This window comes from Tenrec ecaudatus, chromosome 1 (assembly GCF_050624435.1).
Source record: "Tenrec ecaudatus isolate mTenEca1 chromosome 1, mTenEca1.hap1, whole genome shotgun sequence".
Classification (NCBI taxonomy): Eukaryota; Metazoa; Chordata; class Mammalia; order Afrosoricida; family Tenrecidae; genus Tenrec; species Tenrec ecaudatus.
In genome coordinates this window covers 232373470-232499140 of record NC_134530.1, presented here as the reverse complement: position 1 = coordinate 232499140, position 125671 = coordinate 232373470, and the positions used below count along the sequence as shown (strand labels likewise).

Below are 125671 nucleotides of genomic sequence, written 5' to 3'. Positions count from 1 at the left end.
ACTCTGAACTCTACAAAGTCGCTCTCTTGGCTTCCTTGGAGGACTAAAACCATGGGCCCTTTCAACATTCCTTGACTTTGGGGAACAAAATTTTGGAAGGGGAAAGTTCGGGGACTGTAGAGTAAGGTTTTTTTTAACACATGCCAGCCGTTGCTCCCCTCAAAGAATCAGCAGGTGCCGTGACACGATGGACAGTATTCCCCAGCCCAATTTTCTTCACCAGTATTGTTTTTCAATTTTCTTAAAATGTCTTCACAACAAGCCCTGTGGTTGTCTGATCAAGAATCCCCAAAAGTGGTCAGCGTAGCCTTCTAAACGACGTCTCCACCTTGAGTTTAACTTGTCCCCCAGATCCCCCCAGAAGTTACTGTTTTGATTGGATCTTCTTCCCCCCCCCCCCCAAGTTCTTAGAGACTAACTCCAAACTCACTGCCTTCAGGCTGATTCCAACTCATGGTGATCCTTTAGGACAGGGTAGAACTTCCCTGTGGGTGTCCAAGACTGTAACTCTTTACAGGCATAGAAAGCCGCATCTTTCTCTCATGGAGCAGCTGGTGGTTTTGAACTGCTGACCTTGTGGATGGCAGCTCAATGTGTAACTGGTAAGTTTCTGGAGTGAGTTATACCTCGGTTCTTTGCTACACATGCTGAAAGAATTCACGCTGAAGCACGTTGTGTAATCCAAATGAGCTCTTATGAAGGACAGGACAAGTTTCAGGTTTTACACTCTCAAAAGAGTACTTCTGGAAAGCGTGCCAAGCTGCATTGAGGCCATGCTGGGGTTCACAACTGGGCACCAACAACTACGTGGAAAAGAGCACCCACATGTGTGGAACTTGGGTGGAGGCGATCCTGGGAGGCCAGAAGCTCAAGAACCCTAGAGGCTAAGGATATGTGTGCCAAGAGGTTCTGGGCCCCAAGTAGGGCCAGAGCAGGCGCATGTGTGCCCACGCGGAGGAGGGAGACCCCCACCCTCCACCTGCCGCTGACCAGGAGCAGGGTCAGAGAGCGAGGCCTTCCCACAGCCAGGATATTTCAAACCTCTGCAAGGGGAGGCATGGTTGATGGTATTGGTTGACCCCATGGGCTGAGTTAGGCCCACCCTTGTGATGTAACTAAGATGGGGATGTACAAGATATTGGTTTTACCTGGACCTAGGGGCCTTGTTTCTGTGCGTGCTCAGTTTGGGGTCTTCCCATAGGTGGCTAATGACTGCCTGATGTCTTTCCAACCTCCTCCATGGGGGCCTTTGCAGGCATGGGGGGACAACCCCCCCATCCCTAAATCTAGCCACCTAACTGGGGGAGCCCTTGTGGTGTAGTGGTTACAAATTGGGCTGCCAACCAGAAGGTCAGCTATTTGAAACCACCAGCTGCCCCATGGGAGAAAGACAGGGCTTTCGACTCCGGTAAAAAGTTGGTCTCAGAAAATCCACAGAGACAGTTAGTTCTACCCTATCCTTCAGGGTTACTCTGAGTGGGCACCCCCTTGATGTTAGGGGGCTTGATTTGTTTGTTGAAAGAGACTAAGAGAAGTATACTGGTGTGAGAACTTGTCTGAAGCTGTCCACCGATCACATGTTACAGCCTATGTAAGCACACTTTATTTGGAATAAACCCGTGCCGGTATGAACTGAAACCCAAACCCACTGCCTTTAAATCCTCTCTGACCATAATGACCCTAAAAGGTGGAATAAAACTAGCCCATCGCACTCCCAAGGTAATACTCTCTCTTTCTCTCTTTTTTAAAAACAGTTTTATTGACATATCATTCACATATCCTATAGCTCGGTCGTTCAATCATTTAAAAAATCAGCATGTATTTTTTTAAGAGGTGCAAACTGTTAAGAACTGGGCTGCCAACCAAAAAGTCGATTCTTTGCACCCACCCAACAGAGCCTCTGAAGAAAGGCCAATCTGCTTCAGACTGGGCAGAACTCTGAACACCATACGGACGAGTGTCGTCCTGCTCTGCAACGCAGAGTGTCACCGCGAAGTGGAATTGATTCAACAGCAACTGAGATAGGACTAGACTATACTTCCGCGCCTTTGTCAGTGCCTGTCTCCAGGGACACTGGCCTTCTACACTGTGGAAAGCGAGCTCCTTGGAGTTCTCCGCTCCTGGGATTTGTTATAGCAGTCCCAGACAATGAAGACAAAGCCCTGTCTTTAAACCTTTAGCGTTAATCTTGTCAGAATTTACAAAGGATTTGTTAGGTAGCCAGATTGGGGACAAGGGGGTTGTCATGCCTGCGAAGGCCCCCGAGGGGAGGTTGGAAGGAAGTCAGGTGACCATTAGAGGCCTGTGAAGGCCCCAAACTCCTATTCCAGCCCCCAAGCCAGGTGGGAGGCACACCTGGGTGGTCCAAACTAGGCCCAAGCTGATGACCTCACCAAATGGGCTTAACTCAGTCAATGGGGTCAACCCATACCACCAACCAGGCGTTCCTGCCAGAGGTTTGAAATATCCTGGGTGTGGGAAGGCTGCCATCTTTTCACCCTGATCCTGGTCAGAGGCAGGTCGGAGGGTGGGGCACACGTGCCGCCTGGGCATGCCCCCTCAGGGTGTGCTCCGGGCCAGCTTTGGGCCCCTCTCTTACTCTCCTGTCCCCGCTTGGTCCATAGCCTCTCGGGGTCCCCTCTCCTCACTCTTTGGCCCCAGTTCCCCATGCGGGGGTGCTTTTTCCACGAGCTGGCTTGTGCCCAGTTGTAAAGCCCTTTGCCTGTAAAGCCTGAAACTTGCCCAGTCCTTCACAAAAACCCACTTAGATTACAAAAGGGGCTTTGGCGTGAATTCCTTCATGTGGGAAGCCATGAACCGAGGTAGTACCCACTCAAGAACCTTACAGATTGTTTAAATTTTTGTCATAGTTTAAAAAGGACAGTGAGCTATGCTTAGGCCCAGAAAACTGAGTTCTAACAAGCACTGAAAATCCGCTCCGGGAACCCTTTGTGGCGCAGATTCTCGCTATGAAATGGCATCTGACATAGGCTGCTTTTAGTTGGAAGCACAAACTAAGAAAGGCAAAGGCAGAGACAAACTTTGAATGAGTGAAGCTCCACCAAGCACACACAGGTCTTCTTCATGTTTAGTTTACAAGGGGGATTCCAGGAGAAGGGACAGGCAACAGTCAGAGTAGGGAGAACCAGGATGGGGACTCAGGGTGTGGAGGGGGAGCAGCAGTTCACTCAGGATTGCGTAAGAATGGGAGAGCTGACACCAACTGTTCTAGTCAATAAGTGTATTCTTTCCAGCTGATTCTTACTAGAAAAATCATAATTGAAAAAGAGCTAAAACAAGAAAAGTTTCCTTTAGTCAGGAAGTGCTATATGTACAGGGATAAAAAGTCCCTTTTGCCTTTCAAGTTAGAGGGTGGGTGGTGGTTATAGTTTATGGAAAGACCCCCACCCCCGCCAGACCCCCAACAGCAAATGAAGACGTGTTCATACACATTTTGGAGACTGGTTAAATATTAGGAAATCTCTGTATGGTACTTACTACATGTGTTAGGCTGGGTAGACTCGAGAAACAAAGCCATAGAGAGTCATGTGTATAAGACAGAGTTCTATATAAAGGGTAATTGTACATTAAGAAAGTATCCTAACCCAGTCCAGTCCAAGCCCTTAAGTACAGCATTAGCCCCTATGTCTGATACCGATCTGTAAAGTCCTCTTCAGACTTACAAAACACATGCAATGACGCCGAATGCAGGACAATCACAGGCCAGTGGATAGAAAGTCTTTGGATCCAGTGGTGTTGTGTGAATCTCAGCACTGGCAGGGTCTCCACGTGGCTTCACCAGCTAAGGGCACTAGCGGTAGTGTCATGGGTCTTGTCAGCAGTGTCTTCCATTAAGTCAGCACATGCCTGAGCATTAGTATTTGTTCTAAAATACACATAATTCCTATCAGACAATTCAATAGTTCAGTCATATTAAGAAGAGTTGTACAATCATCGCCACATCGACTTTAGAACATTTTCTTCTTTCTTGTAGTAATTGCTGTCAGCTCCCCAATGTCCTCTGCCATGTCCCTAAGTAATTACTAACCCAGTTACTATCGCTATAGAGTTACCTACCCTGGATTTTGCACACAGAAAAACATACAAAACAAAACCAAGAAACACACACAACCCCGCAAGACAATGACAAAATAAAAGAGAAAAACCACAATCAAAATGAAAGCAGAAAATATTTACTACTAGAATAAGTTTAAAATGGGTCAAAAGGATAATGTTACATTTTACTGTAATGATAACGTGATGAAATTTACAATGATGTTGATAGCAAGGTTATTCACATCCACGGACTATGGTCAGAGGGGACACACCGGAGGCTTAGCCACATCGGGACCCGCACATGGACTCGGCTGTTGCCATTCAGAACCTCCCGCAAACTGGGCATTCAGAATTCAAAATCCAGTACTGTTCCCTCCTCTGGACATGGATTTTCTTATTTATAATTCTTGGATCACAAGCTGGTGTGCTTCTTCCTGTGGACTTAGATGCTTCACTTACATGGCTGCTTTTTTTTTTTTTAAGACCCCACATGCTATCTTTCTGATAGCCAGGCACCATCTGATTTCTTCACCACACTTCCTGGCATTAGTTTCAATTCCCCTATCAATGAATTCATTTTTGAAGAACTACTATATAAAACCTCTATGTTTTTTAGAAATTTTCTTCGACCCCCAGGTACTTTCTCCAACATTTTTTTGTTTAGATAATTTAATGAAATTCATGTTGCCAAGGTTTTGGTGTAGTGCATAATACCTGGTTAACTACACACACACCTCTTAAACGTATAAATACTACTTACTGCATCCAATGACATATTCAGATACACTTTGAATAAAGTCATGTTTCATAGTATGTAAATATGAATGTAACAAAATTGAGACTGAGACTTTAAGTCAGTTTATTAATTAGACTTTTGATTTGGTATTTAATAGCGATTGTACAAATCATTGCCTTCATGAATAAAAATATAGGATTGACATAAAAACTTGGTCTATTTTTCTCGTAAAAGGAAAATAAAAGTACTAATAGTTCCGTTTTATAAACCTTGACATTCTCCTCTTACTACATAAACCATAAACCAACCACCAACTGCCATCAGGCTAATTCTGACTTACAGAGGCAGGGTAGGAGCCCAATTAGTGATTGCACACTGGGCTGCTAACTGAAAGATCAGCAGCTTGAAACCACCAAGCTGTCCTTGGGAGAAAGAAGGGGCTTTCCTGTGAAGAGTTCCAGTCTCGGAAACTCACAGGGGCATTCTACCCTGTCCGACAGGGTCACTGTGAGTCAGCATTGACTTGGTGACAGTGATTCAGATAAGACAGGGTAGAGCTACTCTCTGGGGTTTCCAAGACTGTAAATCTTTAGGGGTAAGGGGAACAGTCTTCTCTTGATCCCTAAGGGTGGCTGGTGGAGTCAAACCACTGATGGTGCAGTTAGCAGCACGACTCACTATGCCATCAGAGCTCCGTGAGGAAAGCCTATGGCAAGTAAAGCAGGTCGTGAAGGATGCTTCCTCTACAGAGTAGTGCGTATGTTACCTGTGAAGTCGCCTTCCCTTGAAGGAGTTTCTGCTCTTGAGGTGGTTCTCTAACGGGACAAGATTAGAATCAGCAGTGCTTCCTCAGCCCCTGCTAGGCACTCCATTTTCAGTAAAGCAATTCAACACTAGAAGTCAAACCACGCAGAGCTCCAGGATGCAAGCCATGGCGAAGTATTTCTCTGAAATCCTAATTCTCTCTGCCCCTCCCCCCACCCCATCTCTATATATTTTTTCCCACTTGATTCTTAGATCCGTTCTCTTGGATTTGTATCGGATGGGTTTGAAGCTATTTCCGGAACAGCTGCTGAAGCTTGGGGAAAAGTTTAAATGCATTCTGCGTTGTCACTTCTATGACTTCTTCCACGGGGATCCCTTTCACCCGGGCAACGTATTCTGCTGCGATGGCTACGTTCTGAGGCTCATTCCGCACCTGGAAGAGAACAAAACGGACACCGACTCCACCATGGCTCTGCGATGTAACCAGAGCCCCTCTATGTGCTTGCTGTACTATCGTTCTGGCCTCCATGCCTGGGCAAGAGTCCCATTGTGGAGGGAGTTCTCTGCTAGCTAATGGACAGAATTAAGTCTCCAATTTAGTAGAGGATGTGAAACAAGTCACTACCCTTTTCTTTCTTGGGGGTATGGTCTGCTGACAGGCAAAACTATACCTCCATCAAAGCCATTCCTCTGTGTATAAGAGCCATCTTGGACACAGAGAGCAAGCCCGGGACCATTGACACGGAGCACGTTTGAGCTCTCTGAAGCGGTGGAGGCAAAGACCAGAGGCACTGAAGGCTGCTGCTCAGAACCATGGGACAGAGCCAACTCTTGGGCAAGACCAGAGGCTGAGTAGAGGAGTGGTGCCCAGATGGTGAGAGCTAGGCAGAGCAGGGGGTGGGTTTCCTGGACCAGGGACACAGAGGCAATGGATCACGGCATGACTGAGGGGCTGAGGACCAGAAAGAGTTGGCTGCTGCCTGAGGAAAGGACTGATGCAGACGAATGATGGTACCTTCACTGTCTACTGATCCTGTGGTAAGCTGCTAATTTCCCTAATTAACCCCCTTAATTAGGAGTACTGTCTATCAGTCCAGTGTGGCCATTTGTGGCAGGAACAGTTGATGTGAGATTAGGTAAAGAAGATGGAAGGTAGAGGCACATCTGACCTCTGCCTCGTGGCAATAGGGAAGCCAGAAGAGGTCAGATAAAGCTCCTCCTGCAGGCCATTTTTGCAGATGCATGTAAGATATTTATTGAATAAATGACTTTTTCTTAGGCCAGGGTCACAAAGGGTTTGTGCTCGACTGCAAACCGAAAGGCTGGCGGTTCACACTCACCCTGCGGTCCTGCAGAGGACAGGCCTGGTGACCTGCTTCCATTAAGATTATGGCCCAGAAAAACCTACAGGTAGTTCGACCCTGTGCAGTGTGGCGTTACCATGAGTTGAAAGCAACCTGACTGCAAATGACAACACAAAAAAATGATGGTGTTTTGTTTTGCTTTTTAAATGGGGGCTAGGCAGGGGAGTTTTTTCAATGGGGCTACAGGAGGTTGAGGTTCCTTGGTAGCACCGTGGTTACACATTGGGCTGCAATCCGCATGGTCGGCAGTTGGAGACCACCAGCAGCGCCTCTGGAGAAAGACTGGGCTTTCAACTCTTGTAAAACAGTTACAGTCCCGGAACCCCGACGGGCTTGCTCTTGACTCTACGGCAGTGAATTTGGTTTCTTGGAGGGGGAGTTGAGGGAGAATTTTAGTTTAAACGCGGTGGCAGGAACTTTGGTTATAAGTCTGTGCTGTCCCTGGAAAGAACCCAGGGTTTTAGCCATTTAGTTCCGAGCGCCTAGAACAGGAGACGGCCTGCAACCCGCCCACCCTTTGGAATCCGGCCTCCTGAGGCGTAACTGAGCTGTGGCTTTTGCTGAAGTGAGCGATTCTAAAGCCTACGTCTCTTGTCCTTGACCTCTGCACCTCACAGGCTAGTAGAGCTTGCATCAAAACCCCTCCCCTGTGTGTCCGAGCGATGAAAGGGATTAGGCGCTGGATTGGGGCACATCATAGTATACCTAGCAGTGCGTTCTCTTTCCTTTTTTCTTTTAAAAAAATATAATTTAAAGGTATTTTTGTTGAGACTGTACATGGCAACACATACACCAACTCAACCATTTCTACATGTGCTGTTTGGTGGCCCCGATGATGCTCTTCAGGCTGCCATGCAGTCTCACCTCTTGCTCTGAGCTGTACCTCTCCCCTTAACAGCACCCCCCTGCCCACAAAGGTTCCCACTTAATCCTTTGGGGAGCTGCTGTCGATCCACTTGATGCAATTTTCATCACCACAGAGGAAATTCAATATTCTCTAATACACCCTCTGCCTCCCATGTGGGATATAAAAAGACTGTTCCCCAGCTTGTCTCCCCCGTATATGTCAGTCCTAGGACATTGCTTGCAACTAATGGTAAATAGGATTGTCAAGCTCCCTTTCTGAAGAGACCAGCCATCCAGAGCAATCAGACTACTGTCTAGACACCCTATGGATGGGATAGTGATTGTTTTCCTGGAGAGCTTAGAACAGGTCCAACCTGCTCAGTGACATCCAAAGTTAGGCCGCCATCCTGAATCCTTTAGAGTATTTATTATTTTGCCCACATTTTCAAAATGAAAAATCCGTTCCGGAGAGGTTAAGCAACTAGCCTGATCATACAGCTTAAAGGTAACAACAACGATGGAATTTAACTCCTGGTCTTCCTGACTCACACTGTGCTTTTGACTATCTGAGTCCGGCTGTCATTACTACAGAAATAAGAACATGGTCCATGTGCATTCTCTGGAGCATACCAGTAATTTTTGGTAGAATCCCACTGTATTTACACTCTAATGAGAAACACAGTCAAACGACAGGTCAGGTGAAAGATACGATCTAACTAATGTAGACATTGAGAAATCACTTACCTGTTTTTCTGGTCCTAGTGCAGGTGAATCTGTTTCTAAGCACAGAGACGTTAAAGGCAACTGTTTCACCAGTTTCTGCTTCTTGGAGGAAACAAAGATAGCTAGTAATTTTAAAATTTGAGAACTAAAGATAAAATCATAACATCAAATCAAATTTAAAGGGAACAGAGAAGGACGAAGGATAATAAAGTATTTTAATTATGAAATGATAAAGAGCTGAAATCATTGAAATCGACATCAGAAAAAGCTATCATAGAAAATAAAAAACAACACTAAACTGGTGATTGCACAGTCGAACAAGAAAAGTACTTTTGTAAAGAAAGAGCACAAAAGTACATGTGCTTTTATTTACAGATGACATGATAATCTATGTAAAAAATATCCCTACAATCCTACCAGAATAAACAAGTTTAGCAAAGTCACTTGATAGTAAATTCAATCTTCAAATATCAATTGTACTCCAGTATGATGGCAATGAGTAATTGGTTGTTAAAGTGTAAAAAGCAGCAGGGAACAACTAGGAAATTAAAATCAACAACGAGGAGGGCATAGAGATCCTGGGGGTGTCGGAGCAACAGCAATCTAGCTGAGAGGAATTACTAAGAGGCAGGAGAAGCGCAAGTATGATGGTGGGAAAGAGTAAGGTAAAAGGAAACAGGAAAGATCTAGGAAGCAAAGCTACGGATAGAGGTACAAATATAGGTGTGCACTTATGTAAACATATTGGTTCATAAAAGCAGAGGTATTGGCATAGGTACATAAATTTATATGACAATACAATGAGGAAATGGACGGACTTTGGGCCTCTGCTCAAGCCCTCCCTCAACATAAAAACACTCGGTTCTAACAACCTGACATTCTTTGATGTTCACCCAGCCGGTATGATTGCTGAAGATAAAATGGGTGCACAAACAAATCGGGTGAAGAAAGACGGTGGTGCCCGGCTATCAAAAGATATAGCATCTGGGGTCTTAAAGGCTTGAAGGTAAACAAGCGGCCATCTAGCTCAGAAGCATCTAGCTCAAAGCCCACATGGAAGAAGCACACTACCCTGTACAATCATGAGGTGTGGACGGGATCAGGTAACAGGCATCAGAAGACCTCAAACAAACATTGTAGAGAAAGCGGGGGGGGGGGGTTGTTGTTTCAGAGCAGAGATCCCAGACCCATCTGTAGACAATGGGACGTCCCTCACGGAAGGGTTGCAAGGAAGGGATGAATCAACTGGGGTGAAGTATAGCACCGATGAAACACAAAATATTCCTCTGACTCCTTGAGGCTTCCTCACCCCCTACTATCATGACCCCAATCACACATTTCACTGCAGGCTAGATCGGAGCATGTACACAGGTCCAGATAAGAACTCAGGACACATGGAATCCAGTCAGATAAACTCCTCAGGAACAGAAATGGGAGTAGTGATACCAGGAGGGTAGGGGGAAGGTGGCGAGAGGAGGGGAGAAGAAACTTCAGGGGGGAAAAAACAAAGAAACTACAGGGGAAGGGAGACAGCAATTGGTGTAAGATATGAAAATAATAATAATTTATAATTTATCAAGGGGTCACCAGAGTGGGAGGTGGGGAGGGAGGGCAAAAAGAAGAGCCAATACCAAGAGCTCAAATAGAATGTAAATGTTTAGAATATAATGATGGCAACATATGTACAAATATGCTTGATTCAATTGATGTATGGATTGTTATAAGAGCTGTAAGAGCTCTCAATAAAGTGATCTTAAAAAAATTAAAAAGCAGCATCATTTACAATAACTCCATCAATATCATACTAAGGGATACAATTAGCCATGTATATATAAGATTTGTGTGCTAAAAATTATTAAAAATTGATAGGAAACCAAATAAAATCTAAATAAATGGAGAAATAAACTACGTGTACAAATTCTACCCAAATTGCTATAGAGATTCAAAGTACTCTCAATCAAATCTCAAAGAACCACTTTAGTTTTAAAAATCATCAAGCTGATTCTAGCCGTTATGTGGTAAAATAATGGATCTAGAATAGCCAAATTAACTATGAAAATGAAGAACTAAGTTGGGGGACTCATGCTCTCTGATTTTAAAACTTACTATAAATTCTCCTCCACCCAGAAGAATTTGTTTCAAAGGACTGCATTGAATCTACAGCTCCAGGAGAGGGACTTATCTGATTGGAGCACATGGGAGCAGATAAAGGGGGAGGAGCAGAGAGTGGAGCACATCCTGGCCCACCAGGCCTTGAGGACAATGTTCCCGATTAGAGCAGCCAGCCCACAGAGAGGACCACATGGCGGGCCCCACTATGAGACACGACGCCCCTCACTGACCCATAGCCCTTTAGAGGACACCATCGGAGACACAGTGTGGGAATTGCACCCGATCTGATCCCGCCACACTGAGGCAAAAGACTTAGAGGGTGCAACAGAACACCAAGGGAACTGAGCCGCAAGGTCCCCAGGGAATGCTGAAGGTGGACTTTGGGGCCAGGGCGTGGTGCCCCAACAGACTGGACTGGAAACACTTCTAAAAGCCAATAAATGATCCTTGAACTAACTACAAGCTTTTCTTTCTTGTTGTGCTTTGTTTGGATTTTTTTGTCATTGGTTTTGTTGTTGCTGTTTTGTTGTATATTGTTGCTTGGTTTTGCTCTGTCTTGTTTTTGTGCATATTATTATCTCCGCAGGTCTGTCTAAATAAGATAGGCTGGATGAACAATCTGGAGGGGACAATAATGGGACCGACCGACAGTTCCAGGGGGACATAGGAGAGGGGGAAGTATGGAGTAAGGTAGTGGTGTTAACAAAACCCAGGGACAAGGGAACAACAAGTGACCCAAATCAGTGGTGAGGAGCGTGTAGGAGGCCTGGTAGGGCTTGATCAACGGTAATATAACCAAAAGGAATTACTGAAACCCAAATGAAGACTGAGCATGATAGTGGGACAAGAGGAAAGTTAAAGGAAATAGATGAAAGAGCTAGGAGGCAAAGGGCATTTATAGAGGTCTAAATAAAGGCATGTACATATGCAAATATATTTATATTTGTGGATGGGGAAATAGCTCTATGTGCATATATTTATAGGTTTAGTATTAAGGTAACAGGTTGATATTGGGCCTCCACTCAAGTACTCTGCACCAGTGAACAAAGCATGAATACTTTCTTCTATTAAATTGGCATTCTATGATGCTCACCTTCCTGATACAGCTGCTGAAGACAAAGCAATGAATAAGCAAATGTGGTGAAGAAAGCTGATGGTGCCCAACTATCAAAAGATATAGTGTCTTAAATGTTTGAAGGTAAACAAGCGGCCATCTAGCTCAGAAGCAACAAAGCCCACATGGAAGAAACACACCAGCCTGTGTGATCCTGAGGTGTCGAAGAGATCAGGTATCAAGCATCATCAGAACAAAAAAACATATGATAGTGAATGACAGGGAGGAGTGCGGAGTGGAGACCCAAGACCCATTTGTAGGCCACTAACATCGCCTTACAGAAGGGTCTTGGGAAGGAGACAAGCCAGTCAAGGTGTGATGTAGCAACGATGAAACATACAACTTTCCTCTAGTTCCTAAATGCTTCCTCCTATTTCACTATCATGATTCCAATTCTACCTTACAAATCTGGCTAGACCAGAGGATGTACACCGGTACAGATAGGAACTGGAAACACAGGGAATCCAGGGTGGATGATCCCTTCAGGACCAGTGGTGTGAGTGGCGATACTGGGAGGGTGGAGGGAGGGTGGGTTGGAAAGGGGGAACCGATTTCAAGGACCTACATATAACCTCCTCCCTGGAGGAAGGACAACAGAAAAGTGGGTGAAGGGAGTTGTCAGACAGAGCAAGATATGATAAAATAATAATTTATAAATTATCAAGGGTTCATGAGGGAGGGGTTGTGGGGAGGGAGGTAGTGGGGAGGGAGGGGAAAAATGAGCTGATGGCAGGCTTAAGTAGAGAGAAAATGTTTTGAGAATGATGAGGGCAATGAATGTACACATTTGCTTTACACAACTGATGTATGTATGGATTGTGATAAGAATTGTATGAGCCCCTAATAAAATGATTTTAAAAAGAGAAAACAAACAAAACAAAACAAACAAAAAAACTTACTATAAATCTATAGCAATCATGACATTGTGATATTGGTATAAGGATAGATAAGCAAATCAGTAGACGACAATAAAAACATTCAAAATAGCCCCCTCCTCTCCATATACAATTAATTAATTTTTTTAAGTGCCGAAGTAAATCAAAGGAGGAAGAAAAGTTTTTGACACACAGTTGTTGGGCACTGTTTTTATCAACAAAACATTTACCAACGAAAACTAAAAAGGATCCTGACTCAGAGCTTACATCATCAAATAGGATCGCAGAGCTAAAACCAAAACCAAAAACCACCTGTGAAACTTCTCTAGTGACAAGGAGACCACTGCTGTGACTGTGGGTTAGGCAGATTGCCTGGCTAGGACACCAAAACACCCCCCCATAAAAAAAGGATAAATTCAAATCAAATGAAAATTTATGTTCTTTGAAAATTACTGTTAACAAGCAAATCAAACAGAAGACGTGGAGGAAATATTTGCAAAGCACAAAGCAGAAAAAGGACTGCTATTCAGAATATTTGAAGAACTCTGCCAATTCTCTAATAAGAAAACAGCCCAATAAAAAAGAAGGGAAGTATTTGAATGAGAATTCAACTAAGAGGTGGGATGGATGTACAGATGATAAACAAACATATAAAATTATGTTTAAGAGAGTTAGACACCGATGAAGTACAAATCAAACACCACAATGAATGATAACTATGTATGCATTAGAATAGCTGAACAAAAAGAGAAAGAGTCAAGTCCAAAGACAGGGTGAAACTGGAATTCACACACATTGCTGGGATAAATCGTCACTTTGGAAAACAGTTGACAGTTTCTTCTACTGGTGAACACGCATTTACTGTATGACCCCATAATGTCTTTTACAGGCACTAATCCAAGAGAAATGAAAGCATGTGCCCAATGACCTGTATGACACCATTTACAGGAGCTTTATTCATATGCTCCAAACTGGGAAGAGCTCAAATATCCATCAACTGCTAAACACATAAACAAACATATAATCAATATTACTCAGCCATCAAAATGAATGAACTATTTAAACACACAACTGTGGGGTCCATCCCCGCCCCACAGTCAAATGGTCCTGCTAAGCAAAGTGCACAAGTATGGAAGAAAAAGAAGACAGAAAGCGGAGCACTGGGGACTCGACTCCATTCTCTATTATTCTGCAATAGGACTTTACAGTACTTGAGGCGCTCGCTGCCTGGCAGACTGCTCTCCACGTGACTACACCATGTTACATGGCCATGAGCCATTTGTCTGCATCCTCAACACTTTTGATTATAGTTATCCTAGTGGGTGCAAAATGGTATCTCCTTAGATTTTGAATTGTATTTTCCCAATGACTATAAGCTCATGCTTATTGATCATTTGTCTATTTTCTTGGAAGAAATATCTACTCAAATCCTTTTCCCTTTATAAGCTTAGTATTATGGTAGCAGATAGGCATTGGGCCTCTACTCAAATAATCCTTCAACGTAAGATCACTTTGTTCTATTAACTTGGCAGTCCATGATGCTTACCTTCCCGACACAATCGCTCAAGACAAAGTGGGTGCATAAGCAAATGTGATGAAGAAAGCTGATGGTGCCCAGCTATCAAAAGATACAGCATCTGGGGTCTTAAAGGCTTGAAGATAAGCAAACAGCCATCTAGCTGAGAAGCAACAAAGCCCACATGGAAGAAGCACACCAGCTTGATCACAAGGTGTCAATAGGATTAGGTTATCAGGCATCAAAGCCCCAGAACAAAAAATCTTATCATTGTGAATGAGGGGGAGTGTGGAGTGAGACCCAAAGCCCACCTGTAGGCAACTGGACATCCCCTTACAGAAGGGTCATGGGGAGGTGACGAGCCAGTCAGGGTGCAGTGTAGCACTGAAGAAACATACACCTTTCCTCTAGGTCTACTGGTTTTTTAATGTTGAACTGTAAGAGTTATCTATTCTGAATATTTGCTTCTTCTTATACACATTAAGGAACCCTGGTGATATAATGGGTAAGCGTTACGCTGAAAAACACAGGCCAGCAGTTTGAAACCACCTGCCACTAATCGGGACATAGACGAGCTTCCCACTCTGAGTGTACGGAGTTAGTCTCTGAAACTCACAGGGACAGTTCTGCCTTGACCTACAGGGGCTCTATGAGGCAGCCTCGGCTCAATGGCAGTGAATGAGATGGCAGTGAGCTACATCCTATCTGCCCACATTTCTCCTGTTCTGTGCATTATCTTTTTGCTCCCTTGGTGGTATTTGTTGGAGCATAAAGGGTTTTAATTTTTGTAATGTCCTACTCACCTATTTTGGGATTGGGAGACGCCTGTGCTTTGGGTGTCAAATCTAAGAAACTACTACACGGTCACAAGAATTTACACCAAAGTCTTCTAAGAGCTTATGGCTTTGACTTTTACACTTGGGTCTTTGATCCATTTTCTACCTGTGTAGTGGGCACCTAAGATTTACTTCTGTAACGTAACAAGAGTACTATCATACATATATAATGCATGTGTATATTCTAAAGCAATGTCACAAATGTCACATGAGTTTAAATGGAAGAACTTACCTGTCCACTTCTTACGATCGAAGGAGGAATTGAGAAGAAGTACCCAGCTCTGACGCCATCCATGGCTACAGCTGGCCGACCGTCAAATGCATGTAGCAGCACTTTGTCAGCACCTCCCAGAAATGAGAGTGAAATCAGAGGGTCTCATCTTATTCTGCTAACCGAGATTTTTGTATTAATCAAACTGAACAACAAAGACCAGTGATTTTAAGAATATTTGGGCCATTAGAAAGAAGAGGATCTTTATAAATGTAGACTGCCCAAACAGGAGAAGAAAACTGTATGCAGTAGATTCTTAATCTTTAGAAAATGATTAAAGAAAATGGAGACACAAATGTTTAGACAATTATTTAAACATCCTGTACTATCAAACTCTTCCAGAACTTGTGAGCTGTTCAAAATATTGGCCCTAAAAGGAGATTTTGAAGTAGTCAAATAGACTTTCCTAATAGAAATGCTCGTGGAAGAAGAAACAGGAGAGTTAAGTGACTCACAGGCTCAGTAGAGTTGGCTTCACAAAACCACCTGTATCCCACTAGGCTGTTTGGCCTGCGTAAAAAGCATGCTTCTGTGATTCAAGAAAAGCTCTGCTCTCGTGACTGCGGCCATTTGCGCTGATCTCACTATTGTGAGGGGGTTTTACAATGAGGCGGTATAATCACTAACATGACCATAAGCAAGTCCGTGGGTTGTAATCAGTGTATATTTGTGTGTGAGCACATACATGTATAAACACACGTATGTTCACACACATATATGCACTGCTTGTTAAACCTCTGTCAGGTTTTTATGTGTGAACAGTGAGTCTCAAAATAAAATATATTTCTTGTGGGTAGCATTGAAGACAGAGTTTTAAGTTAATTTTTGCTTTAGGGACAGTACGGTATTGTTTTGCTTTAGGAAAAGGAAAGTGCATTTCATGTAAGAGGGCCACAATCTACATGATGCAATTTTCTGAAGCATCAACCAGAAAACATGACCTTTTTTGCTTTGTATATTCCGATCCCCCATTTAATCAATCAGCTGGCTAAATGGATTACCAAATTACAGCTGTGAAATGTTTAATTAAGGAACATAATTTAGTTGATCTAGTTTGTCATGTACCCTCCCCTAGCTCGATAACTATCATAATCACACCAGAAATCTTGGCAACAAGGACCCGACTTGCAAAAAGAACGTAGTTGATTTCCATCGCCACCCTGGCCCCATTCCTTTCCCTCCAGCCACAGACCAGGAGAATGAGAACTGAAGTGCTAGAGTGAAGCTGACGTTTCCTCAGGAACCCAAATACCTTGCTCAAGTAGGAGCTTGATGGTGGGCCTTCCAGCTGAGCGTGAGTGGACATTTCTATTAAAAAATGAAACAAAATTCCTTTGAGTACTTAGGTCTGGAAATATTGCAGTAAAACCTAAGGGAGTCAGAACCTGTGCAAGGCAGAAACCTGCCAGACATGAAAATGCAAATATTTCCCACTACCAGGGAGCCAGATGCACATGGGACGAGTGCACCGCCAAGGGCGGAAAACTCCAGACACCAGAACACAAGGCTGGCCTGCTGAGTTCCGGCTCGGACCTCCCTCACTGCAGCTTTGCCCTCCAAATGCGGTTCCGAGAACAGGAGAAGCTGAGCTCCATTCGAGGGAGCTCTTTGATCGTGATTCAATGCCCTCTACAGCGATTCACACAGAAAGATGATTAATGAACTTACAGAGGCAAATTTAGTCTTTTGGCTAATTGGACCTGTCTGATTAGAACTTGTCTTTGTTGTTCCTTCTGTTCATCAGTGCTGGCAAATCGGGGGGAGAAATCTAATCCGACCTGTAGCAGGAGAAAATAGAAAAACAACTCAAAAGAGATGCCATGGATCAGTGATGACAACAGAAATAGAGCGTGAGCCCCTGTTTATGCAAGAGAGAGGCTTCAAAAAGTACCTGGGAGAGCCCATTATTTCTAAGGCCATTTCAATGTAATTTGGATCTCTTCACATATAACTTTACATTTTCTATGAAGTACTTTGAGTAGAGGGACTCTCCTCCAGTTCAATGTTTACCCACAGTGCCAGGCAGGCATTAAAAACATTTTAACAGGAGGCAAAATGATCTTTAATAATATATTTCATTTAATACTGATTTCAACATTACTCAAGATAAAAACTACAACGTGTGTGTGTGTGTGTGTGTGTATGTGTGTGCACGCGCGCGCAGCGTTCTATGGGTTAGACACTGACTGGGCTGCTAACTGCCAAGGTTCATGGGTGAAACCCACCAGCTGCTCTTCAGGAGCGAGATGAGGCTGTCTGCTCTGCATTTATCATCTACAGTCTGAATCCAAGTGCTATTTGTATCTTTATCTTTAATTAGAAACAGAATTTGTTACCAAGCAATTAAAACAGATCACACCTTTTAAAATCTAACGTTTTAAAAGTTTAATTACAAACTATTTAAAAGCATCCCTGGTGATGCGCTCAGGCAAGTACCCAGCTGCTAGCCACAAAGTTGACTGCTCAAACTGACCCAGAGGTGCCTCAGAAGAAAGGTCTGGCAATCTTTCTCTAAAAGGTCAACAGCTTTAAAAACCCCTACAGAGTGTGATTTCATTCTGTAACACGGGGTCATGACGAGTGGGAATCTACTCAGTGCCAACTGGCTAGTCACTGGTGGTCTATTTAAAATGTGCTGTTACATTATTTACAAAAATCTGCAAATGCTGTATTAATCAGAAAAGCAACACACATTTATAGTCTAAAAAAGCACACTCAATCCTCATCCTATGCAAGTCTCTGCCTGTACATTTGTACATGCACTGGATTTCTTTGTAACCCTCAAATTACTGCTTGCAGAGTTTTTTTCTTTCTTTCTGTAGCGCCCCCCAGAACAGTGTGTGCCTAAGTGCACTCTGTCAGCTGAAGCTGAACAAGGAGACGCTGTAGCTCCTTGCTTCAGCTCTCAGAATGGGAACAAGTGTCTATGCCAGGCTATAGGCTCTTGCATTTTTGTGTGTGCTTTTTGTTGGTGATGCTGGAGAAAGCACATGGCTGAGAACAATGGCTGTAGAAACTAAATGACCCAAGGAAGCAGACAAAATCTGGAGAAGCCACAGGTCGCAGAAACAATGCCGGGAGGGGAGCCCAGCAGACCCTCCCAGGGGCAGGACAGGCAACACAACATCACAGATAGATTGTCGACGTTTCAAGCCTACGACTCCATTCGTTCTTCTTCAGATCACAAAAGACTGAATCCCTCTGGCTTAAGAGGCAAGGATAGCAAGGACACGCAGGGCCACTCAAACTACCCCCACGCACCAAAGCCCGCTCACTGCCATTGAGTTGATTCTCACTCAGTGACGCTACAGAATGGAGCAGAACTGCCTCTGTGGGCTTCTGAGGCTGTAACTCTTTATGGGAGTAGAAAGACTCACCTTTCCCCAGAGGAGTAGCTGGTGATTTTGAACTGTTGACCTTGTGGTTAGTAGTACAATATGTAACCCACTACACCACCAGGGGTCATGATCTGAAATGGTCAGTAACCTGGGATTCGAACGAAGACTACAGGAGTTGCGTGCATGCCCCGGCTGTTATGCTTAAGTACCCAGGCGCCCTTGTCCAGAGCCAGTTTCAATTTCCAGACTCCATCCTGGCCCAAGGTTGTGTGCACAACCACTGCAAAGAGGCCCCAGGAGAGAGCTTTGAGCACTGTCTGCCCCAACGGACACATACTGGTTTCTGACGAAGAGAACAGCCATGCAAACACCGTGCACTCTGTACGCTTGGAGCAACATTGTTGTCTATGGCATGTCTGCCCTGCGGCAGCGGGAACTCACCAGGCGGTACGGGAGACCCTCCACAAAGCGCTAAAGGGATGTCCATAGGGTATCTGTCTGCTCATGAGATGACAAACTGGTCGACAGCATTGTTATGGTCACTACTACCCAGAGTTGAGAAAAACCTTAACCCCTCGGAGCTAGTGGGGGTTGGTGTGCACGTTTCAGAAATGAGGTGGCATAAAAAAAGCTCAACTTGCTCAGGGTTAGGCAAGGCAGGTGCTGCAGAGGAGAGAGCTACAGATCTTCAAGAATGCCTGCTAAGTGCTCCAGAGGCACAGGGCTATGTGGGAAAGCACCTGGTTTTCAATGTTCCACCCACCTCCCCCTGGAGGTTCCTGAGGCACATCAAGGTCGAGAGGTCACCCAGTGCACTGCTCTGTCACATGTCCCGCAGTGGCACCAAAAAGTAAGCTTTTGTTGAATATGTTAAGCACTTTAACTTTCTCTCTCATTTAAGCTCCCCCGCCCCACCACACACACACAATGTTGTCTTGCTTCACATTACTGTAGTGTTGTGACCAAAAGTGTTGTGACCTGAGACCCATGGACACCAAATTCCATGTTCTCCTAGAGGGGGTTCTCATGGCCACCAGGCCCCTTCTGGTTCACAGGAACCCACAAGTGCAGGGAGAGCCGCCCTTCTGGGTTTACAAGGGAAAATCGTTCAGGGAGGAGAGCAGCGGTGCTCAACCTTCCTCATGCTGCGGCCCTTTAATACAGCTCCTCGGGTGGTGGTGACCGCCAGCCATAAAATTATTATTGTTGCTATTTCATCACTGTCACTTGGCTACTGTTATGAATCGGGTGACCCCTGTAAAAGGGTCGTTGGAGCCCAAAGGGGTCTTGATCTACAGGTTGAGAATCGCTGGAGAAGTCTCATCTTCCTCCCATGGAACGGCTGGTGGCTTTGAACAGCTGAGCTGGCAGTTAGCAGTCTAGTGTGTAACCCATTCAGTGACTGGGAGTCCTCTCGGGCAATGGCTCAACATTCACTAACCCGGAGCTTGTGGAGACCGCCATGAAAAGTGAGAGCGGACTGCTTGATCGTGGTCAGCTTGACCATGCTAGTCAGGCAGTTCTTTGTCATCAAGAAACCTGTGAGAGTATCAGTGAGCATAACCACCAATACTGAACCAAAAGATTGCTTTCATCTGTCCCATTTTGGTCTGGATGAAAAGTCATGATCCACTAAGCGGGCATCTATTTACCTCTCCAACTGCCAACAGCTGATCCTTGTAGTTCTCAATAATGGGCAATGCTTCATCCAAATCCTGAAAGCAAGCAAGCGTACTGTTCAAATGGGGGGGGGGGGGGGGGAAGGGACACCTCCTAGAGGCCAGCAGCTCTCTGCTCTGTTGGCATTTACATGTGTTTACCCGTAACCACGGTAATGGTGAGAGCCTGCCCGGGAATCTGGGTAAACACGTGCCAAGGTAAACTCTCAGGTTTCAAGAAAGTCTCCACCCCTCCACCCCTTTCCCTACAGGAGCGCTTTCCTAGAATTTGAGGGGACTGCTTTAGGCTTCCTGGAATCGCTGAGCACCAGCAAGAAGGGCCCTGAAGTGGCTGCTGCCTTTTTAGGTGAGCATTTGGGAGGAGATTTTAGAGGCAAACCTCAGGCCTTACGCCTGCATTCTAGTGACCTTGAAGAAGGGTTAGCACTGTTAGCAGAAGGGACTGCTGGGTTCAGAGCAGCTGTTTAAGGTGGAGCAAGTTAAACAGGGCCAGGCAGAGCTTTTCAATAGGAAGCTGCGAACTACTCTGTGTCCCTGGGATGCTAAAGGATCAAGGGAAGTGCAAGGCAGCACCCAGGAGATGGTAATTGTTTGCAGAGTCTTAATGAGAAAGAAATTACATGTCTGGATGAAGACCAGACACAGGAAGCAACAAGCCTCTTAGAATATGTGCTATCTATGAAACCAGTACAACAAATTTACTGAGACTGTTAAAACTCCTAAGGAAGTAGCTCTGAACGTTTCTGGCAATTCAGGTATGGCATACAGAAATGAATATTCCCAAACCAAATGCCATCGTGTCGATTCCGGATCATGGTGACCTATAGGACACAGCAGAATTGTCCCATAGTTTCCCAAGGCTGTGTATCTTTGTGGAAACAGGCTACCATCGCTTTCTCCTGGGGAGTCGTTGGTGGATTTGAACCACTAACCTTTTGATTAGCAGCCAAGAGTTTATCCTACTTCACCTATAACGTCTCAAAACCCCTAACAGGCAATGGTCCCGTCAAGGCGGTTTTCAAGATCCTGCCCGTATGACTGTGGGTACGACCACTACTGCTGCTACTACAACCGTTCCTGCTGCGACCACTATGAGGTCAACTCCTGTGACGATTACTTCTACATCACTGCTTAGGCGCCACAAATGAGGACACTGACGCTTGGCCAAGGTTAGTCACAGAAGCCAGCAGGTCAGGTCTCTCTGACGTCAAAGCCCAAGCTGCTCCCACCACACTGCTGCAAGAAGGAAGTGTGAAGAAAAGGAAGGAACGGGGGACGGGAGATTTATTCTGAACTTAAATAATTACGATGGCTTTTTCATTAGCGAAAACAGTCTTCAGAATCTTTAAAACAGGTGTGTACCAAAAATAAGTGAAGTGGGCCTAGGACAGTGGTACACTGGAGTGTAGTGAGCCGTCTGCAGGGGGCAGGAGACCGTAGCTGGTGGGTGTGGACTGCTGACCCTGAAGTTAGCAGTGCACTTCTGCAACAGCGGAAGGAGATGCTCAGCGAGCGAGAACAACACCATGGTGTGGCAATGGGCTGATAAATAACAGTGATGACAACGGCATTCTTTCTCTCTCATTGCCATCAAGCCCATGCTGACTCAGCGACCCCCTGTGGGTTTCCCCACCTGTTAAGGGAGTAGAAAGCCTGATAGTTCTCCTGTAGAGCTGCTGCTGGTGGCGCAGTGCCTACGTGTTGGACGGTGATCTGCATGGTCCAGCAATTTGAAACCACCAGTAGCTCAGAGGGAGAGAGACCAGGCTTTCTACTTCTGTAAACAGTTACAGTCTGGGAAACCCACAGGGTTGCTATGAGTCAGCATCTGCTCAATGGCAGCAAGATTTATGCAACAGCGACACCAGGATGCCTTACAGATATGAAAATTCACTGCAGTGACGTCCATTTAGACCTATAATGAGGGAGCTAAAATCATTATTTTTAATTCCTTTGTCCACAAACTTCTGGAATCTCCGTTTGTATTGATATTGTTAACGGAGCCAAGGAGACCTGTGGGGGGGGGGGGCGAGTTATGCATCGAGCTGCTAACTGCACGGTCAGCAGTGTGAGCGGGCTAGCCCCTTTGTGGGAGAAAGGCGAGGCTTTCAGCCTCAGAAACAGAGGCACTTGTCCTGTAGGGTCGCTATAACTCAGAACTGACTCGATGGCATTGAGCTTGGTTTGGGTTTATAAGATAATCCATCCTATCAGTTCTACATTCAAAACCATATGGCAAATCCACCTGCTTCTCTTTCCCCCTCCTGCTCTCACTCCAGTCCACACTAATCTCTCACATGGACCTTCACAATACACCTGGGGACTTGACTATCTGTTCTTCTAGATTACCCCTCACTCCCCCCGCCCCCCAAAAAACATGGCCTTCAAAAAGCTTATGGGAAAATGGAAAAGGTAGTTAAATTTGTCCCTGAACTTCTTGTAACCCCCTCTTATGTCACCATGACAAAACAGGTGAAAGGAAAAAAAGTCACTGATCATTCCTCAGCTCATCACAGGTACTACCAATTCCACTCTAACTTTTGTTTCTCTGTCCTCCTTTCCTTATAGAACATATTGTACATGGCTGTCGCTCACACAGAATAAATAAGCCATTTGTATCCTGCTCTTCTCTATTATACTGTACACATTTCCCAAGTGGCCACATAAACTTTGCAATGTTAATTTCAATAGATGCATTATATTTAACAACATATAGGCTAATTTATTACTCCATTATTTCTGACTCTTTAAGCTCTCTCTGCTAGAGAAAGATGAATTTTTGTGCTCCTGTAAAGATTTAGTCCCTGAAGCCCATAGGGGTTTGTACTCTGTCCGTATGACTCACAATTGACTCGATGGCAGTGAAGTTGGTGGTTTGGGGTATTGGTTCCTTTTTTGGGGTGGGGGGAGAGGAGGGTGTCTTTCTACTTTTTCTTGATTGCAAATCAAGTTGCAACAAACATCTTTGTGAAAGTGAGTGATTCCCCTTTTTGGATAATTTCCTTAGATGAAATTAGAAAAAAGGTGGCCAATTCACAGGCATTATCATGGTTCATGGTTCTTGTATGTGACTGCTACCTTTAATGTGACACTTCTTTGGTCCTCTGGTGGCAGCCCTTGAACTGGGTGAACCCCCAGGCATGGCAGGACAAATCCGCTATACCTAAAATGTGGGATGAAGCAAGGAAGCAGAGGCAGTACATTGGTAAATCACAAGATTACTCTGAAGAACAAGTAGAATCTCTTTTTAAAGATAGGCTCATGTGACTCTTTTCCTTCCCATTCTCTTTAAGGGCGGGGGTGATCTTTGATATTACACTCTTGACACTGCATGAAAGCAACTTTTAAAAATTGTCACGAGAAGTAGCACCTTTCTGAAAGCCGTATAATCTTTTCAAATTCTCCAGAATGCTCAGCAACTGCCACGAGGGCCATAACGTTGGCCTGAAACCAAAGAGAACAGAATAGTTCAGTTCCAAATAATACATATATGTGAGATCATTAAATAACACTTTCATGTTTTTGTGCATGTTAGTTACCCTTGTTCATCATGCTGCATTGATTGATATACAGGCAGTTGTCAGAATGAAATCATTCCCGCATGTGTCTTCCAGCCCAATGCCTTCAATCTGTCAGTTGGAACAGATGCATGTGATCCTTACTTAGCCTTACTTCATTCAAGAGAAAGCTTGCGGCCTTTTAAGAGATGTACAGGGTGCACGTGCAGCATGTGAAGGTGACTGCATAGACTTTATTGCAAGTAAAGGTTGACTCCATGACTTTCAGAGTGAGGACGAATTTGCATAATATTAAAAGGCAAGTAGGAGTTGTCTCCATCAGACACTCATAACCTGAGGACTTACTGTACTAAGAAATAGAGTACTGGGCTGCCGCAAGGTCATTTCCCAAACCCAGCTGCCTCAGCTGGCCGCCCTATTCACTACTCTCAATCCAGATGAATGCCACATATCTCCAGAGTCCCGGGGTTCAACTCAAGTGGCTGGCCGGAAAAATCCCCGCTTAAATGGGACGATCTGCTTCTGTATGACAACCCCAACTGTCAAGTTCTTCTTGAAGATCCAGCCGTGGTGCCTTGGACCTTGTGAGCTCAGCATAGATGCCTAATTTCTGGACCACTCCCAAGACCTCACTCCTCGTAGCTGTGCTTGGCATTGGATCCTGGTGTTCTGGTATTACAATCTCAAAACGATAGGAATAGGAGAGGAAAAGTCACCCAGGAGGGAAAAATGGACCCAACATTTAACATCTCATATTGTTTGGCTATATGAATGACTATACATATTCGTTTTTATTTTCTACAATAGTTGCACTGAGATATAATTCACATCTCATACACTTCCATAGTTCAGTTGTATTTAAAAAAGAGCTGTATAGACATCACACCACAGTCAGTCCTAGAGCATCGTCCTGCCTCCTGACTGCACTATTTGCTCCTCATTTTGCTCCAACACTATATGTGTTCTTGTTTAACTAAATGTTCTATTCATCATTTAAAATACTAACAAGATGAAGACAAAGTGGGTGCATAAGCAAATGTGGTGAAGAAAGCTGATGGTGCCTGGTTATCAAAAGATATAGCGTCTGGGGTCAAAAGGTTTGCAGATAAACAGGCAACCACCTAGCGCAGAAGCATCAAGCCCACATGGAAGAAGCATACTAGCCTGTGTAACTATGAGGTGAAGAAGGGAGCAGATATCAGACATCAAAGAACAAAAAATCTTATCAGTGGGTGCCCACCTTCCTGATGTGATCACTGAAGACAAATTTGTGCATAAGCAAATGTGGTAAAAAAGAAAAAAAAATTTAAATACTAACAAGAAAAACGAGGAGCTGATGCCAGGGGCTTAAGTGGAGAGCAAATGTTTTGAGAATGATGAGGGCAATGAATGTACAAATTTGCTTTACACAACTGATGTTTGTATGGATTGTGATAAGAGTTGTATGAGCCCGTAATAAAACGATTAAAAAAATAACGAGTACTAAGTAGGTTTTAGGCACTAAGCTCAGTGAATGTGTTATCTCATTTAAACTACACAACCACCCTGAGAGGCAGTGTCTTAAAGCGGTAGCATCTGAAGTCCTTTAGCTTCAACAGGGAGAATTACCATCAGTCAAAAACTGATTTCTGTCAAGTGGAGGTCAGACATTCCTGGGGCATCAACAAGTTCGTGGAAAAATTATATTTTTCACAATTGTTTTCTTTCACTCTCCCTCCTAACTCCATCCTCAAACTTTTGTACTGATGCTGACGCCGGCTTTCCCTGCTGTGCCATCTACTCCTCTGCTGGGCTCGATCACGCACTGTAACAGCCACACGAGCTCACAGACCAAAGTCCCCATTATATGGTTATCAGGGAAGTAACAGGCTACAATTCAGGTCCAGGATCAACTTGGAAGTAACAGAAACAACTCAGGAGATAGGATACAGTTTGTTAATTAGAATAACTTCTAAATAAGCTAGCACTCAGCTTCTTGTCATAGGCCATGCCTGTACGCAGCCAGGCCTTGCTCTGGGTCATGCTCACAGCCAAGTGTGAAAGTTCTTCAGTTCTGCTGATAGTGCCTGGAGGCACCTCATTCTGCCAGGATACGCCCATCTGCTGAAGGTATTCAGTTCTCTCACCGCATGGGTTAACAACTCAATGCTGTTGCTTTGCTGTGAGCCAGGAACTCTCCACGCGGTATACTACCCTGGTTTCCTGGTTCTTACCCGATGTGCTACAGCTCCCTCTAGTTTAAGCCTAGAGGGAGGGCAAAATTGGCTTCAGAATGCAACAGCCCCGTCTGCATAGTAACTGACCAATCTCTGCAGGGGTTTTGCGCACTTTCTTTTCACAGAGGACTAACCAATCCCTGTGTACATTGGGGTCCAGCACATCATCCTAGGATCAAACATGGGCCACCAAGGCCACATATAAAGAGAAACAGATTGCCCTGCAAGTAGGCATTTCCAGAATTCATTTTCTAGAAAAAAGCCACATTTTGGAAGATGCCATATAACTCACGTAACTAAAGACAGTAAGCTGGTGTAACAGCCAGGTTCCTGCTTCTATATAAATGTAGAGACCAGTGGTTCTCAACCTGTGGGTTGCAACCTCTTGGGGATCAAACGACACTTTCACAGGGGCCACCCGATTCATCACAGTAGCAAAATTACAGTTAGGAAGTAGCAACAAAAATAATTGTATAGTTGAGGGTCACCACCACATGAAGAACTGTATTAAAGGGCCGCAGCGTTAGGAAGGCTGAGAACCACTGGTATAGACCTATGTGCTGGCAACCACGCTTGGATTTACCACTTTATGAGAAAACAAAAAGTACTAATAAAAAGTCATTTCATGACATTTTCTCAAAGAAAACCTTCAGAAAGCATATACTTTCTCTAAGATCCCCTGAATAATATGCTTCATTTACCCAAGATGTCCAGAAGAAGGTGAATTTAAGACAGATGAACCAGTCTATTCCATGTTGCTGGTATGCACAGTGGCTGAAAGCATCCCGTTTAGATCCCAACTACATTATCTCCATCACTTTGCTAGTGGTGTCTCTTTGGACTACTTACTGATTTTGAGGCTTAAGTTTTGTTAAGGAGAAAACGGGGATTGCTGACTATACAACACAACATCCTCCGAAGGTTGCTATGCAACGCTGACTGTGATAAAGCACACCAAGGGCTTCGCGTGACGTCTGGCACACAGCCAACACTCCATGCATATCAGAAGAACTGCTGAAGAAACCTTAGCCAGGTGACACTGGTACAGGTAGGAACTGGAAACACAGGGAATCCAGGGTGGATGATCCCTTCAGGACCAGTGGTGAGCGTGGCGATACCAGGAGGATAAAGGGAGGGTGGGGTGGAAAGGGGAACCGATTACAGGGATCTACATATAACCTCCTCCCTGGGGGACGGACAACAGAAAAGTGGGTGAAGTGAGACGTCGGACAGTGTAAGACATGACAAAATAATAATTTATAAATTATCAAGGGTTCATCAGGGAGTGGGGAGCAGGGAGGAAGGGGAAAAATGAGGAGCTGATGCCAGGGGCTTAAGTGGAGAGCAAATGTTTTGAGAATGATGAGAGCAATGAATGTACAAATGTGCTTTACATAATGGATGTATGAATGGATTGTGATAAGAGGTGTATGAGCCCCCAATAACATGATTTTTAAAAAGACCAAAAAAACCACCCAAAACCCTTAGCCCGGTATCTCTAAATGTCAATCTCCTTTAGTAAAAGCAAATGAACACAATCAGGCAACTACAGATCTTGACTTACTTTCTTGGCTTTCTCCAACACATCATCCAGATCCTAAAATAATCACAGGTAATCACAATTAGTTTAGGTGAATAAATACCTGTTCCTTCTCTATGTTTATCAGTGCAACTGAGGTGCCATACAGAAAGGTCATGATAGCGAGGGGTGAGATGGTAGGAAAAGAACATTCTACACAGATCCATCCTGGTTTACTATTTCATTTTCATGAAACCTGGCTTGTGTTCCCACTCCACTGGAACAAAAACTACTCCTGTAAAGCATAAAGAACCTGTGACTGCACTCTCCTACTTCACCCTCCAGCAGCATTTGGGACCCACTTGCCCACTCCTTCTTTCTTGAAATATTTCCCTATCTTTTGGCATTGACAATGACCTTATAACCCCCAGTCTTCTGAGAAAGTAGATACATTAACTAGTGGAATACTCAGGCTAGCCAGACTGTCATCATTTTTAAGTACTCCCATTGACCTTCTTGTCTACACCATTTGGAAAACATCATCGGACTACTTATGAGAGTTACCAGGCAGCCTATGCCTTAGCATGTTATGGGCAACTCTGTGCCAGTATAGGGACACAATGGTAGAGTTAATGCCATAGTCTACCAAACAGGTAGAAGAAGCCTCTGAAGATACCAATATGTCACAACCTTCAACTTGGTGACGTGAAACACTTCAATGCAAGGCAGTTTCAGAATCATATGGAAAGGATGCTATTTGATTCTCCTTACTACACACAAGGCAGTCAACCCATGGTTTTGTATTTCACAGCTAAAAAGAGCTCCAATCACATTCATGAACCTGGCAACCTCTCTTGGATCTTGGGGTGAAACACTACTGGGATAAGATCAATTCCCAGAAGCAGATGACCCTCAGGTAGACAATGTAATCCAAGACCCACAGAATAAGCAGAAGACTGCACCATGTGTACAGCTTCCACCCAACATCGTGGGTCATAATCATATACAAATGCTTTTCTTTAATCTTACTGACTTGGAAGCACCTGTAAGAGAGCCCTGGGTTGCTAACTGAACAGTCAGCAGTTAAAAAACACCAGCCACCCCGAGGCAGGAGAAAGACAAAGATTTCCGCTTCGGTAAAGAGTTACAGTCTCAGAAACCCAGAGACACCCTGTCCTATAGGGTCACTATGATTCAGAATTGATCTGATGGCAGGGAGTGAGATCAAGAATAGACAGTCTTTGTCCTTGCTCAAACAGCTAACAGCACTAATTATTAGGCTTGTGCTCATTTTCCCACAAGCTGTCAAACTGGAATATCCTTAATCACGATGCCCTTAACCCACTTGGATTTAGCTATGCCAACTGACATTAGAAATACTTAAGCAGATATATTTCCTTTCAGGAATGGCACTAGCCTTTATCTCAAAAGCCTCAGATTGGGATTATTACAATGTGGCAAATGTTAACTAGAGAAAGTTGGTGTTTCACTTGGAACCAATCAAATACAGCTACTAGTCAACAGCATTGGTTTGGACTTTTTTGTGGTAGAAATATTTTTATTGTCATGAAACCCAGATCCAATATAATGGTGAAACTTCCTTTGGAACACTACCCTTTCCTTTGGAACACTACCCTTTCACAGGGGCCACCCAGATTCATAACAGTAACAAAATGACAGTGATGTAGTAGCAATGAAAATAACTTTATGGTTGGGGGTCACCACAACATGAGGAACTGTATTAAAGGGTCACGGCATGAGGAAGGTTCAGAACCACTGCTCTAACCAGAACCTGTTCCCATGTGTTAAATACCTGGCAAAGGAAACTGTTTGCTGAATAGCATCAAGATTTTTCACTTGTTAATGATGGCGTTTATTCTCTGCCGGCTTTAGAAGCTATTGTGCTACGGCGCCTGCTGCTAGAAGTAACAGGTTGGCAATGACTATGCCTTAAAAGGCAACCTTTGGTCTGTGGCTGACAGGTTCACAGACCTGCACCTGCAAATTAGACAGATTTTTCCTACATAGCTTGCGATATTCCATCTCTATACAATTTATCCAAAGGGAAAACTGGAAATATGACAGAGATCCACAATGTAGAAATGAGAATGAACTATCACCCAGCTGGACGCAGCACTATTTAGAAGTTGGGAAGCAACTCAAAATGAAAGCAAACTTACAGGGCGCTCAGTTACAACTCTGTCTGTCTCAAGAGCTGACATTTCTTACAGTAGCACCGAGTGTATGACCCAAAGGGAGAAAGTTGTTAAAAAGAGAAACTGAGGACCAAGTTGTCAGATTCCTCTTAGTGGACCGGGAAATTCACAAAGGTCACTGACTGCTGTGGAATGTATCCAAGAACAAAAAACCAAAAATATAAGATACAGTATATATTGTGATAAGAGTTATATGAGCCTCCAATAAAATGATTTTAAAAAGAAATATAAGATACAGTAGAGGCACAGTGACCATATTATTTTTTTGTCATAAGTGATAAGACATGCCATCAACTTTAAGTTAGCTTGTGCAAAAAACCCAAGGTAAAGGTCATGCCAAAGGTTAACCAATGTCTAATTTTCCATTCTAAATTTCCTCGTTTCTTCTTAAAAAGTGTTATTATATTAAGGTGAGCCTTCCTGTTTCTCTGGATAGAAAGGTCTCCCTGAAAACATATGGATTAAATGCTCAAATAAGCATTATATGCTTTAATTCATTTTGTGACTCAATTATTTTTGACACACCCAACTTTTTACATACTCTAGAGTCTACTTCTTTCAAACTCCCCTGCTGCCACCATCATGTCACAATCAACTTCTTGCCTGTGTACTGCAAAAGGCAAAACTGGTCTAGCTTCCACTCTTGCTCTCCTGTCTCCATCTCGTACACAGCAGCACAAGTGTCTTAAAGCAAAATCTCATGTTGCCTGTAAAAAGCAAGACCAAACAAAACCCTTTAAAGTATTCTCAATAGGCATCTAATGACATCCAAATGCCTTACTAAACGACATAGTCTATCTCTTGAAACTCCCTCCAGGCTTGTCTTAAGCCTCCCTTCTTGAGAGTTTTGATTCTACAATAAGATCCAGATCTTCTTTCTGTATTATTTAGTTTCCAACGAAGTTAGCAAGAGAGTCTGTAATTGCTCTTTCTGTTTGCTTTTCTCTCCCATTGCACCTGGTGCATGAGGCATGAACAATGCAGCCATGAAAGGGCTGGTGTTTCGATTCGGGCGTCTGCTGCCCAGGACAAGTGGAGTGTCAGCTAGGAGCTGAAAAATCGAATGGATAAACCGTCCGAAAGGTGATCTCTAGAAACCAGGCACGCCAAACAAAAGCTGTGCGGCCATAGGGGGTATACTGCTATTCAGGTGCAGAAAGACAAATTGGTATGTGTGCTGTCAAATAGGGAATTAAGGAGCCCCTGGTGACCGAGTGAATTACTCATGGGCTGCTAACCCCATGGTCAGCAGTTCGAAACCACCAGCAGCTCCGCGGGAGCAAGATGAGGCTTTCTATTCCAGTAAGGATGTGCAGTTTCGGAAACCCATAGGGGCAACTGTACTCTGTCCCACAGACTCTCTGAGTCGGAATGGACAGGATGGCAGTTAATTTAGGGCACGTCACACAAGGGCCTGGGGAGGACTGGCGGCTTCGTCCTGAGTGCAGAGTGGAGTTAACTAGAAAAGACCAGCCCTGCCCACCTCCCCGCACCCGGGCCCGCCTTCACATACGCGGTCAAAGTCTGGCGCGGAAAGGTGGCAATGACAGTCTACGAGCCCCGCGCCCATAACCCCGGCCGCCGCCGCTGCCGCCTTAGCGGGGTCTGCGCCGACGGAACGCCGCAGCTGCGCAGCCACGGTTCCGCACGGAGCCTCCACGGACGGTCCTTGAGTTCCGGGTCGCCGCCCTTCCGCTTCCGGGATCTCCGCCCTGGTTTCAAACGGTAAGAATGGCGCGGCCGCCGGAGAGGCCGCTCCCTCTTCCGCTGGACGATGAAGTAGCTCCTGGGACAGAGGACCTGCCCTCGGTCACCGCCGCCTCCCGAGAGGACTTACGGGTGCTCTGCACCTCGAAACGGGCCGTGACGGAAGTGCTAGAGCTGTGCGGCCCCTTCGTGGACAAGCTGGGGGAAGCGCTGCCCGAGGAGATTCGGCCCTCGGCGCTGCGGGACGCGCAGTGGGTACGTGCCCGGCCGCCACCTCTTTCCTACCCTACTCCCTGGGGCGCAGGGTGGCGGGAAGACCCCGCCTCAGAACTTCGCAGAGGTGACAGGGTCCCATACACTTCCCCTGAGAAAGGCGAGAGGACCGTGGAGACAGATACTAATGCCTTCTAAAGAGAAGCCAAAGGTCACTGCCAACGAGGCTATTCGGACTCCGTGCGGCCCTTTAGAACTGCCCGGTGGGTTTCCGAGACCACCCGGGCGCCTAGGTGTTAGTACTAGTGGACTAACGCTGTCCAATAGAAATACAAGGCAAACTTAAAAAATCAGAAGAGATAGGGGAAATTAATTTTAGAAGCGCAAGATGCCCAAGTTATTTAAATAGGCGATATTATTAAAAACTAGTGGAGTATTTTATATCCTTTTGTACCCACTAAGTTTGCCAAATCAGGTGTGTTATATTCGCAGCTCCTCTTAATTTGGACATTAAACATAAAGTGGCCAGGATAGCGCAGACAGAGGCTCTGAAGAATCCTCCAGGAAAGGGTATTTGTGGAAGCCAGTCCCCTGGGTAGCTCTTCTTTCCTTGCCTGCCTTAGAACATTATGTAAGGAGAAGGAACATGCTTTCCCTACTAGTCTGAAACAGAGAAGGAGGGTAATCTTGGTTATAAAACTTTGAAGAAGATAGGTTTTTGGTAGGAAGGCACTATAAATGGAGGGATTGGTGCCTGATATAAAGAAAACCACATACCATATATATCTATATATTACCTGCTCCACCCCCCCCCCCCAAAGAGCAAACATTACCACGTAGTCTGTTCCAACTCAAAACACCCTATAGGGCAGAGTAGAGCTGTTCCTTTGGGTTTCTGAGGCTTTAAATCTTTAGGGGAGCAGACCACCTCTTCTTTTGCATGTATAGTGGCTGATGAATTTGAACCCAGGACCTTGTGGTTAGCAGCCCAGCACTCAGCCAACAATGTCACCAGGACACTTTGTCGACACCAAATTCCAGCTCAATTCTGTGGCGTCGGTTCCGACTCACAGTGACCATGTAAGGCTGGTAGACCTGCCTTTGGGGATTTCCAAGACTTAACTCTTTATAGAAGTAGAAAGCTTCATTCTCCCTTGGAATAGTAGGTGCTTCCGAACCCATAACTTCTGTTCTGCCTTAGAAGATTGTTATGACTTGAAATTGACTCGACGGCAGTGCGTTTAGAGTCTTTTCTGACCTGGTGGTGGTGTTGTCCCTATATGTTGTTCGGCTGAAAGCTGAGCTGTGGGCGAGTTCAGTTTCAGGCTTGAAGGATCTCCAAAAGCCATCGTCTCTGGGGTTTCACTAGTCTCTTAGCATACCAGTAAACCCAATCTTTTCTACTACCTTGAGTTTTGTTTCACATTTTTCCTCTTATCTAACCCAAACCAAACTCAAACTGCCCTCAAGTGGATGCCACCTCATAGTGAGCCTAGTGGAGAGGGTAGAACTGCTCCTGTGATGAGTTTCCAAGACTGGAACCTTTTAGGAGAGCAGAAGCCTCTTTCTCCCTCCAACAGCAGGTGGTTTCGAACTGTGCTGACTTTGCGCTTTGCAGCCTGGTGTGTCTCTACGACATCACCAGAGCTCCTCTTGATCCTGTTTTGATAGTGCTTAAAAGAACACAGTGCTCAACTGCCACTTTTGTTTATCCCTTGTCACAAATCTGGAATTGTTATTTTGCGGAAATATTGGACATGAATATGTGAAGCTATTCTAGTGATGACTATTGTGAATTTCTTGCAGACTTTTGAATCAGCTGTGCAAGAGAATGTCAGCATTAATGGGGAAGCATGGCAAGAAGCTTCAGACAATTACTTTATGGGTATGTGAGTGACATTGTTATTTCTTCTGTAATCTTCCGTTACTTCTGAGTTGTTTTTGTAGCTAATTACATTTTCATTTTGTTTTTTAAATCCCCATATTTTCAGTGTCACTTTAAAAACAATCCTTCACTAGGGGAGAAGAAGAGGACGCTAATCTAGAAGACTATTGAAATAATTAGAGGCAAACAGCACAGTAGATACTTTGAGCGCTTGTAAGTGGTATCTAGAATTCTCAACTGGACTTTGATCACTTTTCAGAAATACCCTTGTCAGTAGTTTATGGGGAAATATTGGCATAACATTCCCAGATTAAGAAACAAGTTCAGAGAATTCCTATGATTAGTATTTTAAATTAAATTGTATTTTTGTAAGTGGCTCTTAGAGTGGAAGTACCCTTAGAACTATAATAAAATAAGCATTACAAATTACAAAACTACATATAAAGGATAAAGTCAAATATTTGTAGCAAGCTCCTTAGCCCACTGCCATCGAGTAGACTGACTTGTAGTGATCTTAAATAGAGCTTCTGAGACTCTAAATCTTTACTAACAGTTACTTTCAATCTTGTCCCCTCTGATTGGCTGGTGCGGTTGACCTATTGACCTTGCAGTTAGCAGTACAGTGCTTGCTGAACAGCTCCACCTGTGCTCCTAGAAGACTCCTTAAGGCAGTATTTTTCTGGTCCAAAGTAGAATTGATCCTACCTTAATTCATGGTGTTTTCATATCTTACAGAATCAAAGTGTTCAGAAACAACGGTCAGTGTCAGGGGGAAAATAATCTAGTAGGAAGAGCATGGTCAGTGTAGCGAGAAAGTCAGAATTCCCCAGTGCCTGCCCAGGCATGTCCAGGAGAAGGGCTACAGGGACAGAAGGGCCAGAGTGTCTGGTCTGCCCCCACAGTCACAGTACACAGATCTGGCCAACATGGTTTACGGTCACTGCTCACTGTTAGATGTCGGTAAATTAGTTATCCCTGAACTGGTTCCAGGCCTTCCACACAACCCCCTGTGGTCATAATTTATCTTAACATTAATATAATACTTTGTCCAGAAGACTTCCTTCTTCAGTGCTTGAGATGATTCTAGTTATCTCTTCAGTCACCAAAATTTATTTTGTCTGTATTGAAAAAGTAAAAACAATAACTTCATGTTTGCTAAATATTATTATGGTTGCCATTGAGTAGGAGAGTATCAGAAACCCTTAGTATTTTCAAATGACTGTCGTTCACTGGTGACTTAATCTGATTTCAGTTCTATGAAACCATTTTGGAATTGGCTTTTTGATGGCTCCCAGACTACCTTTTATAACAAAGTTCATCAATTTATAGATTAAGTGTGTTAGTCTGGGTAGATAGACTAGAGAAATCCAGGGAGACTCATATGTGTGTAAGAAAGAGCATTATATACAAGAGCAATTGAATATTGAGAAAACAGCCCAGTCCATATCAAGTCCATAAGTCCAATATTAGCCATTTATCCGATACCAATCTATAAAGTCCTCTTCAGACTTACGACACACATGCACTGACGCCAAATGCAAGAAGATCACAGGACAGTGGATGGGAAGTCTTGTGGATCAGTGGTGTTGTAAGCATCTCAGCAGGGGTCTCTGAGTAGTTTCTCCAGCTCCCAGGGCTTCTCAGGGATATCTCACAGGGAGTCAGCCTTGCCAGTAGAGAGTCTCCAAGGAGGGAGTAGAGCGTGTCTCCCGCCTCCAAGGAGGAAATAGAGTAGTTCCCAAAGTCCTCAAGAGAAGATCATGCTCTCACAGAGGCTTCATTGGCTATATCCTGATAGACAGGCTACACTCCACCTCTATATTCTTAATCCTCAAATTGACACCAGATTATGGAACTACCATATTAAGAAACTATATTTTTCCAATAGATTGGTAGTTGAGAGTATGTGGTTATCCTTATTTTTTGCCTATAATTGCTTAGGGAGATGGTTAAGAGTACTGTACTGTCACTGTCCTTCAGGGGCACCTGCTAAAATGCTAGGCATCTACCATGAGTTTTCCCAATTAGGTGTGCCATTTCCCAAACATTATCATTCCCTGGAGCCTTGTGCCTGTGCTATGTTCTTTCCTTTAGATGGTCCTCCCAACTTCTACCACACTCTCATTTATTAAATGCATTGGGGACTGTATTAGACAGGGTTCTCTAGAGAGATAAAACCAGATTGCTGATAATTATAGATAGATAGATATATAACACAAGAAATGAACTTAAATTATATATAGATAGATATATAATACAAGAAATGAACAGTTAAATTATAAAGCAGTACAAATGGCTCAGTGTGACTCACTCCCGTGAGAGAGTTGTGAGACAGTAGCAGTCCTTCAAGTCTTGAGGGCCGTCCAATAGTCCTCTGTAGAGAGAGAAAGCTAGGCTATCCCAGCACAGGCAGCAAACAGCAAGGCAGGTCACCAACTGTCAGTCCTCAGCTCCAGAGGTGTAAATTTCATTCTTGTGGTCTTAAAGGGACCTCAATTTACAGCGACACAGTCCACAGACTAGGCATCCTACAGGCAGTGTGTCCTTTAAATTGAAGCACAGAACAAGCAAGGCAGCCGCACACTGGTCCAATGATTAAAGAGCGAGAGACAAGAAAGGCGAGGCTCACCGAGCCATTTATCTCTCCACCCTTCAATTAATCCCACTTGTGTTTATCGGCCAGGCTGGCACAATAAACTATCTCAGGGAATAAGCTGTTCTTTTAGGTCTTTTCCCACTTCCCAAACAGAAGATTGACAAGTGGTGGTAAATACATGAAAAGACACAGTCTTAACCTTTTAGGAGCTCATTGTTCGTGGGAGAAAATGCATAAGGAATCACTCTTCTTTTTGGGAAGTGGGAGAAGACCTAACAGTAATTTATTTTTCAGTGCAGTTAATAAATGACTGTGATAGAAATCAGTTGGGAAGAACACTTGAAGGTAGAATATAGTGTATGCATAGGCACAAGGCACCAGAAAATGGTAATGTTCGGAAAAGGAGTTTGAGAAAATTCATGGTAGATGTGGCCAGAGAGAGTTGGGGCTAGATCACAAAAAGCCTTGTAGTATCTTTTGAAGAATTTGTGCTTAATCATCAAGCTAGAGGGAAATAAAGAATGCTTTTAAAATAGAATCACATGAAGGCTATGTATTTTCCAAAGCTAACTGCGTGTGGGAGCTGGGTTGCAGAAGAGAGAGATTCAAGGCAAGCAGATCAGGGGTAGGCTATTTTAATAGTCCAACAGAGTTGAAGACCTGTACTCAGGGGAAAGGAAATTAAAAGACACATTCAAAAGATGTTCAGGGGAAAAAAATAGAGAAGTGGGGAGGAGTCAAAATGGTCTCCAGGTTGAATCACCCGCCAGGTGCTCCTGTTAGACCAGAAAATTAAGAGATAGGCATGGGAAACAAGCCCGAGGAGAAAGCAACCGATGTTCCACAGGGTCTGGGGTAGAGGGTGGGGGTGGGGGCGGGGGGGGGGTAGGAGGTGAGGGAAGGGAGTGGTGAGCAATCATTGCCATAGACAGGGGAACATCTAGGGAATTGAAATCAATGAGGACATAGAGGTAGGTCCTGGAGGTGCTAGAGCTACAGCAATCTAGCTGAGAGGAATTACTAAGAGGCAGGAGAAGGGCAAGTGTGATGGTGGGGCAGGAGGAAGGTGATAGGAAACAAGAAAGATTTAGGAAGCAAAGCTATTGATAGAGGTATAAGCATAGGTATGTACATTTGTAAATACATTAGTTCATAAAAACAGGTATTGGCATAGGTACATACATTTATATGGCAATACAGTAAGGAAGTGGACTGACTTTGGGCCTCTGCTCAAGCCCTCCTTCAATACAAGAACACTTTCTTCTAACAACCTGGCATTCTGTGATGCTTACCCTCCCAACACAATCCCTGTAGACAAATAGCAAATGTAGTGAAGAAAGCTGATGGTGCCCAGCTATCAAAAGATATAGCATCTGGGGTCTTGAAGGCTTGAAGTTAAACAAGCAGCCATCTAGCAGAGAAGCAACAAGCCCACATGGAAGAACAGTCTGTGTGATCATAAGGTGTTGACAGGATTAGGTACCAAGCATCAGAAGACCCAAAAGAAACAGTCATCAATGTGAATGACAGGGGTCAGAGTGGAGACCCAAAGCCCTCTGTAGACAATTGGACACCCCCCCTCTGAAGGGTCACAAGGAAGGGATGAGCCAGCGAGGGTGCAGTACAGCAGCGAGGAAACAACAGTCCTGTGGTTCTTCAAAGCTTCTCCCCCCACCCCACCCCCACTATCATGACTCCAATTCTACCTTACAAATTCTACTAGACCAGAGCATGCACACTGGTACAGATAAGAGATCTTGACACATGGTATCCAGGACAGATAAACCCCTCAGGAACTGTAATGGAAGTAGTGATAACAGGAGGGTAAGGGGAAGTTGTGGGGAGAAGGGGGAGAAAGAGGGAACTGAGCACAATGATCGATGTATATCTCCCACCCCCGAGGGGGGAATGAACAGCAGAAACCATGGGGGAAGGGAGACAGCGGTTGGTGTAAGACATGAAAGTAATATTAATTTATAATTTATCAAGGAGTCATGAAGGTGGGAGGGGGGAAAAGAGCTATACTAAAAGGGCTCAAGCAGAAATAAATGTTTAGAAAGTGATGATGGCAGCATGTACAACTGTGCTCAATACAATTGATGTGTGGATGATTGTAAGAGCCCCCAGTGAAATGAATTTAAAAGACACTCAGACTTCATCCCAGGAGGCACAGACTGGCACATTTCAGATTAGCGATTGTATTTTTCTCATCCCTGTGTTGTTAGTACTGTGGTATATAGTGGGCTCCCACTCATGATGGAGTAAATCTCGCCTACTCAAAGTTGCTTATCAATATCAGTTTTGAAGATTTTTCAAAAGGTGGCATTAAAAAATACTACTTTCCTCCCTTACAGAGAAAACAAACTGTTTGACTTATTTTCCCCAGTTTTTGAAAAAAAAAAAGTAAAAATGTACATTATGGAAGCATGAATGATTCTGTGGTAGAACTTTTGCCTTCCCTGCCAGAGGCTCAGGCTCAGTTCCCAGCCAGTGCACTTCATCGCAGCCATCATCAATCTGCCCCGGGAAGGCTGGCATGTGGCTATGATGGTGAATGGGTCTCAGAGGAGCTTTGACACAAAGACAACTAGTAAGAAAGGTCTGGTGATCTATTTTCCCAAATCAGCCAGTGAAAACCTCATAGGTCTCAATGGTCTGAACCACAACCAAGTGTGAGACTGGTGTGGGACCTGGCAGCGGTGTGCTGCTGAGCACGGGACCACCTGGAGCTGGCAGCTGGGAACAATAGCCCCAGGAACCAAGCAGTACCTACCCTTGTCAGGCTGGTCATTGGGGAGCACAGCTTAACTTCCTTAATACAATTTGGGCAGGACTGCATATTTAGATTAGAATCTAGCATACAAATCGACTGGACCTCTTAAAATATCCTTTAAAAACAGTAATTAAATGGGCTTTATTCATATTTATTACATGAATGAAAGATCACACCTGATGTACCTAATTATTCTCTATTGGTAGATCCATTTATATATATATAGTACAATGTATCAGAAACATCATTATTATATGTGCCAACAATGCCCGAGCAATAATATTTTTCAGACTTTTTCCTAAAGTTCGTACTCAGTAAAGTAAATGGATCTCTTTTTAGCATTGACTTTGTCATAGTAGAGCAAGTGTGAGGTAGACCAGCTAAGCCAAGGACCTTTCTCTTTGGTATTTGTAACTGCTTAATATTTGTCGCCCTTGTGTGGTTCACACAGCTGACACCCTTGACCTAACTGAAAGGTTAGTGGTACATGTCCACTCAGGCACGTTGGAGAAAGGCTTGGCAGTCTGCTGCTGCACTGTCAGCCCTTGAGAATCCCGAGGCCACAGCTCTACTCTGACTCGCACCCACAGGCCACCAGGCGTCACATACTTACTGCTCTAGGAAATGGTTTTCAAAATCAGGGTGGGGGATCACTTATGTTTGTTTCATCCGGGATAATTGATTTCTGAAGCCTGTCTCAAACTTATCCAAATTTCTGCCCTTGTAGGAGTTCTCCAGGTAATCACTAGTGCTGTCAAAGTTAAAGCAGTGAAGCACCTGAGAATACAGGTTTAGCTTTATCAAGGAATCCCTACCATTACTGTATCTTTTTGTTTTTCCACAATCTATCCAGCGGACTCCTAGTTTAGATCTAGGTACCCCAGTTGTTTGCACTGCTCAGCTGTGGCGCAAAACGGATTAGTATCTCCAGCATCACGTGTCCTTTACAGTCTAGCTCTGAGCTGTTCTTTGGTTCTTCTTCCTTGTTCTTTAGCTAGCAGCCGTATACAACTTTCCTCTGCTTTTCCCAAGACCTTATGGTCGAGCAAATACTAATCCTGCCTAAAATACCAAATTGACCATTCTGTATCCCCCGCCTAAACTTCAGGGCCCAACTCAGATGTCCCTTCTTGAGTAAGGTCCTCAGTTCCGTAGGCAGAGCTAACATCCAATGTTGTGTGATCGCATTTTGTCCGTTGCTCTAGTGCATTGATCCCAGGAGGCACAAGCCAGCACAGGATGGCTTGCAGTTATCTATTTCTTCCAGTAGACGGTGAACTCTTAGAAGGCAGTGAACTGTTGTTTTCACTTTTGTATTTCTCTGTGGGGCATTCAATAATTGTTTTTCAGTGAATAAATAAATGAATCGCCTTAGTATGGGCATCCATTAACTTGTCATATTTGGTTTTTCTTAGTTGTTTTGTGTTTTCTAATTGTAGTTTTGTATGCATCTCATTTTAAAAAAAATCGTTTTAGGGAAACATGAGGAACTGATGCCAGGGGCTTAGGTGGAGAGCAAATGTTTTGAGAAAGATGAGGGCAATGAATGTACAAATGTGCTTTCCACAATGGATGCATGTATGGATTGTGTTACGAGTTGTATGAGCCCCTAATAAAATGATTAAAAAAGAAAAAAAAATTGGGAACTCGTACAACTCCTATCACAACCTATACATCCATCCATTGTGTTGAGCACATTTGTACATTTGTTGCCACCATTTACAAAACATTTTCTTTCTACTTGGTATCAGACCTTTCCCTTGGCATCAGATCCTCATTTTTCCTTCTCCCTCCCTCCCCCACCCTCCCTCCCTCCCTCATGAACACTTTGATCATTTAAAATTATTGTTATTTTTTCGGGTCTTACACTGTCCGATGTCTCCCTTCACCCACTTTTCTGTTGTCCATCCCCCAGGGAGGGGGTTATATGTAGATCCTTGTGATGGGTTCCCCCCTTTCTCCCCTCACCTTTCCCTTATACTCTCCTGGTATCACTACTCTCATTATTGGTCCTGAGGGGTTTATCTGTCCTGGATTTCCTGTGTTTCCAGCTCTGATCTGCACCCGTGTACATGCTTTGGTCTAATCGGATTTGTAAGGTAGACTTGAGGTCATGATAGTGGTGAGGAGGAAGCATTAAAGAGCTACAGGAAAATTGTATGTCTCATTGGTGCTCTACTGCACCCTAACTGCCTTATCTCTTCCTCGTGACCCTTCTGTAAGGGGATGTCCAGTTGCCTAAAGATGAGCTTGGGTCTCTACTCCACACTCCCCCCTCATTCACAATGATTTGATTTTTTGTTCTGTGATGCCTGTTACCTGATCTTATTGACGTCTCGTGATCACGCAGGCTGGTGTGCTTCTTCCATGTGGGCTTTGTTGCTTCTCAGCTAGATGGCTGCTTGTTTATCTTCAATCCTGTAAGACCTCAGCCACTATGTCTTTTGATAGCAGGGCACCATCAGCTTTCACACTTGCTTATCACATTTTCATATACAATGTGAATAATGCATGTTAAGGCATTTTTTCAGACATTGTTTCATTTACTTGTTTCTAAAATAGATTCTGACATCAAAGCACTTGAAGATCAGTTTGATGAAATCATAGTAGATATTGCCATGAAGCGGAAGCAGTATCCCAGAAAGATCCTTGAATATGTCATCAACACCATAAAAACAAAACAAGAAAATCTGGTAAGATGATTTACTTTTAAACTTCAAGAGAGACGATTAATTTACTCTATAAATTTTCACCCAAACCATGAGATGTTATAAAAACAAGTGTAAAGTCTACATGGAGATAAATATTTTTTGGTCTCTGTCTTTTCTTCCTGCTTTAGTAAGGCTTTTTCTGTTCCGATCCATACTAGGTTTCAAACATAGATAATGTTAAAATAGAAATGGAAGATAAGAGACTTGAAATGCTGTAGATAGACACCCCTCCCCCTCACACACACACCAGGAAAGGCAAACGTAGGTACCCTTTGACCTTTTTCTATTTGTCATTTATTTTTCTTTTTTTCTCTATATGTCATTTCTTTATGCTTGTGTAGATTGATGCTGAAGATGATTTGAGCCCTTGTTCAGGACATTGAGATTTGCTGTATGAATAAAACTGAGTGTCATTTGTTTTCCTCCCAAAGTTTTGACTGTCAAACACGCAAGACCAGGAAGAAGCAGCTTCTTCAGCTTGAGCTTTGTAAACTGGCAGCACAGCAGCAGGCTTGCTGCTTATCTGTTTATTACCATTGACATCAGTAAGAAACTGGTGCCAGAGTGGGTTTCCTGTTGGGCTGCTAACTGTGAGGTCAGGAGTTCAAACCCACCAATTGACGAGGCTGTCTGTTTCCAGAAAGATCTACATTCTTGGAAACCCAAAAGAGCAGTTCTCTATCCTACTGGGCCTCTGTGACTTGAAGTAAATCAATTTCCAGATCAGAAACGAACAAGATTGTCTTACAAACAAATTCGGTTGGGTGATATTGTCCATGAGCAACACATAGGTTGTTTTTAGGTTATACTGCTAGTCCTTTCTGAAGTTAGCATAGTTTCACTTACTTGAAAATCTTCTAATGGCCTCCTTCAGGCAGGAACTGTTTAAGGGTAGTAAAGGCCAGGCTTACTACTTGATTTATCTAGGGTTAAGGCCCTGCCTGGGTGGTGATGCAGCACCAGCTTAGATGCTCTGGGGCTTTGCGGGGAGGGAAGTTGTGAAAAGGACGCTGGAGGAAGAGGGACGGAGGGTGCCCACTGCCACAGTGGCCTCTTGGTGCTGCTGCTTTTCTAGCCTCCCATCCTCCACCCTTCAGCCCCATGGCCTAGTGGGGTTCTGCCAGACCACTCAGGAATGTCCCTGAGCCATGGCCTCTTGAGGTTAGATGCCCTGTCCTCATTAGGGACTATTAGAAACATGCAGGTGAAAACGTGTTTCAAGCCTATCAGATAACGGAAGGCAGAGGCTCGGGACTGCCTGTGAGGTCTCTAGTTCTGAGACCACTTGGTCAGAGCCACTTCCTTCTCTAGGGAGAATTTAGCCTTCCCCCCGAGGAACCAGGACCTCTCTCCAACAGACTCTCCTAAGTTCTCAGATAGGGCCCTCTTGCCCTAACTATACCCAGCAAGACTCTCCCTGGGTGAAACATTGAATTAGGAATTGGAAAGCCTATATTGTACTTTAGCCTCTGGAAAAAGAAAAACACACTTTCTGATGAGGTGAGGTCATGTGAGAAGTCCGTGAGGTTTTAGAAGCTTCAAAAAACCAAACACTGAGTTCCCTTGGATATGTCATTTGACCCCAGTGAGCCTGTCTCCACATCTGTAAAGTGGGGATGGAAAGGTGACCCAAACGAATATGTAAATTATGGAACAATATTGTTGATAACACATGCAAGAAAACATTTTGAAGATCACCCAACAAGAGTTGTAGCAGTACATGATACGGAGGTGCCAGAGACTCAGGCAGATTCAGAAGAGGATGAGGAAAAGGGGCTGTCATTGCTGACGTCAGACGGATCTTGCCTGAAAGCAGAGAACACAAGAAAGAAGTGTGAGTGTGTTTTGTTTTTTTTTAGTGACTATGCATAGCCCTGAGAAGAATGGGACTCCCCGTCACCTCGTTGTGCAAGGCGGAACTTTTACGTGGAGCACGAGGCAGTTGTGGAAACAGAACAAAGGAATACTGCATGGGTTAAATGCAAAAGAAGTGTGTGCCAGTGTTGCATCCTCTCACCATATTTAAGTCAATGTGTGTGACGAGCATTTAATCAGGGAAGCTGGATGAAATGAAGAAGAATGTGGTGTCAAGATTGTAGCGAGGCTTATTAACAACCTGCAGTATGTAGGTGAAACAACCTAGTTTGAAGTAAGGCAGACTTAAAATACTTGCTGATGAATATCAAGGATTGCAGTCCCAGGGCTGCACTGCAACTCCGTGTAAAGGAGCGGTTCTCCGCCTTCCTCCTGCTGCCACCCTTCATACAGTTCCTCATGTGGTGGGGACCCCAACCATAAAGTTATATTCGTTGCTATTTCATCACTGTAATGTTGCGACTGTTATGAATCGGGCGACCCCCAAAGGGGTTGTGACCCATAGGTAGAGAACCGCTGGTGTAAAGAAAACCCAAATCCTCAGCATCATGGTAAATGAAGAAAAGATTGAAGTTGAAGATTTCCTCTTGCTTGCATCCTCAAGCAGTGTTATGGAAGCAGCAGTCAAGAGATCAAATGATGCATTGCCCTGGCTAAATCTGCATAAGACCTTTTAAAATTGTTGAAAGCCAGGGTGTTACTTTGAGGACTAAGATCAGCCTAACCCAAGCCATGGTATTTTCAGTTGCTTTGTATGTCAAAGTTGGACACTGAATAAGGAAGACTGAAGAAGAATCAATGCATTTGAATTATGGGGCTGGCAAAAAATATTAAAAATACTATGAACTGCCAAAAGAACCAACAAATCAGTCTTGGAAGAAGTACAGTCAGAATGCGCCTTAGAGACAAGGATGGTGAGATTTCATCTCGTACTTCGGACATGTTGTCAGAAGAGACCAGGTCCCTGGAGAAGGACATCAGGTTTGGTTAGGTGCAGGAACATCAAAACAGAGAAAAGGCCTCAATGAGATGGATTGATTTAGTGGTGCCAACAATGGGCTCACAAATAAGCGCAGTTGCAAGGATGGTGCAGAGCTGGATGGTGGTTTATTCTGTGAGTTAGAGCAGCCTTCACAGCACCAGACAGCAGCAACAGCACAGGGTTCCGTGAGAGCTCTGATGCAAAAATGATAATAACTATGGAGCTTTTATTTACTTGTTGGTTGTTCTCGTGGGAGAATAAGAGTGAAAGTTTCTAAGTGTAGGCTACAAGACTTGTGTCGCCGATGCTAGCACTTGGCTCTGGAGAAAGCAAAAGAAGAATGGAAGTCTGGTGAAGAGGCAGAGACGTTTGAGGGGCTGAATCCTGGTGCAATACCTCTGAATTTCAGATGTGGTTCCTGGACCTATACCAGAAAGAGGTGCTTAGATTTTCAGTCAGTCGATTCCTGACTACTCTTACCACAGGCCCTGTTCACTGCTGTCGTCCACATCACCATGCAGAAGCCCTTCCCCCTCCTCATTTGGTTCACTTAGGCTCCTTAGACCAACTTGCAGAATTTCTTCTGAGTGGCCTGTCTCACTGAGAAAGTAAACATAGCTACTTATATGAGCAGAACTTAGCCTTCCTCCCTGGTTTCTCTTGGCTCTGCTGCTGGAGACAGACCTGTTGCTGAGACCCCTGCAGGCCTTACTGAGCCTATGGAGTTGCTGGCTAATTTTAATAGTGTGGTCGACTCCTTGTTCATTGTGCTCGCTGCAGTGGCACTGCGTGATGTGAGCTGTCTGGTTTTGCAGTCTTTGCCCAGCTTTCTACAGAGCACTGTCCTTTTGCCTCAACCCTACCAATTTTTTTCCTGGCAGCTGGCTACCATATTAAGCATAAAAATTGGCCACTTTGGAGCTCCTGGAATGTTCCCAAATTACACAACTCTATTCAGGATGTCTACTGGACTGGCTTTTTGAGGTAGCAGTGAACACAGACAGGTGCCCAATTCTCTTTTGGCTGGACTGGTGCTTATACTGGTAACTTGGCTATATATATATATATATATATATATATATATATATATATATATATATATATATACATATATATATATATATATTGCCACCCACCCTTGGCTCTGCCTTACATCTGGGGCTGCAAAGGAATAAGAACAATATGACCCTCAAGAAGCCTGGCGCTGGATCCCTCTGTCCTAGGTGCACGCTGCAGCGCTGCTGCTGGGGGGCTCTGTGCATGGCTCTGCAGGTTCTCAGCAGCTGTGTGGGGGCCTCCCCTCCTGCGGGAGACTGCTTTCAGCAGACCTGGTTCACCTTAAGGAGTCATGGCTGAGAATGGAATCTTCCTGCAAGGGGCCTCCTCACCAGGACAAAAAAGTCCCCAGAAATCCCACCAAGGGACTTTGTACAGCTGGAAAACCTGTTCTTCAGTCACACGACACAGTCTAGGCTACTTCCTTATTTATGGTTATTGGGACTACTGCAATGCAACTGCCTGCCTTGGACATGACCTGGACACCTGAGGGACAGGCTTGAAGCTGACTCAGCCAAGGGCCCTGAAAACACGCATACACCCTGGGATTATTACTCTGTTCATTGAACTTCTTTTGCTGTGTCTCAGAAGCAAATAAATAAACAAAAACCTATCTGAAACATTTTCATTGTTATTCCATCGGGAGGAGAGGATCAAAATCCGCATTTGTCCTCTTGGGAGTTTTAGTGATCACAGAAACAACCCCTTTTCCTTTCTTGAGGAAAGACATTCAAAATGGATTTCCTGTACCTCCTATCTCTCCCCTACTGCCTCCACCCCAGCCCCCAGCACAACACAACCCACATTGGTCACAGTGCTGCATAAAAGAAGGAAAGTCGGCAGGCCTAGGCGAGGTGCAGCAAAATGGAGGGAGGGAGGATATAGAGCTCAGTTATGCTGTGCAGTTCCATCTCATAACTCCACAACAAGCAAAACACTCCCTGGCCCTGGGCCATCCTCACAGCTGTTCCTATGTTTGAGCCCATTAATGCAGCCACTGTGTCACTCCATCTTGTTGCTGGTCTTCCTCTTTTTCAATGCCTGTCTTCCAAGCATGATGTCCTCAGGAATTCATCTCTTCCGACAACATGACAGGTTTTATCTTTTTCTTTTGGTTCCAGTTGGATTTGCACAAGGCCAAGGAGGAAAACTTCTCTTTTCTCTTAGATTCTGGATCTTGTGGCACTCTTCCTATGGGTCCTGCTCTATAGGTTCTGATAGATCAACTACTATTGTTCTGTTGTATCATGATATATATATATATGTCCTTTATTATGCTGGTGTGGTGGTCTAACCACTTTGATGAGCTCTGAACACTTGGCTTACTTAACATTTGAAACACTGTACTTTAAACATAGAATTCTAACTGCTTTTAATTTGCTTAGTTGCATTTTCAGATCACTTATTTTTATTTTTTCAAGTTTATTGGCACATAATTTACATATCATACAACTGAGTAGTTCAATTCAGCATATCAAGGGGAATAGAACAATCACCATGTCTATCTAGAGCTTCCTCTCATGGTTAAATCGCCTTTAAAATGAGTTGTGGAGTCACAATCAGTTATAGTGCTTCCTTCCTGCTCCCCCTCCATTACTTACTCCCGAAATCCCCTTTCCCTCCCTATTGCCCACCCCCCACCTCTGCATTCCCTATATCAGCTAGTATCTGTTATCATCAGACATCCACTCCTCCTGAGCATCACAGCTGGGAAACCAAACAGAAAACAGTGAAAACCAAAACAAAGGTGGTAAGGGTAAGATTATATTAGAGACAAAAGTCTTATTCCCCCCCCCCCCCAAGCCCATGATATGTTTGCATGAGAGGGAGAAGGCCCCATCAACATTCAGAAAGCCAGGGAGGACATTTCTATCGTGGAGTAACTAAGAGATACTTGAACCCAGAACAAATTCAGGACATGTCTACAGGGAGGTCACCTGGCTAAGTATCGTGTTCAATCCCACATAATCAAGATTCCAATGGTCTCTGAGAGTAAGGCTGCTTGGGACTCTTGTCCTTGGCTAGAGTGGATCTGCCAGCTGCTCCGTTTGACTAGATATTCTGCAGATGGGTTTTGGGGTCCCACTGTCTTCCTTAGCCTTCTACAAATTGAGCGTTCATAATTTTATCTCTGATACTTTTCACCAGATTCAAATTTTGTAATTGTCATCTTTGGATCACACAAGCTGGGTGCTTCTTCTGTATGGACTTAGTTGACTCCTCACTTAGATGACTGCTTGTTTGAATACAAGCCTTTAGCACCCCAAACATTATTCCAATTGATAGCCGGGCCCCATCTACTTTCTTCACTATACTTTGCTCTAGCACTCCATTCCATAAAGGTAAGTATTGAGCAGGGCCATAATGTAAGAACTGATTGTTCTTAAGTTGGAGCTAGGATTTAGTGCAAGCCCAGAACTCATTCCTGGATTTTTGCTTTTTTTTTTTTTTCATTTGCTGTAATGTGTTATTTAATACATATGTCATTCCTTCCTGGACTTCTTGACATCATCTTATTTCCCATGCCCCTTTATATCTCCCCTTCCCCCAAGCCCTTGATACGTCTTCTTTCCCTATAGGCTCAACGTCCCTGGGTTTCATTTACTGAGAAACAACGTAGCTTCAAGAGGGTGACCCTCAATGGCGGCCCGCCTCTGAGATACACCCTAATGTCCAAAGCATAGGCAGAATATGACAGAATGGCTGTCACAGGATTGCCAAAATAATATATATTTTAATACAGCATACAGGCATGGCGCTGATGTAGCAAGATCTCGTTTGTCTGCCAACCAACAATACATTGCACTTGATACAGCTGTCTTCTGCTTCCTCAGGCACCATGTGCTTTCCTGCTTAAGTCCTTCAGTTCCAGGTGTGTCTGAAGTAGCATCCAGTTCAACCAGGGAGTTCCCTATGGAGTCTCATTGAGGCAGCCTCTGGAGCATGCCATGCGCCCCGAAGATGCAGGATTCTGTGTCTCAGTGCTCTACAGCATCTGGCCTGGGTTCCAGGAATACTCCCAGATGCTCTGTCAATTCTGCCCACCCGCTGCTCACCACTAAAGACCCTCCCCACTTAATGTTCCCCAAAGCACCCTTAGTACCTCCTCCTCCTCACTGTGAGGTCAGCCCTCCCTCCCCTTCCCTCAATAGACTTGCACCTATGTTTCCCCCAAACTTGCCCATTCCCATAAGTAAGCCTCATCCTTTTGACAGGCCCACCTTCTCCTGGGGACCTCATCCCACACGCACACGGCTACCACTCAGCAGACGGCATTCTTTCTACACCCAGGTGTCATGAGGTGCCTGCCCTCTGGTCAAGTGACCTGCACCATACTTCCCTAGAGCAAATGGTATGTGGTTCATTAGCACTGGCCTGCGTCTGTCTTTACCGGGCTGTCTGGTCCCGGGCCAGCAGACTGGATGCCCTGCAAGCTTGAGCTTGTGCCCATTCGGCTGCTTGTTCCTACCACAGTGGACTCATCCGGTATCTGCCCTGTGCTTAACTAACTTCACTCAGCCTCTGTTGTCCAGCTCCTTTCATGCTTTGAGGTGTTTCATGGTGTAGTATTCCATTGGGTGTATAGATGTTATCAAATGCTTCTTCTGCATCAATTGATATGATCTTATGATTCTTGTCCTTGTTAATGTGGTGAGTTACATTAATTGTCTTTTGAATGTTGAACTATCATCCCTGCTGCCTTGGTATGAATCCCACTTGGTCATGCTGTATTATTTTTTTGAGATGTTGGAGTCTATTAGCCAGGATTTTGTTGAGGATTGTTGGATCTGTGTTCATGACAGATATTAGGTCTGTAGTCCTCTGTCCTAGTGGGGTCTTGTCCACTTTGGGTATCAGCGTTTTGCTGGCTTCATAGAATGAGTTTGGGAGTTTGCAGTCCCTTTCTGTGTCCTGGAAGAGTTTGTGTGAGATTGGTGTCCACTCTCCTCTCAGCGCTTGATGGAATTCTCCTGTGAAGCCATCTGGACGGGGAGTTTTGTAGTGGGTTTTTTTTTTTGCTGACCTTATCTATTCTTTTCCTATGGGTCTGTTCAAGTTCTTAATGTCCATGTGTGAACATTTAGGGGAGAGTGTTTTTCTGGGGATTTGCCCATGTCCTTCAAGTTACTGGATTTGTTAGCATGCCAATCTCGTCGTACACTGTTATTAGGGTCTGTGTGACTTCCACAGTTTCATCCCTAAGTCTTGATATTAAAGGCTGCTTCTTCTTTTCCTTTGTCAAGTTTGCTAGCGGTTTCTCAATTTTGTTCAGTCTTTTAAAGAACCAGCTTCTTGTTTTGTTTATTTTTTCCATTCTGTTTTCCAGTTCATTTATTTCTCCTCATATTTTTTATGATTTTTCTTCTCTTGCCCTTAGAGGGATTCTGCTGTTGCTTCTGTTGTACTTGTTGGAGGTGCTGTGGTAAGGAGGTGACCATGGTTCGCTCCTCTTGTTTCATGTGTGTATTTCTTGTAATAAAGTGACCTCTGATAACTGCTTTTACTGTGTCCCATAGGTTTTGGTGTGTTGCGTTATCATTCTCGTTAGCTTCTAGGAATTTCCTCTTATTTGGACGATTATCCATTCCTTTTTGAGAAGTGAATTGTTGAGTCGCCAAGTTATTGCCTTTATTTGTCTATTCTTTTTATTGTAATGGCACAGTGGTCAGAGAAGATGGATTGAATGATCTCGATGTGTTTTAATTTTCTCAAGCGTGCTTTATGTCCTGGCATGTGGTCTATTCTAGAATATGAGCCATGTGCATTGCAGAAGAATGTGCTTTTTTTGCTGATGGATGGAAAGCTCTGTAAATATCTATGAGGTCAGATTGGTCGATTGTCTTGGTTAGCTCTTATGTACTTTTATTGAGTTGCTTACCTATTGATCTACCTTTTTTTGAGAATGGGATATTAAAATCACCTACAGTAATTGTTGATCTAGTGACTTCTCCTTTTATCTCGTTGAGGATTTGGTTGATGAATTTTGAGGGTCTTTGATTGGGTGCATATAAATTAATTATGGTATATGTTCTTGGTCTATTGACCCCTTGAGCATTATGTAATAATGCCTATTCTTGTCAGATCATTTTATGCTGCATTTCTTAGTATAAACAGTAGGTGGCAATACAACAAAAGCTAAAATTCAGTCTTTGATGGGCTGTTCTTTTCCTATCAATGGCAGGATCTAGGAAATATATGCATGTATGTTGTTTTTTTGTTGTAAATGTATGGTACTACTGACTATCCAAGGGTAAGTAAAAAAGCATTTCTACCAGTGGTCTACTTCCTGTATGCCTGGGTTTATTCCAACCCCCAAATGCCTAAACCTATCTCTGAGATGAGTGGTTGGCAGCAGACAAGTTCTTTCCGCAGTACACTTTGCTCAGTCTCATTAGGGTGCCTTCATACACGATACACTCTAAACAGTGGCTTCCATGGGAATCTTCGTTCAAGGAGAGGTACATTCAAGGAGAGAGGTCAGTTCAGAAGGTGATGGCAGCTGTTTTTTGGGATTCCAAACAAACGGGTAATCATGACCAGTTTTCTTGAGGGACACGTGATGATTTCAGGAACTTGAGCTTTAAGAAAATTGAAAGCTGCATTGATGACAAAAAGCCCAGGAAAGTTGCTCTGAGACATTTTGTCTCGCCATGACAGCTGCTTTGTGGGTAGAAAAGCTGACAAGAGATTTTTTTTTCTTTTTCGAAGCCTTACCCTCGGCATCCAAAACTCTTGAAAATCTGACCTTGTCCCAATCTTATCCTTTCATGCACATTTTTGTTCCTCAAAGTCAAAGAATATTTAAAAAGAACACGATTTGAGTCCCTCAAGAATTCATAAACTGCCATTTTGACGTGGTGCAAGTCACAGTGTACAGAATTCTTTGGGCAGGAGTTAGGGAGGTGGAAACACTGGAATGCAGAAGTGTATAGCTCTAGAACAAGGGACCTCAAACTTTAAATAAGGGGCCAGTTCACTGTACCTCAGACCTGTTGGAGGGCCGGACTATAGTTTAAAACAGAAACTATGAACAAATAACTATGCACACTGCACTTATCTTACTTTGAAGTAAAAAAAAACCGGCGGGCGGAATAAATGTCCTCAGCGGGCCGCAAGTGACCCATGGGCCGTAGTTTGAGGGTGCCTGATCTAGAAAGAGAATATGTCCAGAAACGGCAGTTTCACCTGCGGATTTTTGTTTTCTAAGTTGTGAAAGATTTTGTTTGAATTGGAGCTACTTTCACTGCCCGTGGGAGCAGCAGTCAGGAAATCAAAGGACACATTGAACTGGACAGATCTGCACATGACCTCGTTACAGTGCTAAATAGCAAACATGCCACTTTGATGACTACAGTGTGCCTGGCCAAAGCCAAGGATTTTCTATTTTTTACGTTGTTACATTAGTTTTATTATAGTGGTGGAAACCGAACCAGACACAAATCCAAGGTGTGCCCGTGGTCTTTCTAACTGGACTTTCCGAATGCCTGCAGGACCTCTAGGGAACCCCGGTGGTGTAGTCGTGAAGCATTGGGCTGCCAAGATGGTGCTTTCTACTCCTGGGGAAACTCACAAAGGCAGTTCTACCCTGCCCTATAGGGGCACTAGGAGTTGGCATTGACTTGATAGTCGTGAGTAGGACATCGATCACATCTGTCATATTGTAGGACATCTGTCACATTTGGATATCTTTGTATCATAAAGGGTTCTCTGGTTTTGTAGCAATACTTACTGACTCAGCAGTGTGTACTGCATTAGCTAAAGGAAATGCTTATGTGAGGCACTAAGTGATTAAATACTTACTGTCTTTGGTTTTCATTTATATTGTGTTTAGAAGCGGTACCACCCTGTTGTACACCCATTGGACCTAAAACGTGACCCTGATCCAGGTGAGTCAGTGTTCATTTGTGCTACAAATAAAACATCAGCTTATAGTTTTATAAGTCTCTGATAGTCTTGCCATGGTATCTGCATCAAGGACACCCTGCGTTTGATGGTCTAATCCACTATTGGACACCCAATTTTAGCTCTTCCCTTAGGATTATGAAGATTTATTCTAAACTTACTAAATCAGACTCTCCAGTGAAGGACCCATGAGTCAGAATTTTATAGAGACCTGACTTAGATTGTTTATAACACCCTCCCATGGCTAACTTCCTTTAACAATGTGTACTTTCTGTGTTCCTGGCGAACTTATGCTCTCGAGGCCCTCTTTCATGTAGTAACTCTAGGGGCTCCTCATTACTTACGAATAAAATTCAACTGAAACGACAGCATTGAATCATGAGATGAGAATGTACTAGCCACATCTTGGACCCCTGTTCTGTTTCCTTTTAGATGTAGCCTCTAGATGCACTTTAGAGAAATCAAGTTGATGCCGACTTGTAGTAACACGGCAACAAGTGGCATTGCTGAAAATGGGGATCATAACATATGTTTAAACAGTGCCGTCCTTATGTTTTTTAATTTGTAACATACCTGACTAGTAGACCTTTGGGAATTTGTTTTTGGTACTTTCAAAAGTGTGGTTTTTGAACTGTTAGGGCAAACCAATATAGCCAATCAATTAAATTCTTGGTTTATTTGGCTGGAATATTTAAACATATACCTTCCCCTTTTTAATCAGTTACATTCTAAGCCCCCCCCCCCCCCCATGTTCCTTTATGCTGCTTGCATGAACTGAGCGGTAAGCCTGGAGAGACGGCACAGCTGCATTAATGACTCCGTGAGGGTGTGGCAGGGAGGTGGGGGATAGCAGTGAGTACAAGAAAGTAGAAACTGTTCTAAAATTGATTGTGATGCTGATGGTGCAACCCTTGATATGATTGTACTATTGAATTGTATGACGCTGGATTGTGTGCCAATAAAACTTTTAAAATTGAGGATGGAAAAACAAGCAGAGAGCTCCTCTGAATTTGGTTAAAATGATAGTATTCGACATATTACTTAGGTCATGGGTCCCTGAAAGGGGTGATTGGCCTAAATCCAGTGGTTAGCATAGATTCATTTGGATATTAGACATTGTAGAAACAGCGATTGAAACTTGTAGGGTCATAAGCAAACCCTGTGCCTGTGTTCATGGTTTTAATCATAGGGAAAATTTTCTACTTAAATGATCCTTTAAAGGCCTAGATAATTTTTGTTCCCACCATTACATGTACATATTACTAGTGGAGACCCCCTTATAGAAAACTGGTCTTGGTGAAAGCTTACATGGCAAGTTAAGTACTTATTCGACAGTTTCCATATAACTGGGTTAACGTTTTCCATGATACTTCAGCCATCTCTAATTTCACTCTGGTTCCTTTCCCACTAGATAACTCCAGTTACCTTTTGGTCCAAATTTGAGGACTTGTCATTCATTATCTTTTTCATAATCTTTATAAACTTGGACTGCAGTTTCTGTTAGGTGAAGACAACAAAATTAATGTATAAATCATTAGCATTCTATCCATGGGCAAAGCACTTGTCCCCTTCAAGCCTCTGCCTCTTTATTAGTAAAATGCTAAATTTTACACTTGGAACCTTGTCTCTGAATCCAGCTCTGTCATTAAATCTGCCAAATGTCCTGCCTATTCTTCTTAAGTACTAATCAAGGTAATTAAACGAGATAAGGGGTTGTATAAACTAACTACAGTAATACATGAGTAGTAGTTTGTAAAAACCCGACCAAGAACCAAACTCACTGCCATCCACTGGATTCCGACTCATAGCAACCCTGTCGGAAAGAGTAAATAAAACTGCCCTGTGGGTTTCCGAGCCTATACAGCTTTTTTTCTTTTTTTTTTTTTTTTTGCCTATACAGCTTTACAGGAACAGAAATCCTCTTCTTTTCCCTTTGGAGCCGCTGGTGGGTTCTAGCTGCTGAACTTGCAGCGCAGCACAGTCCTCACTGTGCCACCAGCGCTTCACCCCCAAGCCCCACGGCTTTCAAGTCACCTTTGACTCAGAGTAGAACTGTCCCATAGGGTTTGCAATGCTGTAATTGAGTCAGTTGACATAACGTGATTCCTAAACATAGTGTTCTACATCCTATTCTGGTGGAAAGTGTCTGACGTCTTCAAAGCTTGCAAGTGGCCACCTGAGTCTCCTATGGAGCAAAGGAGGTTGGAGGAAACCAAAAATTCAATTGGAAAAGAATAGTCTTTTCAACAAATTGTGCTTGGACAAATGGAATTCCCAGCAAGTGGACTTGGACCCCTTGTTGGTAATCATTTGGCAGTAGATTTAATGAGTTTATCTCTGAACTCTCAATTCAACCTCTTGGTTTACATGCCTTCCCTTCAATTATTCTCACATTGTTTTAATCACTGTAGCGTTAGTTTTTGTGAAAATATCTACAACAAAATATTTCACCTGTTGACAATTTCTACATTTATTTTAGTGACATTGATTAAAGTTTTCCTATCGCTGTTGCTATCTTTCCCAAATTATTCCACAGCCTTTAACATAAACTCCTTGAGCAGAAACTTCTCCTTCCTTCCTCCCTCCCACCGTTGGTAACCACCTAACATCTCTGGCTCCTTATATTCATATTTACTTACTTCATAAGATCATGTAGTGTTTGTCCTTTTGCAACTAATTTATTTTGCTCAGCATGTTTTCCAGCTTCATCCATGCTTCAGAACGTTATTTATCTTTGTGTACCCCCGTTTGTACCCGTCATCTCTTGATGGTCATTGTGGTTTCCACCTGTTGGCTGTTGTGGGAAGTGCTGCAGTAAACGCTGGTGTACAGGTTTCTGTGTATGTTCCCTCTTTCACTTCTGGGTGTATACCGAGGACTGGGATTGCTAGGTCCTGTGGTAGTTCTGTAGTTCTATATTCTGTTTTTTTGAGGAACTGCCCAACTTTTCCACTGTGGCTGGACCATTCTTACATCCCTGCTTGGAGAACATGAAGATTCCAGTTTGCCTGCAATCTTCCCAGCCTCCCACTTTCATCTTTCCCTCCTTGCCATTCTTTGGGGATGAAGGTGGTTAATTATGGTTGCTTTAAAGTACTTTTGAAATCAGGAACTGCGAGTCTTCACACTTTGTTTTTCTCTTCAAGGTGTGTGGGGCACACCATTATCTTTTCACACGTTAACAGGTGTAGTTCACATCCCCTTTAACTCATACTTGGAAAGCATAAAATTCAGTGATATTTAGTAGAGTCCCCACAATTAATTTTAGAACATTTTCATCACCCCAGAAGGAGACCCCAACATCCCGCAGAAATTATCCTCAATCACCTTTAACCCTGTACCTGGCCTTGGCAACCAGTAATTTTCTGTGTCTGTAGATCTCCTATTTGGGGGATTTCATCTATGTGGAATCAGATATGATCTTTTGTCCGTGCCTTATTCATGTAATATTTTCAAGGTGGGTGTGAAATGGTGTCCCATTTCCTTGATGGCTAAAAATGTTGAGCATCTTTTCTTGTGTTTATTAGTATGACTCACTTTATTCAGTTTTTGTTCAAAGTATGACCGTATCAGACTCTTAACCTGCATTATTTCCCTGTCAGACTTATTTTCCTTCATTCCCCCACTGTATTGTAAGCACCCTTATAGACATAAACTTTGCTTGCCCACTTCTGTATTCATAGCTTCAAGGTCATTAGCATACATAGTTAACCTTCATTATCATTAGCATACTCTGTAAACATTTATTAATTAAATGGGCAATTTTACATAAACTGAATCATATGAGCATACTTTAAAAACCCTTTTGGTTGTGGATTGGGTGAAAGTTTTACATCCAACCATTCTGCACACATTCACGCAGACGTACTTAAAGAAAAACCAACCTGAACTGAAAAGCAAGGGGAGCATTTAATTTCGTGCTGTTGCTTTGGCTTCCTTCCTCCACTTCCTGTCGGCTACTGCTTCAGAAATCTACCCAGTGTTAGTGTCTGTATCTACTTTTCCTGCTTAATGAACAGAATGCTCTTTTAAAAATCACGGAGAATTGCTAGGCAGAGCAAAGGGAATTTTTAGAGCTATGAAACTATTCTGCACGAGTCTCTAAGAGCAGCATGTGACATTATGCATTTGTCCAAACCCCTAGGACTCTATGATACAGAGTGCAAGACACAGAGCCGATAGGAGCTGTGGGGCGGAGGGGATAAACTGGACTCTCCGTTGGTGATAGTGCGTCAAGGTGGACCCCAGGAAGATGGACAGTAGCGGGGCTGGTGCCGGGGAGGGGTCTGTGGCAGCTGTGGCGATGCTGAGCCTTGAGCAGTGTCTCTGAAAGCTTAACCCTACTCTAAAAAGGAGTCTTTTCTTTTTAGCAAACAGATCATGCCAGTCATCACTTAAAATTCTTAAGTTTTTTATTGGCTTAGGGGAAAAGAAAAATACGTGCATATAATTTCAGACAGCATTTTCTTAACATGATATATGTACTCTATATACCTTTTCAAATTCACTCACTGTAGGCTCTTTGCTACTCGCTCTAGCCCCATTGCCCATCTTTCCCGTCTCTGAAAGGGTCTCACCTGCACACATGATTCTAACGTTAGCATCTTTTCACTTAAGTGTTATCTTCTCAGAGGGATCTTTAACCATCCTAATTACAATATAAACATAGCCTCTCTCCAGTTATTCTTTCTCATATCTATTGTCAGTCCAACTCATGGCAACCTTTTGTGTTCAACCTTCCATCCTGTGACATCTTCCTGGTCCTTGGTGTGTTTGAGTCTGCTGCTGTGGCTGTGGTTCCAGCTCATTCAATTGGGGGCTCCCCAGTTACTTCACCACGCACGGTACACTTTTCTAGTGAGTGGACTTTCCTGCCGATGTGTTTAAGGACGTGAGCCAAAATCATAATCATCCTCACTTCTAAGGAGCCACTCTAGTTGTATTTCTTCAAAGACATTATTTAAAGAATCTCCTGACAGTATACCAAGGGGGCTTTGGATGGTTTATGGAGAAATAAGAAGGGTGGGATTCTTCCACAATTTTTTGAAGTGCAGCTAGACCCCACATACCTATTTTTTTCTCCACCAACACTGCAGCTTAAATTCATCAGTTCTTCTACCCCAACCAGCACATGGGGTGATTGAAAACATGGGTCCGATGCAGTGACATCTTAAAACTTTACAGGTCGTGTGCAAGAGATTGATCATTTGTTTCTTCTTGATTGCTACTTCCAGGAGCCGCTGATTGTTGTTCAACCTGAATGAAATCACTGGCAACTTCAGCTTTTTCTCCTTCTATGGTATTCCTTGTGGAGATTTTTGTTTTCATCATGGTTAGGTATCATCCGTAGTAAACGTCTTTGACCTTCATTAAGTAAGTGCTTTAAAAAAAAAAGTAAGTGCTTTGAGTCCTCTTTATTTTCAGTAAGCAAAATGGTATCATCTGCATATTTGGGTTGGTAGTTATCCTTTATTTTGATTGCTGCATTCTTCTTCATTTAGTTCAGCTTTTATTATTTGTTCATCGTACAACAATAAGAGAGGTGAAAGCTACATCCCTTCAGCACACCTTTTCCACTTCGGAATCACACGATATCCTTTTGTTCTGGTTCAAAGACTACTTCTTAATCCAGGCACAAATTCTGCATGAGGCACAAGTACGTGTCCTAGAATGTCATATCAACTCTGGATCACATTGTGAGGAATTTGAATTCACACTGCTCTTAATATAGAGGGTAGCTGATAGAGGGTAGCTAAAATCTTTTTGGGATTCTCTGATTTTGACCAAGATCCATTAGACATTTTCAGTGATAGCCCTCACTCCATGTCCTCTCTTGAGTCTGCATTGAACTTTATGTCAGTTCTTTGTTAATATAGGCATTGTATTTACTTACTTATTTTGCTTATGATCTCTTTCTGTCTCTCCAAAGCTCCATGAGTTTATTTTACATTATATGAGAGGGATTTTAAAAGTTCACGTAAAGTAAAATTAAGAGGTAATAGAATTTTTTTTCACAAACTTTGAGTGATCCCCTTGTGTTTGCATTATGCATAGGCAGCATGTAGCACCATGGTCAATAAATACTTAGCAAATGACCATGGCTCGTCCATGCATTCAGTTACGTTTATTGAGCATCTCCTATCTGCCAGAGCTAGTCTAGCTGTGCAGGATGTGAGGATGAGTAGCAGTAAAGGTCCTTGCTCTATGGCGTTGATCATCTGGTGAGAAGAATGGAAGAACAAGCATCCACAAAGTCATACATCCCTGCCTAGGGTTCCCCCCCGCTTAGTTTTTTACTTCATTTTCTCCAGGGATGCAACTTTCTCTCTAATGCATGATTCTGAACCACGGTTTCAGTGACCTCTTTAGAGACCTGTACTCTCCAGGCATCCCAGGTAGTGCGTGCTTCTTTGTTGATGTTCACAAAGTACTTAGTTAATGCTTTTCTGCTGAATGTCTGCATTTACACAGGCTTTGGGATGTTCGTGTTTCCTAGTTTAGTCAGTACAGTGACCTGAAAGCAAAACTGGCTTGATTACTCAATCTCTCATTTCCACTTTTTCATTTCCCTATGCTTCAGAAAGCAAGCGACTTGGGAAGGCAGTGTTTTCAAGGCTGCCTGACTTCCACATTTTTAAGCGCAAACGTTTTTGTTTTTTGTGTGTGGGAGGCAACTGGGGGTTGTTTTGTTTTACTGACATCCTTGCAGGAATCTACTGATTATCTGTAAGATGTGATCCTCATCGGTCAATTAGAACCTTACATAATCCTGTTAATAAAAGGAATGATTGCTTCTGTATTGTCATTTTTGGTAAACGTCTTAAGTTAACTGAAAGGCTCCCTTTTTCTCCGGCCCTTCACTAAACGGGTAGGGTGGCAAGGACATATTTTAAGCTTCTCTGCAGAACCTGGGGTCCTTCCAGTTCTCTTGGTGATCCTACAAGCACAGGACCTAGGACCTAGGGGCAGTTCTGCTTTCCTAATAATGGAGTCTCTCTCAAACCACTTCCAGAATATTTTAGGCAGCTGTCCATTTACAAATTGATATGCTCTAAAAGTTATGTCTCTGTGAGCTTTGGAACTAAGATGTACTTTAGCCTGCATCCCCCTCCCCCATGCCCACCCCATCAAATGTTGGGTGTATTAGACAAGTGCCTTATAACAGCAATTATAAAAGAGTAAATTTCTAGCCTATCTTATAAAGCCCTATTAAATCTAAAACGCAGCTGAAACACTTATATGTTTGTGATTTTAAAAATTAGGAGAAAACAAAAAAGAGGCTGGTGAAACTTGTTTGTCTCAGGGATGCTAAAGGTATCCTGTAAGATTAATTGGAAATGTACATGGGGCTTTAACATTTTTGTAGAACAAATCCATTTTAAATTTCATTTTTCCACAATCTTTTTGAAGCCCCTTTGAATGTCAACTCTTGTATCAATAGGAATGAGCAGTCAGAAGAGTGAACAGGGCAAGCCATTGTACTTTGCTCCCCTGACCTCCCTTTCCATTTATAGTAAAGTTTCTCAAAAGAACAATCTGTACTTAACAACATAATTTCAACCTCATTCTCTTATAAAAAAATCAGTGGTGTTCATTGCATCTATTCTTTGCTTATCAATATGATTAAGCTCAAAATACTAGTAGGACATTATGTGAAAATGGGCATTATGTAAAAATGGTAGAAAATTACATTACATAACTACCAAGTTGCATAATTGCATTAAGTTCTAACACATGTCATTGCATAACTGTCAAACTACTTTGAATTATGGTCCAACTAAGTTGATATGCAGTTAACTCCTGGTGTTCATTACTGCCAGACACGTGTCATTAATGGTTAAAATAGTCATTCATTCATTTTCTGCTGACCATGAGAAAATGGTCCAGGAGTCTTGGAGGAAGGAGACTCCAGCTCCATATCTGCCCAAGGATGATTCCTGTTGAAGCAGAGCTCTGAGATTTGTGCACCCCAACTTCCTTTACCCCGTGTTCACACTGACCATCCCAGCCACTCTCCTTCTTGGTAGGCTTGATAATCTGGTGAAATGGCCACCCAGAGCTCACAGAGAATACTCCCAATTATGGGGGCTTATTAGGGAAGTTGGGAGACGAAGCTTTATACTCCCATAAACAGTTACTGTCTTGGGCTGCTATGAGTCAGCACTGACTCAGTGGCACTGAATTTGGTTTTATTAGGGACGTTAACAGTTTATATCAAGTGAGGATCAAAACCATGAAAAGATAGAGCCCTCTCACCCCCAGCACTTCTTTCAGTCAGGCTGATAGGCATGTCTTTCTTCGATGCTGGACCTCTTAGCCACGCTGCCCTGCTCAGAGAAGTGTTATGAAGCTCCTTTAGTCCTTCCTGATCGGTGCCCAAAGGACAGTTCTGTCTGCAAGCCATCTTCCTGCCCAGAGGCACTCGGCTTTACTCACGCTGTGGACCAGGAAGCCCACCTGCTCTGCCATATGTCTCAGCCTGGTCCCTCTGCTCTGTCTCATGGGCTCAGTGCAGTGGCCTCCACCACTTCAGGCAGGAATTTGTGCATGCGGCTCTTTCACGATACATAGATTCCTTTTCCTGATTCTGAAACAGCTCTCTTTTATAGCCAGCAGGATGACATGATTACTTGGAATGCATTTTCTCTCTTGAACAGCCTCCTACCTTCATGTAGAATGATGTTGGTTTATTTTTCAATTTCCTTCTATCACTAAGGCTTTCCCAAACCCTCAACAAAGCTGTGAAAGTTATTTCAGTGTTGTAAGCACTTCCGATTATTCATCAAACTTGTTTAAAAAGTCTTCGTTAGAGATTCCTGTGGAAGCCTTCTCACCTCTTAAGGTTGTTTTCTGTGCTGACTACCAGGCGTCCAGCCAGTCTGTTGCTTTCATTAGCTCCTTGGGGATTTCCTTTTTTCTGTGTTGGATCATGTTCCCTGGCTCCCACATTTCCCTCTTATTCCCTTGTGTTGCTACAGCATATTATTTACCATCCACCGCTTGCCTCCATCCACCCTGGGTATCCATCACCAATTTGTCTTGTGGTTTCTATAGGTAATTTGCTCCGTTTTCACTTCCATTTCCTTAACCAGATCTTTCACTGACAGTTCTTGCTAGAACGGGTATGCCAACCTTTTTTCACATAACGGTGTGCAGTCTTCATATAAAAAAGATCTACTGCTCATGTCCTTTGTATAATAAAATTAGGTGTAAAAGCACATTAGTTACCTTGAATTTTGTTTTCTATTTTAATAAATATTGATACATGCTGTTAAAAAAAAACAGTCTTTAGATTGTCTTCTGCAAAGATCCACCTTAGATTGACAGCACCCTTGGTGGTCCCTTATTGTGCCCTCCAGCATAGCCTTGGTCTGTTATACCCGTTGCTCACCTTCACTACATGCCGGGTACCTGCTACAACGCTGGGGGGTTGAGATAAGGAGAATGAGGACACTTCCCAAGGAAATTCAGGGAAAATATACCTGTCGTCTTACTGGGGAGATTATTGCCCCCTAGTGGCCTTCATGGGAAAGTGTGGGTTTGTTTTTTTTTGAAGATACAGCGTGCCATTCAAGCCCAGGAGGACTAAATGATCAGTTAATGTGTGAAAGTTCATTTATACTTATCCAAGCCTACAACTTAGTTGCATTTTACCCACGAACCCAGTCATCTTGGCCCAGTAACACCATCATTGCTGCTGGTGCCATGCATGGAGAGCCACTGGTTTGCTGAGCAGGGAGGTTTACAGTCCAGTGTGAAAACATGGCCCAGGTGTGTCAGGGATCTTTTTTATCTGACACTGACAGCACTTCGTTTTTCAGAGCCCTTGTAAAGGGCTCTGTGAGTCAATGGACATGGTTATCAGAGCTGCCAACAATGAAGGAAACTGAAGAATCCGTTGGAGATAGGCTCTTTTATCAACATACAATAGCAGTGAAGTATATGTGAAAGTGAAATAAACATTCTAAGGTCATATTGAATGTGTGTTGTGTATGTGTGTGTTGAGGGATAGCATACAGGACACAGGTCGATGAATTTAAACCCACATATCCCTGGGTAATTGCTGCCTTGATGGTCATCTGCGATGGGAAAGGTAAAATAAACATTCTTGAATACAACGTTGTCAAATAATGTACCCAGCAAGTTTTCATACATACAGTCAGTATAATCCAGGGTGTCTAGAAAGTTGGGAGCATAGTATATTTTATTTTTAGATTTAACAATTGGACTCATTGCTTTAAATTGAGAAGTATTTTATCTGAAAAGTTATATTGAGGTTGAAGAAAATAATCTCCTTTGAAAATATAACACAGCACACTTACTGTACATACTCAAGTATAAGCCGACCCAAATATCAGCTGAGGCACCTAATTTCACCACAAAAAATGCATTAAAAATGTGCTGAAAAGCTCTGGTTATACACAAGTATATACGGTACTTTGTTTTCCAACTTTATGGACATCACAAATTTCAAATATGTCTAAAGGTGTCTAGTACCTAAAAAGACTGCTTTATGTCTATTTCTGTTTAATGGTCTCCTGCCAGAGGTGACCACTGACTTGGGTCAACATAGATTTGTTTTACCAATTCTTGAGCTTCTTAGAAATGGATTAATACTGTTGAAAGCACATTGATCTAAAGAATGTAAAAAAAATAATACATGCTGTATGATTCCATTTGTACAATAGATGGGAATGGAATTATACAACATGTATTCTTGTTGTAGATGCTTGGATAGGTCAGATGGTTTGTATTCACCACTCGGTTGGTATTTGAGCCTGTTAAGTGGTGCTGTAGAACAAAGGCCTGGTGATCTGTTTCCTTAAAAGATTAGTTCACGTTTTGAGTCTAGCAGACTCTTTTTATGTCTTATGGTATGCTGTGTCTTTAAGCAATTTATCCTATTGAGTATTATGCATGTTACTTGTAGGCTTTGTCTATTATAAATAAAGCCCCTATGAACATTCTTAGACTCATTTCTTACAGATATATATCAAGAAGTTGAGTCATGGAAGATGTTTGTTTAGCTTTCATCAAACTCGCTGCCGTTGAGTTGAGCCCTGGTGGTGCAGGATGCTAATCACAAAGTCTGCAGTTCAAAACCACCAGCCACTCCACGGGGGAAAGACAAGTTTTTCTATTCCCATAAAGAGTTACAGTCTCTGAAATCTGACGTGGCAGTTTTACCCTGCCCTTTTGGGTAGCTATGAGTTAGCTTTTATTGACACTACTAAAATTTTTCCAAAATTATTATTAACTGATTTCTACTTAGATTAGCAAGTCTGATAGTTCCAATTGCCCTGTATTCTCACCAACGCTTGGTATTGTTAGTATAAAAAACAAAACCAAACTCACTGTCATTGAGTCAATGCTGACTCATCATTACCCAGTAGGACAGAGTAGAACTGCCACAGTGGGTCTCTGAGGCTGTAAATCTCTATGGGAGTTGAAAGCCTCATCTTTCTTATGTGGAGTGGCTAGTCGTTTTGAACTGTTGACCTGGTGCTTACTTCCCAATGCATAACACCAAGGCTCCTAGTGACGTGGATAGTACTGTTTACACATATATGTTTAAAAAGAAATCTCACTGAGAACTTTAGTTTCCTTTTAGGATAATCCTAAACATACAGATTTGAAACTATGTTGCTCTCTTATTACTTATCTATTACCATGTAACAAATTCGAGAATTTAACCATTTAAAACAACATCTCTTAGCATTTCTGAGCAGGTGAAAGATGAGGCTGTCTGTCTTGGTAAAGACTAGTCTTGGAAACCTTGGGGAGCAGTCCCACCTGCCCTGTAAGGGTTGCTGTGAGTTGGAATCAACTTAATGCCTGTGGGTTTTGTTTTCCTGGTTTTGCTTACTGTTTCTAAATGTTGGGACTTTGGATGGTCTGGCTCAGCTGGATGGGCTGCCTTAGAGTCTCTCACAAGGTTGCAGTACAGCTGTCACCTTAGTCTAAAGTCATCTGATGATACAAACAGGGCCGCACAATCCCGTTCCAGAGTCATTCATGTGATTGTTGGCAGACCGTACTTCCTCGTTAGCTGTTAGAACACATTGTAAACCTCTTCACAATGTGTTAGCGTGCTTCTTCCAAAGGTAGTGAACTGAGAGAGCGCACACAGCAAGCATGAGTGCCCACGTCAGAAGTTACATACTTTTTTCATAACCTCATTGTAAAATAATATGCAAGTGTGGTGGAGTGCAGCGGAACAGCAAGGGAATGGAGCGGCAAGGTCCCCAGGGAATGCTGAAAGTGGACTTTGGGGCCAGGGCGTGGTGCCCCAACAGACTGGACTGGAAAACGCTCCTAAGGGCCAGCAAACGATCCCTGAACTAACTACAAGCTCTTCTTTCTTGATGTCTTTTGTTTTGTTCTTTGTCAGTGGTTTGTTGTTGTTGTTTTGTTGTCTGGTTATATACTGTTGCTTTGTTTTCCTCTGTCTTGTTTTCGTACATGTTATTGTCTCCACAGGTCTGTCTAAATAAGACAGGCTGGATGAACTATCTGGAGGAAAAACAACGGGACCGACAGTTCCGGGGGGACTTGGAATAGGGGGAGGTGGGAGGGTAAGGAAGTGGTGTTAATAAACACAGGGACAAGGGAACAACATGGGACCCAAAATGGTAGTGAGGGGGTAGTGGCAGGCCTGGCAGGGAATGATCAAGGGTGAGGTTGCGTAGAGAAGAGGTATAGCTGTAACCCAGGTGGGGACGGAGCATGGTAGTGGGGCAGGAGGAAAGTCAAGGGAGATGGAGGAAAGAGCTAGGAGGCAAAGGGCATTTATAGAGGTCTAGACAAAGACATGTACATGCAAATATATATATGAGGATGGGGAAATAGATCTATGTGTCTATATTTATAGGTTTAGTATTAAGGTGGTGGAAGGACCTTGGGCCTCTACTCAAGCACTCCCTCAATGCATGAGTACTTTCTTTTATTAAATTGGCACTCTACGATGCTCACCCTCCAGACACAACTGCTGAGGCCAAAGCGGGTGAACAAGTAAATGTGTTGAAGAAAGTTGATGGTGCCCGGCTATCAAAAGAAATAGTGTCTGGGGTCTTACAGGCTTGAAGATAAACAAGCAGCCATCTAGTTCAGAAGCAACAAAGCCCACATGGAAGAACACACCAGCCTGTGTGATCACGAGGTCCTGAAGGGATCAGTTATCAGGCATCAAAGACCCAGAACAAAAAATCATCATTGGCTGCACACCTCCATGATACGATCGCTGAAGACAAACGGGTGCATAAGCAAATGTGACGAAGAAAGCTGATGGTGCCCAGCTATCAAAAGAGATAGTGTTTGGGGTCTTAAAGGCTTGAAGGTGAACAAGCGGCCATCTAGCTGAGAAGCAACAATGCCCACATGGAAGAAGCACACCAGCCTGTGCGATCACGAGGTGCTAAAGAGACCAGGTATAAGGCATCATGCAAAATATATATATATCTACACACACACAGACAGACACACACCATAGTGAATGAAGGGGGAAGTGCAGAGTGGAGACCCAAAGCCCATTTGTTGGCCACTGGAGATCCACTCATAGAGGGGTTTAGGAGAGGAGATAGGTCAGTCAGGGTGCGAGGTAGTACCGATGAAGAACACAGCTTTCCCCCAGATCCTGGATGCTTCCTCCCCCCAACTACCATGATCCAAATTCTACCTAGCAGGACTAGATAGGGCAGAGATTGTACACTGGTGCATATGGGAACTGGAGGCACAGGGAATCCAGGGTGGATGATACCTTCAGGACCAGTGGTGTGAGGGATGATACTGGGAGAGTGGAGGGTGAGTGGGTTGGAAAGGGGGAACTGATTACAAGGATCTACATGTAACCTCCTCCCTGGGAGACGGACAGCAGAGAAGGGGGGAAGGTAGACTCCGGATAGGGCAAGATATGAAAAAATAATAATCTATAAATTATCAAGGGCTCATGAGGGAGGGGGGAGCGGGGAGGGAAGGGGAAAAAAAAGAGGACCTGATGCAAAGGGCTTAAGTGGAGAGCAAATGCTTTGAAAAAGATTAAGGCAAAGAATGTAGGGGTGTGCTTTATACAATTGATGTATGTATATGTATGGATTGTGATAAGAGTTGTATGAGCCCCTAGTAAAATGTAAAAAAATAAACATAATAAAGGTGATGCAAACCCAAAAAAAAGAAAACAGTAATATGCAGTTACTTGAGCTGGAAGTTACTGTACCAACCCTATTACAGTGTGGGAGATACTGCATAAGGATGTGAATACCTGGATCCTGGATGGCCAACTTGGAAGTCTGGCTAACTCCTAACTGGATGTTGTGTGTGTGTTTTAGAGGAAGGGCTTAGAGTTGTGTGTGTGTGTGTGTTTTAGGGTAGGCCTTAGAGTTAGGGATCTAGAATACAGATAAGATAAAATTTACTATTTTAACCATTTTAAAGTATAATAATGCATCCATGATGTTGTGTAATCTGTCACCATTATCTAGCTCTCAAACATTTTCCTTCCTCCAAAAGACAGCCTCATGCCATAAGTACTTCCACTTCCACCTACTGGCTCCACCTCAACCTCTGTCCATCACTGATCTCTCTCTCTCTGAGCTTTCCTGTTCCAGATCTCCGTGTGGAGTCCGTTGTACTACAGTATGTGGCCTTTTGTGTCAGATTCATTTTATTGGCTGCTTTCCCTGCAATGTTTTTGAGATTAATTCATATTGTAGCCTCTATCAGTACTTCGGTTCCTTTTGTTTGGATAGATGTTGTTGGTTTATATGCACACAGAGATCCACTTTCCATGGAGTTGATCTCAACCCTTACCGACCCTATAGGACAGTAGACCTGGTCCATAGTGTTTTGGAGACTGTCAGTCTTTATGGAAGCAGACTGCCTCGTGGGTTCCCTAGGAAGAGCTGATGGGCTTGAACCACCAACCTCTTGGTTTGCAACCCAATGCTAACCTTTGGTTTACTACTAAGACTCCTTTAGTTGGTTTACCATAGTGTTAAAATCCTGTATTTTCTGAAGGCTGTTCTATTTCGTTTTATCCATATTGAAAATGGGATACAAAACTCTCCCAACATTATTATAGAACTAGTGTTCCTTTAAATGCCGCCAGTGTTTGCTTCATGCATTTTGAGACCCTGCCATTTGCTATATGTGCACATATTTTTTAATTGTTTAATTTCTTGATAGGTTGACCCTTTTATCAATACACAATGTTCTTTTAGGCCTCATGTACCTAGATTTTACTTAAAGTCTACTTTGTTGAAATTAATGGCATACCCCTGCTTTCTATTGTTTCTTATTTGCATAAGATAACCTGTTTCTCCTCCTTTTACCTTCAACCTGGCTGTGTGTCTGGATGGAAAGTGCGTCCCATGTGCATAACCAGTCTCTGGAGCCCCATGTAACCTATATGCTCCATCTAAAAAAGCTGTACACTTGACTTTAAAAGTTTTTCATGAGAACCAGTCTTCTAAAATCCTAATTTATAAATGATTCCATATGGAAAGGATTTTCTTAGTTCCACTTTCATTCAGAGTCATAGTAAAATTTTTCTTTCTCCTTGTCATTGAATCATGGGAGAAATAAGAGGTTTTTCTACTTCTGTAAAGAGTTACAGTCTCAGAAACACAGGGCTAGTTTCTACCCTGCCCTGCAGGTTGGAATTGATTCAATGGCAGTGTGTTATTTTGAGTTTTGTCATTGAATAAAGTCTGCAGGCTGCAAATGGACAGACTTACATACAACCCATAGTTATAAACCAGCCCACATAGAGGCTTTTAAGGAGCCCTGGTAGCGTAGTGGTTGTGCATTGGGCTGCTAACTGCGCAATCTGTGGTTCCAAATCATCAGCTGCTCCATGGGAGAATGATGGGGCTTTCCACTCCCATAAAATACAGCAGTCTCGGAATCGTGCGGGAGCAGTTCTTCCTTGTCCTTCAGGGTAGACTTGCTGTGTGTTTCAGGAGTTTGGTGGTTTGGTTTTTCTTTGGTTTGATCATTGAATACAGGCAGTCTCCAGGTTACAAATGGACAGTCTTCAACCAATAGTGAGAAAATAGCCGACATAAGGACTGTTAAAAATTGGAAGCACATACAGTGTCTCATAATATCAAAGAAGGGAGGAGTACATATCAAACCATTGTTAATTCTGTATTGTGTTGTGGATGCATTGATGTATGTGAAAGTGTTTGATGTTTTTCGTATAGAAAGGTTTGCTAACACTATTTACCACAACACATTTATTTGACTGACAATAGATACAAGCCATATTTAACTGCCTTGACTCACACACGTATTTGATTTACAGACAAGCATAGTAATGGTATGCATTCGTAATCCAGGGGTGTTTGTTTGCAATCTGGTTATGGAATAGCCCGGAGCTATTCTATCGTTTCTAACAAAGATTGGAGAAAAAAATGAAGCAGCTGAGCGGTCTGAAAAGTATCAAGAAAGTAAGGAAAGAGAAGTTAATGTTACTGATGAATTTATTACAGTTTCCCCCAGAAACTCATTGAGGTATAGCTTCTGTCAGTGCATAGTTGTATATTCTAAGTTCAAATATGTTTGATTTTTTTGAAGATTGAAAGTAAGGTAAAAGTTGAGTTCAATTTTTTGCCAAATGTGACTGTATACTTGAGCATACATAGATAATTAATACCATGAGCGTTATGCTTTCTCTTGGTGGGACACAATTCTAAGATTCCTCCTGGATTTCTTATTTTCTGTCATCTTCAGCTCAGAACCTTGGGTTTTATGCTACTGGGTTTTTTTTTATTTTTTTTTATTTTCAGTCTTTATTTACCTAGATAAATTTAATAAAATGCTTATTTTAATAGATTATAGACCATTCTAAGGACTAAGCTGAGTGGTTCTAATATATTTTTGTCTAAATAGTATTTGCAAATATTTTATGATTTGGTATTACACAAAAATAAAAACCTAAAGTATACTGTTTGGTGGTTTCTTTGCAGCCTCTCGTATGGAGATTTTGAAACACAGAGGGAATACAATAGCTAAGGAGCTTGGGGAAGCCATGAAGGTAAAAGCTGTATGCTAGAAACTTATAAAATGAACAAACTGTATGGCTAGGTAGGACACTTTCAACATCTATATGTGTGTTAAACTACAGAAACAGGAATTCTCAGTAGTCTTTCAGAGATCTCTAATGAATTTATTAAATGACAATAATATTTTGGAGTAACTACCACTTAACAGGCACCAACTTTGTGCCAGAGAGTTATTATATATAGATAGCTCATTAGTGAGACATATATATATATATATATATATACACACACACACACAAATTCTGAGTATTAGCAGCTTATCAAACCACTTTTGATAATATATAATATAGCTGGCATGGGTTAAAGCACTCAGCTGCTACCAAGAGACCGCAGTTTGAACTTCCAGCTTCTCCGCAAGAGAAAGATCCGTCCGCCTGGTTGCACAAAGCTGTGCAGCCTTGGAGCTCGGCGGAGAGTTCTGCTGTGTTCGCCAGTGGTGCCGTGACTAGGAACCCATATGGTTCAGTGTTTAGTTTTCTGTAGTATGGGTCCGACACACCTTCTCCCTTCTTACATAGATTATCTCATTTAATCCTTGCAGTGAGCTTACAAGATAACATACTGCTATTTCGCACTTTACGGATGAGGAAGCAGGCACAGAGAGGTGAAGTTGGTTGCCCAGTTAAGTAACTGAACCAGGATTTGAGCCCCAGAAATCTGGCACCACGGCCCACTATCCTACATACCCTTCCAGTCCCTGCAATGGTGCCATCTTACAGGAGCTTCTCCTAGTGAGTGGTGCATTGCTGTCAGCTTGGCGCCTAACCCACCGTGCCGGAGCCACTTCAGGAGTACTTAGCAATACTGCCATCAGTTTGTTCGCAGTCTTGAAATGCATTTTACCCTCGACTGGAAAACCTTTGGGTTTCTACTATATGGACATTATTTTTAAAGTCTTTCTTCAGGACCTCTGTTCTGGTAGCAGTTCACGTGTGATTTGTAATGGTCCCATGATTTTCTGGTGGTCATGCTTCTGTCCCACCATGGTTTTGATCAGACACTACCAAACCCTCAGCAACCCTCCACAGTACATCTTTATGGGAGCAGCCAGCTTCAGTCTTTATCCAGTGGAGTGGCCTAGTGGGTTTGAACCATTGACCTTTTGGTTAGCAGCCCAAACTTTACCTGAGTCTCTTGCCAAACTGTTTGGCTAGACCAAATACAGCCCACTGCGTGTGTTGATGATGACCGGTTATGTGGAGTCCGTGGTTTCCTGGCTGTGGCTGTTGGGGCGCTGTGGTAGCAGAGTCGAGTAGCAGCGGTAGGAAAGCATGGCTGTAGAGGCCAAAGACAGCTGAGGTGGACCGTACGGGAAAGTGATACTGAGCTCTGCTCTGGAGGACCGAGATTGCTCAAGTGCCAGTGATTCTAACATTAGTGTATGAAAGTTCTATCACTTCCTACTCATTATTTCACCACCAAAACATTTTAAGAACCCCAATATTTCTTCATCTATTAACTAGAATTGTGAAGATAGCTTTGCATAATCATGAGCCCCAAAATTTGGCCTCAGCAAAAATCTGACCCAAAGACTAAGCTTCGAGAGTGTTATATTTATCTCTGTTTGTGCCTGTGAACCTGTTTGTGTCTTTTCACAGTGTTTGCCTGCATTAATTGAACAAGCGGATGGATTTTCCCAAGTTTTAAAGATGCAGCCTGTTATTCAGCTCCAGAGGGTCCACCAAGAAGTCTTTTCCTGTTGCGATAGGAAACCCGATGTCACACCGGAGAGTTTCCTAGCACAACTAGAAACCACACCTCCAGAGACCACTACCTGCAAGACCACTAACGTGGTGCAGAGAAGAAAGAGACCTGAACACTGTCCTCAGAGAAAATGGTATCCGCTGCGGAAGAGGATCAATCTGGATACATAGACTCCTTTGGTGTATCTTGGGAGATGAAAATAGATGCTATCCACTAGATTACAGACTAGATAGCTCATTAGTGATTCTGTGTGCCGAGATACTCGGTAATGTTTCTTCATCATTTCACCTACTTAGAAGATGAAAGCATTACTGTTTTTAATATTGGCCAGAGCTCATCGCTTGAGCAATAAGAATGCGAACTTTTATTGTCATTTAATGCTGTTCTTAGGGAATCTTATGAGCGAGGTGGTCTGCGGTACTTCGCTGGTGTGAGACGTTACCTCTAAACCCAGTGTTGGAAAGCTAGCCGCACTCTTGCCCGGCAGCGAGTGTAGGCTTGTTTGGTTTTGTTCTAAGATGCAATTTGACTTAGCAAACTAATGTGCAAATAACAAGAATGGCTTTGACTTTGCTACTCAGCTGCTTTGGATGTGTGAGGTTCATCTAAGGATTATTTGGTTCTATTTTTGTCTTGTAAGATTTACAGAAGAATATTATTTGTGCAGAAATTACTCGTACCTAAAAAACTGACACGTAATGTTTACTGTCTATGCTTTTGTTTTCCGAAAACCTTTTAACTCTTAAACATAATTTAACTTGGAACTACCGTACATACTTGAGTACAAGCCTACCCGAACGTCAGCTGAGGCACCAATTTTACCACAAAAACTGCATTTAAAATGTGCGGGAAAACTCGCCTTGTACACGAGTATATATGGTCAGTTTCTTTTCTGGATTATTATAAGTATTGCTAGGTAGATAGTTCTGTCCTAAAATACAGCATTAGATTAATACATTGACAACTTGTTGCAGAGGACATATGTGAATTCATATTGAACTAGTTTACATTTAGAGGTAATTATACCTCAAATATATAATCATTGGTAGAAATCTGAGAAAGCTATATCACCAAAACCTGTAGCATTTCACTAAGATTTATTACTATTATTGCATCTTTTATTTACATGATACAATGTAGAAAGTACCATCAAATTGTCAACTCTCCCTCTTGAAGACAGTGATACTGTCAGCCATTTCCAAAGGCACTTACTAATCACAAGGCAGGAAAATCTGAACTTCTTAAGGTCGTTTTGTCTTAGTAATTGTTTAAATCTGTCAGATCTGTTTCATTGAAGAAAACACATCTACTTCTTTGTACTCTTATGTTAAGTTACATTGGAAATCTGTTTATTAATAATTTTTTACTAAAATAATGTACAAAGGCATTTTGATACTCTTGAGTTTTTAATAAATGTCTTAGGTGTTTTTGACCCAATTTTAGTTTTTGACCCAATGTCAATACCTGAATTTCAGAACAGTAAAAATTTCAAAACTAGAGGATCTTTTTGTTCCAGCACAGTGCTGGTAACTCTCATAGCACTAAAATCCCATCAGGTACGTTTCGCCTCAGAACTTCCCAAACTGCGGTGCAGTGTATGATTTAATGTGGCTTTCTCCCGCAGGACAGCTTGTCCTGATGGCTCTGGGTAAGGAAGTGAGGGAGGATATGATTCAGTTGTTAGTGAGGGTTAACGGGGTTACTTGGGATTGCCATTCTGCTCACGTCTCAGAAGCAGGAGGAGGGAGGCCCTCACTACCAGCATGAGAGCAGACCCAGGAGTAGAGAGCATCCTCTGGACCCTGAGATCCCTGCTCATTGAATCTCCTTGATCCAGGAGGCAGCATTGTCCACAGAGGAGCAGCTGTAGCAGAACCGGAGACAGGGCAAGAGGTAGAGTGGCAGACTTCCCAGCCCACAGGACAAGTGGTTTAGGGCAAGCAGCTGGCTTGTGGAATGGGTTGCCTCTGAGCACTTACTTGGAAGACCTGGGTTGGTTGACCACGGGCTGGAACTGAGTAATGTCAGGTTGGGGTCTCCAGTGGAGTGGCATGCCCTTTGAGCATTTATTGGCAGCCATAAGAGTCTGTAACATTGCCCAAGTAGGGCAGAGACGAGGCTGAGAGGCCTGTCTAGAAATGTGCAGAGAAATCGTTTTGCCTGAACAACGATCATGAGCATTTCCCCCTTGAATTGCAACCCTAATAACCCCCTTCATTATGAATACTGTCTGTGAGTTCTGTTAGGACTCTTGCAGTGATAAACTGACATAAGAAAATATTCCTACCCTTTTAAGAGCTGCACACTGAGATATATTGTTTAATGGCATGATATCTAGGATTTGCTCTGATACACTCCGGCGAAAAGGAAAAATCGTAAGCCTATAAACAAATATAAGAACCTTAATGTAAATTCTGAGTGGTAGATAGAATCTTTTTTTGCCTGTTTGTTAACTTCAAATTTTTAAAGAGATGTGCTGTTTTATTATAAAGACCCAGACAGCTGAGACGTGAAAACCTTGTGAAAGTCCCCAGTTGGAACATAAATTGGAATAAAACACTTGCGATGTGTTGGCGTTGTGACCTGAGAGAAACATGACTGATATCAATAACCCTAGGCAGATAGACACAGCAAGAGGACAAATAGTATTTTAACGCAGGCCAGGAAGTGAAGAGAATGAAGAGTAGTTAAGAAAAATAAGTCTGGTTATGGAAGGGGCCTGGGTGGCGTAATAGGTGCATATTGGGCTGCTAATCATGAAGTTAGCAGTTTGAAACCACCAGCTGCTCTGCAGGAGAAAGATGAGGCTTTCTACTCCTGTAAAGAGTTACAGTCTTAGGAACCCAAAACAGCAGTTCTACTTTGTCCTATTGGGTCGCCGTGAGTCAGAATCAACTCAATGGCAGTGAGTTTGGGTTTTTATAGTTATGGGACACTGGGAAGATTTAAGGTACCAATGGAAAATAAGGATTTGACCTCCATATTTAATTTTTTAAGCTATTGTGTGGAAATATTTTTGCCACTGATATTCTAATTTAGGGTTATATTCTATGATTATTAAGAGATGCACACTGGTGGGAAAAAGTATAAATAAGTAAATTAGATGTACAATTCTAGTTTGCAGACTTTAATACAGATCCTTGTTTGAATGGGCTTGATACAAAGCACTGCTGCTATGTAGCCTAGTGTTTCCAGAATGGGCAGAATCGGCCCTGGGGGCGCTGCAGTGATCCGCGGAGGCTGCGAAAGCAGCTACCTACACTTCATCCTGGATGGTGGGTGTTCAGACAAAGGTTTTCCATTGCTGGCAGTGTGGGGGTGTTGAGTAATTTCTTTTTCTGGAAAAGGGGCAGTAAATCAAGTGAGTTTGGGAACCTGTGATGTAACTACACTTACAGTGGAAGCCGACCCCCCTTAGGATACAAGAGAAGCACAAGGCAATCTTCCAACTTTGTTGCCCTTTAAAAAAATTATTTTAGAAAAAAATAGAACGGATTTTGCAACATCCAATTCTTAAACTGCTATCACGATAAATTAATGGCCACCATAAGATTAAGTTTACCTGAAACAAGGCAATGCTATTAAGTATTTGATGATTGATGTTATCTGCAGCAGTTCTTGAGTCTTAAGGCTTGCTCTCTGCTAAACAAGTCAACTATGTTGAAGAAGCATTACAGATCCAGGCCAAAGATTCTCAGATGCAATGCAAGGATTAAAAGAATGACAGCGTCTCCATTACGAGCTGGTATTATTTCATGTCCGTGTCCCGAGACGTCACATTGTCTCCCACACTAGGACTGGCAAAGATCCCAAACCTTGGGAAACAATGGGTAAACTTGCGAATGTTACTTGATTTTATGAAGGGTTAAAATTCAGATATAAATAAAATTACTTATTGTTTAGTCTGTTAATTCTCAGCCATTCTCTAATTACTGGTTCTCTAGCATTTTGAATGAGGAAAATTTCCACTCCAACAAATTGTTTGACTTTAATAAAATGTAAAACAATAAAACAAAAACACTGCCGTCAGGTTGATGTGGACGTGTAGCGCAAACCCATAGGACAAAGTAGAACTGTCCCTGTGGTTTCGGAGACTAACTCTTTACAGGAGTAGAAAGCCTCATGTTTCTCTCAAGGAGCAGCTGGTGGTTTTGAACTGCTGACCTTGTGGATTGCAGCCCAGCTCATAACTGTTGTACCACCAGGGCTCCTTTGTAAGATAACTTGGGTGCCTTGAAATTATTTGAACTTTGAAAAATCTGTTTGGAAGAGCAAATGGAAGCTTAACAAGACCCTTACCTCCTTTGATAGAATCTGTTCAAATTAGCTCACATTTTGTCTGAATGGTATATCATGAAGCAACCACAATTATGAGGATTTAAAAACAAACATACATTTAGTAGATGCCAGCAGTGCTTCAAAAGCCTTCATTTGTCCAGTTCCCTTGCTCCTCTGTGTCCTAATAACTGAAATGTGAGCTGGTAAAATGACTGCGTTTCACTTGCAGAATTTGTTACTAGAGCTTTTAATTAGGGATAGTAGAGCGATGTGTAGCTCTTGAAGTCAGCGGACAGAGAGGGGTAAGTGCCTAGCTGCTAACTCAGAAAGCAGCATAGGGAACCCAGCAGCAGCCTCTTGGGGAAAAAGATCTGGTGCTTTGCTACCATAAAGATTCCATAAAGCCTTGGACACCCTATAGGGCAGTTATACACTGTCCTATAGGGGTGCTAGGAGTTGGAATTGACCCCGTGACACACAACATGCGGTCCCTAGCTCAGCATGATAACTTTATTTTCACAGCATCTATATGTGTACAGCAGGAGTAACCCATGCACCTGAACACCAAATAGGGATGGCGATGCCCAAGTGGCATTAATGTGGCCTAACCCATAGAGCTGTGGTGGCGCTGTGGTTACGAGTCGGGCTGCTAACTGTAAGGTCAGCAGTTTGAAACCACCAGTCGCTCCTTGGGAGAAAGATGGGGGGCTTTCTACTCCTGTAAAGAGTGACAGTCTGTGAAACTTAGGGGCAAGTCTACCTGGTCCTACAGAGTCACTGTGCATCAGCATCGACTTGATGGCAGTGAGTTTTCGTACCCACGCACTCCAATAGGAACCAAATTGGAAACAAGACCAATTAAAAACCGGACAGAAGATCAGTGAAAATCCATGAACCAAGTAGCGACTAGGTACTATGACACTACATTCACAGCTTTTACATTTGGGGATATGAAAGCAAGCTACACGCATAAGATCTGCCCACGAAGAACATCTTTAGGAGGGATTCCCGTTGTGAAAGCAAATACAGATTGATGGTTACATTTCCTTCCTGGTTGACACAGTTTCTTATTAACTTGCCCTTGCTTAAGTGGCTATTTCCAAAGCAATTCCTACTCAGGGCTAGGCTTTCTGTAAGCAATTAAATAATACTCCAGAAGTTCGCTAGTTCCTTTTATTTTTTAAAAAACTTTATTGTGAATGAGAAAGTTTATAGAGCAGATCATCAGTTTTATATTCAGCCATTCATACACATTTTGTTTTAATTCAGCCATTGGATTCCCCTCAACATACCATCACCTATCCCATTTCTCCCTGCATTTCCTGTTTCCATTCCTCCTTCCTTCCCAACCCTCTAAACTTGGTCCTTGGGGAGCTGCTGCCCTTTTGATCTTAAATGGTAGATTATTCTAATGGGGGTGTATTCGCTTCCAGATCTGGAGGGTCCCTCCCATCCGTCTCTGTCTGACCAGAATGACTGTGCTCTTCTCCACTAATTAAACCTAAAGTTACATTTTTCGACTGCAGTTGAGTGAAACGCTGCCTCCCTGGAGTTGGGCGATGAATCTAGTGACTTAAAATCCCTCTTACTGGTGCCTAATGTTATGATCTAATCTATGATTGAGTGCTAGGACACTGTGACTGCCCATGAATGTTACCTGATAGATCCCCACAGCACACCGCCCCTTGTATTCTTAAAAAAAAAAAGGTGTGTGTGTACTTGGAGACAGTGTATGCAGCAAGTCCGGCTCCCCTTTGACAACTGCCATGCAGGTTGATGAGTGGCGTCTGCTGCGCTACATGTTTTCACCTGGTGCCGACATTCTCATTGTGTCCCAGCTGTTCCTTTCCGGTGTCCCTTGCCGCCTCCGCTTTGCTTTGCATCGAATGTTAGCATTGTTGGTCCCCCACAGAGGGGACAAAATGAGAACAATCAAAAGGGTGATGTCCTTTAGTTTGGAGGGCACGCTGCTTTTCCGCGAAAAGGTGACCTCACAGAACCCCGTAGCACTTGAAACATCTCTTAGGGCACAACCGACTTCTGTCATTTGTACTTTTGGTTTTTTCCTCAGTCTTAATATGTACTTAAGAGTCCTGAGTTCAGGGAGGCCGTTTTACTCATTCTTGTATCCCCAGCATTGAGCAGAGTACCTGGTGCCTGACTAATAGTTTCTTGGCAATAATTATTGACACCGACTAGCAGAAAGCATTCTCTCTAAAGCCCAGACAATTCCATGGACTTTTTGAATTAAGGCCTTATATGTCCACGTAGATTCCCAAATTTATATGGCCTACCTGTCCCCTTTTCAGAAAAACAGACCAAAAAAACCTCAGCACCCACAGAATCTAAAAGTATAGGTATCTGCTTTTGTAGTGTCCCGTGGATCATGCCAGCACCCCTCAGGGGCCAGAATGGCCCACTCTGGGAAACCAAGTAAATTGTGTAGCAGCTAGCCTTTGGGATCTTAGACCAGTGGTTCTGCAGTCTACTTCAATCCTCAGGCCAGCAATGTCTGCCTCACTTGGGAATGTTTTCAAAATGCCAATGCTTGGGCACCACCCAGACCTACCAAGTCAGGTGCTTGTGAGACGCAGAGGTTTGAGAACTGCGCTGCTGCTTTGGTCCTCCCACCTCCAAGCTGCCTTAGAGAGTTCTGCACCAGAACAGCAGCGCTAGAGGCTTCTGAGGCTTGCATGAGTCCATGTGGCTTACTGGAGGCAACAGCAGGGAGGTGACTGGACTGGGATGGATTTCATAAGCACATCTGCTTTCAAGTGAGTTGAGGCAAGAGCTGTCATTCACACTATGTGTTTTCAGGAAGACTCCACCCCTTGCAGCCGCGGTGACTGCCCAGGAACTCCGGGGATGCTCATGAAGGCCAATACTGAAACCACAAGCAAACTCTCGGCCTCTGTGGTGCCAGCGAGGGGTGAGGCAGCTGTTATCTGGTCTGGCTTGGAGAGAGAAAGTGCAAAAACATTTGGCTCTCTCAAACAAGTTCCGCTGACAGTTTTGCCAGCTGTGTTGAAGACAGTCTCCAAAACACTCTTCCGCCATTTCCGATTCTAGCACCTGGAGAAATATCCTGGTCTCATGGCTTATTGGTTTCATAAGCACAGCAGGCTCATTTCTCTTGCTTTAGAACAATGCGTTGGAGACTTCATCACTCTCCAATATTATAGCATACGCTCTCTTTTTCTTTTTGTAAAAGCATTTTTTTGGGGGTTTGTACAATTCTTATCACAATCCATACATCCATCCACTGTGTCAAGCACATTTGTACATTCGTTGCCATCATCATTCTCAAAACATTTGCTTTCTACTTGCGCCCTTAATATCAGCTCCTCATTTTCTCCCCTCCCCGCTCCCCTCTCCCTTATGAACCCTTCATAATTCATAAATTATTATTTTGTCATGTCTTACACTGTCCGACGTCTCCCTTAACCCACTTTCCTGTTGTCCATCCCCCAGGAAGGAGGTTATATGTAGATCCTTGTAATGGGTTCCCCCCTTCTACCGTACCTTCCTTCCCTCCACCCTCCAGGCATCACCACTCTCAGCACTGGTCCTGAAGGGATCATCTGTCTTGGATTCCCCGTGTTTTCGGTTCCTATCTGTCCCAATGTACATCCTCTGGTCTAGCCAGATTTGTAAGGTAGAATTGGGATCATGATAGTCGGGGGAGGAAGCATTTAAGAACTAGAGGAAAGTGGGATATTTCATTGCTACCCTGCACCCTGACTGGCTCATCTCCTCCCCACAACCCTTCAGTAAAGGGTGTCCGGTTGCCTACAGATGGGCTTTGGGTCTCTACTCTGCACTCACGCACAATTATAATGATATGATACTTTGTTCTTTGATGTCTGATACCTGATCCCTTGGACGCTTTGTGATCACACAGGCTGGTGTGCTTCTTCCATGTGGGCTTTGTTGCTTCTCAGCTAGATGGCTGCTTGTTTATCCTCAAGCCTTGAAGACCCCAGACGCTGTCTCTTTTGACAGCCGGGAACTGTCAGCTCTCTTCACCAACGCCTTTCTTTTTCAATGACAAGTCTGTATCATAGGCACCATGTCCTGGTCTCCTTAAAGTGGAACGAACTCCAGGAATAACATCATTCCTGGTTTAAAAGAGCAAGAATCCCTAATCTCACATTTCTGACAAAACATGTCTATAAGCATGGGCAAAAATGATACACGTTTTGGAGCTAAGTATGAGGAATTATTTAGGCCACAGGAATCTTTGACAAGACCTCTCTCCCTGGGATGCATAAAGAACAGTCAATAAAATGAAATGTTTTCATTTGCTTCAATCAAAAATCTGACTGCGCATGGGCACACAGCTCTGTAGACTGGCTGGACACATCCAAACGGCAGGGTTGGTTTACTGGGCCAAAAGGCTGGGGATCTTAGTCTCAGGAGACAGTGGACTCAGTTGGCAGAGCACAGTTCACAAAGTTGACATTGTACATCCTAATTTAAGAACTTTCCAGTGGTCCTCTAAGATACAACTATTGGTCCCAAGTTGTTTAGAGCACAAGAGAATGAAGGAAGAGTCAGAGGCTCAAACAAGACATTAGTCTATGGGCCGAATTGCTCACATGAACCACAGCTGCTTCTAACTAGAAATCACAACTAGATGGTACCTGACAGTTCTGACCAGGGATACACTAGAAGGTCCGGAAAAGCATCCTAGAACTATGTAGAACAAAGATCAAATTCCTTTAAAAAGGACAGACCTATTGGATCAGGAGAGTCTATAGCAGCAGTTCTCAACCTGTGGGCCATGACCCCTTTGCGGGTTGAATGACCTTTTCACAGGGGTCACCCAATTCATAACAGTAGCAAAATGATAGTTATGAAGTAGCAACAAAAATAATTTTATGGTTGGGGGTCCCCACAACACGAGGAACTGTATGAAAGGGTTGTGGCATTAGGAGGGTGGAGAACCACTGGTCTCGAGGAATCGCTGAGACTCAGTCTGAACTATTCTTTGAACTTGTATTTGAAGCTACTTCTGCGGACAATCTTTCAGCCAAATACTAGTTTATAAAATAAGCAATGCCCCCCATGAGCAATGTGCTCAAAACCAGGTGGTCACCCTGTACTCAGCAGCAGAGGTTTGAAGAGGAGAGGAAGGAAAGCCGGATCAATGAAAACCATGGAAATGAAGGAAATGCTGGCATGCTGTGGAAGTGACAGCCAATGCTCTAGAACGAAATTTGTTTAAAAACATTGTTCAAGGAGAACCTAATTTGCCGTGTGAACGTTCACCTAAGGCACAACAGAACAGAAGAGTGCTGCGGTGTTCTCGTGTAAAATCTTAGTCATGCTAACATTCAAGGTTATTAGAGAATGAAATGTGTACACATGAAGTCCTAGATCCGAGCTTCACCCACAGCGAGCATTCTAGCTCATGGTTGTTGCGATTGTTACTCGGTTTGGTAAAGGAAATGAAACAGTGAGTAAGACAGAGCTTGCCTTCAGGAAGTTGTACTCTCATGAGGAGAAGGCGCTTAGGGACGGTAATGCGATGCAGCACGTCTGTCATAGATGTGCACGGTGAGCTTGGAGAGGAGCCCTGGAAAGCTTCATCGCGGCAGCAACATTTGAGTGACCTTGGATGATTGTGATGAATAATCCAGTAGCAGTTGGCCAATTGAAAAATGGAGGACACCCCAGAAGGCCGCGATGAGATGAGGGAGCCTGAAATGAGGGGAGTATGTCCTCCTGCCCTTCACGCCTGTCAGCGATTGTCCTGCCCAGAGAGCTGGTTTCCTGGAGGGTAAGGATGAAACACAGAAATACCTACACACAGACACACACACACAGACACACACACACACACACACGAGAGTGAGTCAAAAAGTATTGCTGCTGGAGTTTTCAGTTCAGATGTGCATGGGTTTATTCCACACACAAAATATATATTTAAGCATATTTCAATGATCAGCAGACAATGCAGACACGTTCTTTCAGTAATAAGTTTGTCTTAATCTCATTGTGGTGTCTTACACACACACACACACATACATCCAATCAAAACAGTGACTTCTGAGGGGACCTGTTGGGCCAGTTAAGTTCAGGAGAAGTCAGCCGAAAAAGTGACCTTTTCTTTTATCCCACTGGGGAAATCTTGATATATTTTCTTGAAGGTCACAGGATGATCACGGGGGCTTCTTTGGAAGAAATATTAAGATATTGAAAACTGGACATGCAAAGCTGCCCTGGTGAGAAAGAAGGTCAGGGAAAGTGCACGAAGGACTTTCTTCGTCATCACAGCGCACCTGCTCGTTCTTCAAGGGCCCCCTATGAGAGGCTCATGGGGAACCCATCCTACCTGCCCTGGGGGATGGCCTTCCTGCAGACTTCCTTTTGCTTCCCAAACTCAAAGAGCATTTCCAAGGAATATGCTTCAAGTTTCACGAGGATGCCCAAATTGCGTTTTAGACATGGTGTAAATACAAAACCACAAAATTCTCTGGGGGAGGAGGTGGGGCGGGGGACGGGCAGGCAGAGAGAGAGAGAGAGAGAGAGAGAGAGAGAGAGAGAGAAATGCTCCTTCCAGAAGCGTAAAGACCTAGATGAAGAATAGGTCAAGAAACAGTAGCTTCCCACTTGGATCTATTTATTTAATAAAGGTGTTTATGATTTTGTAACGGGACATTTTCATTTACTCTCATCCAATCAAGGTTTCTATACTTCAATTTATCTAAGTTTTATGAAAACAAGACAAAACCAAAAAGCTCAAAGACAAGCCAAGATTCACCAGAGGTGGAGAAATGCCTCTGGCATTAACGGTAGAGACCAGAAGAAAGGGAACCTCCCCAGGGCAGCGATCTTTGTTCTGCTATTGAATGTACCCGAAGCATCTCCAATGCTTGGCGCAGGGCAAGCCGTCGGAGCATGCTGGTGAACTAGATGAATCAAGTGAGGTGGGGAGCCAAAGAGAAAATAGAAACTCGAAGTAACCAGAGGAGAACAAACAAGCTCAGAATATTGACTGTCCTCTGAGAGGGAAGACACTGCATCCATTACAAAGTAGAATCAAACGCTACTACAGAAGAAGGGTTAGCAAACAAGAGTAATTCTTGCCCCACCCCAATTGAATTAATTTCCTTTAGTGACCACAGGTTGGATGAACCTTGATAATACTATGCTAATTGGGAAGAACAACACTTACAAAAGACTTTTGACGTATTCCATTTATATGAAATGCCCAAGGAAGGCAAATACTGGAGACAAGGAATGGATTAGTGGGTGCCTAGGGCTGGAATGGGTGGTGGGAGGCAATGGGGAGAGGCTAACGATTGGTAGAGGACTTCCTTTTATGGTGACGAAGTGCCCTAATATTGCCTTTAAGTTGATCGGAGTGGTAGTTGCATAACTGCGAACACAGTAAAAAAACATTGAATTGTACACTAAATGGGTGGCTTGTATGGTATGGGATTGAAGGGATCAAGGATGTTTTGCGTGGATCCACCATCAGTGGTCATAGACGTGGTAGTCAAGAGATGAAAGGACAAGTTGTATTGGGTAAAGGTGCTGCACGAGACCTCCTTAGAGGACTGAAGAGCAAGGGCGTTACTTTGAGGACTAAGGTGCACCCCTGACCCAAGTCATGGTCTTTTCCATTCCCTCATATGCATGTGAAAGTTGGACTTTGAAGAAGGAAGACGGAAGAAGGGTTGGTGCCGTTGAATTGTAGTGATGGTGAAGAATATTGAAGATATCATGGCCTGTCCCAAGGACAACCAAGTCTGTCTAGGACGAAGTACAGTCAGAATGCTCCTTAGAGGCGAGGATGGCAAGACTTCATCTTACTCCTTTGCACATGTTGTCAGGAGAGACCAGTCCCTGGAGAACATCGTGCTTGATAAATGAGAGGGGCAGGAAAAGAGAGGAAGGTCCTCAAGGAGCTGGATTGACACAGTGGCTGCACCCATGGTCTCAAGCCCAGGAATAATGATGAGGACGGCTCAGGACTGAGCAGTGTCTCCCTCTCTTGTGCACAGGGTTGCTATGGGTTAGAACCAGCTCAATGGCACCTAACAACAATAACATGGTATGGGGACTATATTTCCTTTAGAAAGAAAGAATATAGTAAATGTCCCCAGAACGGATGCATACCCAGTCTCCAGGTTAAATAGGCTCTCTGAGTCTCCAACACAAGCAATGGAAAAGAAAAGACCGGAGGGATGGTGGTTACTACTGAGAGCGTGGCGTGGAGGAGAGCCAGTGTAACTCAAGTCCAAAGAAAGGAATCAAAATTTCAAAATCAGGTAATTATACAGTCAAAGCAAGTTGTACAAGAAAATAAATGTGATCACAGTTATGCCTTGGCTCCAGGGTCAACAGTATTTATATAGACATAATAACGGAGGCCCTGAAAGTGAGTTCAATAGGAAAAAGTGGGGTAGTTACATTGGAGGGTGAGAGGAGGAGGTGTTAATAACCAGTGCACTGTGAGCACTGAGCAGGTAGAATGGGCACTGGTTGCAGCCCGGGAGCAGGGTCCTGGAGGTGCTAGGTCCTGGGGAAGCCCAGGGGCCCCAGGAGATGGGCTGGAGCAACCAGGGTGACCGTGCTGGGGCCAGTGAGGGAACCTCCTTAAAACACGACAATTTCCAACTGGTACAAAAGCTTGAAAGAGCCCTAGTGGTGAACGGTGAAGCACTCCGCTGCTAACCAAGAGGTTGGTGGTGGTTTGCACCCACCCACTGGCTGCACTGGAGAAGCTACCTGATGACCTGCTTTTGTGAAGATTGCAGCCAGTAAACCCAACGAGGCAGTTTTACTCTGTCACATTGGGTCACTGTGAGTTGAAACTCAACGGCGTCTAATAACAACAACGACAGAAATTGACACAGCCATGCACCAGGTTCTGTCCGTTCAGGCAACATCTGGTAGCGTATACATCTGTGGTCCCAGCTTCTGGGGTGTGTTCCAAATTGGAGGCACGTATAATTTGAAACTTGTAATAGCAAATGGTCAAGATGTCGCAATGTCCATAAACACAGTATTATCACTATGTTATTATGTTGAAGCTGTTTTAGTCTAGCTGTGTTACTTTGATGATTTTTTTAATAGGAAGGTACACTATATAAAAAAGAGATACAATATATACTGTATACTAAGACAAACATTTGACTGACAGACAAGAATCTGACCTCGGTGTCCCAACTTAATGTATAAATTCGATTGAAAGATTTAGGAATTAAATTTGTTCATAACCCAGGGACTGCCTGTATACAATATGTTATTGGCTCAGCATCCAAATCGCTCCCATTTTCCAAATAACTTCATATTACATGATCCATTAATGTAGTTCAATATTTAAATAACCCATGTGTTGAAAGAAATGTGGCTGAGTAGCAGCCCTGAAATGGATGTGGGAGAGAGAAATAATGGAAAAGCAGTGGGAAATGGAGATAATGGAAAAATCTTGAAAATAGTTGAATCAACAGATTACCCCAAATTAATATTCAGCTAAAAAAGAAAAAGAAAGAACAGGCACTAAAAAAACTGAAAGTGATGAATTCTGGGAATGAATCCCAGGAGGGGAAGTGGGCTAAGGGTCTGTTATTTTTGTTATAAGTCTTAGAAAAAATATACATAGATATTTAGAGAGAGAGAGATAAGATATGTCCTGGGTAAAAATAAACTTGATTTTAAAATGATTTTGTAATTGTAACACAAATGCAAGAGAATCTGAATTATCTTCTACAATAACTTCCATTATTTATATCAAAGCAAATTATTCCCAAGAGACTTCAGCCTGACTCCAGCTGCAATATCTCGTGCATTTTACATCAGTCTTGTGCTCTGCCTTTGCCTAAGCGCTTTTGTTTGGTTTCTTTGGTATTTCCACCCCCTTGACAATTTGTTTTGCAAATAAATTCTGTCAAGTCTTTGTGTTCAATCATGAAGGAACAATATCTTTCTAGATAAGCCTTTGGAAGAGTTGGGGGAATTAATATGTGTGTGCACTGGAAGCTTCTGAAGGTAGAGAACCAACCCTCCCAGGCTTCACTGTGTATTCTCCCTTGCTTTCACCTGGGGACCCTCCACTAATACTGACTGACTCACTGACTGCCTTCATGTTGCAGATTCCTAACTTGCTAGTTTCCCTAAATCACAATCTCAGGCTTGAGTGGTATTCATATTCATTATTTGAAAGTAAACATTAGACTTACTATTGGGGGTGGAAGAGCCTGGGTGATGTTTTTGGTTATGCATTAGATTTCTAACCCACAAGGTTAGCAGTTCGAAACCACCAGCTGCTTCAAGAGAGAAAGATGAGACTTTCTACTCTTGGTCTTGAAAACCCATAGGGGTAGTTCTACTTAGCCCTATAGACTTGCCATGAGTCAAAATGGACTGGTTGGCGTTTTTTAGTTTATTGGGGGTTGGGGGCTTGAAGGACTGATGACAAGTCATTGGGAGACTTGCTCATGAGCTGAAGTGGGACTCCATAAGAGACAAAGTCTAGTCTCCACCTCCCTACAGGAAGGGTCTCCTCAAGTGACCCCATGGTGCTGACAGAGATACAGGGCGGTTTCAAGGAGTTTGTGGGGAAATTCTATCACCTTTCATTTAAATTTTCCATGAACTTGTTGAATATCCCTTGGATTTGCTCACTGGCCCTCTGTTCTTTGGTGTGAGTGAGTGAGTGAGTGAGTGAGTGAGTGAGTGAGTGAGTGAGTGAGTGAGTGAGTGTTTAACCCGAGCAGCCAAATGGAAAGCCCTGTCTCCCAGGGTTCCCCTGCTCCAGCTGACTCCCGTGCCTGCCAAGCGTCAGGCAGTATCATCCTCGTGCCTGACTTGATCTGCAGACCCCAGCCGGCCAGCCCTGTGGCTCCATGGCCCACATCTCCTGCCACCGTGGCACGGGACTTCTCCGCCTCTGGTGTCTTGGTGGTGGTTGGGCCCCATGAGTGTTTCCACATAAAAGACAGGGCATCTGCAGGGTTGGTCCCTCCATCAGGTGGGCATGGTACCTCCTCCTCCCTGCCCCGGGGCTCCCTGCCCTTGTGCCTTCCCTCTGCCCTGTGCAGCAGAGCCCAGTCCACTGCTCTTCCCTGCATTGTGGCTTCTTGGCGGCTTCGGCTCCTTCTCTTTGGCGTGATTTTACAGCTGGGTATCTGCACGGGGAGAGTGATTAGGAAAAGAGAGGAGAGGAACTATTTTGATTTGTATATTGTGCTTTGGGTTTGGGTTTTTGTCCCCCCTGATTTTGGGGTAAAAGGTTCAGATCAGGGTGGTGGGAGTGCTCCCTGATTTGCCTGGTCTAGGCGCCATGTCTGCCGCCCTGGCATCCTGGGAGGCTGTCGGGATGAAGACAGGACACTGGCCAAAGAAGAGCACCGGTCGGCGGTCAGGCACTCAGCCACCCACCACCCACAGTTTAAAATAACTCATCCCAATCAAGGACTCACTGCGTGGCACAAACGGTTACTCCCCAGAAGGTTGGCGGTTCAAACCCGCCCAGAGGCACCTCAAAAGAAAAGTCAGGTGTTCTGCCTCCTAACCGGCCGCCTGGAGAACCCTATAGAGTAGTTCTGCTTTGCCCCGCAAGGGTCACCAGGAGTCGTCGGAATCCACTGAGGGCAACTGATTGGTAAGCTGTCGTAATCACTCCTTTTATTCAGCAAGTGTCTAATGACGCCAATCTGGCTGCTTAGCTGTGAGGCGGAGACCCACGAAGTACACACCCTGCTCACAAGCAATTGGCCGTACGTCCCAAGAGACTTGGGTGGCAGCTGGGACCCATTAGGGTGGCCAAGGGTTAGGAAAGACCCAGCAGCAATGGGAGTGACCTTACATTTTTTGCTGGGGCTCTTGGCTCCCAGGGGGAGTCCCCGAGTGAAACCCAGGAGTTTTGAGACTTCTGTGGAATGAGCCACTTGTGAGAACTGGCTTTTGCCTTGTTTGGAAACTGTGGCAGAGCACTGAGACATTCCGGTAATGGAGTGGTAAATCAGAACACTGATTGCAACTTCTCTTGTTGTCAGCTAACCCTGGTAATTCTTACACATACACACACACGACTGCTTCTCTAGAAAGCCTCTGGACCACTATGATCCCTCAGTTCTTTTTTCCATCATGTTCCAAGGGACAAAAGTTCAGAAACAAAAATCAACCCCGCTCTCTGTCCTGGTGATACACTGGACCTCCTTGCCTGCCCGCCCCCCCCCCCACACACACACACTCCCAGGCTGTTGTGCTTGGATGCAGGGGTGTGTCCTGGTGGGGGAAGTCAGAGGCTACAGAGGGGAGGGGCAAGCTGCAACTGGCTAGAAAACATGGGCCAAGCTTTGCCCCAAGTGGTCCAGGGAAGGTGCCGTCTTCCCTGACAAGGCCAGCCGATGGGGTTGTGATGCACAAAGAAGCTGTGGTTCCCTGCCCTGCCAGTGTGCATCAGATCAGAACCTCGGAATTCTCAGAAACCCGTGACATTCAACCCAAACCCCTTCTCTCTTCCATATCGCTGCATAAATCTGATTTTTTTTTAAATGCTGAAGCAAAACCACAATAATAGATTAGATCTGGCTACCCCAGGTTACAGTTTACGGTACTCTTGGTTGTTCAAGATGAAAGATTAGCCCAAGACAAAGAACAGCTTCAGTATAACCATAACAGGGCAGCAAAATTGGGTGGAGGGCTAGTAATGAGTGGTATGAGGAATAGCATATTTTAAAACAAATAAAAAAAAACAAGTGTAGAAAATCTATATAGGCCCAAAATTGCACAACATACCTGTGACAATGTGTTCACAACATGTGAAAAAAAAAATGTCAAAAAAAAAAAACGGACTTAGAACAGGGCACTTATGAAGATACATAGGATTGGGGAAGGATAAAAAGAAACAATGCAAGTGTTATTTTTATAAAAATAGCAACTTTCTGGCTAAAGGCATAAAAATAATAAAATACTAGTTGTTGCCATGTATGTAAAGAGGCCTGATGGTGCCGTGGGTTCAGTGTCAGCCTGCTAAGCTCAAGTTTGGTGTTTCAAACCAACGAGCCAATACACAGGAGACAGGGAAGGCAGCGTGCTTCCATATAGAGGTAGCGCCTCAGAGAGGCTGTGAGGCAGTTAGTTCTCCTGTGTCCTATCTAAGGTCTCCAGGAGTCAGCATTCACTCCAGAGCAGCGGGCTGGGTTTAGGTTGCCCGTGTATTGATGAGGCCTCGTGGTTCACCAGTAGTACCCTCACCTTTCATGTGGGAGACCCGGCGTGACTTCCCGGAATTGTGCCTCGTGTGTAGCTCTCCCTGTCTGTCATCGCAGCCTTGAGTGCTGCTCAGATGCTGAACAGGTTTCAGCAGAGCCTCCAGACCAAAATGGACTAGGAAGAAAGGCCTGATGATCTAAAAATCAATGAATGAAATGTTATGGATTACAGTGAGAAGATCCACAACCAATCATGGGAGCAGTATTCCATTCTGCTCTGTGAGGACTCACCACAAGGTCAAGGCTAACACCACTAGAACTAAACACCACCATCACCACCACCACCACCTCCACTGCCCCCACCTCCACCACCACCACCACCTCCACTGCCCCCATCACCACCGCCACTGTCACCATCACTACCTCTACCACCACCATCAGCACCTCCACCACCATCACCAACACCACCTCCACCACCACCACCCCTACTGTCACCATCACTACCTCTACCACCACCATCAGCACCTCCACCACCATCACCAACACCACCTCCACCACCACCTCCACCACCACCACCACCACCAGGCATTTGACTGCTATTGTGCCAGGAATATGGTTTCATGTGAACCACCTTCCTCAACCCTCAAAACAACCCGTGAGGGTATCATCATCTCCACAAGCTCTAAAGGAGCTTGGTGGCACAATGGTCAAGCATTTGGCTGCCAACCAAAATGCTGGTGCTTGGAAGCCTCCGTGGAAGAAGGATGTGGCAGCCTGATCCTGAAACAATCACAGCCTTGCTAACCCTGTGGGGCAGGGCCACTCTGTCCCCGGACCACCGTGGGGTCACTGTGAGTTGGAATCGCATCTGTGGTAATGGGAAAAGAAATCTATCTCCACCATCAGCTCCAGGGACACAGGGATGACTGCTGAGAGAAGGCAAGCATCCTTTCCCCCTTCCCAGCAGACTGGAGACTGAGCAGTGGAACCAGGCTGGCCTGACTCCAAGCCCCACATCCAACCTATCTCCTTGTCCAGGGTCTCGGGCACCTTCACCATTACCTCACTACCTCTCTGGTTCATATTTTTCCCCCAACGACAAATAGCAACATATGGTTAACAACAAACATTCCTAACTTTCCTAGGTCTCAGTGACTAGCTATTTCTCCCTATATCTACAAAACTGCCCAGGGTCGTTTAATGCAGAGGATTGTGTTAGGAGATCACCGCTGCCCTTTTGCGGTAAATTGCTTGGAAGACAGAAGTCATCTTAGCAAATCAAGCCTTCATTGTGGGAAGTGACCAGTCCTGCCTGTTTGGAATTACTGTGAAAAGAGCATCAAAATCGCTGAGTTGTTTCAGAACAACTTCCAGACAATTGGGTCATACGATTTTAAGGAGAAAATCAAGCAGCATGCCACACGCTTAATTCATTGTCCCTTTGCTTTGCTGGAGAGCCTGGTGGTTTGGTGGGTTCTGTGTGGGGCTGCTAAGCGTGGGGTCAGCAGTTCAAGAACAATAGCTGCTCTGTAGGAGGAAGATGAGACTTTCTATTCCTGTGATGAGTTACAGTCTGAGAAACCCAGGAGCAGTTCTACCCTGTCCCACAGGGTCTTTGGGGTCAGAATGGACTCCATGGTAGTGAGTTCCAGTGCTTCGGTGGTACCGTGATAGTAACAGGAACTTTGATAGGGACCCATCGCAGCTGACCACTGCGTCAAATTGGGGCTGTAGGCCATATGTCCGGAGTATCTTTTACAAGAACATTTTGAAAGTATTAAATGGATTTATTGTCATTTCCTCCAGTTAATGTTGTTGCTTCCTGCCTCTTCCCGATAAGGCTGAATTCCAAGGCTTACAATGTCCTGAGGGCGTGGAACATCTGGGAGCCTCAGGGCAAGCCTTTTTAATTACTCGAATTTAAATTCTTTTTTTTTTCCTAATGGGTTTTCTCTCAAACAGCATTTTCTACTTAAAAAATATCTAGATTCTATAATTCGTTGCAAGAGACACACAGAATTCACAGACAATATTCATGATTAAATGGTGTTTATTACGGAAGTTAACAGGTTGCAATGCAGGTGAGAAATACTCAGAATACATTTTTTTTGGTCAGAATATGTTATAAAGTTCCTTCTGGGCTGCTGATAAATGCCAAAGGACTTGTCACTCCGCTTTAAGCCTCAATCTGAAAGCTGAGGCACCCCACTCTAGGAAGCTCAGCTTGAAGGCATTAGCTCCACTTAGTGAGTCAGCAAACCCAGCTCCCCCAATTAAGTGCTTAGAGGGCCCCCAACTCCACCAGCCCTAGAGCACTTCACTTTACTTGCTCTGGGGGCTGGGAAGTCCATCACTGTGTCATGATCTGGCTCCCGGGTCTGCTATCTTCTGGATGCACAGGGATCATAGGGTCCAGAGGATGTGCTCCACTCATGGCCTTACTAGTAATGAAGTCTCCCCTCCAGCTTCATAGAGGGCTCATTTTGTACCCTGCTGGATGGCAATCCAAACAACTACCCAGTGTCTTTTCCAGCCTTCTTACCCACACCTGTGCGGGACAAGGTTGTTTGGTGAGAGTTACAGAGTTTGGCTACAGGAGCCACACCAATAATTCGCCACCCCTGCACTAACCCGTAGGTACAAGAGGGCTTCCCAAAATGCACAGAGGTGTGGAATCGAGATAATGGCATGTTTCCACGAACTTTTGGAAGCTCTCTGCCAAGCCTGCAAATCCATAGATGGAAGGGCGATGACATCTGGAAAGAGGTTTAGGGTAAGGAGTTGGTGAAGTGGAGACCAGAAATTCACCCTTTCATAATATCTATTTTGGTCTCATTTGTGTTTTGGTAGATTCGGTAAGCTTGTTTGTTTCTGTTTTGTTGTCATTGTTGAGAATATACACAGCAAAATATGCACCAATTCAGCAGTCTTTCGACGCACAATTCGTTGACATTGATCGCATGCTTCCAGTGGTGCCCCCATTTCTGCCTTCCTTTTCTGAGCTACTGTCTCCTCCCCCATTAACTGAACTGACTGTCTCCTGAGGTTCCGCTCCAATCTTTCAAGTTTGTTCTGGTCCATTTGATCCCAGACAAATAGATCTTAAAAGACCGTAATGCTCAAGGCAGACATTCTGTAGTAGTTAATCTAAATGATTATTGGGTTTTAAGAAGATTTAAGGTGGATTTCAGATTATCTCAGGGCAGTAGTTTCAAGGGTTCATTCAACCTCCCTCACCCAGAAAGTCTGACTTCTAGGAAAACGGGAAAGTGTGTGTATTGGACAGGGTTCTCTAGAGAGACAAACCAGATTGCTAATAATTATATATAAATATATTTATAAAGATAGATATATAATTCAAGAAATAAACCGTTAAATAATATACAGATAGATAATACAAGAAATTAACAGTTAAATTTTAAAGCAGTGAGACACTAGCAGTCCTTCAGGTTTTGAGAGCTGCCAGGTGCTAGTCCCCTTCTGTAGAGAGAGCTGGGCTATATATACCCAGGCAGCAAACAGCAAGGCAGGTCCCCAACTGTCAGTCCCCAGCTCCAGAGATGAACATTCCAATCGTGTGGGCTTAAAGGGACCTCAACTTACAGCGACACAGTCCACAGGCTAGGCAACCCACAGGTAGTGTACCCCTTTAAACGGAGGCACAGAACAAGCAAGGTGAGGCTCGCCGAGCCATTTATCCCTCTGCCCTTAGTTAATCCTACTTGTGTTTATCGGCCAGGCTGGCACAATAAACGGTAGCAGTATGTTACGCATTTTCCCTCTTTTGATCAGGATTTTCAGGGAAGGAAGCCATGCTGTCTTTGTTGTTGTGAAGAGCTGTAATCTGCTCCAAGTGCCAGCGATCGTACATTCTTTTCTCACCGTTCCAGCATGCCCTCCCTATCCTTCCTCTAAGAAGCTCTGGTTGGACTTCACCCAAGACAGATTTTGTCTACAGGAAGCGACTTCTAACTCTCATTACCCTCTACTGAACCTACCCAGGACCAGCCTTGGCGCACCGGTTACAGGAAAAAGCAGGATCGTAGTAGACTCAGCCTCTTGCAGCCGCCCCGCTTTGGGCAGATATTTCAGAGCATAGAGAGACTAACTGAGAAGAGAAAACAGAGACATCTGCTTGGGATCCTGAGGGGACACCTGCTGGAAGCACACGGTCCCCTGTCCCTCGCCCACCACAGTAAGCCTGAAAGAATTACTGCGGTAATCGGCGGTGTGGGGTGTTCAGCAGAGGGAGGCCAGTCTTTAGCTGCCCAAGTTGCCCTCAAGACTGCGGTTGTGTCATGGCCTCGGGAGGCCCACATACCAGGTGGAAGGGGCTGAGTGAGGTGAGTGGTAGGCCTACTGGAAGTGCCAGGGGCCAGACAAAATCACCCTGCATTTGAGGGTAGCTGAGTGACTTATCAATTAGGGTTTTAAAGGGGAGTCGTAGCTGACCTCAGGGCTAATGCAGTACCACTGAGTTATGAGAGAAGCCCAGGGGCCAAGGAGGGCCACAGGGCAGAACCCAGTCCTATAAACCAGCCACCAGCATCATCATCCAATGCTCCCAAGGGCCGAATGCCCAGGTGACTTCAGCACACCCTCTTTCCTACTATATTCATATGCCCAGGTGGGGATGAGCAAAGAACTTTGAGAAATGCTGAGTCATCCCAAAGAACCCAGGTCACCTTCCAGGAACTGTTTACGTCATTGGATCGGACTGCAGTGTTTGAGCTGGACCTTCCCCACTCACACCCCCACGCCACTACCCAGTACAGGAAGGTGCTCTGGTGGCTGTGTGGTTCAGTGCTCAGCTCCACCAGGGATTTCATTGGTCAAAGATCTGGCAGTCCGATTTGGCAAAGATGGCAGCCTTGGAAAGCTTATGGGGCAGATCAAAGGGTGTTTCTTTTAGTGTGAAAACTTTTTCCCTGGACATTTTAAGACAACGACCACATGTAATATTTATTTTTTTGGTGACTGACTGATTTCACTCAGCGCCGTGTCCTCCAGGCTCATCCGTGAGAGGAGATGTTTTACAGAGCCAGCCTTGACTTCTGCACTGGGTGGTGCTCCACTGTGTGCACGTACGAGAGGTTACCCATCCATCCCCTCATTGATGGGCATGTCGGTGGTCTCCTTCTTGTTCTCCTGGGAATGGTGCTGCGGTGAGCATGGGCGGGTGTCTGGTCACACTATGGCCTTATTTCTTTAAGGTAGATACCAACTAGAGGGATTCCTAGCTCTGAGGGTCCCAGCCTCCCTTCACTCCTTCCAGCATTTATGGTTGTGTTTTCTAAACTGGGTCTAGCACAATTGAGACTCAGTTAAAGTCAGGTATGGTACGTCTACATTCTCTTCATCAAAGGAAGCCACAGGCCAGCCCAGAGCCAAGGAGGACATGAATATTAATGTCCTATTTCATTGCGGGGCACCAAACTGTTGGTCTACCACAAGACTCTCAAGTTCGTTCAACTGCAATACTTCCTCTTGCCCAATACAGTACTTGATCACGGTAGGTGCTCGGCGAACGTTGGCTGAATGACTGTTGCTGAAGTTCCTGGGTAACACTGTCCATGTGAACAGTCGCACTAGGAAGGTGGAAGTGCAGATTCATAGAGAGAGACCTTGTTTGCTGCTCTGATGGGCTGGGGTCCTCTTACAGATGAAGTTAGACAGGACTCCGAATCTCAGAAAACATCACCTATTATTGTATCTCTTCAAAGTCAATTCAAAACACACATAAAATCAGTCGATCAATTGTAGCATACACGTTCTGTGAAAACGAAGGGGAAGTTTTTTTTGAGGAGTGTGGTTAGTATGGAGGGAGGCCAAGAGGTTTCAAGTTCTAGTTAGTCAGGGAAGACTTCCTGGAAGAGGAGGTTTCAGAAGCTCTTTGAATGGTGGTGAGAAGCTAGAGGTTGTTTCAGGATATTCCGAGCAAGTGGTATGACCGGATAAAAAGTCCCATGCAGGAGCAGGATGAGTGAGAGGGGGCGGTGAGGAACAATTTTCCAGGAATGAAGGGCCGACTTGGGAAGGCAGGTAACAGGATAGTCCAGCACTTTCAACCAAAGCATGGCAGGTCTCGGATGCCTCTGTGACGCTGAGCGGTGCATGGATCGGAGGGATCATAAAGGCATTGCTTTGGCACTGTCATTAGGGTTCCCGCTTCCCAGTGACTTCCAGAGGGGATCAGCTAGAAAGCAGGCTGTTTTCAGGGTCTGGGTACAGCAGTGCTCAGCCTCAGTGGCCCCACCTTTAAAATGGGCCTCGTTGGAAAGAAACACGGAAGCAAAGGGGACCCAATTTGAGTGAGCCCGCACCCACCTAGCAAGCTGCCTCTCAAGTCTGTGCAAGCAGCCCTTCTAGGGCATGTCCACTGGCAGGGAGCTCACGGGGCTCCATTCTTTTGAGAAAGAGTATTGGGGGAAGTGTCTGGGAAATGGGCAGAGGCCTGAAGTGGTTTCCCTGCTTGATCCATCACCACTGAGTAACCAACAACTTCCTGGAACTGTCTTGACCGTTTGTGGCTATTAGTAGGAACCACACTCCTGAGTCAGACAGCCAGGAAGGCTTACTAAATACTTGCCCGAGGTAGAAGCTTGAGCCAGGCCCTGCAAGGGCACAGAAACTAAGAACTAAAGGAAGACCCCAAAGCCACTCGATCCAGCCACTTGCTTTCAGGATGGTGAAGGATAAGTGACCGGGTTAGCCTTGCTCTCGGTCCCTTAGGAGGCTCCCGGGAAGCCTCAGAGTACACACGACTCCGCTGTCAGGGATGAAATGGCATGACTGATTCGCCCTGGAGGAGAGCAGGCTGGGGGAGTAGCGGTTCAGTTCTGTGGAAGAATCTTAAGCAGAGCAATGCCAGCACTTGTTGGTGTCTACGATGGAGAGAACAGGAGGAAACGGGCTTGAAGAACAGCATGTGGAACCAAAAATAGAAACGAAGAACTGCTGAGTCAGTGTTACCATAGCCTGGAGCACAGAGGGCAAGGATTGATTCTTCATCAAAAGGGAAAAAGACTGGAGAGCTCTCAGGTATAGTCTTGCCTAAGGAGGCCTGGTGTCATGGTGGGCTACCACTGGGCAACTACCTGCAAGGTCTACGGTTCAAACCCACTAGCTATTCTGCAGGCAAAAGATGAGGCTGTTCTGCTCCCATGGAGATTTCTGGTCTCAGAAAGCCTACTGCGCTCTTTCACTCTGTCCTCTCGTGTTGTTATGAATTGGAAGTGATTCCATGGCAGGGGGTTTGGTTTAGGATCCAGTCTTGCCCTAAAGTCTTGCTCAACAGAAGTTAAGCTCTCAGCTGCTAATGAAAGATCGACATCTGAAGCCACCCATTGGCTCCATGGGAGAAAAGACATGGTGACTGGACCAGCTTCTGATGGCAGCCTAGAGCCAGAACAAAAAAGCCTATCAATGCGAATTGGACATCCCCTTACAGAACGGTCACAACTAATCGACAAGCCAGTCAGGGTGCAGTATAGCACAGAGGAAACATACAACTTTCCTCTAGTTCTTTAATGCTTCTGCCCCCCACCTCCAATATCATGACCCCAATTCTACCTTACAAATCCGGCTAGACCAGAGCATGTACACAGGTATAGATAAGAGCTGAAAACACAGGGAATCCAGGACAGATAAAGCCCTCAGGACCAACAATGAGAGTAGTGATACCAGGAGGGTAAGGGTAACATGTAGGGAGAAAGGGGGAACCCATCACATGATCTACATATAACCCCCTCCCAGTGGGATGGACAACAGAAAAGTGGGTGATGGGAGACATCGGTCAGTGTAACACATGAAAAAACAATAATTTATAAATTATCAAGGGTTCATGAGGGAGGGATGGTGGGGGAGGGAGGTGAAAAAAATGAGCTGATACCAAGGGCTCAAGTAGAAAGAAAATGTTTTGAAAATGATGATGGCAACAAATGTGCTTGACACATATGTATGTGTGTATGTATGTATATAGGTATGTATGTGTTATGATAAGAGCTGTATGAGCCCCCAATAAAATGATTTTTTTTTAAAGATGCCATCCTAGAGAACCCTACAAGGGGTCGTTCCACTCTGTCACACGAGGTCCCTCTCAGTTCACTTCATGGCACCTACAGCAGCAACGTCCTACCCAGATACACACCAGAGGCTCTCAGTGTGGTCCCTGGATCATGAGATTAGATAGGGTGGTAGTGGTGATAATAATAGTAAATGTAATTGTTAAAAGTACTAGTTCTCTGGAGGGGCTTCAAAAAGTTCGTGGAAGCATTTATCTTCCCCAAAACTTTTGAAACCCCCCCGACATATTTTCTATAATAATCATGCTTTGTTTTTGTAATACAGAGGATCTTTATTTTGAAAGAAAGATCTCTTCTAGCCTTCTGTCACTTAAAAATGTATAATTCAGTTTTTTTAATGGTTGACATTTCACCCATGTAAGATAATAAGAGTTTCACAGCTGCAATTGTATAGATTATGGGAACCGTGCCGAGAATCTCTTTATTTAAAAACACTGTGAGAGTGTTATCTAGGTCCTCCGACATTGTGCAGTCACTGGAACTGTCACGTGACACCCAAACCCCACTGCCATGGAGCCGATGTCGACCCATACGACCCACTGGGCAGGAGGGGAGGTTTTCGAGACTGTGAATCTTTGTGGGAGCGAGCAGCCTCATCTTTCTCCTGGGGGACCCAAATAATGGACCTTGTAGTCTGCAGCCCAACATGTAATCAGCTATGTCCCCAGGGCTCCTTATCAATAAGTAACCCCTCACTGCCACTGAGTCGATGCCGGCTCACAGCGACCCTATACGACAGGGTGGGACTGCCCCTAGGAGCATCTGACACTGAGCTCTTTATGGGACTAGAAAGCCACATCTCTCTCCTACAGTAAGTTACTCACAAATCTGTGACCACCTCCCTTGAAGATATAAAAATTCAAAGCTTTTTTTAAAAGGAAGATGGTGCCATAGGCAAAGAAGGAAGCCCCCACCCCTCCCCAAATGGAAGCCAGAGCAAAGGCATTAAAGGATGAGAAGACTGTGCTGAAAGGCGTCACAGCCACACAGCAAAGATGATCCGTACCTCACCACCTTCCTGCGGCCCAAGACCCTGAGGCTAAGAAGGCAGCCCAAAAACCCTGGGAAGAGCATCCCCCGGAGAAGCAAGCTGGACCCCCCTGCCATCATCAAGCTCCCCTTGGCCACAGAGGCTGCTGAGTAGAAGATCAAAGAACAACTTGTGTTCCTTGTGGTTGTCAAGGCCGACAAGCACCCGATCAAACAGTCTGTGAAGAAGTTCTATGACATTGATGTAGCCAAGGTCAACTCCTTAATCAGGCCTGACCGTGAGAAGAAGCATGTTGGACTATGATGACTTAGATGGTATCAACAAAATCTAAACTCTTTTAAACCTCATCTGAACTGAGCCCAACTGATTTATGCTAAATATAATCTTTTTTCAATACAAAATAAAACAAAAAATATTCAAAATGGAGTACATTTACCAGTCGGGTTCCTATAGAGAGGATAGTTATCTCCCACGCCATTTCAAAATGTGAGCTTATCAGTATTTTGAATATTCATTCTTTCTATCTTGGGGCATTTGAAGCAGGATAAGAAGTGTCCACAGTGTGAGCTAGAATGTTTGTACAAGAGCCTAGGTAACCAAGGGCAGATATCAAGAAACATCAGGGCCGTTGTCGTCTGAGTCATTCAGGGGCAGCGGCAGCAGTTTCCCAGATGTGCGCATAGCTTGTATGTCATGGTGCCAAGCAGTGTACCCATCACAGGAAGGGGCTCAGTGTCACAGATGCTGAAGGAAAAGGCCACTCGCTTCCAGGTGGAATCACCAAGAAAGCCGTCATGGGGGGGGGGGGGACACTGCAGCTGCATTTTAGAGCACAAATAGGATATCGATTCTATTTCATATTCAGTTCCAGGCAAAGAGAATGAATGTCCAAAGCATGTGGAGGAAATGGGAAAACAGTCAAAAGTGTGGAGGCAGGGACCACGGAGGTTCAAGTGACTAAACACACTTGGCTGCTAATGATAAGGCTGGAAGTTTAAGTCCCCCCCCCCCCCCGTGGTGACTCGGAAGAAAGGCCTGGCGATCTATTTCTGACAAATCAGCTATTGAAAACTCTATGCAGCACAGGTCTACTGGGACACACAGTCCCCACAAGCCACAATTCACTTGGCGGCAGCTAACAGCCCGCGTCGAATTGTTTGGGACACCGTGCCAACTGGAGATACACAAGGAGAATTTCCCAGCGGCATATTCCTGATTTCTCGATTCCAGTGCGCTGTCAGGGGATATGAACAGAATGAAGAAATCACAGGCAGTGGCCACAGAGGAGCCAGAGCTCTCTCCGCCACCCTTCTATGCGGTCCGTGGTCATCTCAGTAATGAAATTATAGGTGACCATACGAATAAATGTAATAAACTGTCACGGCAGTGTTAGTTCCACGGATGGGCTTCAAAAAGTGCGTGGCATAATTGGTGGAGCACCTACCCAGTACGTGGTTTTAAAAGTGCAATTAGAAAGAAAGACAGACGTGTAAGTGGAGACTCAATCTCATTAGAAGTCTGAGAAATGAAAACCAAGACCACGCCCAAGGTAAGCTGTGACCCGGCTGGCCCCTATCAATGTGACACACGACATCCATCAGCCCAAACAGAACCTTCATGCAGTAATGCTTATCAAAGCAGAAGAAACACTTGGCCAAATTGCACACTGATTCATGATAAATACCCTCAGACAAACAGGACGAGAAGAACTTCCTCACCTCGACCAACGGCACGTACAAAACAAACCATGAAGCTGACATTATGCTTACAACAGGGGACCCAAACCTAAGAACCATTGTGAGAGTGACACAGGACTGGGCCCTGTTTGGTTCTGTTGTCCATGGTCACTGTGGGTCGGAACCGACTCCGCGGCACATGCCAACAACCACAGCGATAACACAAGATGGGTAGGGAAGGAAGGCCGCTCTCACCACTCTAGCCAGCACAGCGTCCATTTCTAGTCAGAGTTGAAAGGGACAACGGGAAGTAAAAACCGGACAGAACAGAAAGAAACCAAACTTTCATTAGTTGTAAATGGCATGCTTGTTTACCTAGAAAATTCCAAGAAATCTGAAAAAATGCCTAAGAACTCATTATTTAGTTTGGCAAGGTTGCCTAACATGACACAAACCTACACACATCTACCGCATTTCTATATAGTTGCATTTCTACCTAGTTTTCATTTCACTGAAATGAAAACGAATATCCTTTAATCACTCAAGGGGTGGGGTCGGGTGGAGTGGGGGTAGGGAACCAGCAATAGGTGTAAATCAAATACAACCTGTGTGGACTTGTTTGCTGGAAACTACAAAATCCTGATGAGAGAAATCACAGGAGATCTAAATAAATCGAGAAGCATACCATGTTGATGGATTAAAAGACTCCACCTACTGAGGTGTCAATTGCCCTCAGATTTCTGTAAAATTTTAATGGCATGTCTATAAATATCCGACCTTTTTTTCTTTTTTTTTTGTAGGCTCAGGTAAGATTGTTTTAAAGTTCACATAGTAAGGAAAGGGAACGAGAAGAGTGAAGCCAATTTGGGGGGAAATAAAAACAACCCCCACCCCCCAAAACAAAACAAACGGGCAAGTCCGTCCATCTACCTGGTTGCTAGACTTCCGCAGAAATCGAGACTGTGCGGTGCTGGAGGAGAGAGGACACGATGGCTCATGGGACAGAGAGGAGGGTTCTACACCTCAGATTTGACTATTATGGAGCTTGTGTATATAAATATATAGTATAAAATATACATAGCATAGCACATATGTAGTATTACAAACCTCCAACTGCAATAACAAAAAATAAAACAAGCTAATGACAATGAACAGAAGATATGAGGCATTTTGCCAAGACGGCTAGACCATGACAAGGAAGCACAGGGAAGGGGTTTTAGCATCCTTAGTCATTAGAGAGAGGTAGCCCGAGACCACAGTGGTGTGTCTGTCAGAACGGCTGAAGTGAGAAACCAGCGACAGCACCAGACGCTGGTGCAGATGCAGACAAATGGGAGCCTTCCTATGTCATTGGAGGGGAGGGAACATGGGACAGTCACTCTGGAAAAATGCCTGGCAATTTCCCAAGAAAACCAAACATGCAGCAACCACAGAAAGCAGCAGCTGTCCTCTGGGGAATTTAACTCAGAAAAGCAAAAACAGATGTTCAGACAAAAATCTAAACACAAGTGTTTTTAGCAACTTTATTGGTAAGAGTCCCAAACTGGGAGGGGGGGTGGACACTAAAACAGCTGTTCTTCAATGGGTGACTGGTGAAACACACTATGGTACATCCATTCTGGAAAATATCGAAAGCCACTGACTGCCAGAGGAATACTCAAATCTGTCTTGGGAGAAGATAGTGAGACTTCATCTTATTTACGTTGGATATGTGACAAGAGGGACCCGTTCGTGGAGAAGGACCTCCTGTTTGGGAGAGTGGGGCGGGGGGGGGTCACTGAGAAAGAGGAAGGACTCCATGAGATGAATGGACAATGGGCTCCAACGTCCTCAGTGCTGTGCGGAGCACATGGGAGTGGGCAGCACTTTCTGTGCTGTACGCGGGCCCTTGGGCTATGAGCGGGAGCTGACTGGACATCACTGCACAGTCACCACCATCCAGGGAAGCATTATTTAGCAATACAAGGGAGCAGAATATTGATGCATGTAACAACCTAGATCCGCCTCTGGGTGGAAAAAAACCAACCACCGCCCACACAGACAATGGCATTTACAGAACATGTGCACAGTGATATTATTGAGATGAAGGACCGGCTAGGGGCAACCAGGGATGAAGGGTCAGCTTGGAGGGATATGGGCGTGCCTATAAAAGGGCCACCGAAGGGACCCTGTGATGATGGAGTGTTCTGTGCCTTGACATGATCAATGTCCATATTCTGGTTATGATAGTATATGACAATTTTGTAAGATTTTACCAAAGGTGAAATGAAGAGCACACAGGATCCGGCCAGAGCTCCTGTGCTGGACAGAGCAAGGGTCAATAACAAATGCTGAGATGCCACCCAAGAAATAAGTGGCTGATGGTTGTTCTACCAGGAAGGGGGTGAAATGCTTTCTTTTTTCATGAAGTCCTCAAGGACGAATATCTTATTCATTGTTTTAAAGAGAATAGTGAGTAATCTTCCAGATACCAGCTGGTTTGCAATACTGTTGTTACTATCTGACTCACAATGACCTTAAACCACAAGGTCAGCAGTTAGACCCCGCCAGCCACTCTTCAGGAAAAAGATGAGGTTGTCTGCTCCCATGAAGATCTGCAGTTTTAGAAACCAAAAGGGGCAGTTCTGCCCTGTCCCGTGGAGTCACTATGAGCAGAGCATCATTTCTCAACTTTCATATAAAGTATGCTACCACCATGCTTCAGTTGCCGTGTGCCTTCTCTGATACGATATGCTGGACCTCTGTTGGTAATTTAAAAATCTAATCCAAATACCACCTGGTGGAAAATGACTGCTCATTAATTGCTAACCGGCTGCCTAAGAAGGAATCCACACTCCGCCCCTTCTCGAGAGGCCTTCGGTTTTCCATGCTTTCTCACTGATATTAGGCATTGGCATTAGGCATTGTGGGAGGCACAAGCAGTTTGCAATCAGCTGCTGACCCAAAGGTTGTCATTTCAAAACCACCCACCCAGCAGCTCCGCGGAAGGGAGACCTGGTGAGCCGCTTCTCTAAGAATCACAGCCAAGAAAACCCAATGGAGCAGTTCTGCTCTGTGTCACATGGAGTCCTCCTGAGTTTGGGGTCTGGCAACAATAGGTGCTGGCTGCGGGGCAGGGATGGAGCTATGAAGAAATCACTGCCGTTGCCTCATGGGAACCGTGATGAGACAAGAGAAGGGCAGCTGGATCCACGAAGAATAATATATACATATATTCTGGAGTAATAACCACACGGAGGCTTAGAATCGGGAGTGCCGAGCACTCCCCCTGTATCTGCTGGCAAGGAATGAGAATGCATTCATTTATCTCTTAGGTAATTGCTAGCACCATTTCAAAACTTTATCAAGAAATAGCGGGAGAAAAGGATGTACAGTTCCTTCTACGTGACAGTTCTGGCAAGTCGTTCAGGAGAGAGGAGAGCTTCCGCTAGTTCTTGAAAGAGGAGTCCATCGATGTTCATCAAGCAGATGAGGCTGGGGGCGGGGATAGAAATGTAGGCGGAGACAAGAAGCGGGATACAGAAAGACAAAAGTCGTCCAGGGGAGACGTCTTGTCCTAAGTAAAAAAGATTCTACTCCATGCCCTTAAAGAGTGAGACGGAGAGCTGAGAGGGTGGAGGTAGAAGTAGAGAGCCTTGGAAGGCAAGCAGGTAAGGAGGGATGTCAGCGCATGCGCCCAGTGGTAACGGACCCAGCAGGGAAAGTCGTAAAAGGGCCCATTGACGTGTGAGCCGTTCTGGAGGCCTGAGCAAGCTTAGAGAAGGACTGTCGCCGGGTTTTGTTGCCGTGGTTCAGATGAAAGTGTGTGCCAGTGTGGGGGCAGTGAGGAATCACAGCGATGTCCCGAAGATAGAAGTGGAGATGAATTTACCATGAAGTTGCAGAAGCTTAAGCTTCTAGCTTGCCATTTAGAGCTTTCCAAAGGCCTAGGAGTAATCAGAGTACCGTGTTCATAGGAACATATGTATTTGCAGCTTTTGCCAAAAAAAAAAAAAAGAACCTTTAAAGGCAATTAATGAAGATTATCATCTCTTTCCAGTCTGGCTTCCCCTATGATATATTTCCTCTCTTGCCAGGTGGCACTGGAGTGGCCATAGGCACTCGTGAGATAGAGTGAAGGACAGCTGAGTTGGCATACATTTGCTTTGGGTCTCGCTTAGGAATGTAAAGACTCAGAATAAGAGAAGTACGAGCCAGAGATGGACCCTGGGGTACTGAGGACCAGGAGAGAGGGAGGTGAGAAAGATGAGACAGAGAGGCAGACCAACATACACACAGAGAGAAAATGAAGGTGGTCAGGGAGTACTGAGAGACACTGAGAGAGAAAGACAAAGTTAGAGACAGAACAAAGGGACAGACCAGTTGCATACACTTCCCGCCCTCTTTCTAGAAACTTCTATGGCCCAGGGAGAGTCACTTGCTAGTATCCACGAGTACCTTCTTCTTTTTTTTTTTCTGTCTTCTTCTCCTCATTTCCTTCTTCAGTCTTCTTGTTTTTTTTTCTCCCTCTTTATCCTTTTTTTCAGGGCCAATTCTATATACAGGAGAAAGAGGATAATGAACTAACAAGCAGTAAATGAGTCTCTCCCAAATCTCTCTCCTAGTTCTGAAGTTATAGAACCTCAAATCCCACCATTTGAGATTTGTCCCAATACATCACCTCTACTAGTTTCCTTTCAACAAGCAAGTGCCCTTTGCTGTTGCTGGTTATCACGGAAGAGCATCCCTACCTGTAACGGAAGGAAATGCTGCCTCTCCTCGGCTCTCTCTTTGACAGTTGGTATGTGGGAGCCCATCGTGCCCACGGTCAACCCACCTCATGGCAGGCTTCCCTCCCCCTCCCTGGCTCTCCTCTTTACCAATCCTGACCTTCTTCTCCAGCAATTGGTCCCTCCTACTAAGAAGCCTGGAGCCCTGGCATAGCGGATTCCATGTTGAGCCGCAGTTGGAAACCAGCAGCCTCTCTGCAAGGGAAAGGCTTTCTCTGGCTGTAACCACCACGTGGTTGTCAGTTTGTTGTACCGTGGTGGCTCGGGTGCTGTTGTGATGTGAGAAGCTCCATCACTGATATTTCAGATACCAGCAGGGTCACCTGAAATGAACTGGTTTCTGTGCAGTTCCAGTCTCAGATCAGACCATGAAGGGCTCAGCTCCCCACTTTAGAGGAAGGAGCCACTGAAAACTTTACATATAGCCTTCAAACATTGTCAGATTCGGAGGGTCTAATGAGTGTGAGCAGAACATCGTCAGAGCTAGTGCTGAGGGTGGACCCTTCTGGTTGGTGGGCACTCAAAGCAGGGCAGAGAAGGAGCTGGTTTCTCGAGGGAGTCAACCGTGGTGACGTGAGTCTGGTAAAGCCTGTGGGAATGGAGTCTTCAGGATCTTCATTTACTACTGGGGCATGACTCATGATAATGAGAAACAGTTGCAAAAACCTGCTAATGATTGGAACTTGGAATGTGCCAAGTATGAAGCTAGTAAAAGTGTAAGTCTTCAAAATTCAATGGGATGCATACAGATAGATATCCTAGGCATTAATGAGTTGAAATGGACTGGTATTGGGCACTTTGAATCAGGAAATCATGATTTACTAGGCTGGGAATAACAGTCAAGAGGAATGGTGTGGGAATCATTGTCAAAAAGAACATCGCAAACTCCACCCTGAAGTGCGATGCTGTCTGTGATAGGGGTATATCTGTCTGTCTTCAAGGAAACCCAACCAACACAATGGTTGTTCAAATGTATGCACCCACCACAAAAGCCAAGGAGGAAGAAATGGAAGAATTATACCAATGACTTCAGTCAGAAATTGATAAAACATACAATCCAGATGCATTGATAATTATTGGCAACTGGAAGGCAAAAGGTGGAAACACAAAGGAAGGGACAGCAGTTGATAGAAAGGAAGCGAGAGATCGAATGATAGAATTTAACAAAACCAACGACTTTCATGGCAATTATCTTTTTTCAACAAACCAACATGGACTTCTCCATCTGGAACACACAGAAATAAAATGGACCACATCTGTGGGAAGAGATGATGGAGAAGCGCAACATCAGCAGCTAAAATGAGGCCAGGGGCTGACTGTGGAACAGATAATTGCTCATATGCTTAAGGATAAAGCTGAAGAAAACTCAAACAAGTCCAAGAGAGCCAAAATACGACCTTGAGTCTATTCCACCTGAATTTCAAGAACATCTTAAGAATAGATTTGCTACATTGAACACTAATGACATCAAGACCATCATTTATGAAGGACGCAAAAGGTCATTAGAAAGACAGGAAGGAAAGAAAAGATCAAAGTGGATGCCAGAAGACTTTGGAACTTGTTCTTGATCATAGAGTAGCTAAAGCAAATGAAATAAATTATGACGTGAAAGAACTGAATATAAAATTTCAAAGGGCAGCTCCAAAGATAAAGCCAAATATTCTAATGCAATGTGCAAAGACCTAGAATTAGAACACCAAAAGGGAGGAACATGCCCAGCATCTTAAACGGAAAGAACTTGAGAAAAATGCAAGCCTCGGGTTGCAGTCTTGAAAAAGTCTCTAAGCAAAACATTGAATGATGCAAGAAGATGGATGTTACAAGTTCAATCGCCTTGTACCCCGGGGGATGATTGACAGTGTTTTGCTCTTCTGTTTCTATGGCGTTTGGGTTTCCTGTCTTTAGGATGCTTGTTTTTGTTGGTGTATTTGTCTTTGGGTGTCTCCTAGTTGGTGTGTTGCTGTTGGTGGGTAGTTGGTCTTACGGGGTTTTGAATTTGCCACAACATGACTGCCACAGTAATTCTGAGTCATGCATATCTCAGGGACAGGCGGATGAAATCTGGGGCCCCATTTAACGCTAGCCTTGACCCCAGAGTAGTTGCTGTATTTCTGATAGCGTGGCCCTGCTCGGTACTCACTCTCATGTAATGATCACTGAAGATGGGGGTGCTACAGCAAAATGTGGTGAAGAAGGCAGATGGTGCCCAGCTATCAATCAGAATAGTGTCTAGAGTCTTAAAGGCTTATATTCAAACAAGCAGCCATCTAAGTTAGGAGTCAACTAAGTCCACAAGGAAGAAGCTCACCAGCTTGTGTGATCCAATAACAAAATCCAAATATGACAAAGGCAAAAGTATCAGAGCCTAAATTGCAAACACTCAATTTGTAGAAGGCTAAGGAAGGCAGTGGGAGCCTAGAACCCATCTGCAGAGAACCTAGTCAGATTAAGCCACTGGCAGATCCCCACCAGCCACAGGCGAGGGTCTCCAGCAGCTTGACTATCAGATAAGAGATCATTGTAGTCATGATTATGCCAGATTAAACTCGATCCTTGGTCAGTTGACCTCCCTCTTGACCCAACCTGAAATTGTTCTAGGTGCAAGTATTTCTTGCTTGTTCCATGAGAAAAATTTCCTCCGTGGCCTTTTAAATATTCATGGTGGTATTTTCTTTCTTACTCATTATTTGTATTTTTATCTCAGTATTGTTATTATTTTATCCTTATCACTTATTTTGTCTTTTATCGTTTCTGCTGGCTTTTGCAGTTTGTGAAGCACAGAAGGAGCCGATGAATAGAGATAAGAACCAAAGCAAAGATTTATAGGGGAGGTGGAGGAGGGGGGGATAGGGAGGGTGAGGGACTGGGGGAGCAATGTATATGGGAGGGGGAGGGAACACTAGAACAACTCATTTTTAAAGCGATTTAACCAAGTTGGGGGGCAAGGGGTGGAGAGAAAATGTTCTAAAATTGATTGTGGTAATGATTGTACAACTCTTCTTCAGATGATTGAAGTATTGAAATGTGCGATACGTGGAATAAGTGCCAATAAAACTGTTTTTTAAAAAGTATGGAAAGAATTCACAGAGTCACTGTATCAAAAAGAACGAGTCGACATTCTTCCATATCAGGAGGTAGCAGATGAGCAGGAACCAGTAGCGTTGAAGAAAGAAGTTCAAGATGTACCGGAAATATTAGCCAAAAACAGGGCTCCAAGAACTGATGTAATACCAATGGAAATGTTTCAACAAGCTGATGAAGCACTGAAGCACTCACCCATCCATGCCAGGAAATTTGGAAGACATTACTTGGCCAACTGACTGGAAGAGATTCGTATTTGTACCCATTCCAAAGAAAGGTGACTCAACATAATGCTCAAATTATGGAACAATATCATTGATATGACATGCAAGGAAAGCTTTCCTGTAGATCATCCAACAATGGTTGCAGCAGTACATGGTCAGGGACTGCCAGAGGTACAGGCTGGATTCATAAGAGGATGTGGAACAACGAATCTCATTGCTGATGCCAGATGGATCTTGGCTGGAAGCAGAGAACACCAGAAAGATGTTTACTTGTGTTTTATTGACTATGCCAAGGAATTCGACTGTGTGGCTCATAAGACACTATGGTTAACGAATAGGAATCCCAGAACACTTCATTGCGCTTGCGCGTGGATCAAGAGGCAGTTGTACGAACGGAACAAGGGAATGCTGCGTGGTTTAAAATCAGGAAAGGAGTGTGACAGAGTTTATCCTCTCATACTTACTCAATCTCTATTCTGAACAAACAATCAGAGAATCTGGCTTATATGAAGAAGAATGTGGCATCAAAATTGGAGGAAGGCTTTGAACAGACTTCAATATGTTCATGATACAATCTTGCTTGCTGAAAGCGAGGAGGACTTGAAGCACTTGCTGATGAAGATCAAGGATGACAGCCTTCAGTGTGGATTAAAACTTAATGGAAAGAAGACCACATTTTCCACAACTGGACCAATAGGGAACATCCTGATAAATGGAGAAAAGGTTGAAGTTGTCAATGATTTTGTCTCACTTGGCTCCTCAATCAATGTTCAATGAAGCAGTAGTCAAGAGATCAAAAGACACATTGCATTAGGCAAATCTACTGCCCAAGACCTCTGTAGAGTATTGAAAAGCCAAGGATGGTACTTTGAGGACGAAGGTGCACCTGACTCAAGCTATGCTATTTTCCATTGAATAAGGAAGACCGAAGAAGAATCAGTGCGTTTTGAATTATGATTCTCATGAAGGATACTGAAAGTGCCAAGGACTGCTGAAAGGACACACTGATCTGTCTTGGCAGAAGTGCTGGCAGAGTGCTCCTCAGAGGCAAAGATAATGAGACTTCATCTCACATGCTCTGGGCATGTTGTCAGGAAAGACCAGTCCCTGGAGAAGGACATCATGTTTGGTAAAGTCGAGGGGCAGAGGATGGCCTTCAAGGAGGTCAGTTGACATTGTGGCTGGAACAATGGGCTCAAGCATAGGAACAATTGTGAGGATGGCGCAGGACCTGGACGTGTTTTGTTCTCTTGTGCACAGAGTCGCTATGGGTCGGAACTGGCTTGATGGCTCTTAACAACTGATAATAACAACTCCCTAAAAGTAAGTTTCTTGGAAAGCCACAGGGACAGTTCTACCCTGTCCTATATGGTTTCTATGAGTTCGAATCAACTCAACGGCAGTGAGACAGTAAGAAAATATGTAAAATCCCTGGTGACACTGTCAGGTAAGCTAATCGCAAGGTCAGTGATTCAAAACTATCAGTTGCTCTGGAGAAGAAATATGAGGCCAACTATTTCTATAAAGATCTCTTGACTGCTGCTTCCATGAGCATTGATTGTGGATCCAAGGAAGACAAAATCATTGACAACTTCAACCTTTTCTCCATTTATCATGATGTTACCTGTTGGTCAAGTTGTGAAGATTTTGGTCTTCTTTACATTAAGCCTCAGAAACCCTGTACAGATAGGGCCCTTATGAGTTGTTATTGATTTGGTGGCGATGGGTTTCATGATATGTCCAAAGTAAGCAAACCAAAATTTTGAACAATACTGTATGATCCATAAGGTTGTCACTGACTAATCTTTGCAGGTCTTTCTTCCCGGGTCTGTCTCAATCTGTAGGTTCTGCTGAATATTTTCCTGGTTTTGTTTTTTTTTAATCATTTTATTGGGGGCTGGTACAACTTTTCCACAACCCATACATACATCCATGTGTCAAGCACATTTGTTGATATTATCACTATCAGAACATTTGCTTTCTACTTGACCCCTTGATATCAGCTCCTCATTTTTCCCCTTCCTCCCCACATCCCCCTCCCTCATGAACCCTTGATAATTTATTATTATTTTGTCATATCTTACACCGTCCAACATCTCCCTTGATCCACTTTTCTGTTGTCCATCCCCCAGGGAGGAAGTTATAAGTAGATCCTTGTAATTGGTTCCCCCTTTCCACCCACCTTCCCTCCACCCTCCTGGTATCACCACTCTCAGCACTGGTTCTGAAGGGATCATCTGTCCTGGATTCCCTGTGTTTCCAGTTCCTATCTGTACCCGTGTACATCCTCTGGTCTAGCCAGATTTATAAGGTAGAATTGGGATCATGATAGTGGTGGGTGGGTTGGGGGGGGCATTTAGGAAGTAGAGGAAAGTTGTATGTTTTATCGTTGCTACACTGTACCCTGACTGGCTCGTCTCTTCCCCATGACCCTTTTGTAAGGGGATGTCAAGTTGCCTGCACATGGGTCTTAGGTCCCCAATCTGCACTTCCCTCATTCACAATGATTTGATTTTTTGTTCTTTGATACCTGATACCTGGTCCCTTCTACACCTTGTGATCACACAGGCTGGTGTGCTTCTTCCATGTCAGCTTTGTGGCTTCTCAGCTAGGTGGCCACTTGTTTACTTTCAAGCCTTTAAGACTCCAGACGCTATATCTCTCGATAGCCAGGCACCATTGGCTTTCTTTGCCACATTTGCTTATGCACCCATTTGTTTTTAGCGATCATATTGGGGAGGTGAGCACACAATGATATGACCTTCCTTGTATTTGCAATACCAGCAGCATCACTTCCCGCAGCACAGCAACACTCAAGCCACCACAGACCACCAACAGTCAAATGGTGGCAAATGCCGTGAGCATGGTCATACCAACACCCAGGTTTCTTCTGGGCGAACTGGGGGGGAAGAAAAGCTCTGAGTGATGGGCCTTTGAATGGAGGAAGCCTGGTGATGTACTTTAGGTTAGTCTGCAGGGAGAGGAGGCCTGGGTTGACTGTGTTTGGGTTATCCTGGACAATAGTGAGACAGCTTCAGGAAGTAGATGTAGAAGAGGCCATGGAAGGGAAGTTACTAATAGCAGCCTTCTCAGCTTTGTCTTGGGCCAGAACCCAGCTTACGATTTTCTGTTCCTCTTTTCATCTCCTTTATCAGAAGTCCAATAAATGACCCGCGGAACGAATTCAGTCCTGACGGAGAATGGCAGCCTAAAAATGTGCTCTAATTTGTTGGTAGACTTTTCATAGACCACTGGCAGAATTACTACTCTAGTTCCAATATGTGTCAAATACCTTGAAAGTATCCACATTCCCTTCGGTCAGCAATTCTTTACTAAGGAATTCAACCCAAGGCTACAATTAGAATAATGCCCAAATATGTGAGTACAATGATATTTGGTAACGTGCTGCTTAATCATCATTCTAGATAATCCATGGAGTATCTCTAGAATGGAACTGCATGCATATTTAACATAACACATTTATTGTCATGGAAATGTTTATGATGTTCTAAGTGAAAAAGCAGTTTAACTATGATAGCAGATGACACACCATTGTTTGCTGAAAGTGAGGAGCTCTTGAGGAAATCAAAGACTTTAGCCTTCAGTATGGATTGCAATTCAATTTAAGGAAAACAAAAATCCCCCTAACTGGACCAATGGACAACATTATGATAAACAGAAAAGATCGAAGGCAAGAATTTCATTTTATTTTGATTCATAATCAATATGCATGGAAACAGCGGTCAAGAAATAAAAAAATGTATTGTATTGTCAAATCTGCTGCAAAAGATCTCTCTGTTAAAGAGCTAAGATGGCACTTGAAGAACTAAGGCTTGCCTGACCATTGTCACAGTATTTTCAATAGCTGCATAAGCTTGTGAAGGTGCACAATAAATACATGAGACGGTGGAAGTGTTGATGTATTTCAATATGGCGTTGGTGAGGAAGACCAAAAATACCACGAACTGCCAGAAAAACAAGCGAATCTGTCTTGGAAGAAGTTCAGCCAGAATTCTCCTTTAGAAACAAGGATCGTGAGACTGTCTTGTGCACTGGACATGTTATCCGGAGCTCCCCATTCCTAGAGAAGGACATCGGTCTTGGGAAAGTAGAGGGTCAGTGAACGAGAATGACCGGATGGATGGACACAGTGGCTGCAGCCAGGGCTCCAACGTGACCATCGTAAGGAGAGTGCAGGACTGAGCAGGGTTTCCTGCTGTGGCACACAGGGCTCCTGTGAGTCAGAGCCGCTGGACGACATCTAACAATAGCAACGGTGGACAGACTTGCATTACTTTCTGTTTTTGAGAAAGCAGTAGATGTCAACATTCAGTTGGCTGTCTCGGTGTGGGTGGTTGGATTATGAGGACTCTGTTTCCTCCACAGGGTTTTCAATCTAGTCTAGGTTTTATTACCATCTATGACCATGTATCATAAATATATAAGAGTACAAAATTAACTAACTGACTGTTTGGGGCTAGCTACCTTCCCACCTCTACTATGGTACCACTTCCTGTTGAATAACTGGGCTGGAGGCAGAAGCAAAAGGGACCCCCACCTCAGTCGCAGCATTTAACAAGATGACTATAAAAATTATTTTCATATAATACAAAAGTAAGATTAATGCAAAAAAGAATCCGTGATGAATAAAACATCCAAATTAAAAACAAGAAGAATTCAACAGTGCCTTGCTGAACCATCTTGGAGCCTTAAGCAAAAAAGAGGATATATATATATATATATATATATATATATATATATATATATATATATATATATTTCTGTGTACTTTTAAAATTTAATGGTTGATCCTGCCCATTTTCCCCCAACAGTTTTATTGTCACATAATTTACATATCATACAATTGAGTAGTTCAGTTGGTCATTCATATCAAGGGAAATTGTACAATCACCACCACACCTATCTTAGAGCACCCCCCCCCCACCTCATGGTTAAATCGTCTTCAGTATGAGATGTACAGTCACGACCAGTTCTAGAGCTCCCTCCCTGCTCCTGACCTCATTATCCACTCCGGAAATCCCCTTTCCTTCCCCATGGCCCATCCCCCACCCCTACATCGCCCATACCGCCCTATATATCAGTTGTTATCGTTATATATCACTTCTCCTGTGCTTCTCCGCTGGGGAACCCAGCAGAAAACGATGAAAAACAAATCGCACTAAGGCGGTAAGGATAAGCTCATGTTAGTGTAAGACAGCAATAGAAACAACGCACGAGAGGGAGAAGAACCCCATCAACACAGAACATTCTTGACAAAAGAAAAAAATGAACAATTATATATCTACCTCACCCTTTCGTCATATCCAATCACTCATAGAGCAAGCACAGCCTCTTATTATTAAATATTAAATCTATTTTGAATAGATAATATAGGTACATGGCACCCTACCTAAAAAATGCAAAAGCGTACAAAAGAAAAGTGAATGCCCGTCCCTCCCCTGACCTCCAGCCACCCACTTCCCCTTCCTGAGTGCAACCATTGAAACCAGTTTCCCTTGCAGCCGTCCAAAGCAATACCAAGTGCTTACAAACATAAGCATAAATAGTGCCCCCAGCCCAAAAGCCAACAGAGAATTACACACACTCTTCTGCACTTAACTTCCTTCAAAGTCACGGTCTCACAATGTCCTTTCAAATAGCTGAGTCTAGGATACTTATGCCACAGGATGGGTGAAGCAGAATTTTATTTAACCAGCTTCCTACTGGTGGGTACAAACCTTAAATGTAGCTTTCAGATCCATACAATCTTTTGGCCACCAGGTCATAAGGATTTCTGATCTACCCATCTGTCTTGGAAAAAGTCCGGCCAGAATGCTCCTGAGAGGCAAGGAGGGTTAGAGCTTGTCTCACGAGAGCAGTCCCTGGAGAAAGACATCATGCTCGGTAAAGTGGCAGGACAACGGGAAAGAGAAAGACGTTCACGAGCTGGATGGACACCGTGGCTGCTTCCGACGGGCTCAGACTTCAGAACCATTGTGAGGACAGTGCAGGACCGGCAGTGTTTCTCTCTGTCGTACACCGGGTCGCTATGAGTCAGAACCGACTCAATGGCACCTAACCTCAACAACGCCGGTCCCCTTGGCCCTGCTCGCATTTGCTCAGCCTTCCCTCCCGTGAAGATGAAGATGCACACTGTGATGAACACAAGCCTCATCTTTTTGTTCTCCCAAAGACCTCGCTGCAAGAACTGCCGCCTGCTTCAGAGTGTGCCTCGTCAGTCGTGGATCTTTATCATTCAGCAAACACACATGCTCCTTGTTTGTTTCACCCATCTTAAGAAACAAAAACAAAAACAAAAGCCCTGGAGCCCGTTTCTTTCTCCAGCAATCTATCTTATTTTTTTCTTTCTCTTTCTAGCAAAATGCCTCGAAATAGCTGTCCGTATTAAGCCAAACCGCAACAATAAACAATTGTCCAGTAGATTATACCTCTTGCTGACCCCAGAGTTTTTGGACGTAGATAACCATTCCTTTCTTCCAAGGTGCCTCTGAGTTGTTTTGAACCACCGACCTCTCCATTTGTAGCTGAACACTTAATCATTTGCATCGCTCAGAGCTACGGGATTTTTTTCTTTCTATATCTTGTTTTCTTTTTTAATGTGTAACTGTGATTTGGGGGGTGGGCGTGGGGGACTACAGTGTACACTGGTGTTCCATTCAGCCCTTTGGACACCTTTTGTTTCATGACATTGATTGCAATTCCCCATAATATAAGAGCACTCTTCCCACTTCCTCCCTGTGTTTATGATTCCCACTCACCCTCCCGTTCCTATCCCTGCCTGCCTGTGAGCTTTAGCCTGGGCAAACGATACCCTTTCGATCTCCCTGATGTTCTAAGTCGTGTGCACTTCCTGAGGGTTCTTCTTCACCGCTATCTGCCTGTCTCTAATTTGCAGGAGGTTGAGCCGTGGGGTGAGTTCAATGTCCCATCTGAAAGGCAATGAAGGGCCAGTCTCAATGGTCCCATCCTTCCCTATGAGACCAGTAAGCTTGGCCCTTTTTTATTTTTGAGCTTGGTTCCACTGTTTTCCCTCACTTCTACTTCTGGAACTCACTGCAGGCCAGGCCTGTACTCATACCATTACACACAATTACTCTTGTGGACTGCACTTGGCTACACGCAATGGTCAATTCTCTGTTCTTCCCTTGCACCATCTCTTAGCATCTGACACAGCTGCGCACCCCTTCTCTTCTGAGCTACTTCCCGGGCCTGGCTTCCAGGTCACCTGGACTCTTGTTTTCTTCCCTCCCACCTCAATGATCATCCCTCTTCGCTGACCTTTGTGCTTCTTCTTCAGCTCCAATTCCTCATGTCCAGCGCACAGGATGTGCTGGATGTGTGTTGTTAGGCGCCATTGAAGCGATTCCAATTCACACTGATGCCCGTATGACAGGGTAGAACTTCCCCATAGGGTTTTCTATGCTGTGATCTTTAGGGAAATAAATTGACCTACCAGAACTTTTCCCCAGAAAGCATCAGGGTGCATTCTAATTGCCAGTCTTTCTGTGACAGCTGAGTTCACAGGTGTGCTACCAGGGTGCCTCTGGAGGTAAATTAGCCCAATGCAAACCCACTGTCATCCTGTTGATTCTAATCTAACCCTTAAATATGGGTTGTCCGAAGCTATGGAGCAGAACACCGCATATTTCTCTCTCAGAACCACTGGTGAGTTTGAATCACCGACTTTTGGGTTGGCAATACAACCTTTACCTAACTGTGCCATCAGGATCTGTATTAGGCATTTCAAATATAACATGTCCAAAACAGAACTTCTGATAACTACCTCAGGCTGCTCCATTCATATCCTCCCATTTCTGTTAATGGTCACTCCCTCCTTTCAAGTGCTCGGACCCCTAACTACAGTCATTCTTCCCACTCACAGTGACCTTATACAGGGATTCTGAGTCTGTACCTCTCTACTGGAGCAGATAGCCTCTTTGTTCTTGCTTGGAGCAGCTGGTGGGCTTGAACCACCAAACTTGAGGTTAGCAATCCAATGCTTACTCTACAATGACATTAGACCTCCTGTCCTAACTACAATCATTCTTGACTGTTTCTTTTCTTTTTTTTGGCGGGGGTTGGGGTGGATGGGGATGGATTTTTTTTTTAACATTTTATTTATTATTTTATTTTTTAAAGATAATTTTATGGGGGCTATTACAGCTCCTATAACAATCTATACATCAATTGTATCAAGCATATTTGTACATATGTTGCCATCATTATTTTCTAAACATTTCCTTTCTACTTGAGTCCTTGGTATCATGCTACCACCCCCCCCCTTTTTTAACACCTACATTCAACCCAGCAGCCAATCTTTGAAAATACTGCCTTTTCTTAGTAACCTCATTGTGAGTAGAAAAATAAGTAATGTTCACATTCTGAAGTATAGGACAACAGATAACAAAATGTTAAAAGCTAGATGTAACAAAAACAATTTTTAAAAACGCTAAGAGAGTAACATTTCATTGACTAATTTTCGGGCATACCTACTTATATTACTTTTCTCTGACATGTTTTGGCTTTGTACTCTTTATTTATATCTCTTCTTAGGACATGGATTTTTTTGTAGAGAGGACAGAGAGATGGCCCAGTCTTCTGTGTGGCTGATGGGACTTTTATGTCTAAAAAATTTTAGAACATTTCAGAAAAATTATTAAGTTTAATTGTTAAAGTCAAGAACTTCAGGTTTTAAAACTCAGAATTTTTTTCAGTTCTACCACCCATTATTGGCAATGTCATGGATTTTTTTTTTTTTCAGAAGTGCTGTCAGATTCAGAAAAACCTCTGTCAAGTTATTTTGCATAAGTTGTCATGTTTCAGGGCATTTTTCGCTTTATTTTTCAGTGACTCAACATTCTTAGAATCGATGCCACTTGTTAACCAGTTTGTCACAGATAGTCCCACGGTGGTGGCCTCTCAGGAGTTTGGTATTTCTTCATCAAGGTCACCATTTCAGGCCCCAGCAGCAGAGATGTGGCTGTTGGCTCCGTGTCTGTTCCTCTGATCCACACTTCCACATTCCTGGATCACCAAGCACATCAAGATTTTGTCCATCACTTCCATGTGACATAGATCTTTTGCTCTCAGGGAAGAGTTGCTTCTAGTACATCTGAAATTTTAGTTATAATTTGTTTTCTGGTATCATAAAAATGTATTGATTTTATTGCTTGCCTTTATCTCTTTATTTTTATTAAAATTTTTTTAAAGGATCATACCTGTAGGAGGTCTCCTGGTCAAGGTGTTTATTGCTGGGTGACTAATTAGTCTCTTGTGCCTCTGTTTACCTTGCAGCTGAAAGCAGTGTGAGATAACTCAGTTCTTTAAGACCTCTTTAAGATTCTTTTGAACCTTGCATATACTTGTGTTTATCTTAGAATATAGTGCTGTTATTATTCAAATGTTTAGAAAGTGTGCCTAGTTAAGTAACACCTGCATAGGTAAGAGGTTCAGAATGTTTTTAAAAGCAAATTCTTTGATGTTTATTCTGTAACCATTCCCTTGTGTAAGAAGAGTATAAAAACCAAGCTTTGAATATACTCAGTACTTCAGTCCATCAGAGTGAAGTCCTCCCAATCCCATGCTTTGTATGTCTCTTTCTTTTCCTTTCATCCGCACGCCTCATTTTGGACCCAGCTTGATGTGGGATAGCTGGTCTAATCATCCGCACGTACCAGAATTTTATTTAGAATCTCTGAGAAGGAAGACAACTTTACCCAGTCAGCATGGCTGGGCTCAGGTGTCAGTAGGTCTTCCTGCACACCGCCTTTCAGGCCCGCCACCACTTGCACATGGAGCTCTTTGAAAGTTTCCAGGGCATGAGATTCTTGGGAATGTTGATCAGATAGCAAGGGATCTGGGAAATGTAGTCTGACAATGTTACCATGGGCTGCATGCATGCTCTGTCCAAGTCTCCACCTTCCCCCTCTCACCTAGTCTCATTTCTCCCCGAGAGATTTCATACACATAATTCTTTATGGATTGGGGTGGAGGTCTCTTCTTTCATAGATAGCTGCTTTCTGCTTATATGGGGGCAAGAGTGTCATCACTTTGCCTACATGAGTAGAAATTTCCTCTGATCTACTCTACATGAAAGGAAGCAAGCTCTTTCAGGTAGTCTCTCTTTTTATATTTCATCTATTTTTTATACTTGCCCCCTCAGTTCTTTAATAAATAAATTAAGTTCAGAGATGGCAAAGGATGTCTACAAACCAATTAAACCAAAAACAAAACCCTCGACCAAAGAGCTCACTCTAACTCATAGTGACTCTTATAAAGGGTTTCTGAGAATATAAATTCTAAGAGAGTAGATAGCCTCTTTCTCCTATGGAGCAGGCTGATGGGATTGAACCCCTGACCTTGCAGTTGGTACTCCTAACCCAAAGCACCAGGAGAGCTTTTTTTTTAAATTAATTTTAACAATTTATTAGGGGCTCATACAATTCTTATCACAGTTCATACACATACATACATCAATTATATAAAGCACATCTGTACAGTCTTTGCCCCAATCATTTTTTTCTCCTCTTTTCTTTTTTTACATTTTATTAGGGACTCATACAACTCTTATCACTATCCATACATATACATACATCAATTGTATAAAGCACATCCATACATTCCCTGCCCCAATCATTCTCAAGGCATTTGCTCTCCACTTAAGCCCCTTGCATCAGGTCCTCCTTTTTTTTCCCCTCCCTCCCCTTTCCCCCCTCCCTCATGTGCCCTTGGTAATTTATACCTCGTTATTTTGTCATATCTTGCCCTATCCGGAGTCTCCCTTCCCCCCTTCTCTGCTGTCCCTCTCCCAGGGAAGAGGTCACATGTGGATCCTTGTAATCAGTTCCCCCTTTCCAACCCATTCACCCTCCACTCTCCCAGCATCGTCCCTCACACCCTTGGTCCTGAAGGTATCATCCACCCTGGATTCCCTGTACCTCCAGCCCTCATATGTACCAGTGTACAGCCTCTGTCCTATCCAGCCCTGCAAGGTAGAATTCGGATCATGGTAGTTGGGGGGAGGAAGCATCCAGGATCTGGGGGAAAGCTGTGTTCTTCATCTGTACTACCTCGCACCCTAATTAACCCATCTCCTCTCCTAAACGCCTCTATGAGGGGATCTCCATTGGCCGACACTTGGGCCTTGGGTCCCAGGAGAGCTTCTTACCAACAAATCTGGGGTCTGTAATTTCTTTCTTTCTTCGTTGGACTGGCCAGTGTGAATATAAACAGTTATACGCTGTGTTAATATACCCAGTGTGAATATAAACAGTTATACTCCGGAAAATGTTTCTATTAACTTCTGCATCATCTTCATGCTCATTGCTATTTCTGAGTCCTTTGCTATATATTTTGAGGGCCTTCTAATCACAAGATCAGTGGTTCAAGCCCACCGGCTGTCTGTCCTGTGAAAATGTCCTGCCTCAGAACCCCTAGAGAGACCGCTGTGAGTCGGAATCAGATCAGCGGAAGTGGGCTTGGGTTTAAAATTTCCCACCAAGGGGCTCATTTTCCAGCACAATATTGAACAATATTCTGAGGCTAGCCATACATTTTTCAAGTTTTAAACAGTTTTATTGACATGTAAATCACACACCACACAATTCAATGGCTAAATATACATTAAAAAGAGTTGTACACTCAGAGAAATAGAGTTTTCCTGGGGTCATTTTCAAAGGTAGAATGTCAGGTCTGCTTAGCGCTTTCCTAGTTGGTCTTAAGCTGCCTGCAGCTCCTCGAACGCCTGTCCACCATGGATAAGCCCAGCTGGTACTGAAAATACTAGTGGCATAGCTTCTCGCAAAACATCAACTTGTAAGCACCACTGGGTGACAGATTGACAGCTAGGTGACGGAGGTGGCTGTAACTTCTCACTTGCCTTACCAACATATTCCATAGCATATTTCCAAATAGCAGTAAAAGTCATATCCCATCTTTATCAACTATGCTATTCCCATTAGCAAAGAAAGAACAGCTATGGAATACTTGGGAGCCCAGGTGGCTCACTGCTTAAGCACTTGGTTGCTGATTGAAAAACTCAGTCAGTTGACCTTTGACCTCTAATTGCTCTGCTCCATTGGAGAAAAATGTTGCAGTTGGCTTTCCTAAAGATTGAAGCTTTGAAAGCCCTCGGGGGTGGGTTGATGCTGTCCTATAGCGTCAGGATGAGTCAGAATCCAGTCGATGGCAATGGTTCCTGTTTCCTTTTTTGGTATGGGACATCTGTGATGTATCACCTGGATTGTTGATTTTATTCCCAACAGGAGAGGATTCTGGTTTGAGTAGACTTCAGCAAGAACGAATCCTCTGCTTGCAATTGTGTGTACCTGATGATGTGAGGGAATTTTCCCAGACTGACTTCTGGACAGAGGAACCCTGGTCTCTACTTCAGCACCCACATACTTTGAGTGCCAGGCAGCGTGGGACATGTTCCTGTCTCAGAACAACTCATGGTCCTGATGAGTTAGCGCACCGCAGTTGGAATATTCCGGGAAGCCATAGGGCTAGCAATCATGTGACTCTGCCTTCATCTCTTAGAGTCCACCCTGTTCTCACTCCACTCCAGCCCCATCAGCCGCCTTTGGTTTCTAGGCTTGGCCAGGTAGCCTCCCAGAGGCCTACACATCTGCCATTCATGCCACTGGGTTCTCTCTCCACCCAGGGTTCCCTTGCTGACCTCTTTGCAGGAAACCTTGCTTGACCTCCATATTTTACAATGTAACCAACCCCCAACCCTACTGCTGTTGTTCCCTCCTGCTTTTGTATTCTGACCACAGGACGTACCACTCTACCAAAGTATACTGTGCCTCGTGTATTGTCCCCTTCTCTAGAGGGCTAGCTTTCTGAGGGTGCCAGTTCACTGCTGTATCCCAGTGCCCAGAACACAACTGCTAACCTCTCAGGAACACAGTGGCCTCCGCCTTAAACATCAGAAGCTCACAGGACCACCCTCTGAGAAAGCACCATGGAAGAACAATGACTGAATTGTAGGATTACCAAAAGGCCGGCTTCCCCAGAAGCCAAGAGCAAAGGCAAAATGGTGACTGGCTTTTCTGGCATTTGAGCGAGTCATGCGTTCATGAGAACTATTTTCTTGTGAAGTGAATCACCACAAACTTTGGCTGCTGAGCTGTAATCTTCTTCTGCACCTCCTCTCCCGGTCCCCGAAGATGTAATCCAGGGTCATTGTGGTATTAATAGGAAATTACCAAATCATATAAACTAATTTCTCTTCCCAGTTCAAGGGAGGGGGGGGCCCAAGTAAAAAGCAAATGGGAGACCTTTGATATGTTTGTTCTTGTTTCTCTTTTCTTCGTTTTCATTTTTCTTTCTACTTTTGACTTAAAAGAGATAAAACCAAAAAATACGACAGCAATATGACAGAAAAGTAAGCGCATCCTACCTGGTCAGTACCAAGCAAGGAAATATTGCTCGTAAATAGAAAAAATTTTAACAAAATTTCAAAAAAGGTTTCCTTCCCCCACCCCCCAAAAAAGAGAGAAAATGATCTATTTCTCTTATAATTTTCAACTGTCTTCAGAGGGCAATTTTCTAGATGTGGGAAACGGAGTCAAAAGTGGCATCTCCTTTCAAACTGGTAATAAAATAGCTTTCCATTAGGATTGTAATGCTGCCGGGGAAATATGAGAGTAATCTTTTCAACACACACTCACCAGCACTTGATATTACAATTTTTGAAGTTTTCTAATAGGGTATTTTAAATACTTTATGTTTTGATATGTATTTTTCCTCTTTATTTCCTTAGATTATTTTCTCTCTTGGGAAAGGTAATTGGGTCAGCATCGTTGACCTTTGCGTGTTTACCAATAACCTTTTTTTCTTCCTTTTTCTGAGCTGAAAATATACCCTAATAGAGATTTTAACCCTTTTGTCAAAGAATTTTTTTATTGGGAATTGGGTGAATGTTTACAGAGCAAATCGGGTTTTTCGCTCTGCAGTTCATCCACGTTTTGTTTCATGTTGTTAGTTGTCATTCCCACAATGCAACAGCACTAAGTCCACTTCCCCCGTTTCCATGGTTCCTTCTTTAACCTTTAGTCATTAAAAAAAACTGTAACTGTTTGTCCTAATAGAATGTTGTTGTTTTGTTTTTTAATGTCTGACTATGCTATTGTGTAAGACCATTTAACATTGTTACATAGTTCAGATCTCTCTGTTGTGCTTCCCCCACACCCCCAAGTAAAAACCCAAGCCCCTGCTGACAAGTCCATTCACATTCACAACCATCCAGCAGGGCAGGGAGAACTGCTCTGTAGGACTCCAGATGTTTACAGCAGCATCTTTCTTCTGTTGAGTGGGTTTGAATCAGCTAACCTGACTGTAAGCAGCCAGCGCTTAACACACCGGATCACCAATGGTTTTTCACCTGTTAGTCTCAGAAAGCTCTCTCTCTCCTTGTTGTCTTATTCCCAGGGCCTTAGTGCGAACTGAATTCTTCATCTCCCTGAGTTCATGTTCTATGCCTATCTAATAATCCTTTCGTTGTGATGTAGATTGATTGGATTTGGTCGTTAAAGTTTGAATTCATCAAGACTCTTCCTTTAGAGATATTAGAAGTTCTCCTTGCCTAACAAGACATAAAGAGCGTGTGCTGGCGAGAGGCCCCGGGCTCCCTGGGGACGGAAGGTTCTAAGTAAAACCCAAGGAACTGTGACTGGACCGTGGCCTGGTGCAGCAGGCAGGAACCAGAACGAAGGGAAATGTCCCTGCTGGGTTTGACCTCTCCCTCTCTATTCATATGCGCCTCTGTGTGTATGTGTGTGTGATTCATTCACAAAATGAATGACCACTTTGCCCCCAAGGTTCTCTTATCTTGCTGGGGTCCTTTTCCGTTTCAAAAAATGTGGGCTCTCAGCTGAACTATCATTTCACTTATCAAAAAGGGAACTGACGGAGCATCTGTTGTGTGTAGGGCGCTGTGCAAGCTACATTAGGTGTAAGTTTGTGGGATTCCAAAGTCATAGTCCCGGGCAACACGAGCTGTGATGAACGATGACATCCATTCGGGCAGGTGAGAAGCGTCATCCAGGTAGCATGTTGAGGGCACGCTTGGCTGTGCTCCACTCGCTTTGTGGCACTGCGGCCCCAAAGCACTGGTCTGTCCGTCTCTGTCCTGGTGAGGCTTGCCCCTCCGCTGCGCATTCCCTTGCCCCCCACCCCCAGGGTCGCAGTTATCTCTTTCCCGGCGCTCGCAGCAGCCCCACCACAAACCCGTAACCGCTCGTTTTTTCTTTGCCGGACCGCGTACGATCTTCTCCTGACTTGGCATTTTTAACCGGCACACGGGCGGCGGGGAAGCCCAGCGCACCTCGACCCCCTTCGCAGTTGGGCCGGGGCGTGGAAAGAGCCTGACCCGTAGGCGCGACGCTGGCCATGGAGAGCCAGGCGCAGAAAGAGGATCTGGTCGGGTTAACCTTCACGTGGCCGCTCCAGATCCCCAAAGCTGTGGACAGTGACGTCCAGTGTGGTCGCTGTCACTGTTTCTCTCCCGGACCACCTGGGAATCACCGCCCGGGGTCCCTCCCGCCAGCTCGGCGGGGCTAGTGCGACCCGACCGGGACTCCTCGGGGAGCGCAGCCGGGTGCCGCCGGCGGTGCCCCGGCAGCGCCGCCACCTCGCGCCGGGAAGCCGCGGGCCGCGGAAGGAGTGAGAGTGGGGAGGGTGCACCTCGGCCGCCAGGATGCCTGGAGGCTTCGGAGGAAGTCCCCCGAGTCTGTGACCCCGGGAGCGGAGGGCGGGGGAGGCGGGAGGCGGGGCAGATGTTCGGGAAGATTCGATCAGAGAACCGGGAGAAAAAATAAAACACCCACGTGCGCCTCTCAGCCCAAGTTCCCGGAGGTGGCCGAAGAAGCGCTGAGAAAGCGCTGCGCCTCGAGGACACCTGCCCAGCCCCCCAGCCCGGCGTCGCCTCCGGTGGGTGGGCTTCGCGTTCCCGCCGGGGTTTCGGAGCCAACACGTGACTTCCACGAAGCGGGGGGCCCCGGCGGAAAGCTGCTGCCGGGGTGGGATTTGGGACCCCGAGGCGCGGCGCGAGGCCTGGGGGGGAGGAGATGGGGCGGGGGTGGGAGCAGGAGGGGCGGGGCCGCCCCGGGACCGGGAGGGCGCCGGGCGCGGCGGGGGGGATGGGGGCCCCGGGGCCGCGCGGCGCGGCCGAGCCGGGGCAGCAGGAAGCCCGCGGGGGCGGGGCGGAAGGGGCCGGGCGGCCGGCAGGTGCCGGGGGCGAGGATGCCCCGCGGGGGAGAGTCCCCGTCGCAGCGCCGGGGGCAGGGCGCGGCGGGCTGGCGGCCGCTGCTCCGCGAGGCTGCGCGCGGGCCGGGCCGGGCTGGAGGAGCGCCCGGCATGTCGCAAGGGCTCCCGGCCGCTGGCTGCGTCCTGCAGAGGAGCATCGCGGCGCTCGGGAACCAGCCGCAGCCGCAGGTAGTGAGCGAGAGGCCCAGAGGGGAGGGCGCGGGTGCGGGTGCGGGTGCGGGTGCGGGAGAGGGGCGCCCCGAGGCGCGAGGAGGTGGCCGTCGAGGTGCGGGGTGGAGGGCTCACCCGGAGACGTGCAGGCGGGAGGACGGTGCAGGAGCCCCAGGTGCTCTCTGCCCAGTTGCCCATGGCGCACTCCTGGTGCCTGCGGTACCTGGGTTAGTGACCAGGCTTCTGTGCCTCGGGAGGTGGCGGGCAGGAAAGCGCCCATGGGTGGCTGGCGCCGCACGGCCGCGCTCCCTGCACGTGGGCTCCCTGCTGTCAGGGCACAGCGCGACCCCAGAGTCCTTGCCACCTGCCAAGCCACTACCTGAGCGTTTGGCCCTTCCAAGCCAGGGTGTGGAGCCGCGAATTCTGCCTTTGTGCCCAGCCATTCCCAGTACCCCCTGCAGCTGTCGCTGGAGCATGAGACAGACAACCCCCTTTGCGCCCCCCCCCCCCGTCCCGTGGGTACAGGCTCCACCCCCTGTGCTGGTGGAAACCCCTCTACCAGTCTGTTCCCTGTGCTGCTCCAGGCAGTATGTACCACCGCGCACTTGGGAAACGGAGGTACCGCTGGGGAGGGCAGCAGGATTCAAGTCCAGTGTCTGGCCCATAATGTCACCGGGTGACAGCTGTTCGGTGCCCTGGAGTCGGTTCCCACTGCCAGGACAGCAGAAGGAAGCCCTGCTGGGTCCTGCCTCTGTCCTCACCATTGTTGGGTTTGAGCCCACTGTTCCAGCTGCCGTGCCAGTCCACCACGCCTTCCTCTTTTTCACCGACCCTCTACTTTTCCAAGCCTGACGCCCCTTTCTGAGGACAGGTCTTTCCTCATAACGTGTCCAAAGTAGGTGAGGGGAAGGCTTGCAGTCCTTAATTCTAAGGAGTCCGGTGGTTTTCTAGTAACAGAAACCTGAGGTCGCCTTTGCCCCCACCGCCCACCAGCAGAATCTCCTTGGGCACTTTGCTTTGCTTCTCTATACCTCCATTTCTCTGTAAAATGAACACAATACCGCCAGCCTTTCAGGGTTTTGTGAGGGTTGAAGGAAATATAGCTAAGGGTCATTTGGGTAGTTCAACACTTTGCTCCCCTCCTTCTGCCTCCGTGAGATGTTTTCTGCTGGATGGTCAATGGTGACCAATTACATGGCCAAGTCCAATTCAGAGTGTCAGCCTCTGGAGGGCAGGTGTGGGCTGTTCGTTGGCCAGTGACTAGCGCCCTATGGTTTGTATGATGGTGGAGAGTGGAGAGCATGATCTGGGAGCAAGCCCCATGGAAGAGTCAATTAAAACATAAGCAACAGTGGGAAGAGGCAAGTAACTGATGGAGATCCTGCATGTGCTGGAAACCTTAAGGCGAGAATCTCATTTCTTCTGAGTGAATGAGCCCAAGCATTGGCTCTTCCAGTGGAAGTCAACAGTGTGGCTAGGCCTTATAGCCAGAGTGCTTAGGACAGAGGGTGGCACGTGGTAGGTACTCAATTAGAATTTCCTGGGTGGGGGTGGGGGTGGGGGGAGAATGAATCGCATGTATCATAAGATGAAGACATTGGAAATGCAGAGAAGGTAAGCTATTTACCAACGGTCAAACCTAGGCTGTCATTCTAAAAATGAAAGTTTTGTCCTCCACAGCGTATTTCCCCATTTCTTTTCTTTCTCGCATTTCTTCAGCGTCTACGTGTAGCATTCTGGTTATGTTTACTTAATCATCTGCGCCCTTCCGCCCTGTCTCTGGTCCCCTCC

The 125671-nt window shown here is 44.4% G+C and overlaps 3 protein-coding genes across 6 annotated transcripts in view; 2 read left to right on the top strand and 1 right to left on the bottom strand.

Annotated features, from left to right (window-relative positions):
- Positions 1–4171: 4171 nt before the first annotated feature.
- TATDN3 (TatD DNase domain containing 3) lies at positions 4172–31365 on the bottom strand. 4 transcript variants are annotated; one of them, XM_075530145.1, is made up of 10 exons: positions 31214–31365; positions 27530–27562; positions 23602–23675; positions 23310–23394; positions 20205–20267; positions 16883–16992; positions 16467–16522; positions 15176–15288; positions 8512–8589; positions 4172–5990 (listed from the first exon to the last, which is right to left on the bottom strand). In XM_075530145.1, the coding sequence occupies exons 1-10, from the start codon at positions 31268–31270 to the stop codon at positions 5847–5849; spliced, it is 813 nt and encodes a 270-aa protein (XP_075386260.1). In that variant the 5' UTR covers positions 31271–31365; the 3' UTR covers positions 4172–5846. The 4 variants fall into 4 exon arrangements, with proteins under 4 accessions (XP_075386260.1, XP_075386255.1, XP_075386273.1 ...); XM_075530140.1 differs by having other exon boundaries at positions 8512–8592; positions 31214–31363; XM_075530158.1 differs by lacking the exon at positions 20205–20267 and having other exon boundaries at positions 8512–8592.
- Positions 31366–31401: 36 nt separating this feature from the next.
- On the top strand, positions 31402–75107 carry NSL1 (NSL1 component of MIS12 kinetochore complex). Its single transcript, XM_075530130.1, has 6 exons — positions 31402–31662; positions 33427–33505; positions 41437–41567; positions 52331–52385; positions 69366–69433; positions 71060–75107. The coding sequence occupies exons 1-6, from the start codon at positions 31432–31434 to the stop codon at positions 71333–71335; spliced, it is 840 nt and encodes a 279-aa protein (XP_075386245.1). The 5' UTR covers positions 31402–31431; the 3' UTR covers positions 71336–75107.
- A 47747-nt stretch (positions 75108–122854) lies between these two features.
- Positions 122855–125671, top strand: part of BATF3 (basic leucine zipper ATF-like transcription factor 3) — a 14390-nt gene continuing 11573 nt past the window's right edge. The window contains exons 1-2 of the mRNA XM_075542513.1: positions 122855–122948; positions 123087–123394. Of these exons, the coding sequence (XP_075398628.1) occupies positions 122855–122948; positions 123087–123394 (402 nt within the window). The remainder of the gene's footprint in view (positions 122949–123086; positions 123395–125671) is intronic.

Bases quoted from the DNA above. Each gene is read 5' to 3' on its own strand.
- TATDN3 (XM_075530140.1), bottom strand. From the start codon at position 31,270: ATGGGCGCGGGGCTCGTAGACTGTCATTGCCACCTTTCCGCGCCAGAC. The intron at 16,523-16,882 runs GTAAGTTCATTA...ATTTTTTAATAG, and splicing joins AAAAGACTAAATTTGCCTCT to AAATGTCCACTCACGCTCAG. The intron at 8,593-15,175 runs GTAAGTTCTTCC...GTTTCCTCCAAG, and splicing joins CGATCGTAAGAAGTGGACAG to AAGCAGAAACTGGTGAAACA.
- NSL1 (XM_075530130.1), top strand. From the start codon at position 31,432: ATGGCGCGGCCGCCGGAGAGGCCGCTCCCTCTTCCGCTGGACGATGAA. The intron at 31,663-33,426 runs GTACGTGCCCGG...AATTTCTTGCAG, and splicing joins CGCTGCGGGACGCGCAGTGG to ACTTTTGAATCAGCTGTGCA. The intron at 52,386-69,365 runs GTGAGTCAGTGT...GTTTCTTTGCAG, and splicing joins AAAACGTGACCCTGATCCAG to CCTCTCGTATGGAGATTTTG.